The sequence below is a fragment of the Solea senegalensis genome, linkage group LG12 (genome assembly GCF_019176455.1).
Source record: "Solea senegalensis isolate Sse05_10M linkage group LG12, IFAPA_SoseM_1, whole genome shotgun sequence".
NCBI lineage: Eukaryota > Metazoa > Chordata > Actinopteri > Pleuronectiformes > Soleidae > Solea > Solea senegalensis.
In genome coordinates this window covers 17,337,418-17,471,447 of record NC_058032.1, presented here as the reverse complement: position 1 = coordinate 17,471,447, position 134,030 = coordinate 17,337,418, and the positions used below count along the sequence as shown (strand labels likewise).

At 40.4% G+C, this 134,030-nt stretch overlaps 6 protein-coding genes across 11 annotated transcripts; 3 read left to right on the top strand and 3 right to left on the bottom strand.

Moving 5' to 3' along the window:
• Positions 1-23,257: 23,257 nt before the first annotated feature.
• lonrf1 (LON peptidase N-terminal domain and ring finger 1) lies at positions 23,258-32,318 on the bottom strand. The gene is made up of 12 exons (XM_044040453.1): positions 31,580-32,318; positions 29,075-29,193; positions 28,338-28,460; positions 27,399-27,587; positions 27,199-27,316; positions 26,982-27,057; positions 26,686-26,800; positions 26,286-26,407; positions 26,010-26,168; positions 25,670-25,832; positions 25,385-25,534; positions 23,258-23,856 (listed from the first exon to the last, which is right to left on the bottom strand). The coding sequence occupies exons 1-12, from the start codon at positions 31,878-31,880 to the stop codon at positions 23,707-23,709; spliced, it is 1,785 nt and encodes a 594-aa protein (XP_043896388.1). The 5' UTR covers positions 31,881-32,318; the 3' UTR covers positions 23,258-23,706.
• A 1,726-nt stretch (positions 32,319-34,044) lies between these two features.
• med7 (mediator complex subunit 7) lies at positions 34,045-35,997 on the bottom strand. Its single transcript, XM_044040452.1, has 2 exons — positions 35,874-35,997; positions 34,045-34,989 (listed from the first exon to the last, which is right to left on the bottom strand). The coding sequence occupies exon 2, from the start codon at positions 34,978-34,980 to the stop codon at positions 34,231-34,233; it is 750 nt and encodes a 249-aa protein (XP_043896387.1). The 5' UTR covers positions 34,981-34,989; positions 35,874-35,997; the 3' UTR covers positions 34,045-34,230.
• A 2,889-nt stretch (positions 35,998-38,886) lies between these two features.
• Positions 38,887-45,086, top strand: itk (IL2 inducible T cell kinase). Of its 2 annotated transcripts, none has more exons than XM_044039735.1 (17): positions 38,887-39,204; positions 39,297-39,431; positions 39,535-39,616; positions 39,710-39,835; positions 40,049-40,086; positions 40,485-40,630; positions 40,728-40,793; positions 40,887-40,941; positions 41,380-41,459; positions 41,963-42,105; positions 42,206-42,277; positions 43,136-43,304; positions 43,376-43,592; positions 43,681-43,745; positions 43,854-43,972; positions 44,700-44,857; positions 44,944-45,086. In XM_044039735.1, the coding sequence occupies exons 1-17, from the start codon at positions 39,067-39,069 to the stop codon at positions 45,007-45,009; spliced, it is 1,875 nt and encodes a 624-aa protein (XP_043895670.1). In that variant the 5' UTR covers positions 38,887-39,066; the 3' UTR covers positions 45,010-45,086. The 2 variants fall into 2 exon arrangements, with proteins under 2 accessions (XP_043895670.1, XP_043895671.1); XM_044039736.1 differs by having other exon boundaries at positions 38,889-39,204; positions 39,327-39,431.
• A 1,708-nt stretch (positions 45,087-46,794) lies between these two features.
• cyfip2 (cytoplasmic FMR1 interacting protein 2) lies at positions 46,795-77,955 on the top strand. 3 transcript variants are annotated; one of them, XM_044040256.1, is made up of 30 exons: positions 46,797-46,998; positions 56,301-56,450; positions 56,547-56,636; positions 58,937-59,014; positions 59,208-59,309; positions 59,446-59,627; positions 59,773-59,869; positions 60,587-60,715; positions 60,819-60,923; positions 61,007-61,089; positions 61,229-61,466; positions 61,599-61,751; positions 63,225-63,364; positions 63,466-63,613; positions 64,731-64,884; positions 65,717-65,873; positions 65,956-66,052; positions 66,141-66,217; positions 66,293-66,401; positions 66,949-67,068; positions 67,191-67,390; positions 67,493-67,580; positions 69,684-69,827; positions 69,960-70,050; positions 71,594-71,726; positions 73,387-73,460; positions 73,552-73,646; positions 74,269-74,507; positions 75,639-75,786; positions 75,910-77,955. In XM_044040256.1, the coding sequence occupies exons 2-30, from the start codon at positions 56,334-56,336 to the stop codon at positions 76,075-76,077; spliced, it is 3,756 nt and encodes a 1,251-aa protein (XP_043896191.1). In that variant the 5' UTR covers positions 46,797-46,998; positions 56,301-56,333; the 3' UTR covers positions 76,078-77,955. The 3 variants fall into 3 exon arrangements, with proteins under 3 accessions (XP_043896192.1, XP_043896191.1, XP_043896189.1); XM_044040254.1 differs by having other exon boundaries at positions 61,001-61,089; positions 71,594-71,724; positions 73,388-73,460; XM_044040257.1 differs by lacking the exons at positions 73,387-73,460; positions 73,552-73,646; positions 74,269-74,507; positions 75,639-75,786; positions 75,910-77,955 and adding an exon at positions 72,039-72,879 and having other exon boundaries at positions 46,795-46,998; positions 61,001-61,089; positions 71,594-71,724.
• A 902-nt stretch (positions 77,956-78,857) lies between these two features.
• hmmr (hyaluronan-mediated motility receptor (RHAMM)) lies at positions 78,858-86,650 on the top strand. Of its 2 annotated transcripts, XM_044041049.1 has the most exons (20): positions 78,858-79,009; positions 79,271-79,369; positions 79,454-79,539; positions 79,636-79,713; positions 79,866-80,054; positions 80,175-80,261; positions 80,396-80,507; positions 80,831-80,896; positions 81,062-81,135; positions 81,229-81,299; positions 81,382-81,749; positions 81,847-81,995; positions 82,090-82,313; positions 83,673-83,789; positions 83,900-84,100; positions 84,188-84,901; positions 84,981-85,053; positions 85,666-85,842; positions 85,941-86,103; positions 86,251-86,650. In XM_044041049.1, exons 1-20 carry the CDS (start codon positions 78,964-78,966, stop codon positions 86,265-86,267), a joined length of 3,111 nt encoding a protein of 1,036 aa, XP_043896984.1. In that variant the 5' UTR covers positions 78,858-78,963; the 3' UTR covers positions 86,268-86,650. The 2 variants fall into 2 exon arrangements, with proteins under 2 accessions (XP_043896984.1, XP_043896983.1); XM_044041048.1 differs by having other exon boundaries at positions 81,062-81,299.
• A 225-nt stretch (positions 86,651-86,875) lies between these two features.
• On the bottom strand, positions 86,876-89,441 carry insb (preproinsulin b). Of its 2 annotated transcripts, none has more exons than XM_044040763.1 (3): positions 89,264-89,441; positions 87,846-88,048; positions 86,876-87,149 (listed from the first exon to the last, which is right to left on the bottom strand). In XM_044040763.1, the coding sequence occupies exons 1-3, from the start codon at positions 89,368-89,370 to the stop codon at positions 87,004-87,006; spliced, it is 456 nt and encodes a 151-aa protein (XP_043896698.1). In that variant the 5' UTR covers positions 89,371-89,441; the 3' UTR covers positions 86,876-87,003. The 2 variants fall into 2 exon arrangements, with proteins under 2 accessions (XP_043896698.1, XP_043896699.1); XM_044040764.1 differs by lacking the exon at positions 89,264-89,441 and adding an exon at positions 88,259-88,559.
• Between the last annotated feature and the right edge of the window lie 44,589 nt (positions 89,442-134,030).

Sequence of the window (134,030 nt, the reverse complement as noted above, 5' to 3'; positions counted from 1 at the left end):
GAAGCACTTTGATTTGCATTGCCTTGAATGAAAAGTGCTCTATAAATAAAGTTTGATTGATTGATTTATGACAACATAATAGTTTTTAGGGGTAAAGACTGCTGTAGAAAGTCACAATATATGCATTATATTAAATTATATCTCCAAACAGGTACAACAAAGCCAACAGAGGTGACACAGAAAGAGTGCACCCACACCCTCTGTACTGAGAGGAGGTCGATGGACCTTTTTTCACAGCAGCCATTTTGACATGTCTCAGCAAATAATCAAGTTAATGATGGCTGAGTCCCATTTTGCTTTACTTCTTCCTTGGTGCATTCTGCTAAAACACGTCAAAATGGCTGCTGTGGAAAAAGTCCCATGCACCCTGAGACTGAAGAAGCTAAATTTAACTCAGCTTCCTTCCGTGTAATTGTAACACCTGTGCTCTTTCATCTGTGCAGAAGGATCATTAGTGTGTAGGTGCAGTGGATTTACATACAGTAATGTATGTAACAATGTGGACTACTGTAGCAGTATCACTTTTTAAAATGATTGATTGTACCTCAATTTACAGTAATGCAGTGATATATTCAATTCTTTTTATTTTCACTTATAATCAGCACTTTACATTTGTGATTCTGTGGAGTAGTTTAGGTCAGGTAGAAAATGATTAGATCAGATATTAGAAAAGAAAATCAATACAATCCAATAAGCCCAAATATCCAACAAGGGCTTCACAATGCACAGACTGTAAAAGTGTAAATTAAAGGCTGCTTTTAACTGTCATGTCATGGGCTGGTATATTTGTTACAGAGTGGGAGCATTTTAATTTTGGTCATAACTTGAGTGGTAATGCATCAGCACAAAATGTGTTGCTAAGTAGTTTAAAGTGTGTAAAATGGCTATATCAGTATTGGGACAAACTCAAGGTTGTAACTGCAGTATCACACAATAAACAATTGCATTACGTTTGACATCAAGAAAGACCAGACTAAAATGTTCAACTCTTACATATAATATTTGCCTGTTTGCTGAAACGCTTGGGTTTTTGCTGCAGAACAGAATAAACAAACCAAAGGGAGAAAAAATGGTCACTCTGTGGTCAGATAGCGTATAGTTCACTGGCCTGAGGCAGGAGTGTCTTAAATATTGCTGCAGCACCTCAGTGGTCAGTGCGCACATCATGGCTCACCGTTTGAGGCTCCACTTATCCCATTAGCTGCTGATTTACAACTGGTAATGCAGTTATATTGCTCGGTAAATGAAAACGTATGAGGTTATGGTGGGTTATTATCCAGTTGGAGCTTTATTGGTCTTCCCATCTGGGGTGTTGAGGGTCACCCAGGGAGCGACTGAAAGGGACAGTCAATCACAGGACAGAGCCCGCTAGTCTAATGCTCTCAAGATAAACTGTCCTTGTTTGAGATATGCGCCTCCTCATTGTTGAGGCAACGGAGGAGTTGTTGTACTGCCAGGCCTCCTGAACTTGAGGGAAAGCTTGCACCCTGAACCCTTCTTCTCTCTCCTCCCTTTCCCATCCGTCCATCTCGGCGGGTGCAGGCAGTCGATGGCTTTGAGGGGAAGATGGATGGAGGTAGTAAACAGCACGCTGGAGACTGCAAGAACAGGAGAGCCGCAGAGGGAGTGAGGGAGAGATGTATGGCGGCCCACATCGCCTCAGACAGAATGACAGATGATGGGATTATGGAGCGCGGCTACTTTCCACAGTGATCAAAGTTAGGGAGCCTCCCCAACACAGCACCGGTGGACTCCAGCCAATCGTTCTGGTAGATAGGGTCAAAATCCAATGAGGAGGACATATCCTCCATTTCAGTGTAATATTTGTCTCAGTTGGCCACAATTCCCTATTTAAATCTGCTCACTGCAAAGCAATACTTCAGCTGTCCTTTACATTTGTCACAAGGGGACTCTGCTGTTTGACATTAGAAGATATTTTTTCCATCTACTTGTCGGTGCACAGTGGTTGTTGTGATTGTTTATTTTTTTGCCCCACTCACTTCACATACATGACTGGAGAAATATTGTTAACTCAAAAGTCTGGCCGTGTCCTTCCTGCAGGACATAAGTACACACATCAGAGCACACTTCCTAAAATGTATAACTGTCACATATGCATGTATTATTTGTAAGTGCAGTTATGTGCACACACATGTGCCCGTGTGTGAAGCGTGGCTGTGATTTTGGTAAACACACGGTGTGGGCACAAAGCCTGAATAATGGATTTATCCCCCAGTAAGAGTAATCAGTGAACCTTGAGTTCAGCCTATTGAAGTTTAATAACATTCTGAATGTCAGAACACATGACAGCAGAGAAACATAATCCCCACTCCCTGTAGAGAGAGGCAGCAAACTCTCTCTCTCTGTCACAAAGTGTACACACACACACACATCAACATTGGTAAACCCTTTCAGATTAGCGGGCCTGATTTAAACTGCATTTAAAGAGTAGTAAGTAAGCCAGAGTTCCAGTTAACTTATTTCACACATTTCCCCTCATATCTAGCTGGGTTTTGTCACCGTATCACGCCCAGGTTCTCTCTGCTTGACGATTGGAATGAAAGCTACACCACAACCTTCATGGTATCTTTGCATTTTGAGACTGAACGCGCGGCTCCATCGCAGTCACAAAGTCAGTCAGTCAGTCATCATCTAACCGCTTTATCCTCCACCAGAGGGTTGCGGGGGGTGCTGTGCCAATCTCAGCTACATCGGGCGACAGTTCGCCAGTTCGCCAGCGACAGTTCGCCAGTCCATCGCAGGGCCACACACAACTAGAGACAAACAACCATTCTCTCTCACTCTCAATTTACCTAATCCCCACATTGCATGTTTTTGGACTGTGGGAGGAAGCCGGAGAACCCGGAGAGAACCCACGCACACACGGGGAGAACATGCAAACTCCATGCAGAAAGGCCGACGATAACTGTGTCCTGCGTATGAAATTAAATGAATTATGTACACCACATGTTTCCTTGTGATACAAACCATGAATATGTCTTTCTTTTTCACACAAAAAAGTAGAATTACGAAAACATCCTCTCCATAAAAACACACCACAGTAAATGTGAGTTTTTGGTCTCAGTGCTCTCTGCTGCTCATGTTCCGTGCCACCACATACACCTGCCACCAATTCCAGGTGAGAATTTCCCCTCAAAGGCTCAGGTAGGAGTTACTACTCTGTTGCACGCTTTGATCTTAGTTTCAATCATACTTCCTGTTTTCTTCTCCTTGAGCATGTGCCTGATTATAGAGATCCAGGCTGCCCTGTTCTCCAGGTCCAGGTGATTTTTGCCGGAATATTCTGTTTGGAATCTTTGTTGCTGTTTTTATTTATTTTTTAATGTCTTGTTTCGTGTTCCTTGTTTCCTGTTTTATTTTGTAGTTTCTCCTTGTGTATACATTAAGTTGCACTTCCTGTCCTGTCTTCCCTCTTGATTGTCTGCCCCACCCTAATGTGATTCACCTGTGTCTTGTTAGTTGCACCTGTGCTTGATTAGCCCCGCCTCCCTCATGTCTGCTCTCCAGTGTCTTGCTTTGTTCGTTTTCGATGTATTCCCTCCTGCTTTAGGTTTCGTTTTATTACACTTTTTGTTAATTTTGTTCACAACATGTTGCCAGGAAGATCTTTGGCGTGTTACTCCAGAGTGTCCCTGACAGTTTACATGAGCTCGGAGGATACCACTGGCTGTCCTTGGGACAAATATTCACGTTTGGAGACTACCAGCAGAAGACAGCATTGTCATCACTGGAAGGTAAGTTGTGCAACGTTAACTAGCCGGTGTAAAATCATAATGAAGCATGGAAAATAAACAAGATATTTAAATAAATGATGGTTGGATTACTACACAAGCAGAATCAGTTGCCTGTGAATTTTAATTTTATGTTTAGTTTTATGGCAGCAGGGACCTTGGAGGGGATCTAGTAAAAACACTCTCCCTGACTGTTTTGGTATCCCACAAAAGCTCTTCATCTTTACTTTTTAACAGCAGGCAAAGAGATGGTAGAGTTCCACAGTGCAGCTTCTGACAAAAATGGCGTTGTTTTAATTAAAATTTGACTAATACAGTCATTTTATATCTCACAACCTACTAAGCTTGTGCTGACGCATTTATCACCTGGCCATAGATGGAAGACAGTTGTGAGTCGTGATGTTCACGTGAGTTAGACGAGTGTTGAGGTTTCTGGGGAGAGAATTCCGAATTGTCAGAGGCTGATAGTTTGTGATTGTTTATCTTTTCGACATGTTCAGCTACCGGGGTGTTATAGTCCCAATAGTGCTGCGACGCGTCTGCATTGTTTGACAACATCTTTTTTTTTTAAATAGGATGTTGTCTCTCTCGGTCTTAGTTGCTCTTGCTCTGCTTGTCATGCTCACGCTCCACCGTCCCACCAGCACCAAGTTTCATCACATCCATCATTCTTCATCCATCATCAGGTCACAGGGCACCAATCACTATCCCCACTTTTCTTGCTTTATATTCTACTTTTGCATTTTGTGCTGATGCATTTATCACCTGTTATATACTGCTATACAGCCCACAGTTAAAGACTGTTGGTGCTTTTATTTACATTTTTACAGTTGTGATATTTAGTTTTCCGTTTTCTAACATCAGATGCAATGATTTTGACCAGTGTCAGACCAATACTAGTAAATGTATTGTATCAGCTCATCCCTAGGACAACACAAGTACGTCTAATCTGTATGATTTTTTTAAAGAACACATTCAAAACGTTTGATTCTGTTGACTCTCGACAGACTTCAGAATAAGGTTAATATGCAACAGCGGAAGAAGAAAAGGAAAATTGCAACTCTTTTTTTTCCTTCTTGAAACCAGTGGCTCCTATCAGCGATTAAAAACCTCTCCTACTTGTTGACGACAGACATTATGAGTCTGCTCCTTTTCTGTGCAAAACCTCCGTGGCAAACATGAAGTGAATGGAGGACATGAAAAAGCATCACAATTGGATGAACCGTGAGATCAGATGAGGAAAAGGGCAAACACATACTCTGTGATGGAGGCGTTGGTAAATACAGTGGAACAGCAGCAACTGTCAGACACCTCTTGAACTTTCTCTTCCACAAAAAAGCACACCTACAGAAGGGTAACCAAATCATAATTAACTTGCACAAGCTCTTGTAATTCAATGGGTTTCTCCTTTTTTATCAGTAACCAAACAATAGGTAGGCATTTTCACACTGGTCAATTTATGTCCCTGTGAATGCACACTACATATTTTATTTTATTCAGTCGTCTTCCACAACATACCAGTTGCTCCAAGGTCATTCACAACGCTGCTGCAAGAAGATTAAAGAGCAGAAGGAGGTATGTTAAATTCTCTGCTCAGCACACATCAGTGTCACACCGACGTGTTCAACAACACATTTACATTTATTTTATTCTAATCGCATTCTCCCTCATGGTCTGTTTTAAATGTTGGAGACGATACAAAGAAAATTATACAACAGCTTTTTACAACCTGTGTGAGTAAATGATGGATACCCTGTGTATTCTGTGTCAAATAGCTGCTGCAAAAGGGAAAGAGCTTACTGCGATCAAAATTTAAAATGGTACCCCCAGATCTCCAAGGAGTGACACTTATAGCCCTTTTCCACATCATAAACAGTGTTTGAAGGCTATAGATCCAAATGAAATTGAACTTCAATACAATTTTATATTTCAATTTAACATGTTTCCTATACCCCCGCGACCTGTGTGTGAAGGATGGAGCGATAGAGGAAGGATGGATGGATGTTTCCTTAGTCTCTGATTTATGACTTCATACGTTTATATTGTATACTGTGTCATTTGTGGCATTGTACACATTACGCAGCCCTTTGGGGGGGGTCAGTCATTTGACGATCCTTGTGACTCTTCCTGTAAAATTGGTGTCAGGAAGAATGATGGAAGTAGCCGGTGATGTCTGTACCAGTCTAATTGTGAATCTCAAGGAGCGTTTCAGTCGGTGTTTATTAATAAACACGTTCTCATACCTTTTGTTCCATGTGCTATATTCTGCCCATTGAATCCTCATTTTGTAAAAATCATAACATACAAGTCTTAATGGGGCATTAATATTAAAATGTACAGGAAAGACTAAATAATAATAATAATAATAATAATAACGTTTATATTAGTGACACTGCTTTGTTACATAATGCAGATCTCAAAGCCAGTGTTGCATTGTTGACAGTAAAAAGGGAGCCTGTGAGTAAAGTTTACAAGAAGACAGTGACTCTGAACTCTCGATGACTAATGACGCTTCATGTATCCGAAATGCCTCATTAACATGGATTTGCATTAATTCAGTACTTGAATGCCTCATTATCCTTCACTCGCTGCGTCACTGTCTTGCATCTAACACATCTTTATTCTACGCTCCCTCCATCTTCACATTTTCTCACTGTCCTCTAATCTGTAAAACCCCACATTTGGCTCAGTGCAGCAAGTGATGAGAGGAAAATGTCACATTCTACTGCAAGCGGAGGACCATCGGCCTGGAATGTCAATTGGCTGACTGGTGGAGGGAAGAGTGGAGAGATGGAGGGATGAATAGGCAGAGGAAGGGAGGATGGCACGAGCAACGCTGCTCCATTGTGTATTTTTTAAAGACACGGCATATTTTGATGATTATTCTAATCCCACCAAGGACCTCTCAGCCTGAACTGAGAGCCTTATCTCCCCTCCGCAGTCATTCTCTCATTAAAACACAATCACAGGCCACCAACTCTAATAAAATTCCAACTTCCTCTTTGAAAAAAGGACGAGGAGAGGGTTGAAAATGCAGATTACAGGAGGTCTGTCAGTGACATGAGGAACAGGAATGCTGCTTCTAATCACTTCTGGACCAAAACTCTATTTAAAAAAAAAAAAACATTGCTCTTTAATAAAGGCCATGGAGATTATAGAGTGCCTGGTGGGATTACCTGGATTGTTTTTGGTTGTGTGTTGAATTGAAACACTCCTGAAGTCACTTGGAGCCAGTTCTCCAAAAGTTAACATCATTCCAAACAGTTATGATTTGCCTCTGCGATATTAGTTTCGGCTGATTTGGACAATGTTGGTCTTTGGTCTTGAGTTATTTTACCTGGATTTGCTGTTTTTAGATTAATATTCCTGTTTTGGTTCCGCATTTATCATCTCTTCACATTCTAAGCCCCACTCGCCTGTGCAATGGAGGACAATCCAGCTGAGGTTTCATGCCGTTTGGGGCGAGGATTTCTAAATTTCATAGTGACACCATTTTAACTTTCATTTCATGTTCAGGTCAGTTGTCACGCCCACGCTGCAGGTTGCTCCTCCAAGTATTAACCAGTGTAACTGTGGATTTCAGACACGGGTCACTTTTGAAAGACAATATAAGCAGAGTAAATGCAGCCTAAGATAAAAAACACACATGTTAATGAAAACTGTCAACATGAATGTGAATTTTGAACTGGTTTAGTTTAATTGTGAACTGAAACAGAGGCGGGTCAAAGTAAACCGTCTCCTGTTTTTACCGCAGATACCCTGCGTTTAGTTCCCTTCTCATATATTCTTACACAAACCACTGTGGAACAAGTCTACAGGCTCTGATGTCATGGCGGCAATCCTTTTTTTTGACTAGCACATCCCACAGTCTGTGACACACTCGCACGCAAGCACACACTCCAGACAGAGCTTTAAACCCTCTTTAATCATAAGCTAGAGTAAATATCTCAAACCCTACAGCGTGGCTTTATTTCAGACAAGGTGCAGTGGAGTGGGCAGTTGTCGAACAACCTCAGCGGTCACCGTGCATGTATACAGTAGATCCACAGGACAGGACGACCAAGTCAATTTACTGATGTGTGATATAATCAAGCACTATTGACATCTCCAAAGACAGGCATCAGCGGCAGCCAAACACTTCATGATTTAGTTTTGTTGTAATTAAAACTTTTACTGATGTATTACTTCAGCTCATTTACTTCACATTCATTCATTTTGGAGCCTTCAATTAAGGGAAAGTAAAAATCTAAATAAGAATTGGAGCATTCTTAATTTTCCAAAGTAAATGAATCGTCAGCATAATTTAGAAGTGTCCCGCACTCATAAATCCTTAAATTGCACAGAATGGCCACATTTTTGTATTCAATTAACTGGATTCTTTTTTCATATGAATCATGTCAGAGCATTTTACCATTCCACTTGGTGCAGCCATTTTGATTTAGACTACTATAAAATACTAATGCAGACTGGCCAATAGTTACTGGTATGTTACAAAGATTTTCTTGCAAATTAACTGATGTAACTGCAGTAGTTGTGCAGTCTGTCATGAGACCTACTTGGTAGGTTCTTCCTTGCACAGTGTCCTCCCAAAGCATTAGAACAGTGAGGCCAATTCCTTTATTTTTGCCGTAGACTGAACACATTTAAGTTTGACATCAAAAGATGAATATGTGACAAGAAATCAACATTTCAGCTTGTATTTCCATCTGGATCTGATACACGACTTAGATAGCATTATTTGTAACGGAACACACATTTTTAGTGGAGCAAAAGTATTGGAACAGATAGACTTATAAAGGATTGAAGTGAATAAGACTTAATATTTAGTTGCAAATCCTTTGATTTCAATCACTGCATCAAGCCTGTGACCCACTGACATCACCACACATTTGCATTCTTCTGCTGTGATGCTCGTCCAGGCTTTCACCACAGCCTCTTTCAGTTGTTGTTTGTTTTGGGGGTTTACTCCTTTACACTTCTTGTCCGTGATGAACTCCGTTGTGTGTTTGGGGTCGTTATGTTGCTGCATGATGAAGGATCTACCAATCAGTTAGGTTGCATTTTTCTTTAAATCGGCAGAGAAAATGTTTCTGTAGACTTCTGAGTTCATTTTGCTGCGGCCATCATGTGTTACATCATCATTGAAGACTAATGAGGCCATCCCAGAAAGAGCCATGCAAGCCCAAGCCATGACATTACCTCCACCATGTTTCACAGATGAGCTTGTATGTTTGGGATCATGAGCAGATCATTTCTTTCTCCAAACTTTAGCCTTTAGAATTCAGTCCTTAAAACGTTTTCCCAGAATTTTTGAGGCTTGTCTCTGTATTTTTTGGCAAATATCAGCCTGGCCCTCCTATCCTTCTTGCTAATGAGTGGTTTGCATCTTTTATGTTTGTGAACAGTAGATTGTGATACCTTCCCTCCTGCCCTCTGGAGGTTGTTGCTGATGTCACTAACAGTTTTAGGCTCTTTCTTTACAACTCTCACAATGTTTCTGTCATCAACTGCTGATGTTTTCCTTGGTCTACCTGTTGGACATCTGTTGCTTAGTACACCCGTGGTTTCTTTCTTCTTCAGGACATTCCAAATGGTTGTACTGGCTATGGCCAATGTTTGTGCAATGGCTCTGATCGATTTCCCATCTTCTCTCAAATTCACTTGTTTTTCCCCCAGCTCTCTGGTTTTCATGTTGGTTCCACTTCTAAATGCAGTCTGCACATGCCAAACCTATCCTATCCCATCTGAAACTGAGTTTAGACATCAGTGCTAATGGGACACACCTGGCAACACAAAACACCAAACAAAAGGTGCCATCTTCTAAGTTGTGTATCCCATCCAGATGTAAATACCTCGAAGTAAAAGCTGTTTTTTTAGTCTATGGCAAAAATAAAGGGCTTACTTTTGGAGGGCACTGTATGTTGGGTCCCAATTTATCACCTGTTTTTGTCCTATTCCTGCTTCTCTGCCCTGATGTGTTTCACCTGTGTTTTTATTCATCCCTCTCTTCATTGTAGATTTAATCTCTGTGCTTCTCGTATGCTCTGTTTTGCTGGTGTCTGTCCATGTGTATTCTTCATGTTCCATAGTCAAGGCTGCACTTGAAGGAGATGGAAGTCAGACACTGTGAGAAATAAGACGTCTAATCCATAGACGTATGTATACACAGACGCCTCATTCGCTGTGTTGCCCTGCTGATGCCGCACATCAGCGTGTCCACCATATTGTGAGAGATACCTGTAAACCAATACAGATGGAAGTGGAGGCTGTGTTTTCCCAATGAAAAACACAAATGTTAATGTTTACATTCAACGCATTATGATATCTGCAAATCAAAATTTTAAATCACTTTTCTGCAGTGAAATTTTATTCTATACAATGTCACCAGTGTGTGAAGTGGGGAACAATAATAATACTTTAATACAAAAGGTATGACTGTCTGTCTAAAAACTAAAAAGAATATGTTGCTGATGTTCACAACATCTATTTATTTGAGTGTTTAGTCCTTATTTAAATAACTGAAAATGTACACATTTTGCCAACTTGTAAATTGTAAATTATCCTTAGCATTTCCAGCAATGTGATTATACTGTTCCTCAAGAAGTCGGTGAAATTGATGATTATTCTGGGCTGTAATAATGCACCGGACAAAACTATGAGCAAATAACAATAATGACAATACAGCTGTGACCAAAGCAAACGACTTTAGAAAACCAAATATAGCCTATATTTTCAGCTGTTAACTGTGGTATGATTTCAAGTTCAATGGAGCTTTTTAACTACATTAATTATTTATTGCCGTAATCAGTCATATGATCGCAATATGAAAGTACTTTCAAGCTAATCTTTGAAATTGTTAATGTATTTCTTTAAAAGGGACAGTGGATATTGATGAACATGAGCCAGATTTAGCCAAAAGGCTACTTTTACATCCCTGGCAGGTCCGACAAATAAGAAAAATAACACGCCATCGAATAATGCACTACATGAATGAGAATCCAAAGTACAATCGGAGAAACACGGGACAACAAATGTGAAAACATCCAGCTTTAAATTTGACTCATATTGGCATAAAATGAATGATCACATATCTGGTTCCTCTGTATTGCTTGAGAGGAGTTAAATGTATTGAAGGCAGTACTGTACATTCTCTTATTGCAGAGATATGATATTCCATATCTCATTGCCTTTGACTGATAACACCGGTTTACTGAACGTTGTACGTCTATGAGGTATTGTACAATTGCCTTCACTAGAGACTCTGGTTACCTTTCCACTAATATTCAATTATAACATGATGAACTTACCCAATGGGGGTGGAGCAAGTCTGAAGTATGAGGCAATGATGGAAGGAAAGAGGCTTTCTATCTAATCTATCATTTAAAGCCTTTTTGAACGGAGATTCTATTGGTTTTAACGTAGTCATGTTTATATTATAAATACATATTGTATGAATGAGGCGCCTGTACTGATGCTCGCAATATGGCAGCGACATCGTCGTACGATGCTGCTGATCACAACACATCTATACGCATTTATACGTCTATGGTTTAACTCGCCTGTTCTCCTTCTTCTCCTCATAAATTTCGACAGGTTGGACACTGAGAGGTCAAATGCTGCCCTTCACAGTTTGAAGTCCTGAATCCCAGTTCTTTCTGCCCCTTAATTAGCCAAAACATCCTGAAAATCAGAGTCTGATGTAAAATAAATCAATCTAAACTACAGTGCCCTCCTATAGAATTGGAACAGTGAGGCCAATTCCTTTATTTTTGCCATTGACTGAAAACCTTTGGGTTTGTATATACTTCCAGGTATATACATCAACATGGAATATGATTTCCAAATTTAACTTATCTCCTCACAGATTTATGGTTTGAACTACAGGTAGAATTTGTACAGAAATAAAACACTACTTCCACAACAATTACAAAAAAATAACGATACTATAAGTATCAATAATTATTCACAGCAGATAGTTCTGCATTTGCCCCTGTTTTTATTTACAAATCATAACACTCGATATATGGCGACAGTAAACTGTGTGTGTGGACCTGGTTGAGGAATATAAATACTTGGGCTCAATCTTTGACAACCTGCTGAAACTCTGAGGAGATCCTAAGGAAATGTCAGCATCGGCAATATCTTCTGAGGAAGGTTGATTCCGCTGGAGTCAGCAAGGACATTTTTCTTTTTTTCACTCCTTCATTGAGCATCATAACTTTTTCTATGACCTGCTGGTTTCACTGCACCAGAAACAGCTGCAGAGGACACAGTTTGTGCTCTTCTCAACACACGCATGTAGTACTGACTGCACCTTGTACTATTTACTTATTTGTCTTTACACACATCCCTTCAGTTTCACGATGCACTTAAATTGTAAAACCGCTTGTTTACACTTCTCTTTACAGATCATTTTCTCATTGTAATTCTGCACAGTGTCCATTTACTTTTTATGTTAACTTCATTATTTTATATCTTCTCTTGCCTGAATTTGCGTTGTTGCTTCTTAGTGTTTTATATGAGTGCTCTGAGACTATATATCGCCCCGTGGGGACAAATAAAGTTTTTGAATTGAGTACTGTGCAAGAAATCCTTATGTTTTAGTCAACTTGTTGTACTCTCTAGAGGACAGACATAACATAGATACAGTATAAAGTGGTGTCTGTGTCTCCGAATTGCATGAATGAAATAGTTGGTCATTTCGGCATGTATGTGATTGATACTGGCATATATACAGTAATATGCAGATTGTTTTTGTCATGTTCCAAATAAACCACATCTTAACACAAGAGGCAGGAAGTGCTGCACAGCTCCAGCTTCTCAAACAGGTGCTCTTTAGCAAGGCAGGTAAAAATACACAAAAAAAACAATGTTTATAAACAGATTGTTCCCCAGTTGTGATGATTATGTAAATGTGAATGATGAGTCAGGAAGAATGATGATGTTTCTTTTCCTCACGGATGAAACTGTGGGATGGGAACCACTAAGATGGTAAATGAGTACAACATTTGGAATCTGGGCATCTGCTTCATTAAAAAGTTGAATCCCATCACTGATGTGGAGCTGGGTTATGACTGATGCTGGACCTCTGCATTGCAGTTAGCAGTTTGCACCAACTTCTATATCTATTTCCTCCTCTTCCCTCTGAAGTGTCTAAATTCTATCACAGTGGAAATTGCAAATCAATAAAAACTGTCCATGACTCCTTACAGAATGCTAACGATGTAAGTGGGGATCTGTTGGAAATCATTTCTGTACAATAACATTGTAAGGATATTTATGTCCAGTGCAGCTCCGCTACACCTCCTCCCTATAAATTCATCCGAGACAATAAACCACTTGTGGTTTCATTGCTTTGAGAAAATATGTGTTCAATCCTGGGGCCATTTCTTCTGTTGTCATCTTTCCTCACCCCTGAGACTGGTTTCTGTTCTCATGTCAGAGATTCTGTGACAGTTTTTTTTGTTTATTTCAGATATTTGTTGGACCAGAAAGCCGACACAGATAAGACGAGCAGGTTTAAGGGCTGGCGGCAGGTGACTGTAGGAGACTGGCTGGAAATATTGGAGTACAGCTCGAGGTTTGCAGCGGAGGTGGTGTGGCAGGTGGGGGCTGGCTGAAGGCAGCAAACAAACACAACATTATGCCCTGTAGTTGCTGGCAGAGGCGTTGACAGATTCAGCGCTATGCCCTTTGCGTCTGGACATAGCTTAGCGATGTAAGGAGAGGAATTTATGGAAATAATATGCATTAAAAAAGATGAGAGAGGAGCCAAAGTCAGAGAAGGCAGCTGTCATTGGTAGTGATTCAGAGGTCTATGAGGCCTTTCACTTTGTTCCTAAATTATTCATGCAATCTGTCAATGCTGCTGTCTCGGCAGACTCCTCTCCCCGTGTGTTCAATGATGACAGGGATCCTGTGCTGTGTTCACTGCTATGCTATGCAAATCCCTCGCACACATAGACAAAAAAAAAAAAAAAAAAGGTCTGGCACACACTTTTGTCTTTAAGTGCATGTGTGTATGTTAGCATATGCTCCCACTCCTGTACAGTAATCACATACATGGCTACTTATGTGCTTGAATGTGCTTCTCTCTCTTGAAGTGTTCCCTCAAGCAAAATGGTTACAAAGCATTATGAATATTCAGTCAGTGTGTGTATAGTCACAAAAACACACTCGCACACGAAAAGACACACATATATAGTGTTATATGAGTAAAGTATATTCAACCCTTTAATTACATTTTTGTAAATTAAACTGGGACAGAGGTGACCAGGTCACATCACTCATCTATTAGGGATGACCACATGGACGAGAGAGTCACAGACTGTATATGAAAATTAAACTTTTACCAGAGTCATGACCATTTTTGCAACTAGAAATTCACCTGCAACCATTCTCCTATTGGATGAAACCAGCTGTCCGTCACACTGGTGTCTGTTTATATATGCTGAGCTTCATCTTCTAGTTTCCTCGTAATGGCAACATCATTCATAAAAATGGCATCATCTTCTATTGGGAAAAACTCTAGAAGAAACTAGTGATTGAGAAACCCTAACTCATTACTATAATTTATAAATCAATTGAGAAATTGGCTAATTTTCCCATTGACTTTTATTTATACAGAATTCTTTAACCAGAAAAGTCACTCTTAACTGCTAAATGATGACATTCTCAAATGTGTCTTGTCTACAATTATTCTATTTTAATGATTCCTTTGTTTATTATATTTACATTTAAGAAGCTGAGGTGACTTGTTTTAAATAATAAAAAAACATGCATACCATAAATTGATTATCAAAATAGTGATTTGTTTATAATTGATTAATCTGTCGAGAGGATGTGTGCTTAAGTGTCTTAATGTGCTGTCTCGTGGCTTAAGGTGTAAAAGAGAGAGCGATCCACAGAGAGTCCTCAGTCTACCACTGTGATCCATGACCTTAACCATCAATCTGTTATGGAGAGAATGGCCCAGGTCCTCCATTATTTTGTGAGACATCTTAGCCAGACAGTCCCAATATAGACTGTCCACAGACTCCTGTCTGTTCAGTCATTCTCTAGCTGCTCTTCTTATTTTTATCAATCCAGGTTTTCTCAGTTGACTCACCATTCCCTCCCCAACATAATAAATAATAGTTCCATACTTTTTACTTCTCTGTAAAGCAGCCTTATCTAGCTTATCTTAGCTGAGTTTAACCAGTAAAATCTTAACATCATCATTCCTACCATTAAAGACCACATCTAAATTCTAAAATCATAACTCAGATAACTCAATATTGTAATGCTAATTTCTCTCTCACCCATAAACACTAACCCGAACCATAATAGACATCTGCATTGACTAAATAGAATAATGGCCTAACCACAACTTTATACTCCTAACGTGAACCAATTAATGCCTAACTCTAATCAAAGAGCGGGTACACACCTGAGACTGTGCATTCAAATGAACACAAACACAACGTAACTCTCGTGTTGAAGCCTTGAGATTTGTGATTTGACCAGTTTCATACTGGACAATAGGATGCCATGCATTATTATCTATTTCCCTCTCATCCACCTTCTACCGCTTTATCCTCCACATGAGGGTCACGAAGGGCACTGGTGCCAATCCCAGCTGACATGGGGCGAAAGGTGGGGTACATGGACAGGATGCCAGTCCATCACAGGGCCACATAGGGACAAACAACCATCCACTCTTACACCTAGGGTCAACTTGGAGTGTCCAATTAACCTAATCCCCAAATCTGCATGTTTTGGACTGCAGGAGGAAACTGGAGAACCACGAGAAATCGCACACGAGGAGAACATGCAAACTCAATGCAGAAAGACCCTTATTCGGACCGGGTCGTGAACCCTGGACTTCTTGCTGCAATGGCAAGAATGCTAACCACTACATCAACCATGTGGCCCTATTTCCCTCTCAAGGGGAACATAATTTACAAGACTGGCATCATGTTCAATTGAATAGAATTTCAAACAAGGGATTGAGAAAATTGAAAATTGGCTCACTTTTCCATAGACTTCCTTTTAGAGTCCATTTTTCATCGGTGCAGTCGCCCCCTGGTGGCCATTTGCTACATCTGTCCTTCATCCTGGGCTTCACTTTTCAAGCCAGCAGACTACATCCATTCATACATACAGCCTGTGGTCCACACATTTACACTCACTCACAAATAATGTCATCAGATACACAGGACGTCTGTGTCCAACAGTGATTTAATTAAGAAATACCCACCAGCAGATTTCCACTGCAACAGTAACCAAGGCCAACCGCTCTGCCGCTATGGCAACCACACATGGAGAAAGTTCCTGTGCTGTGTTGAGCTATATCAAAGCAAGTGCTTGTCACTATGCTAATAATGCATAGGAAAAAAACTTCCGTTACTTCTTGTTTTGTCTTTTATCCACGTCACAGCTGACGTCTTCTCGTCCCCCTCCTGCTGCTGCTGCTGCTGCTGCTGCCGCTGCACATTGTTCCTTTGTTACAGGATTTACTGTAATGAGCTTCACAGCTTCTGCTGTTTCTGTCCAGACGTCTCCTTTATCTTCCCGTCGCACTGTTGCTATGCATCAAATCCCTCATACTCACCTGAGGTGTGAGACGTGATCTGCTGTGAGAATCTGCCACAGGGAAATTTATGACCCCCAGGTGATGAGATAATATATACTGTTATGACTGTATTCACTGATATATGCATATTTGTCAAACAGTCAAACAACGTCAAACAATCTGACCTCTGCGTGCCTTCATGCTCTCGTCTCATTTTTCTCCCTGATTTCTCCTCCTCTGCATCCTCTCATTTTCACCCTCAACTACTTATTTTATTCTTTCATCATCTTTTTTGCAGTCATTATCCTCTCCGCTGTCTGGGAACTTGTTGTAGATAGATTACGACCTGTCGCACTGTTTTTCATAATTCAGATGGCCATTTTTCAAGACTTATCTCCCTCCCTTGCTTTGTCTCCTAGCATCCTGTCATCCTTTCCTTCAGGCAGAAACAAGGATGTGCCTTCTCTGTAATATGCTAGACTTCCACAGACTTTGTTCTCTGCTTCGTCACATCCATGTCAAAAGCTCTTTTTACGACTGAAATGCTTTTTTGAACACAACACGCACTAAATGTGACATGACAAACTCTCCTCATGAGTTGTTTTGTTGTTTTTTCATTGTAATAGCTAACTTTATGAATTTTATGAGTAACATGTTTTAAAATACAATTAGCATACATATTATTAGCTATAATTATTATTGCTTATTACTACAAGCTTTTTAATGCACCTTACTTTCTTTTTACTAAAAGCAGTTGACTGCTACTACTGGGAATGGGCCTATTTTTAAAAAACAACAGGCTTCAAGATGCAAAAATGATAAGCAGGTTGTGTTGTTGGGGGAAGACAATGTAAATATTAACAAATCTGTATCAGCCTGCCACGCCTTCTGCCTCTGTGTTTTTCAACTCAAAGAACGCCGGTTCGATGTTTACTCGTGTGCGCCTCGCTCGGTCAGGCAATTGTTTCCTCTTCCTCGATTCCTCCAACAATGTTTTTTCTCTGCTTCTTCTTCGCTCTGTTATGACGAACATGTAAAACACAATGCTATTGCTGCCTTGATCTTACAGTCGGTACCTGGTTAGGGTGTGTGTGTGAGACCCGAGACTTCGCGATACCTTCTGATTCTGATTCCGACTCCAGTGCCTTGATCGTGCAAGGCTGGTTTTCCGCAAACAGACAGTAGGGGGAGTGGAGACAGCCCCCAATTTCCCTGCAACAAGACGTTTAACCATCTCAATCACTCTGAAGCTGTTAAATTAGACTAAAAATCCTACATAGTTCTGCTTTAACTTGGACTACTTTCTGCCACTGAGTGACAAGTTATTTAACGGGTCATGAATAGGAATATGGGAGTGTTAAAATAGGCTCCTTAATTGAACATGGTAAAAAAAAACACACATTTCTAAATGTGTGTATTAAGGATCCAGTAGTTTCGACAGTACTCAAATGCAGGTAGATCAGTATTTATATCTCTTTAGGTTGAATATTGCAGGTTGTACCAGTGAATTTATACATGTAGCATTAATCTTTATACATACATACATTCCACTTCAAAACATAACTTCCAACAGTCCCTTGGGTACAAAATATAAGCCTATAAATAAGCAACACAATAGGCACGGAACACTTAATTCAACTGTGAGGATCTAATGAAAGGAGACCCCACAGCCAGGTGTCTCTCAGCAGGTGGTCACTCAGTCAATCAGTGAGCCACTTGCATAATATCATGCATCCAGCTGCACCCCTCCTATACCCATAGCTATGTGTTGTTTTTTTGCTTGTCTTTCATCTCCCAGCAGACAATTGTGATCTGCTTCATTTGTTTTTGTATTATATTTTTCTACAAGGAGTTACCAGAACATGAAAATACACCAAATATTCACTTTTTTCTTTCTCGTACACACACATATTGACACCAGGGATGAGTCAATATGATGTTTAGTGCTGGTGTTGGTTAGATACTGGTCAAAATCACATCAGATGTTGAAAAAATAATTTTCCTCAGTTCTCTGTTGGAATGAACTCCCCACATGCAAAAGGCAAAAGACAAAAGTTTCACAACTTCCAAAATGATATTCTCTTTCCTTTGGGGCGCACAGTGGTACAGTGGCTAGCATTGTTGCCTCACAGCATTAAGGGCACCGGTTTGGAGTGTGAAGTTTGTTTGTGCACATGGGTTTTCTCCTGATTAACCAGCTTTCTCCCACAGTAAAAACACACAGATGAGGTTACATGGAAACTAAATTGACGTAGGTGTGAGTGTGAGAGTGAATGTCCGCTGGGATTGGCTCCAGCTCCTCTGACCCTCATGTGGAGGATGAAGCAGTAGAAATTGAATGAATAATCTCTCTCTCGATATCAAGGTTTCACAGGCTGGATTTTGTTCCTATGACGACAGAGCTGCATTCATCCTCTGATGCTCTCTGACTCTCTTGGTGTTGTTCCATATTGCACGCTGGTCTATTTTAGGAGAGACCCCATGTGAGTTGTTTCGTAATTATGGAAGAAACTTATTAAAGCTTCGTGCCTGTCCACGGTCTGCACCCTCGCTTCTAATATGCTTTTCAGGACTCGCAGTGAAACCAATCTCTCTGTTGCATTTCTCACCTTGCACATAAATTCTACCTTTAATCCCCAAACCCTGACTTCCAACTCTAAAACAGTCAAAACATGTGAAGGATTCTCTCAACATCCTTGTCCCTGTGAGGATATTTAGTCTTAGTCACAGACACACACACACACACACTCCTTTTGTGATAACTCCTACAAAACGCCTGTCATCCTTAGTCAGTCATACACAAGCAGGGAGTCAGTGCAGGCTGATGGATCAATTTAGTTTGAGAAAAGCTGTGGCATTCTTCAAATGTAATGGGCTTTGATGTTGAGGCTGAGCTGCATTACAGCAGCCCGCCGAAGCCAGTGAAACCTCTTTTCATCTGCCTGCCTCGTGCGCACAGGAAGGCTGGCGTGACACGCGTCTCATTCGGCGACACTGATATTTTTCTTCGTGTAGTTGATGCATACCAACTCTCACACATCCTCTCTTAGTAACATTCATTTTTGTCCTCTTTTAGCTGCATTCGAAATAACTACTTCCTGCCTGCCTGTTTCATGGTTGTATGATGTTTTTCATATGACTCTCCCTTTCAGACTCTGTCTTTTGAACCCAACCGTGAAGCTAAAATTATCAGAGGGAGGGCTGTATTTTTGCTCATATGAGCCATTTTCTAATGAGATTTCATCTTGTTTTGTCAAGTATGATTCCATTTGAGTCATACTTGTGTCATCCTTTCACAGCTACAGACTGCCCCCCGGTGGACATTTTGCTCATAACACATGTTTCAGGACTTTCAGACGTTATTCACATTTTTGGCTTTGTGTAAGGATCACACTTTGCAGAGGCTTCGTCTCTGAATGCATTTGTTAGGTGAGTCCCAGACAAATATCCCAGACAATTTTTAAAGTATATTTTTCTGTGGCTACCAAATAAAAGAGTACATCTAAAAATATTCAGCGGGAATACCCGTTCTGTCTATTCTAGTTTTAATTTCTATCCAAATGAGCAAAACCCAAGGCTCTCTTTTACTGTGCTGCAGCTGCAGCACTTCACAGTCCTCTCAGTAATTATAACTGTTTGTCTGTCTATCAGTATGTGAGGCATGTCTCACTGCCATCGTCACCCTTAATCTGTACCAGTTTCTGTCATGCTGTGTATTGCAATAGATCCCAGCACTTCCATTTGGCTCATAATGTCACTGTAATGACCAAAAGATCGGTGGCGTGTAACATGCAAATGAAGCCTAATGCAGCTTTTAAATTTGCTGTGTTTATAGTGCAATTTTAAAAGGATAAACAATAATCAAATTGTGCACTCTTGGCATTAGGAATTAATACCAAAACATGACAGACAAAAAGCCACTTCCATTTCAATTAAAGCATGGATGTGTTTGTACAGAGATGTCTGTCGTTTCGCCAGTGGCATTGTAGACCACATCAGCCAAGACTTTAAGCAAAGCTGCAGTTCATAGCAGGAACACGTCAGCCATGGTGCTTTTCACAGCCTCTCTGGAGGAGACAAGTGTAAGACTCACTGTCACTGGGAATTGCTGCCAACAACGGGTCACTTATTATGCTCCCTGTTCTCCATTTGAGGCAATGTGAATTCAGTGCAAAATGTTTTAACCGTCTTAAAAGGACATTTTCTGACGGCTAATTATGCCACAACGGTAGCTAATGGACGTCTGCCAGAGTCTAAAAGAGGCAAAAGCTTTAAAGGAGATGAAGAATCATGTCTGGACTGCATTAGGGACATCAAAGTTGGAGCCATTAAACAATTGTATGCGAATGTGACTCTAAGATGACAAATATTTGACCGAGAACATGCCGAGTACTGTGTGTTTCACATTTTAGCACAATGGTGAGGACATCAAATCAATAGGTAAACCACCATCAGACTCATTGGTGTGATCAATCTACAGTGCATCACCATTTTATTCAATGACAGTGACTTCAAGTAATAAAATTAAAACACAGGCATACATGTGATGTGGAAAAACAGAAGGGAAAATGTGAGAAACTGCTTCTGAGCATCAAAACTAACAAACAAACAAGCAGAAAATAGTCGAGACAAATCACCTCCGTGGTCAGTGACACATGATCACCACGAAGGCTTCAGAGGCTGGACATTCAAAACTCGTACAAAAATTATTCAATCCCTTTATTATATTATCTGAAATTGACATTTATGATGCTGATGCAAACCATCTTTTGGAGAGTTATGTTAAGGAAACCTGCACATTCAAGTCTCAGACGGCTTCAAAAATGTCAAAATCATTCAAGCCATCTTATGAAACTGTAAAAACATGGTTCATTTTCTGTAACTTCACTTAGTCTTAGTTCGGAGTTAAGGCTCTCATTCAGGTAAACAACCAGACTGCCCCACTATTTGTCCTTGACTGGGACACGTTGCCGTAACTTGTTAATTCTAACCTACGATTTTGATGCATCTGTGTGATTGATGGACAAATTAAACTTTAAGTGATAAGTTGGTCAAAGCTGAGGTTCAGTCTGCGATGTAGACAAACACATCACAGTTTATGATTAAGCAAACTATTCTTTTTAAGGCCTCAGTTACACTTGCTTGCAGACATGCACGCAAATAGCTGTGGACAGCTGTAGACGCGGAGTTATTATAATTCTTTATGGTCCACTTGGAAGAAAGCAGACACAGTTAGTGCCATCGTAATGTTGTGGTCAATAAAGACGGGAGTAGGCAGACATCCCCGTGGAACCTCGCAGACACGCATTGATGGGAAATTTACATCATGCAAACCCTCATAAACCCCTTATAGAGTGTACATCAAAAATGGACAAGATGGAAGTAGCATTTGGCCAGTAGGGGGCGACTCTACTGCCTGCGAAGAGAACACAGTGAATGGAAGGCTATGGGAAAATAATCTTCTATTTCTCCTTTAATTTAATACATCAGAAAATAGTTTCCTGGGTTATTTGTGGTCTCAACTGCAAGTTTTGCGTCTTCTTCAATAGCACATGATCAGTTGTCAATTTTGTAGCTTATGTTCCCATTTAGAGGAAATTGACTTCACAGTATGGCACATATGAGAGGACACCATTGGGATTGATGGCTTTTCGCATTCAATAGGGCAAATGGGTGCAGGTGACCCCTGTGACTTTCCAGTTTCAAAAACTGACATGGCATCAGTCAGTGGATTCATAACAGGAGTTTGTCCATTTCTTGTATATAGTCTACAGAACCATGGATGCAGAAAGTAACACATTACACAGCAATTTAAGTTCAAAAGATCAATTTCTAATGGCACATGTATCAGATTTTCAACAGTTACACCCATGTTCCTTTACAAATGATCGTTATATTGCAGCTTCAATCTTTTAAGGAATGTAGCGCTGAAGCAATAAAAACATGACAATGACAAAAACCCACACAGTTCACGCAGTGAGGAGAAACTTGTAAGACTTGCAGGTCTTCTGCTGAGTTGGCGCAAGGTGCTCAGAAGCACCAAGACTAGAGTTAGAGGGGCCGAACACACACACACACACCAAGACAGAATGGGGGGGGGCGGGGCACAGGTAGCTATGACACTGTGACTCAGCCCAAATCACACCCAATAAGTGAATATTTTACATCTGCTTTCATGCAGGAGAGCATTCTTGTGTTTCAACGCTAACACAGTGCTAACACAGTGCTAACACAGTGCTAACACAGTGCTAACACAGTGCTAACACAGTGCTAACACAGTACCCTATCTACTTATGAAGGTGGCGTCTTGACAAATATAACTCCTTCTTGACACATGGCACACAACCCCACTTATAGTGCTGAATCCACTCGAGCATCGACATACAGCATCACACAAAGTAGCTCAGTGACCCCCATCTGAAAGACTTCTATTTTCACCAAAGATTATCCATGATCCAAAGATTCAATAATGTGTAAAAACATCACCCCCAGTTGTTGTCATTCCAAGTGACCCTTTAAATTATTATTGCAATATTTACTAATACAAAATAGGGATATTTTAGGCTTAATCAATAGCATAAAAATTATGAATCACAGTCAGTTGCTGTCACTGAAACACAAGCAGTAATCCTGACCTGCAAGTGATAATTACTAAAATACATCAATTAAAATATTCTGATGTGCATAGTCCTTAATATTTCTGCACAGATTGTGCTTCCGATGTGTCGTCTCACTCCAAATTTAGCTATATCACTTCAAAGAGTCTTATTTAAAAAGAGAATAAACAACAGTGCTAGGAAATGTGCACTAAACTTTACCAGCTCAAGTGATGCTGTTGCATGTTCACCTGTGTAATAAATGGTGGGAGGGGGGGAACTGTGACACCCAGTGTTGATTTAAAGTATTGTTTCTTAAAAAAATCAACATTCTTGGTTGATCCATTAATAATAACAACAACAATAATAATAATAACAATAATAATAATAACAATAATAATAATTCACCACTTTACTTTTCATGACCATAAATAATAAGCATCTTTGGTCATCCCTGCAGTTTTTACAGTACAGCAATTCTGTATCCAGAATCTTTTTCTGAATACTCAAAATTCACAGGGAAGAAAATGTTAAACGTATGTAAACTCATACAGGAAAAAAAAACAACAACACCCTGTACAGCTGCACTGTTGTAAGCAAATCACAACCTTCCACCTTTTGACAAAGGTGATTTGGCCTAACGCTTTAAAAACAGTCCCTCTATGATTCAGAGTAATTAAAAAAACCAAAATAAAAACCTTTTTGGCACCAGTGCGTTGATTAGTTTGAATCCATTTATCTGTGTGCACAAAACATTTAGAGTCCCAGCTGGCTGTGGTACCACGATCCCTCTGAGCTGTGGGATCTAGCTCTGAGAGAAATACTCAAGAACGAGGCGGAGGTGTCCTAAACGGTCTTTGAGTGAGTTCAGGGATAGGACGGTGGTCTGATATGCAGGGTCCAGCTGGAGGACAGACAGCAGCCACCAGCACCAGGCTGGACCATTGGACGAGGCCTACATTAGAGCAATGACACATAATCATGTTTGTCAGGAAAATGTATTAAGTACCACACAGGCTAATGAACTCTTCATCAGGAGCCACTCGACATTAACTGCTCTACATTTTCAGAAACGAGACAACATTTCTGCTGAAGGTTTGCAGCTGGCACAGATCCTGTCTCTGTGAACATAATGTCTGTTTTAATTTGTGTCAAGGGTAATGTTAACACAGTGCTGTGATGGCGCTCTGAGTGCAGCTTGATTGGAAAAGTCTGCACGACGTCGCCATTAAACAATAACGGAACTTTGATCAACATAAAAGAACCCATTATCCTCTCTGCGGAATCAGCAATAATCAGACTTGAGTCTGAGGTCTCTGCCTTTTTTCACTTAGACTTAAATTAGATCACATAAAACTTGGGTGAAACCAAGTTATTGATCTAAAAAAAAAATGTAAGAACAATTAGCCACTTTTGTTTGATGACTGTGGAAAGTTAGAGCGCCTTTGGAAAACAAATGCATTCATGTTACTCTGATCTACTCAGAACAGCAGGTGAATGGAGTCTCAATATTATCTGCAGGATAATATTGAGACTCCATGATTTACACGTCATGTGTTCATGGAATTCTAAAATGAGGGTATGTGTAGGTCATATGCAAATGAGGGTATGTGTAGGTCATACCCTCATTTTAGAGCTGCGCTAGGGCTGTCACCTTTTGTCCAAAATCGTCTTATTTGTTTTAACTTGATGGGGAAAGTTTGAACTCCACCTAATGCAACTACTGCACGGTCCAGCAGATGTCGCTGTGAGCGCAGACTGGCCTTGTTGTTTTGCTGTGAAAATGGAGGACACAAGCTAAACTGTCCTCCAGAGCAGAAAATCATGACACCTGATGCATCTGAAAAGCGACATGTGGGAGTATTTCTGTTTCTATATCACAGATGGCAAATCTGCGGACTCACACGTTCCCTTGACTGTTTTTTTTTGCTCTTTCAGCCTCTCCCTCTCTCTAGGGGTTACCCCATATTAGATTTTTCGTGACACAACCCTGCTAGGGACCGGCACAAGGAGTACAGGAGTAAGGCTGGGGTCAATTTCAAGTGTCCAATTGGCAATGAGCAATAGGGAGTGGGTACCTTTCCCATCCCTTGACCTCGCAGGGGAATTGAACCGACAACCCTTGGGTTACAAGCCCATTCCCTCTTTCTGCTTGGCTATGGGCTGCCCACCTGAGTGAAGCAGTGTAACGAGACGAAACATGCAATGAGTGTGTGGGCGAAGGGACTATCTGAATATCTCTAAAGGAATATTATTCACTCACACTTGACTTAAAGAAAACGTGACAGCCCCAATGCAAACATGTTCTCACATTCTATTCTATTCCATCACAATACATGTCAGTGACACATAAGGTCCACACAGTCTCAAATATAGAAATTCATGTGGCTGCTAACATGTGCGGATGCCAAACTTTCAATCACATGAACCACAGCTGACCTCAGCAGGTTTACGCTCTGTCACAACTTTGTCGCGGTCCCCACCTGAATGTTGTCCTCCTTATCTGGCATGGTGCCATACTGCTTGTTGATCTGCTCTCGAATGCGGCTGCTCAGGCGCTGGTACCAGTCCTGAGCCTGCTGATACACGCTGTCATGGAGACACTGCAAGTCCTCTAAGTCGCTACCATCGACCTGGGAAAGAGAGGAAACAAACAAGAGCGGGAGGAGGTGAGAGGAGAGGTCAAGCCATTAAGCTGTCTAGTAGGAACATTTTCAGTGTGTATCTTCTTTAAGCGTTGGCACAGTTTGAGATTGCAAGCTGCTGACCTTGATGTCCTCGAGGTATTCTATATCAGCCGTGTGGTAGCCATCTCTCTGACCTCTCTTTAGCACCCGGAATCTGCTGCCTCCCACAGTGTCCACAAATGACCGCCCGTCAGGCAGCAGCTCAAGTGTGTGAATCTCCAGAATACAGCCATAGTCTGCAAACCTGTGAGACAAGATAATTAGTCTCGTATCTGTGAAACGTTTTTCATATTTCTGACAGTATCTTAGGTTTGCACATTGTTATCTACCAAAACACACAATTTTCTGACAAGTGAGTTGAACAAACTATGTAAAAACTTTGTGTTAGACGCACAAATTGTTAGTTTTGTGTATTAAATACCCTTTGCCAGGCTCATAACTGCACATGCCAAATTTCTTGGTGCCGGTCTCCATGCAGCGACGCATCATCAGCCGATATCGAGGCTCAAAGATGTGCAGGGGGCAGGGGATACCAGGGTAAGCAACCGTGCAAACAAATATGGGGATGTCCTTATTAAGACTGAAAAGACAGAGAGAGGGAGAGAGACGGAGCAGGTCTCGGTGAGACCATCTGGACAGTTACCATAAATAAATCCTGCGTTTATTGTGTTAAATGTTCAACTGAAGAGTTTCCTACTTGGACAGTTCAGCCATTTCAGCCTCGTGCACCTGTTTCCTCTCAGCCAGCTGTGAGGGGAAAAGGCAGGACATGATGTCCTGAAGCAGAACTGTGGGGCTGTATTTCCTATTTTTTAGATACTAGGGAGAGAAAACACGAAAGCAGGTTATAAGCAGTCACACACAATATATTCATTTAAATATATGATGAAATACAGACTTTCACTTTGACAATTTGCTTTAGTTTGTTGACATTTGTGGATGTCACAAATACAGTGATATTTGACGGACCAGACAACTAAATAATTATTACCCATGGTAGCAGTAACACAACTTTAATAACTAATCAGTTTTAAACTGGAGATTACGACGCACTTTAGTTGAAAATCAGATTTATGTAAGAGTTTGCTTGTGGTTACCTCTTGCAGTGGCTGTTTGCAGAGTGGACAGCGGAGATTGTGGTCCAGACTCCTCTCGATGCAGTTTTTACAAAATGTGTGACCACAGGGAGTTGTGACTGGCTCGTAAAACAACCTTTAAATAGAAACATAAGAGACACAATCGGAGGAAGGATGTTAATGTTGTTTGTACAGCAGGTGAAAGTGGTGACGATTTGTGTGTATTCCAGCTAAACATTAACCAGAGACCCGGGCTGATCTGTGACTCTGCAGCAGACAGTGCTGCATTATTAATCTGACTACTCCAGGACACTGACCTAATGCAGAGAGGGCACTCAAAGTCTGACACAGTGAGAACAGCCAGTGTTTTCTCTCTGTGGTGATTACTTTCACCTGAAACCAAAAGGAGAAAGAAGAAGCAAATGAATCTACTATTTCAAAACATTTGTCGGGTGTTTTTGTAAATGTGTCAATAGGGTCACTGACAACAATCACACAGACAGGAATAATGAAAATGCAAGTGTGTCATCGTACGTCTGCCGTGTCCATCTTCTTTCCTCATCATCATCTCCTCATCCTCCTCTGCCACTGGGAGGAAGGAAACAGCTTGGCAGAGGCTAAGGCAGCACTCGGTACCTGCGTCATGTTTCACCTAGAAGAATTTGATCGGTTAGGGTTACATTTATATTCAAACCCCTCTAACCAAGTTAATTCACTTAACCTTAACACCTTACCTGGTGTGTCTCTCTCCTCTCTCTGCTCTCTCCCTCCTCTCTCACTGGGTGTTTGAGGCCCTCAAAGTGTGTGAGCCCCTGTGATCCACTGAGGCTGGTGATGGGGCAGGGCTCTTTCAAGTACTCAGACACAACCTGCAGGATGCAGGACACCTCCTCCGGCACTGCCATGCCCTCTGCCTCCAGGATCTGCCATTTGAAGTGAATCACATAGTTATTATTATTATTATTATTATTATTATTATTATTAAGATAAATGTGTTCGTTTACACCAGTAAAAGGATAAAGGTGACCAGAATAAAGCAATAAAAGCGCTATAAAATTAATATAAAAATAAAAAGCGCTATAAAAATACGATGTATTATTATTATTATTATTATAAAGCCTCGAGTATGAAGAAGCCACAGAAAAGTCTCTGTCAGCTCATTTCACTTTGTTGAAAATGAATGTACAGAATATCATCCAGTATCAGAGATGTGTCTATGCTATGAAAAGGCTAGGTAAAACCACAGCCAATTATGATTAAGTGTTGTTAGTGTCTGATTAAAATGTTAAATATTATATATTCGTAATATTAAACGGATGTGGAACTGACCTGCCAACAATAATTTTGAGTATTTGCACTACATTGTCAAGAAAGCAGACTCGCTTCATTCACAGATACGTGAAGGAAAAGAATATCGGGAGTGCCACACATCAACAGGACCCTTAGTTACTTTTGCATTCAAAAATGAGGTCGATAGCAGAGATGGTTAAGTAGATTCACATGTGGATGTAAACATTCAAGTACTGTAATGTTGTAATATATGAAAGCATAATCTAGGACACACTCTTGCTATTTTGTCCATTTATCTTGATTCAGTATAAATGTGACTTTGCATCAAGCAACAAATACAGTCTGGTAGTAGTTTGTGTCTGGGGTGAATAATGTGAACAAACCTTCTTGATCTGGCTCTTTGCAGGAACGAAGTCAGCTTGAAGTTTGAGGCAATGGTGGAACTGGATGAGGGCTTCTGTCTGTTGACCCATTTCCAGAAGAACATTCCCTTTACGATAGAAACCCTGCACAGACCAGACAAGACAAGAACAAACAGCACATGACTGCCTGCAGAGAACAACTAAGAACACCACCGCATCAACAGGTTGGTATGTATTACATTTTAGTGTGATACTATTTGTGTTACTTTTGCACTGATTGTCATGGAACTGCATGAATAGTGAAACGACATGTATGTGATACAACACAACTCTGGGTATTAAATTAAATGATTGTCCCCCACTATTCACAGCAAATAGTGATTAAATGACATTATGACATAAGTAGCCCTTTGCGTAATATCCTGAATGACATAACATCAAAAACAGCAGATATAATCACTTTAAATAGGTCGGCTCTGCACACCAAGTTAAAACAGAAAAAATAATAAAAGGCTGTACATTCTTTTCTGTGGTTACATGTGTGCTACTACAGGCATGTTACAAGTGCCTCAAGCACAAGTTGTTTAGTTATTGTTTAGATTCTAAGCAATTCATGCTGTCTGTAAAAAAAATGTCCACATTTTCTCTAGATGTTTAGAAGATACTGTGTTTGCAAGATTGGAACAGGTGGACAGAACATGGATGCTGCAACAATGTGGTATTAAAAAACAAAGGTTGTTTGGCCGTCATAGACTTACCTCAGTCCAGTTGGGACGAAGGCAGCACAGGTAGTCGAGGTCCGTCAGAGCATCAGAGAAATGCAGCAGGCCGCAGTTTGCTTCTGCTCTGTACAGCGTCAGACTCTGGTCATCTGGGACTGAGGGTGAAAAGACACAGGAGAGAGACTAAGAGCAGGGGAAAGAGATGAGGCAGAATCCTGCAGCACTGTGCAACCTTTGAAAAGGTTTACACAACTCTCAACATGTCACCTACACCCATGAAATGACAGCATTGTGGTTTTGCATAACGAGTCAAACGATGAAACTGCCCAAAGCTGTTTCTCTCTGTGAGGTACATTTATTTATACACGTTATGAAACCATAAAAGGAAAATCGCCACAGACTACAAATCAACCAGGAAACCATTAGACAAAGTCCAGCTGGACTGCTGAGGAAAGAGAAACGACAGCATTTAAGTAGAATGACATGGTAACTATGTACAGTGATTCACTGTAGCACAAACAGTCCTAAGATCCCCAGGAGGCCTACGACAGACTTGACTAAGTGGGACAGAAATTGTCCCTTCAACTTTCTTCCTACTGAGAGGAGAAAATAAGGTCAATGGCACCAATGAAGGCAAACACATAAAGATAAATAACTGCATAGTTTTGATTACAATGCTGTTTCTAGGAACTTTCCTTTTGTGTGCATGAAGCCCTGACAGTGTTATCTCAGTCTGTGTGCAATGTTGTCTGGCAACAACAGCTGCTGTAGCTGCTTTTACTACTGTGTGTGACTAACTGACACCAACGTGATGTAGGTTAACTTCTTCCAGTTCAATTTCCTCATTACGAAACAGTGTGAATTGTTGTTTTTTCCCCCTAAATGCTTCAATATTCAATATATACAGGACGTATTTAGAGCATCTGAGGATTGATCTGTGACCCAGATTTACATGCAGGTCATAGTTGACCTTAAAGGCGACATAGACCGGAAGCTCCAATTAACACAGCGTTTGTGTGTGTGTATCCGCGTCATTACCTCGTTTATGAAACCCTTAAGTTTCAGAACATACAGTTCAGCCACTGCTGAGAAAATAGTGTTTTATTGTTTTCCTGGGCTCTGCGAAGCGGATCGGCACTTCCGTAATTTGATGTCGTCATCACAAATCCTCACCACTCCTCTCACCACCGTAGCGCCTCCCGGTGCGGGCACTAGTCCAGGCACATCCGGTTGCGTACATTCAACCGGAGAAGAAGAAGAACTACTCTTGTTGTAGCTGCTGAGATGCAGAGCATCCACCGTGCCAGAGGGGGAGCTGTGTATCTGAGAGCTGGCCTATCTATTACGTCACTTCCAGGTACCTGGCCAATCACAGGACAGTGGGAACGCTCTCGTTGGCTGACCAATCACAACACAGTCCACGTTCTGGGGGTGTGGTTTTGGTCTGAAACAGCGCGGCTGACGAGAGCGTCAGTGAGGAGATATTTTGATCGGCTCGTTTGCAGCGACTAGGAGGTTTTCAATCATGAAAACAAGTTAATATATGTATTCGATGTCACCTTTAATCAGTATATCAAGTGTATTATGTGAGAGGAATCACTAGGCATCAACCAAGACTGTGCAATTCACAAAGGTACGAGTAATCGTTTTTTGCAGCAGTGTTAAAAAACTCCATGATCTTTGTCATTCTGCGTTCTTAAATATAGAAACATTGGGCCGTATATATATTTGAATAACCGATGGAAACATTTAATTCAGTGAAAAACCAGTGGGAACCTCAGCAAAACTATATGAACAATAACTAATTTCCACAGTTTAAAGACAGGAAACTGCAAGAATGAGTCAAACGTTAAGATTCAGATTGTATTCAACAATAAATGCTGCAACATGCCGCATTTGAGCTGTTTCTCATTATAATGAGTTTGTCGGAACAAGATCAGGCTTTATTTGGGTTTAATGATGTTTATATGAGGGAGTGATGAATTTAAAGGTGTGGAGGCTCAGTTTGTTGTGCTGTGGTTTTATAGCTTCATTCCTGCTCCCACATGCTGTTATGAGTGAGTTAATGAAATCTGGCTATTGTGACCGATCACTGCACGCAGCTGAATGATTCTACTACTTCTTTCTCCTGTGTGGCAGTTCTGTGCTTCCCTAACTGTGCACAGACTGTTGAGTTGCAAATAACAATCGTCGGCATAGGCAACGGCAATTTAGCTAGTGAGTCATGTTGCAGTGTGCATATTTCATAATCTTGCGTACCAATGATGGTACACATACCATAGTTTGAGAACCATAATGTTACACAATTCAAGAATGACTGGGTGGTAAAATACATCAACACAATATGTTGTTAACAGAGTTGTCAGATATCTGGACTGGACCCGAAAAAAAGTAACATCGAGTAACACACGAATTCAAGTCTAGGTGAATAATCTATTTATTTATTTTTTTATCGCATCCACGTTTTATCCACATGGATGTTATAATATGTTCTTAGTTCGACACACTTCGCTGTAATGGATCGAGTGTCCCTTCATTTACCTGCGTGCAGCCGCTCATTGACGACGTGCAGCGCCTCGCTGAACTCGCTGGTTCTCAGCTTCTCCAGGATGAGGCTCCTCGCGCCGGTCTCCTCGGGGCAGCACTTCTCCACCACGCCGATGAGCAAGACGTTGTTTTTCGAGGCTTTCACCTCCCTTTGTTTCAGCCTGACTTTACACGCCGGGCATTTGGACGGGAGGTGGCAGCCGTCCACGCACCTCCGGCAGAAAGAGTGACCGCAGGACATGGTCACTGGCTCGCACATCAGGAAGAGGCAGAGCGGACACTCGAGCAGGTCCATGGCCGAACGCGTTATGTCACCAAAACAGCGTAACTCTGTCCTGAGTCGGAAGAAGGCAAATACGGGTTGTTGTTGTTGTTGTTGTTGTTGTTGTTGTTCACCGTAGCAGTGTCGACGGACCCTCAGTGTGTAGTACCAACAAGGAATTAAGCATTTATTGACACACCAACAGCCAGCCGGTGAATAATGTTCGTATTAAGCGTGACATTTTCCATTTTCAGCGACAACTTGGTCTTCGGTATGGGACACATGACGTCTCCCTCTCACAGTCAGCTTAAATTAAAAAGAAAACAAGTCCGTTTTCCGTCCGAACTCCACAAACACCTCACGAGCAATACCAGTCACTTCAATAGTTCTCTTTTTGGGAGCCGTGTGCGATTTTAACTCCCGTAACGATGCATGCAGAGCCTCAAAGCTGGGTTACTGTGTATGTAACACTGTTACGTTACGTTACATAAATAAAGACCATGTGACGCAGCAACGCGCGATCCCATTGGACGAGTCGGAGACTTTACGCCCTGTTGTGAAACCAAAGGATGCAGAGTTTCGTAACATAATTCCTGCGACAAAGATACAGCACTTAGGGTTTGATTTCGGTTTAATTAAAATACCACGGAGTGAGTGGGTTGATATTACCATGTCCTAGGTTTCTGTGCGTCTGCCAATGATGATTGTGCACATGAGCGTGTCATATGCAGGGAAATCCCGGCAGATGATGATTCCAACAGACACAGGATGAGCACATGATAAACCTTTACATATTCCTTTAAAAAAACAAGTTAAATGTGCATTTTAACGCTCACAAACACACACTAAGATACATTAAACTAAACTGATATAGATGTTGTAAGCCCACTCTTGATGTGGTTATTAATGATTACCATAGAAACTGCACCTGAATGTCAGTCTAATGTTGTCTATGTTTTATTTTGCCAAGTGTGTTCTGTGTGTGCTATATAATTTCAACTGTTTAATGTCATTTACCTGTTACTAACTATGTTTTGTCGAGGATGTTCTGTCTATTTTATGTCATCTCAATTGTTCAATGTTACTAACCCATTCACTACCATTGATATTGTTGTGCACCTTGCTCTCTCTTCCCCCCCTCCCGCTCCCCTTGTCTGTCCACCCCCTGTCTCCCTGTCCGGTCCGGCTGTGCGACACCACACGGCATGCAGTCAACCATATTATACATGTCCGGGGTACTGGGCAGGACAGGTTAAAAAAATTGCATTTTAACATGCTTTAAGGCTACAGACAGAGCAAACAAGTTATTTTCTGCAGAAGCATTCACTGCTCTAGAAAGAGAACACATATGTGTCCAGAGACAACACAAGGCTGCACAACAACAAATCTGTGCAACCTACAGTTATACAAGGGAGGTTATGAGGTGGACCAGTTAGGCAACTTATGTAGCATGGACATTTTACACAAAACAAACAAAAAGAACACAAATAGAAATAAATTGTACTATGAATTTCCTGTTGTGTTGTTTTGTCCTGTTAATGATTACTTAAATGATATATTTTTAAGAATAACATCCTCAGTGTGTGCTGATTTCTATTGTATTAGAATGACTACAGAACAATTTTGTTGTTTCAGGAAGTCAACCTTTCTTACAGCACATTTTATTTGCAAGGTCTGGAAGGGAAAATGTCTTTTTAACACATGATGGTTAAAAAAATCAATAAGTAACTTGTTAAGAGCATCACTCTTTGTTGGGTTTACAAGAGATTATAATGTGCAATGTGTGCATTGCTGCCTCTTTAGCAGACCAGATGTTACAGTGACTTCATGTTGGAATATGATGAGTCCTGAGCTGGCTAGTTAGCATTCCAACTTTAATGGAGTGATGGGAGTGAATGATAGTGATGAAGATAGAAGGCTGGCTTTTATGTCCACTGCTAGATACGGCATTTCGTCTATACTTTTTGAAAACCAAGAGCACTTTTTAGTGTTTCAAAATTAAAGCGTGAACTCACATAATCTTAACGGGAACTGTGGTATAACCTGATTTCAAAAGATTCCTTGAAGTAAGAGGTTCCTTTGATTATAGCCTATATACTGGACCTTTCCTTGACCACTCATTAGATTACAGACAGAATTCCAAAGATTTAAAGTAATACTTCTGTGTGTGATAGCATTGCACCGCTACGTCAATTACTTGTTTTAATGGGTTTTATTACAAAAAACAGAGGTGGCACCCCAGTTGACCTGTATAATAATTAAATTCTTTGAATGTCCATGACATCAATCAGGATTTCAGGCCCACACACAAGAAAATGTATGCATACTTACAACTTGCAAAAAAAGAACAAACACAGTTTAAATGTACAAAAAGAAACACAACTCAAGCAATTTCATCTATAATACGACACATAGCAGCATCCTTGTCCCATATTTTGTCTCTCTTTTTAGTAGGGGTACTCTTGTCCTGTTGACCTGCTGCCATACAGCTGGCACCTGCCTCCTCCACATCCATAGGTTCACTTTTCAGCCTGGGGGCTTGACCAGAAGAACAACCAATACCAACAGCAGATAAACTCCTTGTCGTGTCTGAGCCCTCTATCTGTGGTAAGTCATCAGGTAAAGAGGCAAGGCACCCTTGAATCATCTCCACCACCCTCTCCAGATGTTTCTGGAACCTCTCTGCCGTCTCTAGCCTCTGTCTCTTCTGCACCTCCATCATCACCCTCAGGGTCTCCCTGGCTTGATGTGGCCTGTACTCATTTATCAAGTGGTGCAAGTGCACAAACAGAAGCTTTAAGTCCTCTAGCTTTTCTTCACGCTTTATACTCCCGGGGCTCTTGATGAGGATGTCCAGCAGGTCCAGAAAGTTTACCAGAATGGACATGTTGAGCTTCTTAAGCTCCCGTTTGTGATCAAACTGCACAGGGTGGAGCCTCTCAATGCCTTGACTCTCCAGAGGCCGAATGATTATGTCATCACACTGAAACTGGTTGCCAAACATCATGTAGCTGTCTCTGATTGGAGGTGGTGGCTTTGGAGCCAAACCCTTGCGGATGTTTTCATCTGTGTACTCTTTGATGTACTGCATAGGTGGAGGGGGCAGGGCACTAACCTGCTGAGGTTCACCCATGATGTAGACCTGAAACAGAGAAATACAATGCTTATTAATCTTCAGGGCAAAAATATTTTTTCCTTTAATAAACAATTAGCCACAACCTGTTGGCCAGCTGTGTGTAAAAAGAAACACAGTTGTTAGGTGAGCAGTTGTACAGTTTGTACAGCTACCTGATATGTTGTGATACGCTTGTGGATTTGAACAACAGATTTAATCAAATAAACAGAAACACTAGTACAACAAATGGTTTAAGACATACATTTAGTAGTGCATGACTATGTATTAATAATGTTCTCAGTTGTGGCTTTTGAAGCATTAAAACACCAGTGATATCACTGTACAATTGCATTATAAATAAAATAAAATGAACTTTTAATGATCCCCGAAGTCAAATTGATACAGCAGCTCATAGGGAAGTAACCCAATACAATGGCATGAATAAGAACATAAACATAAATTGACACGACATATATAGACTGGTAACATCGCGAGCACGGTAAAGTATACAACATTGTTGTTTTTTGAATTAAGTATGACCAAAGTCTATCGAGATTAGTGTAAAAAAAAAAAGCGTATGTGAGGCGAAAGTTAGCCTGCTTATAGCCGGTCCTTACATGCTAACGTAATGTGTGAGCGACGACAGATATGTGAGTAACAATCAGCCACAGATAACGGAGGAGAATACATCATCAATAAGCACCTCATAGTTAATGACATTACTGAATATGCCAGGTCCCCAGTGTACTAGCAAGTTATTGAAAGCAGACTGTCGAGTTAGTTACTTAGCATTGTGGCGGCTATAGGGCTAACATGCTAACTATCGCTTACTAGTTTCTGCCTCACACTTGAAGCTCCGTTAATTTGAAGGCAAAATAACAACACGGCTAAATGAAAATGTTTCTACACACCTTTTAAACGACTGTCCGATTGTAAAGAATCGAAATTAGAAGAGAAATGTGACAGAAGTAAATATTGGGACCGTTAGCTCACAGCAAACGGCGCTCCTGCCATTTACTACTGACGAACGTCCGCCCCCCCCCCATGTCTGTTCCATTGGCTGAATTTTCCACGTGACAAACAACATAACCGAAGATTGGTTGGAAATTTGAAAAAGGAAATTAATAGTTGGTCTTGGTCATATAGGATATGTTCGTGGTATTTAATAAAACAGCTTGATTGTTAAACCAGAGGCACCAAAAGGACGTACGTATCAAGGTATGATATGACTGCAAGCACCGTCCTTTTATGTGATGTTACCCGTCTTGTCAAAATGTCCATAATAATAATTATTTATTTTTAGACTCCAAGTAACAAATTCAAATTAATTTTGAGAGTCACTGACAAAATAAAATGCATACGATGCTTTAAAAACAGCCACCTGGGAACTGCATACACAACAAAAACAACTGCGGTCAACAAACCAGCCGAAACTAAATTTGGAGTGCCCCCATATTCTAGCTCTTACGGTAGAAGCACCGCGAGCCCACACGCAGGATGAGCAACATCCGGTTTAAAAAAAAAACCGTTAAAAAAAGCCGGAAAGAACAATAAAATAGCAGGCTAATTCGTTTTTTTTATTTGGAACCCATATCATTTCTGAAATGGCAAACATATGAAAACAAATAGCTCCATAATTTCTGGCAATGGTGAATTCACTGTTTTTTCCTTCAGGGCATCTCTGAATGCTAACAATTTCAAATTAAGAGTCCCACATTAGTCACTAAAACGTGCTCAATTTTTGACTACTACCCATATTCTGTAACACACACACACGTAGGTATTCAGAGATGTGCTGAAGTCTTAAATTCACATTGCCAGAAATTATGGAGGTATGTATTTATTTTATATAGTTTTGTGATATCAGATATTTTACGTTCAGTGTTTTCAAGAAAATTAACCATCCATCCCACACAGTTAGTGCGTTTTTTCCACTCGTATTCTGTGGATATTTGTGTTCTAGCTTATTCCTCATATACTTTGCGGAAGCTTTATAAAGGTTTTTATTGTGAAAACCGGATGTCATCAACTCTCCACGTACGCTCGCTTTGTACCGTAAGAGCTAGAATAAGAGCGCAATCCAAATGTAGTGTCGTCTGGTTTGACTACGGAGGAGCGAACGTCGGCTGATTTGACCGCAACACAAAAACAGTAACTTTTAACATCTTGTACTCAAAATGTTATGAATTTAAAAGAAGAAAACCCTCAATAAAAGAAGTGAATTTGTTGTCCGGAAAATATAATTTAAACATAATCTGAGTGGAATGACTGGAGTTATCAAATCAAATCAATCCATCTAGTTATGTAAAGTACATACTTGCTTACTTGAGTATTGAGAAACAGCCAGAGTGTCTCACGGAGGGTTAATTCCAACGATAGTGGAAGTCACATGCGCCGCCCCAGGCCCCTCTACACACACACACACACACACGGCCCGACAATCAATCCAGAATACCTATAGGAGAATTAAAAATATGATTTTGTTGCATAATGTTTGAGCCACTACAGGATAGTTTATACATGCTGTAATAATAAATCATAATTAAATACAGCTAGCTTTTTTGTTTACTCTTAATCTATTAGGCTGCAGCTTTGTGGGAGTTTTCTTTATTGTAATTCAGAACCATAAATGATAGTTTGACTATCATTATAATATATACAAGCTCTATATAGTACGACTATAAACTTTATAGGCTGTGTTCACAGACACCAGTCTTTCTGGATTGTGTGTGCAATCATTAATAATATAAAATCAATCAATGAATATATATATGTATACACAGAGAAGTGTGTGTGTGCCTGTGGTGACCAGTGAGCCAAATAATTACACAAATTTCTTTTAACTATCAAATAGGGTTAGAATACACAACTAGAGGTATGGTGGTCTGCATGATACCTGGAATGGCATCAAATTCCCGGCCTGAATTATTGTCCCAGTCTGCCACTGATGATGATCAATAAATAATAATTAAAATGTAAATAGTAACCGTTTTCTTGACACCAGGGTTAAAGACAATCAACTTCAATTTCCAGCTTTGAACTCCAAAATGTTTTGTTTATTTTACTAGTGTTTCCATTTTTATCCTTCATGTTTTCTGGAGCCCAACACTATTATTCCTTATAGGTAATCACAGTGTTCAGTCTATCTATGGATCACTTTTTAATTTGCCTATGATTCCTGTAAGAGAGAGTGAGAGTGGGAAATGATAAAAGGAAAACTGAAACCTCTATGAAATGTAAATGCAGCACCATAAATATTTACTGTAACCAAAGAAACTAACACAAATTATGAATTAAATCATAAAACCTCAGTTTCAGTACAAATAATTATGTCAATTATATCAACTTTTAAAGTGTTAAAAGCTTTTATTTTACTAGTTTCCATTTTTATTCTTCATGTTCTCTGGAGCCCAACACTATTGTTCTATCTATCTATCTATCTATCAATCAATCACTTTTTAATTTGCCTATGATTCCTGTAACAGAGTGGGAAATTATAAAAGGAAAACTGAAACCTCTCTGAAACGTAAACGCAGCACAAGAGATATTTACTTTAACCAAAGAAACAAACAAAAATCATTAATTAAATCATGTAAGCATATGACAAATCCACATTCCATGCTATTCCTCAGTTTCAATACAAATAACTATGTCAAATATTTCCATTTTTAAAGTGTTAAAAGTTTGTTTTTAGTTCAGCGCTACTCTCTGGTTAAACGAATGGTTCAGTATTTACATTATTACTGATAGTTAAACTAATAGTTTACTCATCATCACCAGAATACAGTAAATACTTGCCCACTATGGAAAAAACTGCTGTGAAAAAAAACAACAACTTCATCCTCCTACTACACCTACATGATTTATTACAGGTTCATGTGTGTGTGTGTGTGTGTGTGTGTGTGTGTTTGCTTGCAGCCCATTTTTTGCCGTAAGGATGTGGTTTACTCAGTGCAACAACTCTATGCCGGAAACCCCACAGCCTCTATCACGTCGAGCGATCCAATTTTGTTTTGTCTCTCTCTCGCTCTCACTCAGTGTGAGTTACTCAGACTCTCTTAATAACCGTCAGTGTTTCGCGTTGTGTCGTTTCTATTTGTGACCATGTTCCCCAGGGTAATCTTGAAGGGGACTATGATCAAAAAATCTCAACAAAAGAAAAGAACATCACCTTGTAACTATAAGGAGAGATTTTTTGTGTTGGACACACAAGACCTGAAGTATTCTGAACGCCGTCCAGGGGTACGTATCTGCACTCTCGTTTTTCCCAGGATATGTTTTGGAATTCAACCTGTTTGGAGCTAAATGTAATCTGAATGACTGTGTATTCTCAGGAAAATGAACGACAGATTGTGTTGTTTCAGAAAAAGCCCATGATGAAAGGTTGCATCGAGCTTTCTAGAATTAAGTGCGCGGAGATTGTGTGCAGCGATGTCCCCATACCGTGCAGCTATAAGTATCCTTTTCAGGTGAGGTTCACAACAAGGTTAAATATGGTGCAGTATCCAGCAGATGTGATGCATGTTTCATTATATAACTGTGTAAAAACAATGACAATCTTCGTCTTCACAGGTTTTTCATGACAGCCACTACCTTTACATTTTCGCCCCAGACAATGATTGTCGCCAGAGATGGGTGAGAGCTCTCAAAGAGGGTGAGAATCACTATTTCAGATCATTTAATAATAATGTCACTAATATTCACGAGGGAAGGCTTCACACTGTTTCTGTAATTGTGTCTAACACAGAGACCAAGCACAACAATTTGGTTTCAAAATACCATCCGAACTTCTGGATGGATGGAAAATGGAGATGCTGCCAACAAACGGAGAAACTGGCCGCAGGTTGTCACGTGTATGATCCAGAGGGTTATGGTTTGTGTCATTTTTTATTCTGTTCTTTCATTCATTCGTATTTTATCATTTTAATGTCATTACATAACATTGTCACCTCCTAACGCACATGAACAGCAAAGTTATGATGGGGTGATTTAAGCAATCCATTGTTTCATTAACTTAAACAAAAACAAAGACCTGTATTTTTGGAGACTTGGAATATTATTTATGATATTTATGATTTCTCCACAGCTTCCAAAAAGCCTCTTCCAAAAATCCCAGATGCGGAGGTACGGCTAATGAATATTACTGATTGTTCTTTTTGTAATTAACTCTGTTGCCTCTTTGTCTTAGTAATTGATTGTTTTTAGTGGCATTTCTCTTTTTCAATGACATTCACTGCGACGATTTGAAAACATGTTTTTAAACCAACGCTCCTGTGGTGAGCGAACAGAGGATTACACAACCTTGCAGTTAGTTTTGTTGGCTTCTATTGCTCTTATCTGATTGTACTGAGGCCTCGTCTAGTGCTGATATTTGATAGTTATTAATGTAGCAGTTTCTTTGGTGTAATGTCACCCACTTAGTCCCACATTTTTTGCTTTTTCACAGCAGCGGATCACCCAAAATGTAATATCGCACCGCTTTAATAATGTTTTAACCGTGTTCTTGTCTCCGTCTGGGGCAGATGAATGATTTCGGCAAAGGGACGGTCATCGCTCTGCAAGACTACACACCGCAGGGAGACGATGACTTGCCTCTCCAGAAAGACCAGGAGTATATCCTGATTAAAAACTCCCACCCTGACTGGTGGGCCGTACAGGATTACCTCGGGTAAGGCACTCTTAGTTCTTGATTAGACGGAAAAAAAACCCACTTATATTAAATTCATTTAACTTTAATGTAATTTTTTTTCTCAATCCCTCCTCAGGAACATAGGCTTTGTGCCCAGAACCTATGTAGTAGAAAAATCTGTTAACAACCTCAACAGATTTGAGTGAGTTCTATTTCATTTCTGTTAACACGTAGATTCTGACTCATTTCATCGTCTATACATTCGTTTCATTGTGTCTACTTTGTCATTTCACAGGTGGTACAACAAAAACATTACCCGCGGAGAAGCAGAGAACTTGTTAATGCAAGAGGTTAAGAATCCAATAATTATTTACTTTTTTTATTTGTTTGGTGCGTCCAGCTGGAAGAAAATGTGTAAAATTGTGATGATATTTAGCAGGATGTTGCTTCTGTATGTGCACGTTTGTTGCAACTGTGTCACTAACAGGCAGGTTGCAATATTTGCAAAAAAGAAAGAGAAAACGCAAATGCACCTGCAAAATAAGAGTGGCACATGACACAGGATTTGAACCATGTTTCACAACCACACGCTGATGAATATCCTGCCGTGTTACATGTTTTAAAGCAGGCGATAAAACAGCTACACGCTGTCATTTGTTAGTTAAGCCAGGCCGGTGCTGCTGTTTGCTACAGATGCAGTCAACGATAAGGAAGGTTGTTTGAAAATGAACACACACAGAAAATTGTGAGGATTTTCAACACTTTTTATTATTATTTTTTTTTCACAGGGAAAAGAAGGTGCGTTCATGGTGCGTGACTCGAGGCAGGCAGGAGTCTACACAGTGTCCGTCTTCACCAAAGCACCAGGGTAATTTTACTCTCTCCTTTTACGCTTTTATGTAATTAATGGGTACAAATTATAAATAATTGGAAGAGAATGTGGTGATTTGTGTATGTGCATGTTCTCGATAATAACTGAGGCCACAACTAGAACAACTATGTGTTATTGTACTGGGTATAATGACAATTAAGATCATTCTGAACTAATCAGGATTTTAATTATCATTTAATCTTGTGATTATTTTCTCATTTAAAGTGTCTCTACAATAAAATCATGCAGAAAGAAAATTGATATGTGATTCCGAGACCAATTCTCAAATGTTTTATTGTGTCCAGATCAATTGGCAATTCATTTAGTAATCTAACCCAAATGAGAGTTCACTGACTCTATTAACATGAGATGTCAACAGACTAACAGCTTGACTGTCCTGATATATTATTACAATAAACTGGAAATGAATGTCACTTTTCTGCAGTTTACATTTCATTCTCTGTGTAAACACTTTGCTTTTCTTCTGATTTGACCCTCAGGTCTAATGGGGAAAAGAATCCAAGGGTGAAACATTATCAGATCAGACAGACAGAAACAGGAGAGAGTGCGTTTTACTTGGCAGAAAAGTACCTGTTCAGCACCATTCCTGAGCTCATCCTCTACCATCAGCACAATGCAGCAGGTTAGGTCGCGGGTTTGCACACACCTGTGGCAAAAGGCCAACGTTTGCTGCGATACATAAATAAACATGTATTAAAAATCTCTCTCTGTTTCCTTGTCAGGCTTGATAACTCGTCTGAGACACCCTGTCTCTCTAGATGGCGGCTGCTCTCAGGAAACCGGTCCCTCAGACGGTTAGAGACTGCACTAATTTAATATAACATGCACTTGACCTAGTGTTTTTTGTTTGTTTGTTTGTTTGTTTGTTTGTTTTACTCACAGTGTGTTTGCTGATAGAGCGAGTATATGAACACAAATCTCTTGTAGAGTCATTATTGACCATAAGCTCACTTGGAAATCACATATAATGTAATTGCTCGACCATGTAAAACTAGATGTACTTTAAATAAAAATAGTCTATTTATTATATATTGTTCTCTCTTAATGCCTTGTATAACCTATAGTGTTTAAGTTTGGTCGTATCACCTATAAAATTTTCTACTTACAGACATTAAAATATACAACTTAGTGGACCTGTACACTTTGAAGTTTGTGTTTAAAATACAAAATGACCTGTCAAAAAGAATACACAATATGAGTCAGTATCAACTCAGAGGAAATTAAATATTTTAAAAAACAGAATTTTAGAACAAATATTAAGAAAAAACATATTTCTTAAATGTGTAGATGTGGAACAGCTGCACAGAGGAATTCAAATTAAGTTTGTAATTTTTCAAAAGTATGTTAAACTTTCACTGTTCATAGGTTTATGAAGACAGAGTAATAGTTTGTCTGGAGATACATGTATATTTCTTGTTTTGGTGATAATGGTTTTGTTTTATAAAGCACGTGCCGAAAGGTGACAAAAGTACTTAAGGTCTACACCTTTACGGTTTATTTCTTTATGTGCAGAATGCTGCTATTTACTTTATAATAATGTGTTTGCATTCATTTTTGTGTTCCTGTGACCAAAACAAACAACGTAAAAACTGCCTCTGTGCTTATTTCAGCGTCACTCACCAAGATTATGGGTGTTGTTCACTTCATTTCAGATCAGTGGGAGGTTGAGCCTGAAGAGCTGATCTTGGGTCAGGAGTTGGGCAGTGGTCAGTTTGGACTGGTGCTGGAAGGACGATGGAGGGGGAGGAAGGTCGCGGTGAAGATGATCAGAGAGGAGTGCATGTCAGACGAGGAGTTCAAAGAAGAGGCGAGAGTCATGATGTAAGTGCGAGTCCTGATGACCTCTCACGTCCTCGTCGCGTGAACTGACGACTGTGTGTGTGTTTTATCAGGAGATTGTCACACTGCAAGCTGGTTCAGCTGTACGGCGTGTGCACACAGCGTTCTCCCATGTGTCTTCTGTTTGAGTTCATGGAGAACGGCTGTCTGTCAGACTACCTGAGGAGCAGGAAGGGGCATTTGTCTCAGGACCTGATGTTGGGGATGTGTATGGACGTCAGTGAGGGCATGGCGTACCTGGAGTCTTCCAATTTCATCCACAGAGATCTGGTAAACCAATAGACAAGATCAAATTAGTATTAACGTTTTAACTTCGCTGTCAGAGTAATCAATCGGCCCTCTGTTCTTTTTTCTGGAGGCGGCGAGGAACTGCCTTGTTACAAAGAACAATGAAGTGAAGGTGTCTGATTTTGGCATGACCAGGTATACAGTCGACATATTCTTCCATGTGGAGCCTTTTCACCACAGTATTTTGTATTGTTTTTACTCCATGTACTGCTTTATAATTGTTCATCTGTCTGCGGACTGTAGATTTGTTCTTGATGACCAGTACACAAGCTCCCAGTGCTCTAAGTTTCCTGTCAAGTGGTCGGCGCCGGAGGTCATCAAATACTGCAAGTTCAGCAGCAAGTCAGACGTCTGGTCATTTGGTATGTTGAGCTGTCTCTCTCACGCGTTTCTATGCCTGATTCTTCCATGTTTCTTGTCGTTTGTTGTTGTGAAGTGAGCTGGAGGCTGAAATAGACCACAGCGGTTTTACATGACCATCATGGGACACACTTAAAATCATGAACACACTGTTGAGGCTCATCATGTGGAAGCTGTAGATGCTGAGACACATGTGATGAAAAACACGTTTATACTTGAATGCATAATTATTTACACGATAACTGTTGTCAGCTTTGTAATAAATGGACTTTCTCCTCAGAGCAAGGGTTCAAACGGGTGCTAACATACTAACTTACATGTATTTAGAAGTTGTGACTTGTCCATTCAGGCTGCTGTAGGAACATCGCGGCACAAGATGGCAGCTTCTGTAAAACAAGGCCCTTGCTTTAAGTACATACAGGCTTATTTTATGGCCACAAAGAACAAACAACTTTTATTTCAAAGCGATTATTCACTTATACAAACATGGGGCCGCTTGTGGCCATGTAGAAAAGGAACTTGGCTTATAACTACTCCCAAAATCAACAACTTTAAAGCTGTTATTATGATATTAAAACAGATTGTAAAGTACAACAGTGATAGAAAAATGACACCATCCTCACTTATCTTGGTCCTTTATAGGCCTTGCTTTCACCAAAGTTGCAAAGACATGCAAATGATTAAAGGGAGACACAGGAAGTCATTTTTCTTCATCCACCTTCTGCCCAGGTGTGCTCATGTGGGAGGTTTACAACGAGGGACGTCTTCCCTATGAGAATCGCTCCAACACTGAGGTGGTGGAGTCGCTGAACGCAGGCCTGAGGCTCCTCAAGCCTCGATTGGCCTCTGGTACCGTTTACCTGCTTATGGAGTTGTGCTGGAAGGAGGTGTGTGTGTGTGTGTGTGTAAAAGTGTTGATATTGCACAGATGCCAAGTGTTTTGTAGTAATGTTTTAACTCTTCCCGTTCTCAGAAACCCGACGATCGTCCGTCCTTTGCTCAGCTCCTCGATGAGCTGGCCTCCCTCTCAAACCTGTGACACAGAACAAAGTCTGTGGAGGATGATTTGACCCAAAAAAGAAGAAGAGGCTTTATTTATTTATTTAATTTATGGATTTTGTACCTATCTATAGTATAGTATCTATAGCTTGTCAATTTATTTTCATATTTGTATTGCACTTTATCTTTTTTCTGTCACAGTTCCTGAGAATTTTATGCCTTATGTAACAATAGTCTGAAAAAAAAGCTCTGTATATTAAACATGTTTATGTTGTTAATTAAAGAAATTGTTATCATTAAATGTTTGACATTTTCCTATATGTTCTTAGCAACAATGATGTCGTGTTAGGGAAAAGCAGCTAATACAGTGCTTTTCAGACGTTGACATAATCCGTGCTATTCAAGAATGTGACACCAAATTTATATGCTGACCTCTAGTGACCTTGTGTTATTTTGAAATGTCTTTTTTGTTTCCTTGCAAAGAACAGCAGCTGTCACCAGTTTTAACTGTGAATTCCAAGTTGTCATGACAAGAATAGTGTCCTCACCATTGACGGCTCACTAACTGCCACACTTCAAGTCTCTTGCAAGTGACTGAATCCACACACAGTTTTTTTAAACTAAAGCTAAAGAACCTAATGATACATACAATGTATTTGATTTTGGGATGTAGCTGGACATTTGGTGGAGCATCTGGACCGCCCAGTGCCCGTGTCTATTGCTTGACCCACTTCTGCCAAAATTAGAGCAGAGGAACTATACATTGTAAATTCAATTCTGAGAAAAACTGACTAGAACTACTGCTGCACAGGAGGATAATGTGTTTTTTTTGCTGTCAGGCAATCGGTGAGGCCAACTGCTCTGCAGGTGTAGTTGCACACGCTTACCTGCAGGTGATCCTAGGGTCCAGAAAGCATTTTATTTTTCAGCCAAAGCATCAGCACTTCTCACAGTGTGGACAGTGGCCCACTGGTGGGCTTTAAAGGTATTGCAAGTCATCCAGTTCACCAAATTTTATTTTACATAAATTAAATATTAATCTAATTAATCTAATTTTCCTTCACATTTTAATGATATGCTGACTCAAATAATTTATGATTATTTATTGGACATAGGTACAAAATATTTTAAGCATTTCAGCATGTTTACTATTTCAGGAAATGTGCAGATCTGGATGTGGAGATTTAGGGGCCTCAAACCAGTGGATACTCTGCCCTACAAGATAAAACAAATATTATCTTTCCCACTCATTTCCCCCCAGATGATCAGATTGTACCCAAATTGAATAATTTGGGTAAACATGTATGGATGGGAAAGTAATCCATGCACTATTTCAGATTATATTTAGCTATTTATTACATGCAGAAGCCTTTTGTTAAAACAAAAAATACAAAATAGACTCCCATCATGATCATTATAATATATACATATATAATCTGGAAACTTTTCACAATCATGTGCCGTGGAGACATATTTAAGAAGCACTACTTTAAAGAAAGTCAAAGGTATAATGTTCTATATGAGTATATGAATCGGTTTCATTTATCAAAATGAAAACCATTAGACCAAATGAAAGCTGCAAAGAGACTCTCGATAGATAGAATGATGTGGCGAGATGGAGAAGTATGTATATGTTGTTGTGCACTGACTGAGCAGTACTTCCTCTATCTCATTTTGAATAATACAGAAACGTTAAATTACTTTAAAAACTGACATGAGTAGAACATGTGTGTGTGTGTGTGTGTGTGGGGGCGGCCCCCTCCCTCCCTCCCTCCCTCCTCCTCTGTGTGACTGTCCCTTTAAGAAAATGCACTTGCAGCCATTTTCTGCTCTTTGTGTGGGGTGGATTAGCACTGGGCTGGTTCCTGAGCGAAACTAGAGCATCAGTCGGCACAGAGGACGAGGATATTCGAAAGAGCGGAAAAACACGACAGAGTAACGGTACACCAGACAACACCGCACCCCCGTCGCAGACCGCGACACCGGCCGCTCGTCTCCGTGTGTCTCCGCACGGACATGAAATTTACAGGTACGTGGTGAAATGTAGAGATGGATGAAGCCGCAGCGCTGAGCGATGTGAGCTGGGTAGTGATGATGGCTGGAGACGAGAGAGCTGCTGTTTTTCTACTCCCTCTCCCTTTTCCTCTTTACTACCGTGTTTATCTGTCGTTTTTCCTGCTATTTTTTACAAACACTTAACACACCGCAGTGACAAAACGTCTTCGGGAACCGGCGGGTGGAAGCGAGCCGCTCTCCGCTGATTATTGTGACACATGAATGGGATTCCCGTTAGCTCGCAGCGGCGGCGTAGCTCACACAGAGATGGATGGATGGGTGGGGTGAGGAGAAGAGAAGAGAAGAGAGGAGGGGGCTTCTCTGTAGCAAGTGCAACGATGAATGATGGAGAGATAAAGTGTTTCTTAGCAACATATGGAAGAGATGATGATGACGATGATAATGATGATGGTGGCAGCAGCGAGGATGATGGTTGAATACGATGCTTCATTTGACACCACTGCTCTACTCTCCATCATCATTTCTGTTACACACACACACACTCATTCTTGGACATCTTAGTGAGGACACTCGTCCATAATGGATTCCCTAGCCCTTTAGCCTAATCTAAAACTAATTTTGCCCCTCACCCTTAAATCAGATCTAAACCCTAAAAAAAGGTCCCTTAAAGTTGTAAGGACTTACCAAAATATCCCCATAGTCCTTAAATGTCCTTACTTTCTATGGTTTATATATGAATGCTTTCAAGTACATACACTCACATGAGGACACTCCTCGACATAATGCTTACTCTAACCATCACAACTTAATGCCTAACCCTTACCATAACCTAAACCCAATTCTAACCCTAAAACCTTAAGTCTTAACCCTCAAAAAGACCTCTTAAGCTTTGACAGAACCCGAGGACCAGCCAAAATGTCCTCACTTTCTCAAAATGTCCTCACTTCATTGGTCCTCACATACACACAAGATACACATACAAGAACATAAACTCACATGCACACACTGTTCACACAGCTATTCTTGTTAGGACATTAACTTGACTTCCATTCATTTTCACTAACACAACTCGAGCAAAATCTTCCCTCTAATCTTTGCCAGTAACTCAGAAATGAGGATCTGCCTCATTATGACCAGGCTGTGTTTCCTAAGATGACTGTCTCGTCTGAAAGAGTGTTAAAATAGGAAAAATATTCTATAGAGGTAACACAAACAAATCCTAACCACAGCTCACATCTTCGCCCTAAACCTAACCAGTTCCTCGTAAAGGAGGTTCTGCGTCATTAGGACCAGTTTTTGATCTCCATGAAGACTACTGGTCCTGACAAGGTCAGTCAGTGTGTGTTAAAAGTCTGATGTTAGGCGGACTAAAACAGTAATTTACTTATCTTGTCATGTAAACAAGTTAGACCAACTAAAATCGAGCTAGTCTTAGTCGAACTAACTTACCTCGATGATGGAATTCATGGTCTGATTACTCCGACGCTTAGTAAGGCTGGAGTTGGACTGGAGTCGGACTTGGTGTTTTGCACATGCACCAAAATTTCCTCCCTGGTCTTTGACCTGGAAGCTCTCCCGGATCATACAGCGGAGGTGTCTTTATTTGGACAACATGGCAACCATGCTCGATTTAATTTGTTTCCCGATTAACGTATGTACGGCAGGTACCTCAAGAACCTAAAGAACCACAGCATGATTCAGCTCACCGTCCATCTCGATGTTTGTTTTTCTGTGAATGCGCACTACCATATAGAGAGATACGGTGCCACTTGTGGAGGCGGAGTGGGACGTACACGGCCCATAAATCGATTTTCTTCTCCGCATGTAGGTATACTCGGACTTGGCAAGTCGTCCGATTGTAAAAGGTCCAAATGAGGTGAGGAACACAAGTATAGACACAAACACACACAGTTGATACAACAGGACACAACATGTAGTAATAAGGCCTGCTGTTAATGCACAAATGACAGGTTCACTCCCACATCCCATTAGCATCTGATGATCACTGCTGTGTTATCTCAAATAGAAAGCAGCCACTGTTGCTGCAGAGTTGTAAATCTGAATGCCAGGCGATGATCTAGAGGCTGCTACTACTTATCCACACATGAAATGGAAATGTTCCTATAATCTACTACTTCCTCCTCAAATATTCAATTTTATTCATCAAACTCACCAGTTTGCATCAGAGCATGATTTCTGTTATTAGACCCTTGTACTCTTGAATTGATGTTCTTTTACATTTGAGTTCCTGCCCTTCTGAATTCAACTCTTCAAATATTTAAAGTTACAAATTGGAGAGATAAAAATAAAAGAGTTCAAAATATTCAAATAACATGCTCAAATATGATAGGCCACATTCACATCTCAAATCTTGATAAAAACAAATTCAGATTAAACATATGGATAAGCAACAGACTCTGGCTTGAGTTTAACTCCAACAACATCATTTGTGTTGGCAGACATAGACAATTGCAGGCATCAGCATCACATGACCACTGGAGCGTAGTGAGATTGGCTGAATTATGCATATGTACTGTATATGCCAATAGTAGAGCAGGGGAATGATTCACTAACAGACTGCAGTGTAATTTTCTTCAATGATTGATATATCACAATGCTCATGCATTTCTCACACTACGGTATTGAAAAAAGAAGAAGAAGTAATTACTGTGACTGATGAACAGTTACCTGGTAAACTTAACTGATTTCTTTAACTTTCTCTTAGTGGCAAGAAAATCGATCTTTACCACAATGGCATTTATTGCAGTAGTAATTGATATTGACTGATATGACCATTTTAATGGACATATTTGTGATAACATAGATGTAAGTGGTTATGTGGGGTAATAAATTATTCATAAAAAGCTAAAGATAGATGTCTCAAAGTGTTTACAATGCAAGTACTTGGTCATTTCTCTGTTTATACCATTTTATAATCAAATTGTTTTGGGATTTTAGGGTGTTGGTTGGTCAGACATGACACAAGAAGACCACATCTATCACATCTGATATATCATGTGCTGCCATTAGCTGACAACATTATTGCTGTGTTTTGTTTGTGGTTGAGTAAATTGATAAACAAATGTCCAAAGATGTGAAGAACCAAACTTCTACAGAAAGGGGAAGTAGAGAATAACAGTACTGACAAACAAAGTGAACGATTATAGTGTCCTTATTGCTATTTAAACAGTCAAAAATATAATTTCCAGTTATTTTATTTTTGTTTACGCTCTTCTGCTTTGTTAAGCATGGTCATGTGAGTTATGCATATACCATTGTTTGACTGAAACGTGGACATGACATCATGGGAATGATGAGACCACAGCAGTTCTTTGCTGCTGCTGCTGGTCTGTGAAAATGACATTCAGCTTGTCAAAGCGCTTGGCCTGCCTGCCTCCTGCACATGATGACACAGTACACACAGCACAAATGCTGCTGGAACACACTGTTGTCAGTGTGTACTTGTTTGTCAGTGAATGTCTTGCAAATAACCATGAGTTTGACTACAGTGCTGGAGATCCTTGTGTCTTCCACACTGATCGGATCTCATCTCATTGTGTGCATGAATATATATTACAAAGCTGGCCCTGGGGCAGGGGAAACCACTGAGTGGTGTGACCCATGGAGTTGACATACTTTCTCTCACTCTCTCTCTGCTTTTCTATCAGGCTGGATCTATTGTTGTGTTTCCATCATGGTACAGTTCAGCTTGGTACAGAATGGTATGGTTTGGAAGGGTAAAGGCTTGGGTTTCGACTGAAATTGCGATTGCAATATGATATGTGATATGAGAGGGAATTGCAATTTTTCCATAATAACTCTCATTTTCATTTGAATCACATATTTAAAATGATTAACGTGTGATATTTGTGCAGATCAGTGAGAAACAAAGATGATTTCTTCAGTAGTTAATCTAAAATGATAATTTGACACACATTTTGGCTTTAAGAAATAATGAGCCTCCTGCGATTTGAAAGTTGCAGTAAGCCATATTGCGATTTTGATAAAATTTCGATTAATTGTTCAGCCCTACGTACCATTGCGATTACAACAAACAGTGACATTAAACCTGCTCAGTTTGTTTGTCTGTTTTTTGCCTCGCCTCCCTTTTTTGCCTTGACATTCCTTGCAAGGGAGTGACATTTTTCTGTTGCCCAATCAGTCGTGGGTGGAGCCAGTCTAGCTCTTTTACCTTTACCGTACCATTTTACTCTGGTACCCCAAGGGAAGCGTGCCAAAAAATAGAAAGTTAGGGGCTGGTTATTTTGGCACTATTATGAAAATAAACATATACCGTACTGCACCAAACCGCTCAATGGAAACACCGCTTACTACACAAACACACATAGTGGTGACGATTGTATTTTACAAATTACAATTCACAGATCAGTCTAAATAACATGGGTACAGCATCAAGTATATTTTCCCCATGTTGGCCTCTCGCCACTGGCCCCCAATGCATGTTAAAATCAGTTTCAAATGCCATCTGTTTGCCTTTTAGTCCCTGTACAGTCTTGCTCCATCCTGCTTGTCTGACTTGCTTCAACTTCACGTGCCTTTGCAGTCTGTCTGGTCTGCTGACCTGGTGTTTTTCCTTAATGTTGTCCCTGAAATCAGATTGAAACTGAGAATGGATCGAGCTTTTGCATTTGCAGCCCCTAAACTCTGGGGCCAGTTGTCTGTCCACGTTAAGCTGTCCCCTTCACTGCCTGCTTTTAAATCTCATCTTAAAATGCTCCTCTGTTGCCTTTATTATTTCACTGTTGACTACTTACTTTATTTGTTCCTTATTGCTATTTTTACTTTAATGAGATGTGTTGGTTGGTTTTGCTTGAGTTTTATGTCTTTCATGGATTTGATTGTAACTGATGACACTTGTGGTAGTGCTGGTTGATATGGAAAACAATTTATTATCACAGTATACTTTATATAATGATATAAAATGAATCACTGGCCAACTGTCCAGGGTGTACCCTGCCCATCCCTCTGTCAGCTGAGATTGGCACTGCACCCCCATGACTCTTTTATTTCAGATAACACTTGTTTATTTCTTTATTTCTGAAGACACAAATAATTACGATTAAATCATATAGTAAGTAATCGATAGTAAGATAAACAATAGGTTGTAGCTATGGTTTTTCTCACACATACCACTGTTGAAGAGCTATATATAAAGTCAGTCAGTCTAGGCAGACTAGAACATAAACTTGGCCAATTTAGCCTCTATGCGGCCATCACATCGCGAGCCGCCAAACGTGTAGGAGTCCTCCCATTGCCGTTGGGCTTTGCCCAGTAGGACTTGCACAATTTGTTTAAAGACCAGCAGGCCTCATGCAAAAGTAAGAGCTACGGCTGGAGGTTTACTCAGCTGCCCCGTGGTTCCCAGCTCACTAGGGTTAGTGGTCCCTGCCACTGACTCAGAATACCGAGGTCATCCGTGGGCACTGGTTAGCAGACTGATATCTCCGGACCTGAGGATCGCCCAGTCATAACACGCCTCTCCCCGATGCTGTTTAACGTCATACCTTGGGCTAGTTGAAATGAAAATTGTTGCAATTGTTGCACTTGTGAAAAAGCGTATAATGGATAGAGAACATATGGTGTTTTGAATATTTCTACAACATCCTCATGGTTTACTGCTATCATGAGGACATCAGACAACATGTATTGATGTATAGAAGCTTGTAATCAGACTGGCCTGAAGGGGCTTTGATTTGCACCTAATTGATGTTTGTCTGTGTGGAATTTGTTCGAGAGTCCGATTCCTGTATGGGAATTCTGAGAGGAGTTGTTGTCTCCCTCGTTCCGGTGTAACACAGGCCTGCAGCTACTTTACCAAGTGTCCAGAAAGGAATGAAGGGGCCCTTTTCTTTGTAAAGATGCACACCCATACAAACACCAACAGTTGAACAGAGTCTGGTATAGGGTGGGAAAGTTTACTCAGCCAACCCAGGCTTCAGTGTGTGTCTGTGTTCCCAAGCACAGATGGGAGGTTAGTGGCACTGTGCATGTTTGTATGCTTGACAGACAACGCTTGTTTCATTTTCTACAAGCTGAACAGTTGAAAATAATCAACTGAGAGTCTTAAAAGATGCAGAGAATGTGTGGATTCGGATTTGTAGGAAACACTTTCTCCAAGACAATGACATTCTCTTTTTATATCCTGTATTCCAAATAGAGCACACATGGATAAAGCATCTATGAAGCACTGTGCTGACCTGGAATTTGATTTGCAAAATGGAAATAGTAGGGATGCATGATGTTGGGCTTTTTGCAGATAAACAATACCAATATATAAATTTTCCTTGCTTCCTTTTCTTCTGTTGTGAAATTAAGATAATATTTTGCCTACTCATGTTGCAGCAGATGTAGATATACATTTTCTTCATAATGGAAAATAAATGGAAAAAAATAGGGTGCCAGCATAGAAGTCAAGGAGGATGCCTATACCGATATTCTGCCCATAATATGGTGCATCTCTAATAAAAAAACAACAACAAAATGGTTGTCAGAGGGCTGAACAGTATGGCCAAAAATGTTATCCGTAACATGTCAAATACATAAAGATAGATTTGAAGTCAGTTAAATGTGGTTTTAAACTTCATTATGGGCAGAAAATGACAAATATGTGTTAAATAGTGGAACATTTCATCAATCTGAAATAAAACAATTAAAATAATTATACGTGTACAAATTATTTTTACACAATGTTTTGATTAAAGACCACATATCCTACCATATGCTACAATAGAACATAATGCCACTGATCGATTTTCCACCCTCTATTTTAAATATAATGATCATAATTGAAGACTAGATTTAACATGAGAATCCAGGAACACTCACTTTTTTCTCACTTGCTTTTCTCTGTTTCCATCCACGTGTTGTTGAAATGGAGTATTTAGTGTCACTTAAGTATCGTGTTAATGTTGCGACTCATTCTTTCTGTCTGACTTTGTCCCCTGTCCTGTCGGGTGTTGTGGTTCACCTCATTCATCTGTGAGCTGTGTTTTAATGCAGTCAGTTTGATGTGACAGGAAAGGAAACTGCACCCACCTTTTTCTCTTTCTCTTTTCAGCGATCACATCAGTAACTGCACATGTGGGTGTGACCATCAACATGTGTCACATGATGTTGACGTCAATAGAGCTTGTAGTTTTGTTTTTGTTTAGCTGGACTGAGTTCAGTATACAGGGATACAAAGGGCAGCTGTGGTTTACGAGGTGGAGTGGGTCCTCTGCTCATTAGAGGGTTTGCAGTTTGATCCCCCACCTCCTCTAGTCTGACTCTCTTGCCACCCTACGCTGTTCCTGGTGGCATGTGTATGGGTGTGAATGGTAAATGGAAAATATACATACAGCACATGTACATATTTTTATATGTGTGTATATATACATACACATACACCATATATACATATATACAGTACATTGTATGAATGGATGAATGCAAATGTGTAGTGTCAACACACAATATTCTTGATAAAAATGTAGACGTAAATTACATGGAACAATTATGTATTAACTGGGGAAAAAATATTTGGAGGAGTATTTGCACCAATCAGTAATTATTAATGTTATGGCAGATTGGTGTAAGAATTGTCTTTCTGTCATTCTGTGGCTAAAAAAGTGTTTTGGCAATACAAGGTGCCACAACCCAACTTTAGCTTTGTTTTTAGATTAAACATGAAATCACAGTAGTTCTATAACTTAATGCAACACTTTATGATCTGCTGCTGGAAGCTCTTTCTCTAACTTGAGGAGAAGACGAAAGACGGCCATGATAGATTTCTTTTCTCCGTCTTTGATGCTTAGTATCTGCTCTTCTCAGCTCTTATTGTGTGCTCTGTGGCTGTGAAATTTAAGCTGATTATCTCTGCTGTTGGTCCGGTCTGCCTGGTCAGATGTAAAAATTGACATTTCTGAGAGGCATGTGATAACAGGGTGGGTACATGCACACTGCTGTGGCCGGGCTTGTGTCTTAAAAGGAGAGGACAGGGCGCTGCTTGGACTGTACAGCTTCAAGAGGAGTGAGCAACCCACTGAGAGGTCATGCAAGGATCTATCTTCTGCTTTGAAGCCTTGTGTTTCCTTTTTTGACCCTCACCAAATTGGTTTTGGTTTTAGCTGAACCTGACCAAGCACTTGCACATCCTCCCTGCATGTGATTGTCAACCACTCAGTTGTTCATGCTGCATTATTTGAACATAATTTACTGTCGTGTTTGTGAGTTGAAGCTAACGAGGAAGTAAGAATGTATTGAGCAGGGATGTCCCGATCCGATATTGATATCGGTCTGATATCAGCCATTGAGCGCTGATTGAAAGCTGGTCCAATAGGTGCCTGGTTGCAGGTAATGTCTGAATTCCTGGTTGCAAAACATCAACATGGGACTGGCCAAATCACAAATCTCAAGCTTTCAAAATGACAGACAATACCAGTTACCATTTGATACAAACCGACCACACATCCATTTTATGTATAGTCTGTCATAAAGTCATCATCCGTGCACTTACAGACCCATGTGTGTATAAAACATTTCCTCTGTCAACTACAAATGTCTTTCAGATCTCGGAGAGATGGTGCATTATTTTTGATTTTCAGTTCATGGCATTTCAAGAATCAGACACTTCAGTCACATTAGAAGTTAGAAAGGAAACAGCGAGGGGCCTCTGGCCTTTACCTCCCCTGAGTGACAGTATGCTGTTGACGTGTGCTGTGTAGTGAAACAGGAGAGGATACAGGTGCAGCGTGCAGAGCAAAAAGGGTTTTGTAAGAGGAAATGAGATTGTCTAGACAATAATCTGACTCCTGTATTTCTTTGTGACTGAGAAACATTGTTGTTGACTGTTGCATATTTAATCCATTCACTAGTCTCTTCTGAAGCAGGGATTCAGTTTTTCTTTTGTTTTTCTAAGACAGCCCTACAGCTTGGAGGATTAACTCATGCAATTTTAATTTAATGTGCTGTTTATTTGAAACTATTTTTAACTGCGGAGTTTTGCACACAGTTTCCTGATAACACAAAATAACTTGTTTTTAAGTAGAGCTTACTAAATTCATCGACGACAGTTGCAGCTCTATTTTTAAGTACAAATGAATGTGGATTTTGCAGATTTACAAACAACATTTTTACATATTTTTACAAATCTCATCACAATACCTAGTTTCTTAAATTGACTCCACGTTACTTCCACATACTGTGTGGAAAAACTCTGAAAGAAATCCAACACCGTCATGCATCTTGTGACTTTTGCAGTGGCGCTTCATTTGCCTCCTTATCTCACTTCTGTTCCTCTTCTTTTCTCTCTGTCAGATTTGGGTGTTGTGTGAGTGACGCCTTGTTACCATGACGACCCACGTGACCCTGGAGGATGCTCTGTCCAACGTGGACCTGCTGGAGGAGCTGCCCCTCCCTGACCAGCAGCCATGCATCGAGCCCCCTCCCTCCTCTATAATGTACCAGGTACAAACTCACAGACACCGTCACTGACTTTCACCATCATCTTGAAAACAATGCCAGTGTCCACCTCTCACCCTTTTGTCCCCTACCCATCTACAGGCTAACTTTGACACCAACTTTGAAGACAGGAATGCATTCGTGACTGGCATCGCCCGCTATATAGAGCAAGCCACAGTCCACTCCAGCATGGTGAGACTTGTGTTCCAGTTTTCCAAAACTACGTCATGGCTTGTCATCATGTTGGTTTTCACATGTCATTGGTTAAATCAATATTTTGCTGTCTGTCTTAAAAAAAGCCGCTGTTCCTCTTTCAGTGAACAGAAAGGAGACAGTGTGAAGCAGCCTCACGCCCTTAAAGACAGACTTGTTTTTATGTGAATTGATTATCAGTAGGCTCTTTTTGTTAGGATTTGGCTCAGCCTGTGGCAGGACACACACACTCACACATTTCCCTCACACTCTGGCGAATCAGGCAGGCAATGGATCACTAAACCTTTTTCCCCTGATGGTGAATGAATGGAGTGTGTGATTCGACTGGTAAATAGGGGAAGTAGAGCTTTATTTAACTCCATTCAATGGGAAGTCCTATTGAGGTTGAAGCTGGTCTATTTGAGGATGCTCCCTATTTAGACAGAGTGATGGAGAAATATGTGCCACATGTTTCTGAATAGAGTATTATGTATACTCATACTGATACAGGTAATGATCATCGATATTGACACTTATTGATACTAGTATCCATCATTTCTAGTATTTGGAGCTGAGGACGCATGAAGGCAGATGTGTGGTGGCGAGATGTTGTTTCAAAGTTTCTTCAGGGAACGTTTCAAAGTGATACGCAAACAGCAACTTCATTAAGTAGCTGCATATTTAACAATAACTTAAGTTACTATCATTTTCAAAACCAGGGGGCTGCAGGTCATTAGCTTAGCTAAACCTTATCTTGGCTGTCTAAACTCGCTGCACTTCCTTAGGTTTGTACACTGTTGTATTTTGTTTTCTCCAGGTTCTCCAGTTTCCTCCCACTGTCCAAAAACATGTAGATGTTAATGGAATAGGTTTGCATGTTAGAGTGAATACCAAGTAGAATGGTTTGATGCACAACGGCACATCATTTTTTTTTTGGGTTTCCATTTGGAATAGTACCAAAATATCCAGCCCCTACTATTCCATTCTTTGGCACTCTTCCCTTGGGGTACCAGAGTACAATGGTACGGTACAGTCAGGGTAGAGTTAGAGCGGCTCCACCCACTACAGTCAGCTGACAAATGCCCACAGTCTCTTCTCATACAAACTTGACATCTTTTTGAGACAATCAGCCACAAAATGAGCAGGGAAAAAAAGAGCTGCTGGATGTCCTCTGTAGTGTCGCGTATGATGTGTCGTCGCACTGGTACAACGTCATTCTAAGCACCTACAAGTAAAAGTACTGTTTTTAGTCAAGAAAGCCTGACCCATGTCTTAAACCATTCCATAAACATGAACCGTACCATGGTGGAAACACAGTATGTTATTGGCCCGGTGATGAACTGGTGACCTGTCCAGGGTGTACCCTGCCTTTCACCCTATGTCAGCTGGGATTGGCTCCAGCTTCCTGTGACAATGAATGAATGAATAAACCCAAACTTTCAAAAGCTGCTTTGTCATGATGCTGATTAATCATTGTAGCATGTAATTGCTCAACATTGATATCTTTTTTGGGAATGTTTGGGAATCAGAAAAATGGTGGCTAACTGTGCTAGCATTTTCGGATTCCTAACCAAGTGGAGTCAGAATAAATGTAACACAAATATTGAGTGCTCTATTTATTTATCCAGATGCATAATGGGGCCACACGGTGGTGTAGTGGTTAGCACTCTCGCCTTGCAGCGAGAAGACCCGGGTTCGAGCCCCGGTTGGAACAAGGGCCTTTCTGCATGGAGTTTACATGTTCTCCCCGTGTGTGCGTGGGTTCTCTCCGGGTTCTCCGGCTTCCTCCCACAGTCCAAAAACATGCAATATGGGGATAGGTAAATTGGACACTCTAAATTGACCGTAGGAGTGAGTGTGAGTGTGAATGGTTGTTTGTCTCTATCTGTGTGGCCCTGCGATGGACTGGCGAACTGTCCAGGGTGTACCCCGCCTATCGCCCGATGTAGCTGAGATTGGCACGGCACCCCCCCGCGACCCTCTGGTTGAGGATAAAGCGGTAGATGATGACTGACTGACAGATGCATAATGACACTCTGGTATTGACCAGTGAGGAGTGTGGATCAATATAATACTGGTGTTTGTTATCCATTCTTATTTTTGAATGGAGGAAATGTTCCCATGCTCAAATATTTATCAAGCCCCATTCATCCTGGAACATGTGACTCCTCTGAAATGTTGATTAAAGTAACAGTTAAACTATTAAGAGATACCAACAAAAGCATCATGAAGGTTGTTTTGTTGTAACTGCACTGTAATGTATTCAGCATGTTTTTTTTGCTGTTTAATGATTTTTGCAGAATGAGATGCTGGAGGAAGGACATGAGTATGCAGTGATGCTTTACACCTGGAGAAGCTGCTCCAGAGCCATTCCCCAGGTAATGCGTGCATTTACATAAACACACATGCATGCATGACAATTTTTTTTCTTTTTTATTATTTTGGCCAATGTACAGACACAGCTTATACATTAAAGTAAGACAACAAGACTAGAAAACACATCCATGCAATGTTGAATTGTTGTTGTAAAATCACATCACAAATGTGATGGCGACCTCTTGTGTTGAACAGGTGAAATGCAATGAGCAGCCCAACAGAGTTGAAATTTATGAGAAAACAGTGGAGGTGTTAGAACCCGAGGTCACCAAGCTCATGAAGTTCATGTACTTCCAGGTAAGATTTGATAATATCTCTTTTTTTTATTAAGTAACTGAAGCTGAACAGAGAGCATGTGTTTTAAAATGTGTTCTTTTGTTGATGAAATGATGCTTGATCCGTTACATACACTCTGGTGTCTCTGTGTTCACAGCGGAAAGCCATAGAACGTTTCTGCAGTGAGGTGAAGCGCCTGTGTCACGCTGAGAGGAGGAAGGACTTCGTGTCCGAGGCTTACCTGCTCACTCTGGGCAAATTCATCAACATGTTTGCAGTGCTGGATGAACTGAAAAACATGAAGTGTAGCGTCAAGAATGATCATTCTGCCTACAAAAGGTAACAAGCCGAAATAATAGTGCTGTCAAACCCACACAAACAACACCAAGACCAGAGTGTCCTAGAATATGTGTCATGTTTTGGTATTGTGAGTGTGATCTTGGCTACAACACTAGTCACTTTTTACTCCTCTGCTTTTCTCCAGGGCTGCTCAGTTCCTGAGGAAGATGGCCGACCCTCAGTCCATCCAGGAATCCCAGAATCTCTCCATGTTTTTAGCCAACCACAACAGGATCACTCAGGTTGGTCTGCAGAAATTGTTTGCTACTGCCATTTGGTATGATATTGTTTTACTTTGATTTTACTTGTTAGACAAACTTTGGCAATGAATGTCAAGAGTTTGTTCTCTGCCAGGGCTGAGTGTTAAGTGGCTAAATGCACAATAAACACACAATCACACCTCTAAACTCAGGCAGGAAACCCTAGCACAAGTGGTCATACTAGATACTGTCAGGTTTAATTTCAATTCCAGGTGTGCCATTAGTCTACCTAACCTAAACTAACCTGAACTAATACTGTAGACCAAGCTAGGTCACTTGAATAGTGTTTAACTTGCACATTAAATGTATTAGGGTCATATCACGAGATTGTCAAGGCTGTGGTGTTTTGGCACTTTTCCACTATCAATCAATCTTTATTTATCAGGGACGATGCAGTGAGACATAGTGGACATAAAGTGCATTGATACAATTTGCTAGTTTGCAACTCCTGTCCCTGGACTGTCCTCCCTAAAGGTCTGTGTGTGTGTGTGTGTGTAGATTTTTCAGCTCACAGTTCAAAACAACACACATTTTATGATAGGTCGTCCACAAAAGCTCATTTAAAACTGTCTTTATCTGGTTGGTCGTCATCCAGTAATATCAGAGTTGATTGTTAAAGCAGTCCTGTCTGTCATTTGTCAGTAAATGAATGACGTTCTGCTGCCACTGACCTGTCGTTCCCTCTCTGTCTCCATGTAGTGCCTGCACCAACAGTTGGAGGTGATTCCTGGCTACGAAGAACTTCTGGCTGACATCGTCAATATCTGTGTGGACTATTATGAGAACAAGATGTATTTGACACCTAGTGAAAAACACATGCTACTTAAGGTACACACATTTGACATCTTACCAAGTACCGATAACTCAATAGTGTGATGTCTCAGTCATGAGTTGTTTGTCATTGTAAAACAAATCTCTTGCTACTTATCAGGTGATGGGCTTTGGTTTGTACCTGATGGATGGAAACGTGAGTAATATCTACAAACTAGATGCCAAAAAGAGGATCAACCTGAGCAAGATCGACAAGTTCTTCAAAGTAAGGCGTCTCACAATCTCATTTATCCAGCAATACTAATATGAAGGACTTGAGATGATCTTTCCAATGCTTTTCAGCTTCAGGTGGTGCCGCTCTTTGGAGACATGCAAATTGAGTTGTCGCGCTACATTGAGACAAGTGCCCACTATGAAGAAAACAAGTCCAAGTAAGAGAACTCACTGGCACCCAGCCATCTGTATATCTAGTTTGAAAAATTGTACCCCAAAACCAGAAATTCTTGACCATTGTGCCATCTGCTCCCAACTTCCCTCCTCAACCATCTGTCTTCTCCATTCTGTACCCAGGTGGACGTGCACCCAGAGCAGCATCTCTCCACAGTATAACCTGTGTGAGCAGATGGTGCAGATCAGGGAGGACCATATCCGTTTCATCTCGGAGCTGGCACGCTACAGCAACAGCGAGGTGGTGACGGGCTCGGGCCTGGACAGCCAGAAGTCAGACGAGGAGTACAGGGAGCTGTTCGACCTGGCTCTGAGGGGACTGCAGCTGTTGTCCAAGTGGAGCACTCATGTCATGGAAGTTGTGAGTAGAGCAAGGGGCGGACAGTGTTTGTGAGTGGGCTGAATATGCTTGTAGTGCGTGGAAGGTTTGAAGCTTTGCCAATGATCGTTGGAGTGTTGGTCTGCTTATACCTCTCTGCTCTCTCTCTTCCAGTATTCGTGGAAACTGGTCCATCCCACAGATAAATTCTGCAACAAGGACTGTCCTGGCACAGCGGAGGAGTATGAACGGGCCACACGCTACAATTACACCAGTGAAGAGAAATTTGCCCTGGTGGAGGTCATTGCCATGATCAAAGGGCTACAGGTAAAACACTGACCCCAACTGTCTCTCCCTTACTGTTGTTTTCAACAGCTGGCAAAGCACTAAATATTGTTTAGCCCAACACTCATCAAAACTTAGTGTCCAACTGACCTCTGCATGTTTTTGGACTGTGGGCATACCCAGAGAAAACCCCCATGGGCATGAAAACTCCACACAGAAAAGCCCTTGGTCAAACCCGGATTTCAGCCCGGTGATGTTCTTGCTGTGAGGCAACAGTGCTGTCCATTGTTCAACAAACCATAATTTTGCATAATATTAAAACAAATTTACAGACAGAGGCTGGTTGGATGACCAGAGATTGGAAAATTGATGTTTTAAATGTCAAGTCTGATGCATACTCTGTCCCAGGACGCTTTAAAATGTGTCAATCACGAGAAATGGACGGATCAAAGTTTTGGTTAACACTTTCTGCTCATGTTGTGCATCTGTAGAACTTTCATCATGTTTTGTCAGGCAAACTGGTCAGTGAGGAAACTCTCTTATCAACCACATCACTGCTGCTTTGACTTATCAGTAAATATGTTGGAGGAAATGTTCGTTTAAAATGGAGAGATATTCATTAAAGCACAAACATGTATAGCATATGTAGCATTATGAATTTAGATGCTGATGCAGAGTCAAGAACGATCATAAAATGTATTCAAAAAGTAGGGACCAAGCACGATGACTTCTAAAGGTGTGAGGTCCCGTGCCGTCACACACTTTGCATATCCATGTTCCATCTTCTTTTGTTGGACCAAAGAAATCTCTCCTGATTGGTTCATCTGATGCTCTTATCATCTTTATTTCTTGTGCTCTCATAGTCCTCTTTGGCATTTTTTCAAAATCTTCTTAAAATCCATCCATCCTGCTTGCTGGCCGCAGCCAGCTTATTTTTTTTAAGGCCCTGCTCAGCTTGGTCACACTTTGTTCTGCAGTTCAACTTCAGTTTAGTGTTTGATGTTCACGGGGCACAATGTGCAGAATTTATAACTAGAAGAAGGTGAAAAGTTTCCTTTATTCTCACTTTAAGATGCTCATAAGCAAGCAGACAGGGTCCAGTAACCACATGCATTTTGAAAATGAAATCCTCCTGAGAATAGACTTTAAAGTGAAGAAGGAGCCTTTGTGTGTCTTGTAGTTGAAAATGATTTGCATATTCATGGCTTCTAGACTTTTATAAAGTGGTGATAAAGTGGTAGATATGTTTTTAGAAATATGAGATAAATCATTATCTGGGTAGGTTATTTTTTCATATAGATTATATTCAAGTCTGAAGGGAATCTGTAATAATGTACATGGTATCAATATTTTCAAGTGTATTTTCCCAAATAACCAATTTTATACTGGATTGAGAGTCAGTAGTCCTTGCAACCAATACATTATTATTAATATTAACAATATAATAACAATGATAACAATAACAATAATAATAATGATAATAGTAACAATGATGATGTGTAACGTCATGTGCAGGTTCTGATGGGCCGAATGGAGTCAGTATTTAACCAGGCCATCAGGAATACCATCTACGCTGCGCTGCAGGACTTTGCTCAGATGACTCTTCGAGAACCTCTGCGCCAGGCTGTTCGCAAGAAGAAGAATGTTCTCATTAGGTACTCGCATATGAACATTATCTGATATACAATATGCAATCCTCTGGCTTTTGTGTTTTTGTTTCGGGGCCCTTAAAGCACAACCCTGCCTCCTTTTTTAGTGTTCTTCAGGCCATTCGAAAGACTGTCTGTGACTGGGAAGGGGCGAGGGAGCCTCCAAACGACCCCTGTCTGAGGGGAGAGAAGGATCCGAAAGGTGGATTTGATATCAAAGTGCCCCGCAGAGCTGTAGGTCCCTCCAGCACTCAGGTAAGTCAGTGGCCTGTAATCATTGTAGTTTTCAGGTTGTGAGGGCCAGCTTCGCTAAAATGCTTTTAAAGCATATGGTCGTCATACAAGGTCAGCGTCTCTCATAGGTCTACAGTCGACTCAGCTCTATGTGCTTTATGTTTTTGATCTAGTGCTGCCTCCATCATTCAGTTGAATGTGTTATTTCGTGACTTGGTGTGTGAAATCATTTTTGGATTATTCTATCCTAGACAAGACCAGCTAAAATACTGGTTTTCTCTATGGGCATTAGTGCAGCAGAATGAGTGACACAGACTTCAGTCTAATGGTCAGAAAAATGATATCCCTCAAAATAATTTAATGGCTTTTTAGGTTTGTTTTTCCTGGTGTCTCCTGACATGAAATCCTTTTACAGTAAGAGGGGAAAAAAGGAAAGAAAATGAAAAAACTGCTTCTTTTTATTCTTATTTACTACGTGCTAGTGCTGCTTATAAACATTCAAGTAGATGTCCAGCATTAAATCTCATTTTGCAATTGAGGTAATTATTTACTAGATTAGAAAATTTAAAATTAGAAAAATACTTAAAACAAAGGTGCAGGCTTTGATGTTTGTTTTGTTACAACTTAATCATTTGTGCTTGAAAATGGAGTTTGGTGACTTTGCCTGCATCCTTGCATACACATTCAATTCATCCACTGGTAAACGAAGTGATTCAAAAAAGATTGTTCCCGTCTGTGCAGCGATTTCCTTAAAAGGCAAAAACTTCACTACTGTGACATAGATCTGAATTACTCAACATTTGCCATCTGGTAAAACTCACACAAATATAAGTTACAACAAGCAACTCTGGCTTAGGTGGATTTTATAGACGGGTTAGAGCAGGAGCAGAATAAGAGACGTGAGAATAAATCAAACTTATACATGACTGACAAATCTTTCTCAACTATCTGCTCTAAATTCTTCTCAGTTTTTTTTTTTGAAATAATGGTGAAATTGGACCAATTATTTCCTTGAACCATCTCCGCACTGACTCACTAACCATCTTCAAAAGATAAAAACAGTGTTTTAAACCTGTACTGGTAAATGAGTAATGTCAATATTAGAGGTTTTTGAGTTTTCATCTTTTTAACTCTGCAGCTGTACATGGTGCGCACCATGCTGGAGTCACTGATAGCAGATAAGAGTGGTTCTAAGAAGACTCTCCGCAGCAGTCTGGACGGACCCATCGTTGTGGCCATAGAGGACTTCCACAAACACTCCTTCTTCTTCACACACCTGCTCAACTTCAGCGGTGAGTTTTCACTTGTATTGTTGGTCCATAGAAATGCAAATAGAATTACAAATCACAGTTCACCGCAAAGGGCTTTACAGTCTGTTCAGCAGGGGACACATTGAGTGAGGAAAAACTCCTTGTACAGGGATAAAAAATGGGAGAAACCTCAGGAAGAGCCAGGTGGACAGAAACATGTACAGAAACAACTTCAGCAGATTATAAAAATAAACAATTTACAAAGAATATAAACATGCAAATCACGGAATTTAAAGTGTAGAAAATAGTGGAGAGTGTAACAGAAGCTAATAGAAGAGAGGCAGATTGTCACAATAACAGTAAAATCAACCAGTATTGATATTAATATCAACATCAATATTAATGACGATGACATGAACGCAAGGCTGTGGGTGGTTCACAGTTATAGGTCCATACTTGGGAAATGGAAACACAGTGGTGCAGGTTTCGCCAGACTGTGGTCTCATCTGAAGAATTTGGCAACCCAAGATGCTGCCAAACAGATCGAAACCACCGACCACTGTGGCGGTCTGGAACCACAAATGAATCCAATACAATTTAGAAGAGTGTAGAATATTATATAATCGTAATAGTCGATCAAAGATGGGAGGGGCCTCTGGGTATAAGATGAGAGGAGTCTAAAACTGCATGGCCTCCTTTCTGCTTGAGGACCTGAGAGAGAGAGAAGAGACCTAATATATACCTTGGAAACAAAGCCCAGGCATATAAACCAACTGGTAGTTTTACAGTCGGCAGGATAACCTAGACTACTAGTTGCAGTGATTGAAATGTAAATGAATCCCTAACCCTGTCTCTTTTTCCTGCTGTCATCCAGAGGCCCTGCAGCAGTGCTGTGATCTCTCCCAGCTCTGGTTCAGAGAGTTTTTCCTGGAGCTGACCATGGGCCGCAGAATCCAGTTCCCCATTGAGATGTCCATGCCCTGGATCCTCACCGACCACATCCTTGAGACCAAGGAGCCCTCCATGATGGAGTAAGATGAAAATATTTCACTGTAAAATTCAGAGCTCATTTGTAGCTTCAGAAATTCTTACTGTCCTTTTGTCCTCCTGCAGATATGTGCTGTATCCTCTTGACTTGTATAATGACAGTGGATACTATGCACTCACCAAGTTCAAGAAGCAGTTCCTTTATGATGAAATTGAAGCTGAGGTAATGTCACTTACATGCATTTTGTCCTTTAAGAAATAAAGTGCATCATCTTTATGTCGTTAAAAAATAATGTGCTTCTTGTTTTTAGGTAAACCTCTGCTTTGATCAGTTTGTCTACAAGCTCGCAGATCAGATATTCGCCTACTACAAAGCGATGGCTGGGAGGTAGGCAAACAGTAACAAACTGTACTTAAATCTGTATGTAAACTGTATACAAATCATATAATCTGTGTTCCACAGTGTCCTCCTAGACAAGCGCTTCAGAGCAGAGTGTAAAAACTATGGCGTGATAATTCCTTACCCTCCATCAAACCGCTATGAGACGCTGCTCAAACAGAGACACGTACAGGTAATGGAGCAATGACACTTGTCAGTTAGCTTTTAGGCTGCCATTGATTGATTGAATTATGAATGAATGGAAGAATGAATGGTTGAATATATTCACATCAATCAAAAGAAAAGCATTAGAAATGTATAAATAAAGGTAAGATTCATTAATAACATAAAGAAATAAACACCTCTCTTGTGTTGATGTGCATATGCATGGGTCAGAGTTTCCATGAAGGATGGCATATTATATATATATATATAAGTTTGTTTTTATAAAAAATACCAAACTTAGTTTGCATTTATTGTGGTGTACGCCTTCTTTTGTGCATTTGTAAATGTAATAAATGAGGCCTCGAGATCTTTAAATTTGGGTGTTTTTAGTAAAATGAAGACTGTGTTAGTTTTTCTCTGAATTGCTCTTTTTTTCTAAGGATAAACACTGGCGTTGAGCAGCACAAGGTGCATAACCATGAAAATATATGAGTTTGAATAGGACTATGATTTATTGTGCTCTTAGTATTTACCATATTGTGTTTTTCTCAAACATTTCCTCCTGTATCTTGCAGCTGCTTGGTCGCTCCATCGACCTAAACCGCCTGATCACTCAGAGGATTTCTGCAGCGATGTACAAGTCTCTGGACCATGCAATCAGCCGCTTTGAAAGCGAGGACCTCACCTCCATTGTGGTAAGATCACTCAGGGATGTAAACAACAAAAAAAACCTCAGTTTTCCATGTCAAAGCAGCACCATTCCCACTTTGTGTTCAAATCAACTTCCTCATAATGCTCCTGCATGTCTCCTGGTCAGGAGTTGGAATGGCTGCTGGAGATCAACAGACTAACCCACAGGCTCCTGTGCAAGCACATGACTCTGGACAGCTTTGACGCCATGTTTCGCGAGGCCAACCACAACGTCTCCGCTCCCTATGGACGAATCACGCTCCACGTCTTCTGGGAGCTGAACTTTGATTTCCTCCCGAACTACTGTTACAATGGGTCCACAAATCGGTTAGTTTAATGACCTGTGTATTTATGGAGATACTTTTTTCTTTAAACCCTGTTTCTTCTTCTTCTTTTGGGTTTTTTAACATTTTCTTTCTCTCTTTTCAGCTTTGTACGTACAGCCATTCCCTTCACCCAAGAGCCACAAAGAGACAAGCCAGCCAACGTGCAGCCTTACTACCTGTATGGGTCGAAGGTCTGTTGCCACCAGTGATTCATACATTACATTTACACATTAGTACCGTGGGGTTTCAGTCAGGGCCTTCAGTAAAAAAAAAAAAACACGCACAGCCACATACAAAATGCACTATTATGCACTATATTCACAAGACAGTTGATCTGCAACAACCATAGCGCACACGCACACCACTGCGCATCTATAGGCTACTACATCATTAGCACCACATCTTCCGTTATGTCACTCAGCCACCACAATTTCACAAGCCACTATATGACACGTAAACAAGTTTCCACATAAGCATAGGCGTCAGCTATGCGGGGGAACACGTCCCCGGCACTATTTATGATCAACAGTTTTGTCCTCACCACTTCTAAAAAATGTTATAAATGTATCATTAACACTCGAACTACCGGAAATCATGTACCTCTTCGGTGTAGGTCTTCCTCTTGAAATAATTTCCTTCTTTTCTCCAAACGCTCGGTCGTGAAAAGTGCACACAAACGAGATCAGAAACATGATGGATCGGTGGTGTTAATGCAGTGATCATAGTTTACTTCAAAACCCGCCAAAGGTTCAAACGTTGTTGATGACGACAGCGGGGGCTAGGGCGTTCTGTCACTATGCATCAAATTTTGATTGGCTGACGACACACGTCAGTCAAAGTTATAACCAAATAGGAAATGGTAGCTTCAACGAAAGGCTATCAATACTGCTAGAGCAGGTCCACGGAGCTATGATGTGTTTAATGACATATGGAAAATCCAGCTCAGCTTCACAAAAAATAACCAGATTCTTTCTGGAAATATAATCATAACATACTGAAAAAGTAATTGAATTCAGACACGTTCAGACACACATTAATTTGATTATTAAAAAAATAATAAAAAATAAAAAAATAATAATAATAATAGCCTTCTGGCCCTGACAGCCCACCACTGCATTTACATTAACTCACATGACGTGGTGAAAAACGGTTTGCAACTGAATAACATGACCAAAGTACCATCGAAGACTGAAGACATAGACCAGGACAGAGGGCAGTTCAAGACAAAGTGGAAAATGTGACAACGAGTCGATCTGTAGACATAAAATGAATCATTGTCCCCTCTAGTTAATTACTCATGTAGTGTGAACGCACACAGACTTGAAGAGCTCAGATTAACACAAGACGTCCTGCAGTGTGATCCACAAATCTGAAAGTCATGTGGTGTGAACTCAGTTTCAGGGCATCAGGGGTGTTAAGCCTCATTTATACATGATGTGAAAAATGAGCCAAGGAAATAGGTGGATTTGATGAAGCTGTTGCTATAATTTAGAACACAAGAAACAGAGGTAGTCAGAGTGTTAGTTGAACCAGGCGTGATAGCAGCAGGGACAATATTCACCTTGCGAACCAAAATATGCCTGCAACACAAGAAAATTCCTCAGGTGCAAGAAAGGTTTTGAGCAACGCTTTTTTTTTCCTGTTCATTTCTGTTGGTTCACACATTTTTAAAGAGTCAGAGCTTCTCGGAGATAGAGAAGCAGCTCAGTAGGAGAATGACTTGAGAAAAAGCTCATATAGTAACTCGTGTTGTGAGGTTTCAAGATTTGTGATTTGACCACGACCATGTCAGTTTTTGACAATACTGGCTGTCAATCGCTCATATATGTCATCCTGTCTTATCTGCCTTCCTCTGAATGGCAATATACTGTTCCTTTCAAATTTTACATCATGTGTCATTGAAGATGTTAATCTAGATCAATTGAGACATGAACGTCTCAGGAAAAGTTGGTTCATTTTCAGTGGCAAATGGTCTTGTGGATTTCTTGAAGACAGTTCACCTCTCATGTAAGAGGCTTCTCACCCTAACTCAGAACTAAAGAGGCCTCTTGGTCGAGAGGTGAAACGTCTACAAGGAATCTACTAGTCCAGTTGCTACAGATTCAATTCAGACAAGTTCTTTCAAAAGAGTTCTTTTTACAACCGGAGGAGTCGCCCTCTGGTGGCTAACTGCTACTTCCGTCCTGCTTCCTGTGCTACACTTAGACTGACATGTGACCTGTGTCATCCAACAACACCTCTGTTGTCACCACTATAGCTGAACACTGTTCCTCTGTGTCTTCCTCTCTCCACAGCCTCTGAACATTGCCTACTCCCACATATACAGCTCCTACAGAAACTTTGTCGGCCCGCCTCACTTCAAGACCATCTGCCGTCTCCTTGGTTACCAAGGCATTGCTGTCGTGATGGAAGAGCTCCTTAAGATTGTCAAGAGCCTGGTATTAATCTTCATATCCCTAAGAAAACATGTCTCCCTCCCTCTCAGTGTACTGAATGCTCATTGTCATTCTAACTACATTTTCTTTCTCATATCTTCTTCGCTCTATCTCTCCCCCCTCTTCGCTTTACAGTTACAGGGAACCATCCTGCAGTATGTGAAGACTCTGATAGAAGTCATGCCCAAGATCTGTCGCCTGCCGCGTCATGAGTATGGCTCCCCAGGTGAGATTCTTGTCGCTGCTGTGACACTGCATTTGGTGCGTGTGGTGTTATAGTATCTACAGTGTTTACAACACAGGTTTTCATCCCGTTACACTGGGACACAAGTGTTTTGAGTGTTTATTTGGTTGTACTTATCATTGCCTCCATAAATCTTTTGTTCATATCCACATTACCTGGTGATGTAACTCATTCAGAGAACAACATTGGCAGTTCACATTGCTGCTTAATACCAGCAGTGTTCTTCCATTGTTTCCCTTTTAGGTGAGTGTATTAAAGGAGGTTTTCAAAAGAAGTCACTGAAATGTATGACTCGAAAGTCTCATTTAAATTGTAAATTACAAACTATTCAGTGCAGTTGATTTGACTATGTCCATGACATGTAAGAGCCTTTATCTCCACATCTGAGCTTCACTTTAACCTCATCATTCTACCTTATTTTTAACAACCAGCGTGTTGGTGACTCTCATCCATCTATGTGTTTGTCCAGCTGTCTTCCAAACACTTTGGTCTACAACTCCCTTTGTGCACAGCGGGGACTGACAATTTAAGCTATTTTGTTTTTGTTAGTCTAGTCCACATTCCCATTACACAATGAGACTCCTCCTCCTCACCTTAGTTCTAGTTTGGCATTTGCACATTATTACAATTAGATTCAGTTAAGTAGTTAAGATATTTGCAGCAGAAGAAAATTCTTCCCACATATTTCCCACTAAAATACACACAGAGGAATCAAACAGCCACTACTGTAAATAGTGAGGAGAAGTGTAACTGAGCCAGCTATAGTGAAGAACATGGCTTTGAAATAGGTTTTCAAATTGTAATCTAAGTAAAACAAATACCATTTGGTGACACAGAAATAAAATATAAATCTAATGTCAGGCTTAATAGATGTCCCTTTCATCTCCTCAGGTTCTTTCTCAGTGTATTCCCTGACCTTCCTTGGTGCATTTTCACCCAATCTGTGTGTGCAGATTAGAGGCCTGTCAAAAGTGATATTTCTGCAATCTGTAGATTACTGAAATTCTGTAGTCTGAGTTCTCTGCCGGGCTTACTGTGCGTGATCTTACAGTTGAGCAGTTAGTGATCGTCCTGTCGTCTGGTGAGAGCCTGAAGTTTGGACCGAATGTGGCTCGTCAGTTTAACCGTAGCAATAAAAATGTGTGTTTTTTAAAATAATGATATCTTAACTTTATATGTTTTTATTTAAAAGTGCATATTTAGTACACACTTAGCTGTCCATAAAATGTCAGAAAACGCTGAAAAACGTTGATCAATGTTCTCAAATGTCTTGTTTTGTCCACAAACCAAAACTATTGAGTTTTAATGATTCCTTTGTTATATGGAGCAAAGAAACGAAGGGAATATTCACATTTAAGAAGCTAAAACAATCATGAAAAAAGCTTCAAACTCATTAATCGATTATCAAAATAGTTGCCGATTAATTTAGTAATCGAGTAATTGTTTCATCTCCAGCCGTGACATTCTTAAGTGTAGCTACAGTATTATATATCACAACTGTGTTTGTTTGTTTTGTACATTCTAGGTATCTTGGAGTTCTTTCACCATCAGCTCAAGGACATCATTGAATATGCTGAGCTGAAGACGGACGTCTTCCAGAGTTTAAGGGAAGTGGGAAACGCAATCCTCTTCTGCCTGCTCATCGAACAAGCTCTGGTAAGATGTTTTCCTTTACAACTTGTCCGTTTGTCATTATTATGAGACTCCTGTTCCTGTTTAATTCTGCTCCCTGATCAGTGAGCAGGGCCTCTAATGTGCAGCTGAGTGTCATGTTTTTATGTGGGTGAGCAACAACCTGGGTGGCCTGAAGGTGTCTGTTTAATTTATAGTGTTGATCACGTCTCTAAATGAAATGTCTGGGACATAAACTGTCAGGCCCCCAGTCCGACTACCCCCAAGTGTCTTTGATCTTTGATGTCTTTTTCTGAAATACAACTCTATCTTTCATTTCACGCTGGCAACTACCTCAGGTGGTAAGGATTTAGGCCTTGTCTTTAGTATCAGAATTTCTTTATCTCTTGTTGGTCTAGGCTGCTGTGTTTCTGTTTCTCTGTTTCTCAGCATGTTAGTCTGACACACACAGTTTCACCTCTGATCAACCATGGAAGCATAAGGACTGGGATTGAAGAAATTCTGCACACAATAAAAGAATACACTTTTACACAAATACAGATTAAAGACAAATAATGGAATCGACACACATTTTGGCTGATGCATTACAACATGTTCAAGTCCTTGTCTTCCATGGAAGAAGTGATGACACATTTTTTGGTTGGGTGTTGGTTCAGTCTTTGTGCATGACTCTTTTTGGATTCTGGGCTCTTGTAATGCTGTCTGACTGCACTGAACTCTGTGTAGTGTGTGTGTCTGTGTGCATGTGTTTGCTTGTGTGTTACTTTAATCATTGCATGGCTCTCCCCTCTCATTCGTCACCCTTTAGCCGAGCTTTCAAGATGCTGCATCTCAGCCTCTTAGTTTGATTTGTAGCTTGTTTGTCTCGACTAACAATCGCCACGGCGGCAATCAACCTAAGTAAGCTGGACATGTGTGAGTTATCTCACTCTCTCCCTCAACCTCACACAACTAAATCCACTCTAGCCATTCATCTGGAGGGATGAGAGATTAATAAAAGGGTTGTAAACTTGACCTGTTGTTGCTAAACCAGATTAAATGGGGTGTTGTACTTGGAGGCTGATAAATTATAACCCTGCTAATGTTGGCCTATCATCATCATGGCTTGATTAACCTCATCTCCATGACACACTTAAAAACATTGACTCATTTATCTCCTCTGCAAGAGATGGAGACAAATTAAGCAACATAGTCCTACAGTACTTTATTTTAAAGGTTCAGTGTGTAAAATTGTATGATCAAATATTTATAATAACATTTTCAATTAATACAAGTACAATTACCTGATTGTATGAACTGTTGTTTTTATTGTTATTATGCCAGAATGAGCTTTTTATATTTATATCAAATGCAGGGTCAGCGCTGCAGAGGTGGCTATTTTGGACCACCATGTTTTTACTTTAGCCCACAATGGACAAACTAAACATTTTTGAGTTTTGATGCCAACTGAGGGCTACATAGGTTCAACAACACACCTGAGGTTAAATGATATTTAACAGTAACATGAAACTTTAACAATAAATTATGCATTTTATACACTGTGCCTTTAAGTCTTAAAATAAGTTTAGAGGATATCTACAAAAATCCGCATCACTTCCTGGTTACTGCATGCTTGGTAACTGCATCCACAAAACACCCGGGCCAATGTCCTTGAGGAGAATAATCTGTGTTTTATGTTCAATCTTAGTCACAGGAGGAAGTGTGCGATTTGCTACACGCTGCGCCTTTCCAGAACATCCTGCCTCGAGTCTACATCAAAGGTACATAATCACATTACTCACACACGGTGCCTATTGGTTTCAGTGTCATTTTCCTGCAATATGTAAATGTGTGTGTGTGTGTGTGTCACAGAGGGCGAGCGTCTGGAGGTGAGGATGAAAAGGCTGGAGGCCAAGTACGCCCCTCTCCACCTTGTGCCTCTCATTGAGAGGTTGGGAACCCCGCAAGTAAGTTAAATGTAGTACTGTCTTTGGGGAGAGCTGCCAGACGTCAAAGCAGACAGATGATGAAAAAATTCAGATCCACTAAATCATGTATTTTCACACCTCCACACCTGGTGACAGTCCAGTGCCCAGAGGCATTACTTTTCTGGGTCTTTTGCTTGTACATATGTACAGTACATCTGTTCCATTCTTGGAAATATGATATGTCAAGAAAGCCTTTGATGGAATTGTTTAAATGTTGGTACAAATGTTAATCTGGACACTTTTCTGCTTTGCATAATGCATTATCTTCAGAACGCCTGAAGAGAAACCGTTCCAATGTGGCACTTGTACTGAAATAAACTGATGTGCCTCACAAAACATGTTCTAGATCAAGTCAGGAAGGTAAATGAGTCTGGGACAGAAATTACTATGGGTGGGAATCGCCAGAGACGAAGCGATGTTAAGTCACAATACAATATCATGATATTGCAAAAATACTAGGACACACAACAGCTCTAGTGAGAGTGAGTACTTCTCTATCATCTAATGGACTAAAATGTCAGTTTGTAAAATCAGTTAAAAAATGATATACCACGCCCCCAATATTTGTCTCAAAAACACAGTTTTTTTTTTTTTCAACCAGCAAATTGCCATTGCCCGCGAGGGAGACCTGCTGACCAAAGAACGCCTGTGCTGTGGCCTTTCCATGTTCGAGGTCATCCTGACGCGCATTCGCAGTTTCCTGCAGGACGGTGTGTGGCGTGGGCCACCGCCCACCAACGGCGTGATGCATGTCGATGAGTGTATGGAGTTCCACCGCCTGTGGAGTGCCATGCAGTTTGTCTACTGCATCCCTGTGGGCACACACGAGTTCACAGCAGAGTGAGTTGCACCTGGCTGCTGTTTGCACAGTTGTCTGCGACCAAACATTAACATGTAGTATAGATAATAGAAGTTGTAAGAATATGAAGTATAATATGTCATAACAATATAACAACATAACAACAAAAATTGGCATGTCATAAATACGATGCGATAAGTACAACTTGAGATTGTGGTGCATGCTTCTACCACTTCTCACGTGACTTGAGACTTTAGGAATGGGACTGCTTTGCATGTTGCGCCTTTCTCTGTTACCATAGCAACTACAAACATACTACAGGCTGTTGTAGTTATTGCAAGACTGTGGCTATGCTGTCTTGTCTCACCGCAAAATAACAAAATGTTCTCTAAATGGAGGTGATGGCATCTGCTTGTACAGTGGGTCATCATGTTTTTATGCATCAGCTCAGAGATACAGGTTGGTTTGCTGAGGAGCTGCTAAATTTTGGTTGTCAGATTTTTCTCTGCTCCATACTCTTCATTATTCTTTTATGATTGAATTGTGTTCAGCTTGTTGCATATTTTCTTGCTTTAAGAAAAGATGAGTTTCAAGAAACGTGATGTGTTGTATGACTTTTTTCTCGTCAGCTGATCACTCACATAACATAGTCTGTATATAAAAATGGACGTAGTCTTCTGGTAGCAAAACAAACTTCCATTTTGAAGCCTAAAGCCATGTCAGGTTTTTGACCCTGACATCACCTGCAAGCAAGCACCTATTGGACAATAACAGCTGTCCATCACACTGGTGTCTGCTCATCTGTGCCATGCTTTTTCCTCCAAATCGGAAAAGAATTTACAAAATCATGCTCAAACTAACTCCTCCGGGAAATGTTTACTGACTCCTTTTTACCATAGACTTCCATTCGAATGGTGTTCAACAAGCACAGTGGCCCCCGGTAGTTTTTTATTTAGCATGTGTGTGTATTAATGATCATTTACACTGCACATGGCTGTAATTGGAGGAAAACATGACCATGCAACAGCAAGTCACAAATAAAGATGTCATAATGCATCACATCACAGGGAATCATGCACAGAATTGTATTTTATTTTATGGAATAAGTTAGAGAGTTGTATGTCACTTACATGGAAATGTAACGACTGTGTTGAATGTGCTTTGCCCTCCAGGCAGTGCTTTGGCGACGGGCTGAACTGGGCCGGCTGTGCCATCATCGTGCTGTTGGGACAGCAGCGTCGTTTTGACCTCTTTGACTTCTGCTACCACCTGCTCAAGGTCCAAAGACAGGACGGCAAGGATGAGATCATCAAAAATGTGGTCTGTATAGCATTACATTTACATTGACCCACACACAAACATACTGTTTGATATTCAACTTAATTTTCTTGCTTTGTGAGTGAAAAAAGAACAGAAAACAAAAACATCTGTTGTCCTTCACAGCCCCTGAAGAAGATGGCAGACCGCATTAGGAAGTACCAGATCCTCAACAATGAGATCTTCGCGATCCTCAACAAGTACATGAAGGCAGTGGAGACAGACAGTTCCACTGTGGAGCATGTTCGCTGTTTCCAGCCTCCTATACATCAATCCCTGGCTACAACCTGTTGAGAAAGACCCTTCACACCTAGTACACACACACACACACAAGCACACACACACACACACACACACACACACGCACGCACACTCATAGCTGTGATACTAATTTCTTCTAGCTGGTTTTGTAGAAGTAAAGATGACTGTGATGGCTCCCATGGGCTGTAAGAATCCAACGACAAATCCTCTCTAACTGCTCTTCTGTCTAAACTGTGATTGTCCTTGGATTCTTAAACCCCATAGGAACGGTCCAGACCAGAGGTGGAAGTGAATATTCACACCTTTTCTTTTTATTTCACTCTCTGTGTGGCTCTCAAGATTCATGCATGCCTTCTGTTATCCGCTCTGCTGCACACCTGTGGATTGGGCCAGTGACACAAATGATTAAACATGATGTGTATCCCACAATCTAAAGCCCTCATCGACTCCATGTGTTAAACAAACAGTCATTCTGAGTCAAAAGCACTGACATTTCACTGAGGAGCTTAGAGAAAAGTTTAAATCGAACATTGTTTGAAGAAATTGCTAAATGATGAGACTGATTAACTGATTTTGTAAGTTATATAAAGATATTTTAAGTGCAACATGGTGCTCTCATGTGCTGATACAGCTACTAACATTACTAGCACAGGTTCAAGTACACCTGCTATCGTTATTATGTGAGTCCTCGATATGACCTGGCCATTCTTCAGACTCATTTGTACAATAACCTGATCTGACTGGGTTCATGATGCATAAATGAAAATGCTTTGTAAGAAATGAATTCACAAAGCTGTTTTATTTTATTTGCTTTTATTCATGTCACCCCTCAGTCTGGTTTTCTTGCTTCTTTTCCTGCCACATTTTTATTTGGTACCAGTTCCACTGTAAATTTCACTGTTGAGCAAAGTGAAGTGTTGAGTGTTGTAATTGTTCTTGTTTTTATTAATTATTAATATGTTTTATTTACACATCCTTGGTATGCTTGCCTCTCTGCTATTGACTGGAAACCTCATCCTCTGTTTTGTTTCTTTTTCTGTTTGTCTGTTGGAAAGATTTTTATATTCTGCACATGAATACAGTGATATTATTTACAATTTGGAAATTACATCTTTATCTCGATAAATGCTTTTTTTCAAGGGTAAAAAAAAGACAAAACAAAACAAACAAGACTAGAAGAAATACCTCTAGGCTGTATAAAGACAGTGCTGTACTAGATTAACCTGTTTTGAGTGTGAATGGGTGATTCTGTGAAACAAACTGCACATGAAGGAACAAAAAAATCATAACTAAAATGTCTATTATAATTAAAGGGCAGTTTCCTACTTATAGTCAGTATTTACTGTTAATGGATTTTTGTTTTAGATTTAGCAAAGTTATTACAATATGCAAAAATGTTTCCCTATTTTTATTCATAAGAAGGAAAACGAATGAATTATGAATAAGTCACTTTCACCTAAACCCCTGTGATCTTTTTCTGCTTCGGTTTAAATGAAGACGTTTTCTTCTTTTTCTTTTTTTAAAAAAACACCACTGTTTTTATTATATTTATTCAACTCTTGACTTCTTGTTCATTTAAAGGTTAATCTAGTAAAAACGAAGGTACAATGTATCAATCTTGAAACCTTAGCATGGCAAGTGTAATTTATTGTCATCAATGGCTCCATTTGTGACATGAGGCTTTGTTTATTATATTGTTGTACAAGTGACCATGTTTTCAAGTCCAAAAAAAAACAAACAAAAAAAACAAAACAGAAAAGATTATAACATGTACAACAATGGTCCTGCAAAGGATTTGGAATTATGTTGTATTTCCAAGAAATAAAAAAATGTTTAACTGAAACAATGTATTTACAATATTGGTTTTCAGTGGGTTCTACCTTTGAGTGCAGTATTAAAGTTGTAAACAGACTTGTCTCTTCAGGTTTTTCTCAGCCTTTCCTCTCGTAGATCATTTAATTAGATTTGTGTCCAGGTTTTCACTTGCACACAGGGTCATAGGTGCTGTTGAGGACACCAGGGACAGGTCTGCAGTAATATTTCCCTTCTCCAAGGAGTTTATGTTGTTGGAGTTTGTCTGTTTGTGAGCAGCAAACTGCAAGGTGAGACTGGAGACATTAAAATACAACACAGAGACAAAAATTAAAGAAATCCAAATTGACAAATACCAAAAGCATAAAATAAAAAATAAAAATAGTTTAAAGGGGTAAAGGGATTGAAAAATGAATTAAAATACAATAACTTACATTTTGTGAAGAGGGCTTTCTCTGGCTTTCACTGGCATGTAAAAGTTTATATTAATTTAGTCCCTACCCTCTTTTGAAAATGCCACACCAATTCATATATACACACACACACACACACACACATATATATATATATATATATATATATATATATATATATATATATATATATATATACATATACATATGTATGTATATATATATATATACATATGTATGTATATATATATATGTATGTATATATATATATGTATGTATGTATGTATGTATATATATATGTATGTATGTATGTATGTATGTATACATATATATATATGTATATATATGTATATATATGTATGTATATATATATATGTATATATATATAATGTTTAATGTTTAATTATATATACATGTATAACTTCTATGATACACTTGCGAGTCAAAAAGTTCTGAGGTAATGCAGAATAATACCAGAAGGACTGGAGGAACCGATGACATGGAAGGGGGCGGGCCAGCGTCATAGAGACAAAATGCCGGATGCCTATTGGTCCTGCGTACCTAAACGTACGTATGACGTTATTTTGAAATTTCAGCGGTCACACACAGGCATTTGTTGTGTGTGTCACAGGGCGCTGCTGCCTAGTGGATATCATTTGACAATTCAACATTATTTACGTAAACCGGCTGTAAAATGTCGTTTTCAAGAGCCCCGGTGAAAAGGTTCAACGAGAACGTGGGTGAGTAACGTCCACACATCGGTAACTAATCATCTTAGCATATTAGCAACTGTTGGTTACAGCGACAGGCAGCTCAAGTATGTTAGCTGGAGTGCGTTTTGTCAGCAACGAACGAGTTTTTTAACAAGTTAATGTTAACTGAAGTTAACGGAGACAAGTCAAACAACGAAGCTAATGCTGTCTAGATATGTGAGCTAACAAACATAGCATGTGTTTGTCGAAGTGACGCTGACTCTGCTAACATTGTGCTTGTGGCCGAAGGTTGTGCCCCTGCGCCGGGGTCCTATGAGATTAAACCCGGGGACCTAAAGGGAGTAGCGTCCTTTGAGAAGTCTGATCGATTCAGAGCTCTAAAGGCTGGTGGGTAAATCTAATTAGCACTAGAAATCACTATAAGCAAATTAATTATGTTTATTTGCCTAAAACTCAATGCTCTAATTGTAGCTGCCGGGGCTCCCCTACCACCTCCATCTCCTTCCAGAAATTTCCTGGTGTCACCTGTCCGCAGAACTATGTCAGTGGATGCTCTTGTAAGTTCAATGTTACCTTAATAACCTGTAATAACTTCCCTCCTACACCTGCTTCTTTTACAAAATCATCCCTCTTTGTGTCCTGTTAAAACACAGGTCGAAGGGTCAAGTGTGAAGAAAGATAAGAATGGCATGACCATGGAAAGGAAACAGCAGAAACTCTTGGAGAAAGAGGTACACTTCACCCTGTGTCAGTGTAACCACTAAACAACAATATGACATGTTCTGTAAAAAGCAAAAACTGGTTCACATGACCCAGAGGAACTGCAACATGAACATATGTTCTGTAATGTGGGATTTAAACCCTTTGTTTTGCCTCTGTACAGATTAGGTCCCTGGTCCAGCAGCGAGGGGATCAGGATCGTAGATTGCTTGCCCTGGAGGAAGACCTGAAGAGGGTGGAGGCCAAGCTGTTGGCCACAGTCAGAGAGAAGACGGGCCTCTCTGCCAGTGTTACCACTCTTGAAAGACAGCGGGCTGAGCTCAAGAGAGTCAATGAGTTTCTTAAAAACAAGGTGTGTTGAGCTTTGATGCTTTAAGTGTATTTAGATACCTTGTTTGAAGAGCTAAAAGCAATATTTATGTATTCCTTTATACTGCCCACATAGAAGTTATAATTGTAGAATGTTTTCTAGGTTTCTGCTGACACCACAAAAAAGAGAATCAATTCACTAACGATGGAGCTGATGGAGGCCAGGAACACTTTGGATGTTAAAAGTCGGGTATGTACATGCACTCTGCTCATTATTCATTCAATACCTTCAGTCATCATTTATTTAGATAATTTCTAAGTAAGTGTAGGAGCACATTTGCAGCTACATTAATTTTTGCTAATGTATTAACTGTGTGTGTTCAGGAGTTAAGTGTCCTGCAGGTTAACACTGCGGGCCACCTGAAGGTGCTAGAAACAGACCTTCAAGCTGCCACAGCTACTGCCACTGCTCTAAAAGACAGAAACAAAGACTTGGGTAAGTTTTCACATAATGACAAATGATAAATGTTTATTCTGTGCACACTACAGATGCAACTGTTTACTATTTTCACTATTAACTGTGGTTTAAAATGTCATTCAGTTAACTGTTAGAGAGGAGCTGAGAAATCAGAGACTGTTCACATTTAAGGATATGGTAAAGCAAACATAGAAAATTATGTTTCAAAAACACAAACCAATATATTGTTATCAAAACAATTGGTGATTCATTTAGTATTTATTATCATTATTATTATCAGTTGATGAGTTGTTGCAGCCCTGGTACAGACTAACTAAATAAGTATTTTACCTTTTTTATAGAGGAACTCCATCAAGTGACAAAAATCCAGAATGAAGAGCTTGAGAATGACAACACTAAGTTACATGGTGAGTTTGGTCATGCTGACAATAATATGAAGGCATGTAATGTATACATTTTAACATTATTACTCATACATTTATTAGATGTCTTATATTATTTCCTGCATAAAAGATGCAGGGTTTGCTTGCTTGCTGGCTTGCAACCACCCATAGTTTTTTGATGTTTTCCAGCTGTGATTCGAGAGCTGAGGGAGGAGATCAGAGTCTTGCAAGAATACCTGGATACAGCCAATGACCAGATCCAGGTTAAAAAGAGTGGACATTTTTCTTTTGCTGTCTGTCTGTCTGTCTTTTTTTTTTTTTTTTTGGAGGGTGTGCTTTATCTATTTTGTTTGCAGGATCTTCGCTTGATGCTTCAAGAAAAGACACAAGAGAACTCAATCACTGTTTCTCAGCTGGAGAAACTAAAGTAAGCAGATGCCTCGTGGTTCCTCTAAGTAAGTTTCACTCTCAACTGTATTCCATGATGCTCATTTGTCACTACTCCACAGGCAGCTGGAAACCAAACTGGAGCAACACAACACTGAGTTTGAAACCACTCAAGATATGCTGAGGCATAAAGAGGATGAGGCACTAAAATTGCAGCTAGAGCTACAGGTGTCTAAGGATGCATTATGGGAAGTGGAAAAGAGGCTGGAAAACCAAGAGCAGACACTGAAGTCTGCACAAAAGTCAGTGAGTGACATGGAGGAGCAGATGAAGTTAGCAAACCAAGAAGTGCACAACTCTCAAGCAACAGTTCGACTGCAGGAGGCAGAGCTTGCAAGACTGAGGGAGGTGCTCAGGCGGACAGAAAAGGAGCTGGATGAGAGGGTTGCACATCTTGAACAGCGATGTCTTTACTCTGAGGAGGAGAGGAGTATGTTCCCTAAGATCCTGTTAATAGGACACAAATTAAAAAAAATGCACAAATAAAACTGTCTCTCATGTTTTTTCTGTGTTTTGTTTGGTTTTAGGCAAGACTCAGGAGGAGGGGCTGAGGAGAGTGCAGGAATTAAAGACAGAACTCAACCTGCTAAAGGAATTTAAACGAGATGAGGAGAAGAGAAAAATCCAGCTCCAGCTAGAACATGCAACTCTTAATGAGGAACTGACAAGAGAAAAGGTGACCCAAACCTTTTCTCTAATCTGGCAAATCTTATTTTTAAGTTGGTGCAAAGACTCCAAACCATGACTTACTCATTCCTGTTTTTCCACAGGCACTTGTGGACTCTCTGTCTGTCCTGGTGGAGCAGGAGAGGGAAGACACAGAGGAACAGCTAAAACAGCTAAAGGAGGAGATGGAGGAGGTGCTGGGTGAACTTGCTCTTATGGAGGAGCAGGAACAGAGGAGTCAAGAGACGCAAGAGAAAAATCGGCAGCTGCAGGACGAAAACGATAAGCTGGAGAGACAGCTGAGTGATGCCAGGGCGCAGCTGGAAAGGTAAGTGTCCAAAGGCCAAGTACACTCAGATGGGTTTACAGATAACAAACCATAGAGGCAAAATTTTTACACATCAAAATATTTTAAAGTTTAAAATAAAATCCTGCATATTATATTTGCAAAACACCTTTTTTGGATCTATAGATACTGCTTGTGTTGTTATTTATAGTCATCGACAGCTGTGAACACGGCCCAAAATACACAATACATACACAATACAAAAATAATTGACAGGATGCCAGTCATCACAGGTTTGACACAGACACTGTGGGTCACTGTCTATTTCTGTGTATAAGCAATTTAAAGTTTGCACTCCACTTCCTTGAATATGAGGGCACCCAGTGTGCTTTCACTGTGGCGGTATATGAATGGGAAAAGGTGACAAAGAAAAAATGGCAGACGTGACACCCAACAAACTCCTTGTGCCAAATTTGAACCATGCTTGGCTTTGTATTGTTTTTGACTTGTGTCTCCAACTAACGATGACTCCATAACTTGATCAGTCTGTTTGACCAGTGGGTCTCAGACTTATTTACTTGTCATACTCTCATATCATCACATAGCCCTACATGAGCTCAAGTATCCTTTCTTTGATGCTGTAAATATGCTGCTATGAATTGTCTGTAAACTGTAATTCAGAGATGTTGATACATTTCATTCATCTAAACTGTCAATATTTAGTGAAAAGTTTGCATTTGCACCGCAACCATTTTGAGTGACAGAAGCCATTTAACCCATGACTAACCAACTAACACTTGATCCATTACTTTTAGTGAAGTATGTTGCTTGTTTGTCCTTTTTTCCCTTGAGCTCAAAATTGGAACTACTTTATGTAGCCATTTCAGCTTTTGACAACTTCATAACTAATTTGTCATTTCAAATATTGCTTTGAACTGTTTGTTTCTACCATTTTCTCTACTCCTTTTACATTTTAACAACTTGCTTGTTAATAAGTAGATTTCACCCAGCATTTGGTCACTTGTTTCTACACTTTCAAGTGTTTGCCAGCTGACTGGCTTTTGATCATTTTAATCATTGACTTGGCTGCATGAAATTCATTAATACAAATAATTTGATACATATACTTTTCTAACCAAATGTGGTTTGGTTCATTGAATTTTCTATAAACGGCCTGGTAGTGGCACCATTAACCTCTGTGGTACAAAAATTCCGGTTTTCAATGACTGGGAATCCCCAGTTCATGTCCATGAAATTTCTCTTCATCCTCATCAACGTTTTTTTTTCCAGAAAAACCAAAGTAGCTCAAACAACATTTAGAAAAAAAAAAGAATAAAAAGATGTGGTAAAGTCAAGATATTTACTGTTTCCACATCTAAAATGTGTACTTGCCAATTTTAGTAAAGGCCAAGATCTGGCAGCTTTGAAAAAGGAGCATTTATCAGCCACAAGACAACTCCAAGATGCACGCAAAAACTCCCTGAGCAAGATTGGAGACATTGTCACAGAGATGGAAAGGTGAGTGCTTGAGTTTCGGTATTCCTGCAACATCAGTGTGATTTGCATTGACATTCAACTTAAAATCTGTCTAGATGTAACCTTCAGAGACTGCTTGTCTTACTTTGCAGTACCAAAGAGGCTCTAAAGGGAGCAGAGGAGAGACAGAAAGAACTGGAAGAGGAGGTGGAGAGGGTTACCCAGCAGATGAAGGAGGAGATGGACAAAGTGGTTAAACAGAAAGAAGAGGAGATCAAGAGAGTGAAGGAGGGGTTGGAGGAGAGCCAGGAGAGACAGTTAGCTGAAGTGAAAGCCAGGGAAGAGAGTGCAAAGTAAGCGCCAAATTTGCTTTCAGCCTGTTGAAATAACTGTCACTTTCCTGCCTTTTTTTGAAGTTTCTTTTTTCCTTGACTTGATAGAATGTTGCTGGAGGTGCAGACTCGTCTTGCACGGAAAGACGAAGAGATGAAGGCCATGGAGGTGAACCATGCCGACCAGATCAGTCATTTACAGCAAGAGCTACAGCTGCAGACAAAGGAGAGGGAAGCAGCTCTGGGGCTATTAGAGGAACAGAGAGGTCAAAGTCTTACTTGGCTCCAAAATGAGAAGGAAAAAGCACAGAAGCTAGTGGAGGAGGTCGGCTTTGCAAAAAAGGAAATGATGGAACAGCTCAATCAAGAAAGAGAAGAGAAAGTCAAAATTCAGACAGCTCTTGAGGAGAACAGGGGAGCATTGGAGGTTGAAAGGAAAGACCATGAGCAGGTCAAGTCACAAGTGCTCAGACTGCAGGCTGAGCTTGAGAGGGTGGGGGAGGAACAAAAGAGTCTTCTGTCTCAATTACAACTCAAAGACCAGTCCAGGCTCCTTCTTGAAGATAAGCTAAATGTGGCAGAACAGGATAGAAGTCTGCTTCAATCTCGTCTAGATGAGGTTGTACAAGAGTCTATTAGCTTCAAGGCCCAATTAGACACCATGGAGGTCCTGCAGCATGAGCTGGAAGAACGGCAACAAGATGGACGGGCTCTGCAAGAGCAGGTGGAAGTGCTGTCACAGGAGAAGGTTACACTGCAGTGGGAGATGGAAGAGCAGCGACAGGAACTCCAAAGACAGATAACTGAAGCACAAGAAAAGAGGTGTGTGTGCATGTCTGTTTTTATTATCTTCATTTATTTGTTTATTTGCTAATTTAAACTCATTCATTCTTCTTCTAAGCATCCCAAGTTCAGAGACAGAACACTGGAGGAAACAATATGAGGAGCTGTTTGCTAAAGTCAGGCCCTTCCAGGTCAGTCATCTACATCAATCAAGTAAAATGTGATGAGATAGAAAATGGTGTCATTTTTAATGACGAAACCACAGATGATCCACTCCATTTAGCTTCAGATTATGGTTAAGAATACACAACTTTACCGTTTTGATTGAGTCTCACTGATCTTTAGCCCCAGAGCAACTATTTTCAGCTAAACCCTGTGTGATAAAAGATCTGTATAAAATATTCTTGACACCAAACGGCAGATGTAAATAGAACCATCTTGGTAAATATGGTATAGAGATTGTGTATATAGATGGACAATATGTCTGCACTTTTTCCATTGTGCAAAAATTAAGAAAAAATAGCCAAGATACAGGTGGCATCTTAGGCAGGCAATGCAATTTGGAAATAGTCAATGTGCAGTGTTGAATTATAACAATCGAAAAACCAATTAAAAATGTAATGTTTTTGTTTCTGTCCCTTCTCTGCTTAATCTATACCACCAGGAAACAATGTAGATAGATGTTTTGTGTTCCTTTCATGTCAGCCATCTTTCTATATTATACACCCATTGGTACGATTATTTGAAAAAGTTTTATTTTAAGTAAAAAACACATTTGAATGGTGACATCTGTATGTCCACAGGAACAGCTCAACGCATTTGCAGCAGAGAGAAATGCACTGCTCAATGAAAATGGGGTAAATCAAGAGGAGTTAAACAAACTGGCTGACGCTTATGCTCGTCTGCTGGGCCACCAGAACCAGAAGCAAAAGATTAAACACGTAATAAAGCTGAAAGATGAGAACGTCTCCCTCAAACAGGTAAATCACACAAGAGCAGCAGTCTGCTTTTCCAAAGCAAGCATGGTTCAATTGCATGCACTTCATCCACTTCTTCCTGACTCTGTGTGTGTGTGTAGGAGGTGTCTAAGCTGCGCTCACAGGTGAGCCGACAAAAGAGTGATCTGGAGCAGCTGAAGTCAAACCTGCCCGGTGCTCCTCGCCGCAGGTTTGATCCCAGCAAAGCTTTCCAACACGACAAGGAGAACAGAGCAGACCAAGCCAGTGAACCTCTTAGAGAAGGTAAGCACTAAACTGACCTCTCACTGCAACCCCCTGAACCTTTGGTGATATGACAAGTTTTGGTAAAACATTACAGTATCATGTTTGTTAATGAGTTTCACTTTGTTTGTGTGGAAGCCTAATTCTTTCTCTGGTTTTTTTTGTCAGGGAATCATTACGCATAGTGGAGGGAGCTCTTCAAAAAACTAACAACTTTTAATTTCTAAGGTGGGGCCTTTTGATTATTTGACCAGCCTCTAACAAGTGTTAAACATTCTCAGCACATTCTCACATGGCAATGTTTTATAGCTTTTTGTAGTCAAAATGTTGCTTAAAGAGCCTAATGTATTTTGATTTTGAAAAGAAATGTGTGAAAAATGATGAGGACGTAGATGATGTGTTTGTTGCTTAAAAAAAGCATACCTGGCATAAACATTTATAATGCATTTTAGAATTTTATCTTTCTAAGTTTCTTAGAAATCTTAGGGCAGCGGAACTAGGAACTATTTGCTGTGGAATAGCTCTTTATAAAACTCTTCTTTGTAAATAAAGGCAAATTTTAACTCTCTTAAGCAAAATGATCTGAAATTTATTTGCTTCCCAAATGTAAAATTGTTGTAATGAAAACCTTTGCTGCGTTCGTCCTGTTTGGCCATTCCTGTCGTCAGCCAGTAGAGTGCACTCTAGCACTGCAGCCACACAGTGTGGGACAGCAAAGGGCTGAGGTAACCCATGTTTCATTCACCACATGTACCAGCTACAAAGAACACATTGACATCTTGCAGAGCGGAGCTTTGGGTTATGGGTCATGAAGCTTTATTTCCTTCATTTGATAAGACATAGCCAGCAAATATTGTGCCAGAAATTGACTTCGGGACCTTTTTACAAGCTATGATTGTTTTGCAGTTGTGGGGTGGCGCATCAGTTGCAGTAACCCTCCAGGTGGTTAATGCTGCAAGGCTTATTGCAGCACTGCTCCACGATGCCTCTCTTCACCTTGGGCTCATTGTGACCAGACAGACCCCTCCACAGGCTCTGCTCTTGTCTGGATCTTTTTGACAGGAACCCTTTGAAGTGAAGAAAGTTTCCATAGCTGGGTGTTAAATCTCACTGCTGCTACACAAACCTTCCAATTCCTCTAACTACCATTTAGACTGCTCACACTTTAATAGAGACTTAATGAATATATAATCTGGTCTCCCCAATTCATTTACTCTTGTTGGTATCCATTTCAAGAGGAGATTTCACAGTGCTGCAACAAAGGCATATCATTGCTCATACCTCTAGTTAAATTGAAAACATTAAATGTTTGTAGGTGGAAGATTTAAATACTGCATTTTGGGATTGACCTGATGAGTAATTTGGGTATTTCACAAGATATGTTTACTGGATTCATCACATCATAGATGTTAAGCAACAGTAAAGAAACAAAGCCTGGCAACACCACTGAATTCAAAGTGGCCAGAGAGGGGCTTTGCACACTAATGATGGCTTGTACAAATACATGGTTATAGTTTCCAGCATGCTGTCCCTCAACATTTTTTTTCCTCCAGCTAGCATCCAAATTGGCATTCTCATTAGTCAGAGTCTGAACTTTGAACATGGTGCACAGATACAGCAAGACACAAAGCCACCCTGGTCTCTCAGGGTGGGGGTCATACTGTCTTTTTCTAAACATCAACCATCAAGGCGACTATTGGAACTTATTTTACAGAAGCCAAACAAAATAAATCAGAACTGTTCCAGAGTTAACATAACCTTACCGAGCAGATGTTCCAAATCTCGCTTGTAGGGTCGACTGGGACCGTAGAAAAAGCCCCTTTCTCCACATACTGAGTAGAGAGCATCCACCAGTTGAGAGCCACACAGATGCCGGGCAGGGGTCGAGGACAACTCGCGTGAGTAGAGTAGCAGTAGTAGCATCACTGGCACTGACCATTGTACCCTGGCCATAGGAAGGAGACCACTTGGTGCAGAGCAGAAAAATAATGTTACCAAATAAAATATATTTGACCAAATCCACTGATAAGTACTTAATTCCTCAGTATTTGGTGTTTAAAAACAAAAGATGAATTGATCCATCAATTCGATGTGACCTTTCTTCATGATTAAGCAAATTTTGTAACATTTTGGATGTAGATATTTTGTAGTTTGCATATGATAGTTCACCACATACCTCCAGGCCATGATCGTATAATAGCGGGAAGACAACGCTGAAAGCACGCGGCAATTCCCCAACTCAAAACATGGACTTTGAAGTGAGCAGAAAACTGAATAATTCATTCTTTTGCTGGATATCAAAGGCCAGATGAAAAACTGCAGTGAAACAAGGTATGTAGGAAAGTCACGGAGGACTCAAAACATGCATATTTCTGGGAGTTTGAGGAGGCACAAATTATAGATTAAGAGAAATAACCTATGTGGTTATGAAGCTGGTCTTCACCAGGGTGATGTTATTGTACTTCTACATGGTTCTCTCGCTTGTCAATCCCCAAAACTGTAGCTTGTCTTAGATTTTGGGACGAGTCGAAATGTCATATCGTTGCCATCCATCCATCTGCTAATGCTTTATATTTTGTAAAATGATTAGCTCACACTGGCTTCTCCTTTGTTTACCCCCAGATGACCTCACTTTATCCTAGCACTATCTTTTACAAACCATAAAGATCACCCATGTCTCAAAATGGGCATTGTGTATACTGTCAGTGTATCCTCAAGGTCAGTCCCCGCCTTGCTGTCTGGCTCAGTAGCTAGTGCTCAAGGCTGGGAATGATCTGTCCAAGATTAAAGAATTATTATAAGTGAAATCCTGTGTCTGATGGATATTCTCCCGGGTTTTGAAGTTCAGCCCCTGTTTTCAAGGTGAAAAATACATTTAGACGTTGTTCAGATGCTATATAGACTGGATGTGGGGCATCGTATGGTGTGCTGCAGATTATTGGATTGAAAATGAATCATTTTAACAGTGACTTTAACAATGTTCCTGTGCCAGGCATTACAGCATTGGCAGCCTGCTTTATCTGGCCTGCCACTCTATCCTTCTTGGCTGAAAGCCAGGCTTCTTGGCATAGCAGGTTAGTTGCATTAAACCTTGCTTGTGCTACTCTCTAGTTTCACCCTGGTTATTATATATACATTTAAAAAGTTGAAATCTTCATACAGTGGAGTGTAATGTGCTTACCTGTGTTTGAAGCTTTGGTGCACCAGAGCAGCTTGTGGCCTCAAATGAAGAGGGCCTTGGCCTGTGGGACTCTGCAGGTACAGAGAACATCTCCACTTGGCTACCATTCCACTTTATAACTCCCCACGTCCACCTGGCCTTTGTCAATCTCAGTGGAAAGCACAAGAGTCCTCTCATTAACACCCTGACCTGTAAGTACGTTGATCTGCTCTTGAGTGGCACTTAGTCATTTAACTAAGCACAGACCAACAGCAGAGTTGGGATAAAGTTGAGAAGTCACCTAGAGTGATACCCATTTTAACCCCTGCTGTTTGATGGCCTGCCTGGCACAGTTTATCGGCTGAGAGACAAACACCATATGCCACGCTCTGATCACAGTTTACATTAGAGGCTTATTAGTGACCACTAGTGGTGCATTTAAAGTTGGAGCTGTGAGCACAGGTACAAATCAGAAAAAAAGGCTTCAATCTAAAATAGTTGCATATTAAAACTGATAAATGGTAGGTTTTTTAGACTAGTTGAATGCAAAAAGTTTATTTGCAATCTGTTCTTCTTTGTAATGTGATACAAAATCTAACCCACTACCTGAAATATGGCTATTTCTTTCAACTCGAAAGCAAATCTACAACTCATGTAATGTGCCAATACTGTCTTTACACAGCCTCTGTGTTACAAAGTGGATTAAACCATAAATATAATTGTGCAGGTTTTTTTTTTTTGTCTTCTCTAAAAGCTTTGTTTATTGCAGCAGTTTTGACACACATCTTGTCATGTGCTGCAGCTGTCCTTTTGTAACGAGGGTGGGCCAAATTCAGATGAGAGGTGGCAGACTATAATTTTATATCAAATGATGACTCAGTTGTCAAAGTGTGGATACAACACAGCTGCGTATCATCACCTCTTTGGCACTGAGGTTTAATATATCCTTAAATGCAGCCATTGGAAGTATATATGTATTTTTTGGATTTGCACTGACTCCACTGTTGTTTTTTGACAGGACTGATATACAGCCACAACTTGCACCAGGCAAAAGAAGCATTTAGTTCAGCGACTATTGGATGCATTTGCTGAACTGTCCTAGAAGCAGGAGCAATGTGATTTTTTTCGTCCCTTTTGTAAATAAGTTTCCTTTATTTGACAGTGAGTAGAGGAGAGACGGGGAACAGGGCAAGAACAAATAGGAGAATGACGGGCAGTAAATGGTCCGGCCGTCCAGGAGTGAAAACTGGGTCCTGCTGCTCAAGGCATCTGTCAGTGTCCTAACCACTTGTTTTCTAAAGAAAAAAAAACCTGGAAAATCTTCTTTGTCCTTTTCGCTGTCATTGTAACACTGAATTTAAATAGCAAAGTTCACTGGCTGCAATTTCTTCTGGACAATGATTCACTGGATGAGAGATTTAATAATACCTTTCCTTTGAAAAATATGCAGATATCTGGACCTTGTTCATTGTGACCTGAAGAACATTGTCAACTTAAAAGGCTACAGATAGACAGAACTATGGCTCCTTTAATCCTCTGCTATCAACTCATGCTGCCTTAGAATCGAAGTACATTTTATGTTTTTTCCCCTTATACTACACATTAGTAGATCTGTATTTGCCTCTTGCATCTTATCAAGACATATACTTTGTGGACGTGGCACCTTTTGATATGCATATAGCACCTACATCAAATAAAGCAATATCTTGTTTTCATACGGAGCTCAATCTGCCGTGTGTTGCTTGTTGTCCGTTCCATACATTTTTATGGGAACTTATGTGAACTATAAAAAATGGCCTACTGATCAAAAGTGCCATTAAAAGAAATGCCACCCAGTTTATAGATTGTTGGTTGATACTGTGGTACATGGGCTCAAACCATTTGAAAGAGAAAAAAAAACAAAACACTTGCATTCTGAGATGAATCCTCTTGAAAATATGAAGTATATGGAGTATAAGCATTGAACTATGAAACAGAACCAAACACAGTAGCTTGAATCTTGTGATTTCATAGGATAATGAATGACTTGTCTGTAAAAGCAGACTGCAAAGCCCCTTCCTTGGTGTATTGTGTTAGTTGGCCTTTGTAAAGTTGCATTTCTGCCTCCTTTATTTCCTTACCCTTAGCTCCTTGTTTGTTGTTTATTATTTGGGGGAAAACGTTTGTATGGAAAAAACACAAATGCTGTCATTGTTAATTGATTGACGTGGGAAGGTTTGGCATAAATCCTTCACATACTAGAAACGTTGTATAAAAACCTTCTAACATGAATATACTTATATTCTGATTTAGTTTTAGTTTCTCACTTTGCACCGTATTTAATGGTTTTAGACAGAAACAAGGCAGTAAGAGCCTACTGTGTTACTTACTGTGTGAACTGTCAGAATATTTTCACTTTGTTTATTTTCCCATGTGCTGATTATAATGTGTACACATTACAAAATATGTTTAATATTTTATTATATAAAAGGTTATCATGCTGGTGCGATCAAATATATTTCTGTAATAAGATGATAAAAGTGGATGTGGATGCTGTTGAGATTATGTGGTAGCAGATGTTTATTTCTTTCAGATGAAGGGAGTCTAGTGAAATGACAGTAGACGGAGGGCAAGTTTTTCAAACCCCAACAAATGAAAGGAAGGTCTTTGGAGGAATCATAGGAGAGAAAGGTGGGAACATAGCTATCCAGCACCTTGGCGCTGCGATTTGAAAAGGTGTTAAATGTAGAACGAGGAAACGTCCAACTTTGCCAGGCTTTAGAAACTGTGTTCCTCTAGGGAATGCGGCAAAGTGGCAAGAGTTGCGAACAACATCCTTTTCGACCCGGTTGCATGACTGCTTCAAACACGCACATCAAAAAGCAGAGGACTAGCAGACGCCCCAGACATGCACAGACAGACAGAAGTTGGGTGGAAAGTCGGCTAGGTCCCCAAGGTGGGAGTTGCGTAACTTGTCTTCTCTTCCACTGCGTTTGAGGAGATAAAAGGGAATGCAGAGTTCAGCCAAGTGAAATGTTGTTAATCTGGTCTGATAGTGAGTCCTTTTACTCCCATAATTATCCCAGACTTTTAAGGATGGAGCCTGAAGAGACTTGCAACATAAAAAAAAAACAGAAAAGAAAGAAAAATCTTTGACTGATGCAGCAGATAACAAAAAACAGATCGGATCATTATGCTTTTTCCTGAGTTTTTGGCCTGAAAGAAGGCAGCTTTTTACAAGCCAAGTCTGAGAACTGGATACTGCTACACAAGAATCATCCATGCTTAGAAGGAGCAAATCTTTGAATATTGAGCAAGTGCCATTAAAAAAAATGTAAAATCACTCAGGGCTGAAAGAAGATAGCATAAAAAAAAGGAGAAGTTAAGAGCCTCAGAATCATAAGCAAGGGCAAACTGTTTGGATTCTGGCAGGTCAAAGTGTCCCTGCCATATGCAAGCATTGTCTGATGCATGTGTACACATCCATGCAAAAGACAGACTGGACACATCCTCCTGTTCCAGACACTGCCCTCGATGTGTGTCACAGCCTGTTGGCTCAGATCCATGACAGAACTCTGCGGAGTTTCTGTAAAACTGTGGCATGTGTGAGTGTGTGAGACTGTGATTGAGAGTCAGAGGGCTGCCCTGGTGACTGCACTCTCCTGTTTTGTCAGTGACAGTCGCTAATGCAGTACTAACCTCTGTCACGACCTACTTTGCTATGCCACCTCTCTGTCTGGACCCTTACAGAACACACGCTCACACATTCATAATGACTAAAGGGGAAAGTGATCTGTTTATAATTCCAGTGACGTTTTTCTTTGAAAATCTCCCTGTTTCAATGTGCACATATGAAGAGAGAGAGAGCAGATGAGAATTAGAGGTTGACAGGAGAGGTTGGGTCACAGAGCTTGGCAAGACCATGGTTTGACAGCTGAGAAAATGACTACATGTTATAAATGTGACACATCCCCAAGAGAGAGGTGAGGCATGACAGAATGATGGCCAGTTTGATTTTCAGGACAGAAAAATAGATTTCTATTTAAACCCTCATGTGGCTGGCTTTTGCAAGTTTTGCTCAGTGTGAGACAAAAGAGTTTAATTTAACGCTGGCATTTGTCTAGTTTGCATGATACATCCTACAGTCTGATGGTTTGATGTGAGAACAATCTTCTTTTTTTTATTTTTACAGCACATCCGAGGGGAGCAGGATGTTGTGTCTCTCCGTATTGTGACCCTCCCAACTGGGTATTATAACCTTTCCATGCACCAATGAGCAGCAGCAGCAGCTTAAAATGTGCTTGATCCTTTACATTTCTCACTGAGAGAGGGTGTTGATTCACTGTGGCTTGGGGCTGATGTGATACAGTCTGGTTTGTTGACAGCATTGGAAATCAGTTTTATGATTGCATCCCTCTGTAGTTGGAGTTTTCTACAGCCAAAGTAATGATTGTGAAAGGCTGCACACAGGCATCTGTATTAAGTCAAAAATAAAATTACAAAACTTCTAGACTTCCAGAGTCAATGAAATCATCTAAGATTCACCAAACATTTGTAACAATATAAAATAAAAAAAAAATGTTAAACACAGTCTTTACTTTTATGTTTTCACCTGTCTTTCACAAACACTATTTTCCTTTTGCAGGCTGAACATTATGATCCACAGGTGAATGAATACAGTCAATTCACTTATTCATTTTAGTAATAGCAGGATAGAAGGGAGTGAAAGCATTGCTTGTTTATATGTAGGAGAGATTCTAGCCAAAAATGGGAGAAAAATAAATATACACGCTGAACATATTGAAACGTTGGCCTGTTTTGGTATTAGAAAAAACTCATCTTAACCAGTCAGACAATCAATTGCTTCTTTACAAGTGGATTCTCTAGGAAAATAACTGCCAGGTACGTCCTGCCTTCAGAAATCATTTCTAAGAGCACGACAGGGTTCATATTCCTGGATGAACTGTAGACAAAATACAATATGGCTTATTTCCTTGCTTTCTGTTCATGTGGGTTGGTGAATGTGTTAAGGACAGTGGTTGTTAAATATCTGGACGAAAAGGAAAAGGTCAGAGTCATTGACGGCCTCTATACGAGCACTCGGCACATCGCGCTGGCTAAAGTTCCAGTGTGCTTGAGCGATGAAGAGACATACCTGTATTGAATTCTGAGAATTACAGCATCTATCTATAAATGGCAGAAGTGATTTTCTGTCTGTCAATCGAATAACTTTCTTGACAGGCTTTAAAATTGGCAAGTGACTTACTAAGGGCACCAGTGTGTGCAGTACCCACTTTGGCAGGGTTGGGATACGAGATACTGGTGGAAATGGAAATATTCAGTGAATTCCATGAGTTTACAGTGAGGTGTTTAAGGTGTTAGCAACTACAACACAATCCTATTCATCACTGTGTAACCTTTTGTACTTTACTCAAACATAGACTACTCTCCAGTGTTGTATAATGTACCTAAAAGGGATACTTGAGTAAAAGTACAAGTATCTTACCCGAAAATGACTTTGGTAGAATTTGAAGTCACTTTTTATAATATTACTTAAGTATAAAAATAAGTATAGGATTGAGCACTGGTAGCTCAGTGGTAGGACATGTATTCTTTCAACTGGAAGGTTGTGTGTTTCAATTCCTGACTAGTCTGTGTCCTTGAGCAAGACACTAAACCTCATGTTGCAGCATGTGAATCTGTATTAAAGCTGTGTGAAAGGCTGAATGTTAAAGCTAGTGTAAATCAGTTCATCAAGACTAGAAAAGCTCTCTCTATATACAGACCATTAGTGAAGTAAAAGTTGCTAGTAAATTTTGTACTGAAGTACGAGGTATGTAACAAAGTACTTGTACTTTTGTTACATTACAAGTTTGTCATTGAATCATGTTAGCTGTTGATGTGACCTCACTCGCTACCATTTATAATGCAAAGGTCTGGAGGAGTGCTATTGAACCGGGAGGAAAAGTAATTAGGGATCGTCCTCTGGGAACCATGCACCAAGCCACCATATTTGCCATCCACAACATTGCTATCGCAGCAGTAGAAGAGCAGTATATTTCAAAGTAAAAAATATTGTATGTGTTTTAGAATATCATGTATGTATTGATGACAAGAATCTTTCTTTATCTTAATCACAAATCACTTGTTGTTGTGGTTTATAGGATAGATGGAGTTAAATCTTCAAGATTAGAGCCAGGCTGTGCACAACCACCTGCCGTAATGAATGCTGCTGGTGTGTGTGTGTGTGTGTGTGTGTGTGTGCCTCGCATGTTTGCACAAAATCGATACGGCTGGTATCACCCCCCTGAGTCTCTCTCCCCCTGCTCTTGGAGATAAAGAAGAGAAAGACCTACAGCCAGTCATATGAGTGGGATTAACAACAGGCGCTTATTTGTGAGAAGAAAAGCGGCCCAAGCTAAAGATAGGGGGATTTCAACACTTTTCATTATTTTGTTGAGAATGTGTACAGCAGGTACTGTCAGGGAAAAGGTCAGAATCAATCAATCCAATGTTCTCTGCCAACCTGCCTCAAATTGCATATTGACTCAGTGTAAGGCTCTCCAAACTACTGGATTAGATGCATGTTGACAACTGTAATGCTACATTGGTGCTTTTCTGCAGATGTAGCTACTGTATATGCTGCTGTTACTGGATATCTCGTGGAGCTTGACTTGATGTTGTGAAGCCCAAGCTCTTTATGAATTTTTTGTGCTATCTCCTCCTCCAAAAACTTTCTCTCCGGTGTGAATGCATAAGAGGGAGAGAGCGTGGTGCTGGTGGTTGTGGAGCTTAATGCCAAACATGTCCATGTTTGTGTGTAGGCGCTTGTACACCTGACACCTGAGTGTTATCTCCATCTGTAACTGTCTGCTCTCTGCAGGAGCTGTCGCTGCGATATATATATATATACGTGTTGTAGTTGCAGAGGAGGCCTGTACTTTGCCCTGTTGGCTTCCACAAGTTTCCCATATAGCATGTTGAACAGCAGGAGGTACAGCTTTGATATGTTGATGAGAAGCTTTTATGTTCTGTGTGTGCATTATTGAGAGAGTGTGTGTGTGTGTGTGTGTGCGTCTCCGCATGTTTTTGTTTTTTGCTGGAAAGCAGGAAGGGAGATGCCTCAGATGCATTGCCCTTTTATTCCACCGTCCTCCTTTGAGGTAACAGGATCCCATGGAAACGTAACATTTGATTGTGACTTGCCACAGATAAAGATTGAATTATCTGTGTTCTCCTTAAATCCCCATTCAATTTTTTTCTAACAGGGATGAAAGATTTTGTCTGCGGTGCCTTGGGAGCGGTGTACCCCGCTGTTTGGTAATATGTGAAATTAATTCCTCCACCCGTCCCAGTTGTGCCTAAACAATTCAAGGGCAGTGTTAGATCCTCAAATTGAGAATTTACTGAAAGGCCTTTGTACCACAGTGAGTGATAGGGTTTTCGTTAAGCATAACTCCATTTATTGTTGTGTACTAGCACACACTGGTTTGCATCGCCTGAACAACAAACTATATGTGACACTCAATCACTATGGTTAGGAATTAGTTAAAGTAGGTTTTTTTTCCCCCTCCTGCACTCTTAGAAATAAGAAAGAAGATAACTCTTTGAAGTGAAAGAAAAGGACTTCCTTCTGAGTCACCACAAAGAAAAAAATTCAAGCAACAAAAGGCAGAGTGAGACTGGAGAAAGGTGAAAACAGAGGACTTGAGATTTTCTTTTTCTTTTCTTTCTTTTTTTTTTTAAAGAAACTGCAGAAGAATACTTAATGCTTTCCAGCAAGGGTTTGCTCCATAATTCAACAGTATGTAGTCCTGAGCTTCTCATCCACACAGTATTTCCATCTCACACACACACACACACACACACTCACACTAATTCATTGTGATTGGCCTATGCCCTCGCTCAGTATGGCTGCCTTGGGATGTCATTTATCTTGAATGCAGAAACTTCATCTTATTTATCTGCAGTCTCATGTGTAACTAGAACAAAATGTCAAAATGGCTTTTAATTTTGCAAATTCAGCCGACCATTTCAACACATTTATTTAAGCATGGAGGTAGTATACACTCAAAGTCTGAGTTAAAATGCTAAATGTTCACTATAATGTTGATACTATAATGTAACGGTTTTGAAAAAGTAAGGTCAAAAGACGGTAAAGGCTCTTTCACACTAAAATTAGCCAATATACTGTATCTAACATTTTTGAGCGTGTTAAAAAGATGATTAACATCATTCCCATTGTCAGTGGTTGGTCTTCCCCTGGGTTTTGTTCTTACATCAACTGTGCATGTCACGAACTGACCAGACACAAAACAAGTCGGTGGAAGAATAATAGTGGTTACTGTTTTGTATTCTTTACTTTGACTTTGGTCCCTCTTTCAATTGATCTGAATGATGAAATAAAAAAATAATGAGTGCTGTCCCAACAGCTGCAAACATTCATGGCTATTTATATACCAATGGGAAGAAGATCAATGTGCGTCATAGTGGTGCACTGGAAATAATGCAGGAATAAGCATTGCTGTCATTTGGCCCAGGACTGAATGCCGATTTAACACATCCAGTGGTCAGTGAGTTTTTTTGCAAATAGACATGGGGTATAAGACGATTTGCATGGCATTGCTAACTTTAACTCTAATGACAACCTGCTCTAAAGGTACTGGCTCATTCTGCCTCTTCACCACCAGCAGCAAAACTGCCCCAGTGGCTGCAGCAGTTAAAAGGGTCTCACTCTGTCAAAATTTAATTTAGCTTTCAACGCTGCACTTACTTGTATCACATCTGTTGCATGTGATTGTAACTATCATACACATCTGTCTGTATCCCTGAGCTGTCAGTCTGTTTTAGGGAAGTTGTTAAGTTTTGCACGTTTCTTGCTTGAGCTTGTGAAGCTTTTATTTAAACCCCAGCCTTTTTCAGCCCCTGCAATGTTGATATTGTCTTTAAAATATCCTTTCCTGGTTGCATCATATCCAAGCTGTAATCTTTAATCTCAATTATGCATGGTGTTCTATTTCATCATTCCCCATAGTTCAAAGGGTCCAGGCTATGCTGGTTATCTTTAAAGGGTAACTAAACCTCCTGTTCTGATGCTAACTCCACCCAATGCCTGATTTTGAAAAATGCCAAAATGTGGGCTGAGTGCACCAGGGATGGGAACGACACAACATTTTGAGAGTCGATTGTCGAGGCCCATGTGTTGAATTTTTGTCAAACTGTCTGCCTTTTTTTAACAGCAACAGCAGCAATGCGGATGGTGGAAAATATTCCACAAATATTTTAGGCTCAAAAGCAAATATAAAAATTAAAGACTTTTGCGAAGACACTGTCTTCATTTGTGTAGTGTACTTTATGTTTATTTTAAAAGACAATGTAATAACTTGAAAGACAAAATGCAATATACAAATACACAGGAAAATCCCACAAGCCCCACCCCCAGAGAGACAGTGGGTAGAAGAGCAGGGGGGTGGTGTGGTAGGGGTTTGTGGTGGTTGTACAAGAGCAGGGCCAGTGCAAGTCTTTATGTGGCTGTAAGCAGTATTATATTTTGGGTGCTCCTCCCATCACCTCGGAGTAGCTGGTGCTCGACTATCCTTGATACAAATGTAACACTATAAATTGCGTTATAGTTTGTTTACGTCAAACCAGTGTCACATTTGTTTTTTGTTTTTTACCTTAGAAGACAATAAAATCACAAAAGTGACCTAGTATTAATTTGCACTTTCGTATTCAAAGTGAAGCACTGTGTGGTGATACTGAACTTGAATTAAACAAGTAAATCAATTCAATGACTTTGGTTGTTTGGTTTTTAAATCTTAGAACAGAGAGAGGGAGCAGTCTTCAACTCCCAAATGAAACAAATAACAGTATTTAGATATCTTAAGATATCTAGATTTCTTTCATATGTTAAAATGTTGTTGTTCTCCACACACTATTACAGCCGCTTATGGCGCTTATCTCAAGCTATCTTATATCATATAGCAAGGACATTTCTATAATCTCAATATTTAACAGAGTCTGGTGTATTTAGCGACAGCATTGCAGAAAGCCGGCGATTGCAAGCCGCATCACAACTCCGGTCATGCAGACAATACTGAACGATTCTGTGTAATTAATAAGAAATCTTTTTGGTAAACTGATTCTAATGATTCAGTACACTGAAAACAACTGCTTTACTAGTCACTAGTTTGTGTGTGTCACATATAAAACGACACCACAGCAGTTTAATGAGCTACTATAGTAATGGAGAACCCTAACAAACCTAACAAACCGAGTAGCCGAGCCGTTCAAAAATTTGAATGTTTGACCAGAAAGGCTGTAGATGTGCCAGTTTTTATCACATGCATTTGGATCAACAAATAACATTACTAGATATATTGGTTTTCACCTGAAAAAAGTGGTTTAGTTACACTTTAAGTTAGCCTACTGACACAACCAACCTTGTCATTGGTCCTTGTGACCCAACAACCAGTCTGGTCCACCAGGAAACTTCCTATGCCTTAAATAGCTACTTCATTCCAAACACATCACTTTTTAATGAATCCAGTCTATGATTCAACCTTGCACTTACTCGCAATCTTCTTCAGTTTGTCTTGTCGTTGACTGATGGCAGACACCATTTTGTGCATTAGTGGCCCATGAAATTATTGTTTAAGCAATGCTGAAAATCATATTTACATTACAAAAAACCAAGATGAAAAATTAGCGTGAGAAATGCTTCATGTGTGGGCTGAGGACGTGAGATCAGCGTCAGTTGCATGGGAGTTAGCAGTCTTGATTAATGGGTAATGTTAGCTAGGGAGTGGTTGAATGCTAATGTAAGCTGTTGTCTAACAGTAGCTAATGAGCTATTAAATTGGTTGTTAACATGTCCCGATGTCACTTAAGATGTTCACTGTCTTTTCAGTTGCTGGTCAGTTGTGAGGAAGTGAAATGATGGATCGATGGTGAATTCCTATGTTTATTGCTCTATTCTGTTGAGAACAACATTTAAAGGTTCAGTGTGCAACATTTAGGAGGGTTAATTGGCAAACATTGAGTGTACCACCCATGAGTTTATTTGTGCAAGAGTACAGTTGCTTCAAAATAATAGTTTGCCTCTCGTAGCATTAAAGTAAGGCTTGTTTTTAAGTTTTTGGGCAATGGTCTTGCTTTACAGAGTCCGTCGTCAGTGGCGTGCACAGAGATTTTGGGGGGCAGGTGCTCAGTGAAAAATAAGGGCACTTATTTATTTATCATGAGTGAGTGAAGAGTGAGCATTGCCAGTCTAAACTTTGTAGAGTGGCAATGCTCACTCTCTAAAGTGAGCACAAGCATACGTGTTAATTATGTAGCCTAATGTAAACCTACACAATACTAAATATTCAGCTTAAGTGTACTGATAGATTCACATGTTGTACTAATGACAAACTCTACCGACATTAGTTATGTGGTGGTCACCACGTCATAGCAGTGATTTGGGCTAGCGTCTAGCTTGTTAAGAAGCATTAATTGGGTCACGCTTTTAATCGTTGAGAATTTATAGATGATCATGTCAGCATGGGCCACATACACTGTTTAAAATAACAACACACTTTCAAAAGGGCACTTGCTTGGTCCACAGGGCAACGGCAGGTGCTATAGCACCACCTAGTGTCTCCCTGTGCACGCCACTGGCTATTGTCCTGTGTCCGCCATGTTTCTACAGCAGGTTGAACGGATAATCCTGCTAACGCTTGCTTTTTGAAGCAGAGTCTTATTACATGAACAAAGAAGGACACACTTTTACACTCTACAGTTCTAATACAGTTCTAACTGGACTTGACTTGACTCTACTCGTTTTTTGGGATAGTACCTGGTCCGACAGTTTCGTGCAGCTGTGCAATGGCTGTGGTGTTATTGTTTGTGTTTTGTAATGCTTATTCAGTGGTACGTTTTACACTGGTGGGAGGTCCAGCAGGGTGGGACACACGGGGGCGCTGTGGGGCCACCTGGGACAAGGTTAAGGTTGACGAGTGAGAACGAGTTGAATAAAGTTTTTCCTGATTCAGACAGGGCCACACGGTGGTGTAGTGGTTAGCACTCTCGCCTTGCAGCGAGAAGACCCGGGTTCGAGCCCCGGTTGGAACAAGGGCCTTTCTGCATGGAGTTTGCATGTTCTCCCCGTGTGTGCGTGGGTTCTCTCCGGGTTCTCCGGCTTCCTCCCACAGTCCAAAAACATGCAATGTGGGGATTAGGTGAATTGGACACTCTAAATTGACCATAGGAGTGAGTGTGAGAGTGAATGGTTGTTTGTCTCTAGTTGTATGTGGCCCTGCGATGGACTGGCAAACTGTCCAGGGTGTACCCCGTCTATCGCCCGATGTAGCTGAGATTGGCACAGCACCCCCCGCGACCCTCTGGTGGAGGATAAAGCGGTTAGATGATGACTGACTGACTCACGCTTGTGTTTAATATCAAGAAACACGACCACCATGAGGAGGTAATGTAAAACGATGTGCTTGATACCAAAATGAGTAGAGTCGAACCGAGTATCGCTAGAACTGTATAATGGAAAAGCACCAAAAGTTCCCTAACGTGCATGGGAGAGGGAGGGCTGAGCAGAGGAGTCAGTTTGTTGGTCACACTTGGCCTGAAAGTGTCTCTCTCTGAGTGTGATGTAAGAAGAAAAAGGCTCCCTAATGAACTCTGTGAATTTTTTTTTATTTTTGTTAAATGTGCTGGTTTCACTGTGCTGTATTTTCCAGACTGTGACATTCACCAAGTCTGGATTAAATGATTGATGAGTGATGACGTTGCGTGTGACACCTCATGCTGCCGCTGATATATACTAAATAAATATCTGTCAGTAGCAAGCAAGGCACCCCAAAAGTCAGAGAGGCAGTACTCACTCAGAGGCGAGGAAGAAATATTATTTCAGAGGCCTTCACTATCACAACTGGCTGTAGGATGGCAAGGGATTGAATTATGACTCTGAGCATGTGTAAAGTGAAAGATTCCAGCCTTAAGCATTGTAACGGGCAAAAAAAGAGCTTTAATAAAGCAAACAGCACAGATGATTTAGTGCAACCAACCTGACTTGTCAAAGAGGCAATCCTTCTAATAGAACCACTCTGATTTATCGCTGAGACTCTCCACAATAGAGACTGTAATGAGCTTTATTCATATTTTTATTTTATGAAACACGATGAAAGGGGTCATGGTGGCCATTAAGTTGATTAATAGTATGTATTGGGTAAAGAAGATGCCATAAAGCCTTTAAAGTTAATGCTGTCATCTGCAGGCTGCTGTCCTGATGGAGTGGGAGGGTCTACATGCAGCTAATAGACATAATTCAGGCAGGTAATGTCGGATCACTGGGGGACAAGATGGATATCACTTGGGGACGTTATGGGGAGTGTCGTCGTGTGCCGGCACATTTACGCAAGTTATTTATGCTCCGTAATGAAGAGCATAATGAAAATTGGACACAACTATAAATATGAGCAAGGAAAGTGTAATGCGGAGGGGTAATCATTGATGCAATTAAGGTGTCGTACACATGCAGTGTGAGCCTGGCCTCTACTGGCATTCTCCTGTTTCTTTTGCCAAGGCTGTATTTAATCCTGAAACATCATGTTTAATCAGCTGGCGCGTGTCTGCGTAAATCCACTGGTCTTGCCCAAGGAGGTTGGCATTTTAAATATGCTAGTGAAAAAGGCAATAAAGTCTTTGCCTAAACGGTCAATGATGTTATTGACAACTATTGTTAGTGGTGTTTATTTTAATTGGTGTGTGGATATGTCTGAGGGCACTGCACGGGCTGTGTGCATATATGTGAGAAAATAAGCTTAAAAAGCAGAGGGATCTTGTCTGCAGTGCACACTATGTCAGAACTGTTGTTGGATGGGCTGCATAGAGAAGACAGGATGTGAGAGAAAGTTGGGTCAGGAGATATGGGAGTGAGAGAGATGGAGACAGATGAGACTGGGAGTCCGGGAGCTGAAGTGATCCTGCGGACCAGATGCTGATAAACTACCATCACTGAGCGCTCTGTCAGCTCATGCTCTCATCTGTCACTGTCATCCTGCTGTGTTTCACTCGTTTCTCCTCCTCCTTTTCTCATTTCTTTTACTCCACCTCGTCTGCATTATCTTTTTAGCACCTTTATTTTTTTTGGGGGTTTCTCTCAGTTTCTTACACACATCTTATACACCATTATCACTTTTGTGTATACTTTTTATCCTGCTATGAAGATTTCTTCACATACCTTTTCTCCCCCCTGTTCTTGAAATAAGCATAATAAATATATTATAACCACTGGTGTGCAACATGATATTTATGACCCATCATCTCTGTGCGTTACCATGATGGACGTCATGTGCACATGGACACATGGTACGACTTGCCAGAACTTGTCATAAACATCTGTCTTTTAAAATAATGCAAACAATCTGTACTTGGCATGTAGCACGGCCGTGTTTTTCCAGTGTGGTGGTTAAATTCTATTCTTCTAATAATTGATGAAGCCTGTCTGTTGCCCTGTCACAATGATAGCTGTAGCTGTGAAAATGACTTGCTATGAGATGGACGTGTTTAATGTGAATTATTTACTCCAAAGAAATAGATGGATGGATAGATGGATTGATTGATTTTAGGGCTGCAACAAATATTCAATTAATTGATCTTCAACTGTTTGGATAGTCGGTTTGGGTTTCAAGCATTATTTATTTATTCTTTTTCAGATCTTTAAATGTGATAGTTTTCTGGTTTATTTGCTCCATATAACAAAAAATCATTACAACTGAATAATTTTGGTTTGTTGAAAAAATGGGGCATTCATTCATTCATTCAATCATTTCCAGGATTGAATCAACATTTTTCCACGTTTTCTCACGTTTTACGGACCAAACTAGTTCTTGATTAGTGGGAAAAATAATCAACTTGGTGTCGGTCCATACTTAATTAATTTAATCCACAATTAAAGCTCAGCAGATAAACCTTTTTTCTTTGTTCAAACATTTTTTAACACTTCTGAATGAGTCCATGTCAGTGTATCCTTCACTCTAAAACATATATAAAGGGATGGAGAATTCTGTGTCCTTCCTAGGCAGAAGTCCCTCAGGTTGGTGTGTCTAATAGCAGCTCTCCTAGCTGTCACAACCAAGTTCGGACAGCCACTTGACTGTCAAATGACTTTGCTTTGTCCCCGTCTGTGAAAGCCCAAGTGATTGAGAAAGTGTGCGTTTGTGTGTCTGTAACTGTATGTGTGTGTGTGTGTGTGTCTTTGTAGACCCATACGGAGCCACATGCACACTGATTTGTGTTTGTTCAAACAGATCAAATTGCCCCACCCACCCCCGCTTCCACTTTTTCATGTGCGTGCGTGCGTGCATGTGTGTGTGTGTGTGTGTGTGCATGCTGGTGTCAGTGTGAGTCCATAACCCTGTCATTTTGTGCCTGTCAAATTCTGGTAAATGCAGCTCACACTTGTTCCATAATTTGTCTTCATTCCTCCAGCGTCAGTCGAGACACTCATCTTTCAAAATGGCATCTGACTCATTACACCCAACACAACACATGAAGGAGTCTAATGCAGTAGATTTAATTTAGTCGGAAACTGTTTTATTTCGTCTCAGTCTTCTGTCAAATGCCCTTTGAGTTCTCATATTTAATCAGGCTCGTCTAGTTTTTGTCAACTTTTTTGACAAAAGAATAAGGGCAGTTCTCATCTTAATCAAAGAAAGCCATTTTAGTTGGGTTGACATTTTAGTTTTTGTTTTTTTCCCCCAGCTCATCAGATTTTATTGAACACTGCAGTCCGTCTATTATTATTATTATTTTTTTTGTCATTTAAAATTAAACACATTTGACATAAAATAATATCTTACTCTGCTGAAAAGCATAGTTTAAATGAGGAACTAATTATAAGTTGCTCTGCATCCTCTCTTTGCTCCATGCTGTGCTGCCAATCGGTGTAATGCTTATTCGGTGCAGGCGGCACAGAAAGCGGAACTGCTGCAAACTGTTTATCACATTTTGTCTCGCGTAGTTGTCAATGAAAATAGATGTTTTTACTTTTCCACATTTTCGTCTTTTTTCCCATCATAGATTTTGCTTGTTGATGTAGTCTGTCTAACATTTTTCTTTTGTTTTACTGTCTACTGTCAGGCCTTAAATATATGTTTTTTGTTGCTGTTGTTCAAGGTTATGAAATCAATATTTCAAAGTTACAATCATGTAATAATATACAGTATATTTGGCCTTAAATGCATTTATATTTTGTAATTTGTCATTGTTTGTAGCAACCTTCCTCACAGATTCTACATTCAGCTTCACGTTTATCATCCTTCCAAACAAAAGCTTGAGTTACTGTACAGTATATAGTACACTCCCAAAAAAAATGCTGTCCCTCACGGACCTCAGGGAAACATAAATCGTTTTCAGACATGAAATCCTGAAAATGTCTGGAGAATAAAGGGTCTGGACATTGTTCGGCGTTTGACATTCAAAAATGCCGAAGATTTTCTGGGTCAGTCATGGTCACAACAGCAAGCAGGAGAATGTCCGCCGCATACAGGAAAGAGTGTGGGATGCAGGACACTTGTCCACTCGCTTGCTGTTAATTAAGAGGAGCTTTTGCTGCTCCAGAGATTTGACATATAGGTTACTGACAGGAAATGTTCCTGCATAATAACTTTTGCGGACATTTGCGTCCTCACATATGGCCCCTCCAGACAATTTCAGGGACATGTCCAGACTTACATCAGCTATATACAGTATGTAGAGCAGATGCACAAATCCCATGCACACTTGTTCAAACCTGTCTGTGACTCTGTGAAGTTGAGAAGAATGAACCAAACAGGGTCACCTACAGAAAGGTATTTTACACATTTCAGATAATGGATGTCAGCTAATAATGTGTTGCTAATGTTAGATGAACCTTGGGCCTGTCCTGTCCAGTCCTTACTTATTTACCTCAGCTAGTTTGCAAAGCTCTAATAATTTGGAAAAAGAAGGGTTGACAAACCTTCAATGTTACTTCAGGTTCACATAAATGAATTAAGTTTATTCAAAGTTATATTAAGTGAGGTTTTTCAACTAAGGGTGGAACCGTTCACTTAAAGAAATCCATCCAGTTTCGCGACACATGTCACGGTTCGGGTGAATTTTATTATTTTTTCATTTTGAATGAGGCAAGCCGAGGCGTGGAGTGTTGAGTGCTGTGGGTCAGTTGTAGCAGACATGGCGAGAGAAGACACAGGAGGAGGGCCAGAGTTAGAGGATGTGCCAGCAGCATTGTTTTGTTCTCCGGTGTGGGAGCATTTCAGATTCCCTGTTACCTATGATGACGGCAGTAAAAAAAAAAGAACAGTAACTGTACGCAAGCACTGTGCAACACATACTTGTGCTAGCGGCAACGCTTCAAATATGTCCGCTCTTCTCCGAAGACATCACCCCAGTGTGACAATTGACAGCACAGGGAGGAGAGAGCCGGAAAAGAAAGGGCAACTTCTACTCAACGCAGCATTTAAACAGCCCCTCGGTGAGAAGTCAGACGGGGCAAAAGCCATAACTAAAGCAATGGGGGTGTTTATCTTTTCCATGTTTGCTGTTTTTTTTTTTTAGTTACAAGAAAATCTATTCTTTTAAAATTCGACAGAACAGACAGCTTGTATTCTCACCAAGAAGGCAAACCGTTGCTGTTAAACAAATCTCACATCACTTTGATTTAAGATTGTCAAAATAATGTGCCTAACCATGCTGCCCCATTCTTTCAGAATTCTTTAAGAATATCTGATTTAAAATGGTGGATTATTAAGATATAGATTTAAGGAGTGTAAAAAACAAACAAACTGCGAACTGTGGATTATGTGAGCTGCTCCACACCTATTGTCAACCATTTTATTCTTTCAGTGTGCATCATCTCCAATTTTAATTATTGGAGATGATTTACTGATGGGAATGGTTCTGCTGGAAAACATAGTGGGAAAAAGAAGAAGCAATTATCTCAATCATATCATAATAATGGTATTTTATAACCTTAAATGTTTTGACAATGATAGTCCTCGCCATCTTGGCCTTTAATGGCATAGCATAGCAGGTGTAACCTCATGCCGAGAATAGTGGTGAGTCTCCTTATGTTATTCATTTTATTTCTATTTAATTGATAGGCAGATATACACTACAGTAATCTAAGGGAGTGTGTCACAGCATTTGTAGCAGCTGCTAATTTCCAGTGTCATCCCTCTTTCATGCTTGTGTGGCACCTGCACGTTTCTTTAAGGACCGAAATCCTGGTCAAGCGACAAACAGTTTGTATTACAAAGACAGCTGTCCATATATATATAACCCTCCTGAATCATCAAATCACAAATTTCCCTTGGTTGGCTTTTTGGTCAGCACAATAGGACACTTTGTGCTCAGACACGATTATTTGAAGTGAGTCTTAACAAAAAGGCTCCATATGCAGTAAATGCAACGTGAAATCACTGCTAAAGCATTTTTTTCCATCTATCCTTGAAATGTTTCGAGTAAGAGATGAACTCCTTGTGGTACAGTCTTTCACCAAGGAGCTGCGGCACAATTCACCAATGCAGGACATATCCATTTGGTGTAAATACCAATAATGTATTACACTAAGTTAAAACGCCAGGCATTGAGTTAAAAGTTCGGTCCCACCAACCCCCTTAAAAATGCATACCCTAGCAGGTAAGGCAAGTGCTCCCACTCTCCATCCAGAGCTAAGTGGCACTCTGCAGCCCTAAAAGAAGAGAGAATGTTGTTACGACTGACACCTTCTTCAATCAAAGTTTATTAGGGCTATGCCACCTCAACTAAAATCCCACCATATCCCATAAAAGTTTCAACTACATATCTGCCTAAATGCAAGTCATGTATTATGGTGATTTAGATGCAGTGAATTTCCTTTTTCAACATTTTGTAGTTTTAGCCAGGCTGGCTATAGCTGCACTCGTATATTTCCCTACACTTAGTTTTTTGGGGAAAGCCTGGGTGCTTTTCCTTACAAAAGCCTAGAATTGTACACTTCTTTCTAGTACAAGATTATGCAAATACAAAACCAGAGTGACACTTAGTATTTGGGGTTGAAGAATTAAAAGTACTGGACGGAAGAAAGGCTGAACTACGTCCTGACTTTTCTAAGATCCCCGAAGGCCTCAGTTTGTTCGCATGAGAGAGTATAAAGCCGTGGCAATAGCGTCTTTATGAATGCTGAATATTCAGCAGCTGTGACCTTTTGTGCTTTCAAACGGCTACAACACTGTGTCTCCGCAAAGCAGTGCTTAATTTCTTCAGTCACAATTCACAGTCTGGTGGGCTTGATAAATACTATACATATGGGAAAATGAGTAATCTCGCCGATGTGCTTGTTCACACATACAGTGCACTTACCTTGTGACAGATGTTAGCTGATAGACTAAGTAATGCAAGACAGTTTAGAAAAAGTAGAGTAAAAATGGGACTGCTTTGTAATTAGCAAATAAAAAGCTGACAGAGCATCAACATTGGCTACTTTGCTCAGACGAGCCTCAATTTACTGCTTTGCAGAATTATGAGTCAAAACTAGACCAGTTTTTGACATTGGCGGTGGCTAAGCTTGTTCTCAAATAAATGTTGCTAAGGGCACTTAGCAGCACTTAAACATTCAAAAGTAACATTAACACAACATTAAGCTTTGTCAAATAACACATTCACTGCAACGCAGACACAAAATGCCAATTGGAGAGACACATCGTGTTGTTATGAATCATATTTTGATAATTGACTACTCTAGACAAATAAATACACACTTTATAAATCAGGAATAGTAGTTGTGTTATTATTGCTTGACTTACCGTATTGAGTGCAATAGCCATGCTGTAATTACTTAGTATGGACTCACACGTACGCAGTGGAGGTGTCAAAATAAATGCTTCCCATTAGGGGGTGGGTCAAAATATCGTTTTGGTGATATATCGTCGTCCTTCCTCATGCAATACCATAGTCGTCAGGGTAAATATTGATATTTGAATTAACAAATGAACGTAAGTTCCAAAGTAAACAGTCCCTGCCAGTTCTCTCACTCCCAGGGCTTCGCTTATGATGTCTCGACACAGTGGTGCTGTTCAAATGAATGAGGGAAACTGAGGGTGGAAGAAGAGGGAGGTTACAAAAAAGCTACGTTAAGAGATTCCCCATTTACATTCAATACATAGACTGTATGGACTCTGTTCTCCATGTTGTGAATAAACAGAGAAATCCTGCACTTTTCACACACAGATACCGTGATGTATCGCTACATGACCTCACAGAATTACTGTGAGGTCACAGCGTGATATTATTAGTATCATGGGCCGCATATGATGACGTGAGGGACCCTGATCCCCACCCCTTACTACAGATTCACATTGAACGGAGCAGTGTCAAGGGTTGCCGAGCTGCTTTGGACAAAGTAATTCTCCCTGTGTGTGTATTTGTACCCAACAATGGTGGACATTATCATCACTTTAGCAACATTAGCAACTATAGCTCCGTAGTTGGACATGACCGACACCATAGACGTACGTAGACGCCTCATTGAGCAGGTTGGTCCGTTGCTGCGTTACGTCAGCGCGTCCGCCATATTGGATGTGGCAGATCTGCCCCGTAAACTAATAAAAGGAAATGGACTGAACTTCATAAAGCGCCGTTCTACAAAGCGCTTTAAGTTAATGCCTCTTATTTACCCATCCACACACACACACTAATATATGTGGGAAACAAATAGGCACCAAAAACAACTATGTAACTTTTAAAGTGATGATTATAAATGTTTACTCCTTATGTTTAGGATACAGCCTAAATAAGTACCAAACCAACGTATGTATTTTTATATAATGCTGAGTGTTTACAGCTACTAATGTGTGTAACACTGTTACTGTGATGATAGATATTGAAATATTTATATTTAACATTTAAAGGGGACACATAAATCAACTTTTTAACCATTTTAATACTTATATTTGGGACTCTGGCGATCAGTGGTGCTGTCCCTAAGTGTTTATAACTGATTTACAGTTGGGCACTGTTCGGCTCGATCCTTATGTAGGACGTCTCTTCCTGTGACGGCACGCTCGCTGTTGTCCGCGCACGCTGCCATGTTGATATTGTCAGAGAACTACTGGAGGGAGGGGGGGAGGAATGGCACAGGATCTGAGCGAGTGAGCGCTGTAAAGAGGACAAATCAGAAACCCCCTGGAAGAAGTGGGTGTGTGTTTGCCTGTGTCTCATTTGCATATAAAGGGACCATGCACAAAACCGGGCATTCTAAAAGGGGCGGGTTTAGCAGGGTTATTGAACTGCTATGGTGCTTCATCCTTGTGGTATTTTGACCAAAGCATGTCACTGACATGTTCATTAGGACACCAGGGAACTATTTTAATGGGGGAAATAGGGTATAATATGACTCCTTTAATCTGTGTCTATAATAAATAGATCCTGAAATGTAGATGTGACATGAGGGTTTTCTGAATAAAGAGCACTAACATTTACATTTAACTGATTTTGATTAATCGTTTTTATATTCACATTGATGAAAATATATACATATATATGTATATATACAGTATATACACACATACTGTATATCTACACGGGCATTTATGAACACGTACGATTCAGTGTGGCGTCTATGTATATACTGTATGTCTATGACCGACACTGCTTTGCTAACCTCTGATAGCACCAAGCATCAGACGCTCCAATTGTCAAGTGTGCACATTCACGTGACAGATCATTTTAACACTGGACAGGTAGTGAGGACAAGTTGTCCATTCACTTACTCATCCTACTCATGTAGCTAATATTACAGAAGCCCATACTGATACTGTTAGTTGTTGTTTTTATAGGGATATTTTTCCTCGACTGTGACACACTGCGGCCCCTAGTATACATTTACTGCCATATTGACAACTAGATAAAAAAACAAAACAGGAGGTTAAGCACAAATTAAAGTGTGATGCAGTAAAAGGACTGTTGTGATACCAGGAAACACAAGCCTTGTATAAATATGCAAGTTTAAGTGACCTAAATGAATGCATTAAGAGTGACATGCCACTTACTCACTGCTACAGCTGTAGGACATGGGTTATGATCGCAATATATGAAATTATGCCAGGAGTGGGGATAAACTAAACTTTTCTTTTTTTGTGGTTTGTTGGTATTAAGATGACACACAGCAGTAAACATCAGCGAATGCTTTGAGGATTTAGAGGTAATCATATCCACATTGTTGATACAGATGCGTGACATTTGCTGAAGTTCTCTCAAGCCGTGAGAAGTCTGCAACAAAAAGTGCACATGAAGTCCCCACTGATCTTTAATCAATTTATTCCACAATAAGCTGCAGAAATGGGTGGAGGATGGCAGTGCATTAAAATTCAGTTTCGTTTCACTTCAAAAGAGCTTTTAAAAGGCTGACATATTTACCTTTGAAAAATGATGTCTTTGACTGATTCCTTTATTGGAATTGCCTGTTGTGTCAAGTTCCTGGAATACTGAGTGTACCATTATAATTAATGTAAAGGCTGTAGAACATTTGCAGACACAGACACACACTCAGAAACCACGCGTTCTTGGCGTTGGGAAATTAGCGTTACACTTTATAACTTTGCATAATTTAATAAGAGTTGCTTTAGAATATGATTAGGAACAGATGACATGTTTTAGAAGTATAATAGTTGTAAAACACGTGTTTTTACAATGAATTTTCATATGCATGTATGAGTGTTGTCATATCATATTGATTGGTTGTTCCTAACTGGATGAATAAAAGGAAAGACCTTGTATTGGAAATTTCTTTAGAGGATACTGACCTGGTTTTATTTTGATTCTGGGAATTTGTGTTTCACAAACAAAGGGCATATCAGAAATATGGAGAGCTAACCCTGCTACACTGTTTCAGAAAAAGATATTTGTAGACGATAAAATGGATGATTTTACACATAATTGATATTATTTTTACTGTCATTATAATTTCACTATAAAGAGGACAGACCCATCAGAGTAACACACAGTGGTTCTGGTTAAATGAAAGCATGATTCACTGACAATTCAGGCTCTGTGTCCTTTCAACATACACCTGCATTTTTTAGGTAGAACGTGTGATTTATTCCTTCACTTTATTCATCATTCATCAGTTTTTGCATTTTTAATCCATAGCATAATATCCCATAGACCCTGAGCAGCCAAGGAAAGTATTACTATTGTAATCTAACAGTCCCCATCGGATACAGAGCCCATTTATTTTGTATACATGTAGCAAGACCCTAATGACGGCTGTTTAATGAAACATTTCTGCATGTCAGATTAGTTTCATGTACATGGTTTTATGCATGGGAAAAAGGCGGAAGCTAATACTTAATTCCACTTACAGATTTCTGTAAAGGCTGCTTGCCATCGATTTCAGCATCACCAACAACGAGATGTAATCCGGCATAAATCATACACTAACCTTGAATGTTGTTCAGCTCAAACTTTTCCATCCACATTAAATCTATGAATTATAATTAACATTGTCGGCATGTTCTGTGTTAGCGACTGTGGCCATATGCTCATCTCCCTCGTGCTTCACAACAGCTGAATCAGTGGTCGTCTCTTTTAACCAGAAAACACAATATGACAGTGTTTGGCAGGGCCTGTTTTCTCATCTTAATGCAAATGTGGCTGCCAAGGCCTCTGGTCGAGTGCCAGCAGGTGGCACTGTTGCACTTCTGCAGTTCTGTGGCAGCTTTCGTAGATTCTGCTAAGGCCCAACATTGATTAATTAGTTTATAAAATGTTATGTAGACTTTGGTTTATTGGCTCTCATCCGATTTGGCTCTCCACCTCTGGTTGCAGACAGATTAACAGATAAATGGATCGCCATAGAGTATTCCAATGTGCGGTGCAGCAGGAATCAATATCTATTGTCCAGTAATGGCTTCAGAAAAGAGACGAGAAAGCTCTCCTTTTCTTTATTTCAAAGCTTCCACCCATCCACCTCCTGTTTATACTCTCACAAACTAACAGATGATAAAACCATGTAAAATATTCTTTTTTATTATGTATCAAAACAATCAAATCAAGGCTTATTCACTGTCAACAATAATGACTAAATTATACAATTTAGTGTAAAAAAAAGTACACAATTGTGTCCACTGAATATTGAGACAAGAGGTGATGGAAAACCTTTCAAGCTTTGCTTAATTGCCATTGGTTGTTAAGCATATTGTTAATTTCAATGTAAATTAATTTCCTTTCATTTCAATTTTGTAAGGTCAACTAACTTTGAATAGCTTACTGAGACTGCACTATTATTAAATGTGTCCTGATTGGGATTGGCCTCGAATGAACAGTTTATATGCTTGAAATAGAACAGGAAATTGTGGGTGCAAACCTTCTGGGAAAATGATAAGGAGAATCCTCTACTTTTTTAAATGAATCAATTGTGTTCGCCGCAAAAGAAATTAATTACATAGCTAAATATTGCCTATTTAAATAGACAAAGAATTTAAACACATGGCAATCAGTTGCGATAGAAAGACACTTCATTTGTCACCCAAATGAAATACTGAATGAAGCATTACTCGAGCAAGAACTGTAGGAGTTGCTGTTTAAAGGACACAGTGATGAGTAAAAGCAAGTGATCAAAGATGGTGAGTTGAATGAAACTTTGTTTTTCCCTGATCAAACAAAAACACTTAAATGAATAGTTCCATCCACCGTGGACGAGCAGCGCAGTACACTTATTCCCACTCATGTGCAGTCGTGCTGTTGTCCGGAGGAAATGGCCACACGGCGGTGTGCGCTTTGGGTGTTTGTTGTTGAATGAGTTGTTCAAATGGTGTTGACTTAATAATAAGGCAGCATTAATAATTTCATTTGACTGGCGAGCGGCCCTCATGTGCACTTATGTCTTCCAGTATACTTTAGAAATGTGTTTCTTTCCCTCCCTGCCAACATGTGATGATATTAAGTTGTAAGACTCTGTGAGCTGCATGGATTGCTGAGTTGCTTTATCTCAGGTGAAAAAAAACCAAAACATTGACAGATACTATGACTGTGTTTCTCTTCCTCCCAGACTACACATTTTTATGTCCGTGTAATACCAGGTGCAGAGATTCTACAAATGTGGTTCTTCTGCTGGTTTGCAGAATAATTGCTGATGCACCATTTGTGTTTGGAGTAGAGAATATAAACCACGACGCTGACTTCCAGACAGCCTCTTCAAAAGAGCTGCGGCATGAAGGTCATCACTGATTCAGCTCTCGGCACCCTGACCAAGCGACAAAAATGTCCCCATGAAGGAAGAGAAAAGAAAGATTGTGTTGAACATATTTAATACCAGCTGTGTGTGTGGATCTGATCACACCCATTTTCTTTGAACCCCTAGAAAATGGTAATTAATTTTTCATAGTGTGAATTAGAATCCTAATTTGGCAACGTGAGATCAAAAGAAACAATTTTGAATAGCTGGCTAGAGGAAGTAATCCTCAGTGGCCAAGGACAAAAGGCTGTGGTGTTCAAGATATTCCCAATGGAAGCTTCACAGCAGAATGCAAAGAGGGATTTACTTCTTCTTCTTTTTTTTTTTTTGCCCAATCACATTAATAAGTCATGTACCAATTAAACCATAGCAACATTAAAGCGCCATTTTATTTCTTTAACTAACACATACTATTTTGCACACCTAGACTGGCCTGTGCACATTCCTGCAGGTTGTACAGGGACATGTTTGACAAGAGGCTAAATGAGCAGTGTACACATTCAGTACATTGCAATAGCAGAAATCGCATTAGGTCGGGATTGGTTCTGCAGGCTGGATGCAAAGGTCACGGAGGTTGTGAATCACGGAGGAATCCTAATCAGGCCTTGTTGCGACTCTAATTAATTACAGCCCACAGGGCAAGAGATCATACAGAGATGTACAAGCGGCCGCGTTTGCAAACACAGATTCGCACATGCACTCAGAGTCAGATGCACACGAAAAGAAAAATCATAACCTCGGATTGTCTTGCTGTAGACATCAGTGTATGAGTTATTTGATGAGGTGTTGTAAAAAAAAAAAACCCAAAAACATCAAAATCACTTTCTCCTCAGTTACAGTTATGTTTACACGTAATCATTTCAGCATTTATCGTCTCTAATACCAACAACATTAAACCTTTGCTTTATTCATAGGGGGTTTATTGGTATTTGTGTCCATTGTGACGCGTGTGCACTCGTCCTGGATAAAAGACTTGTTTATACAATATAAAATATGATTGCTATTGACCACGTTAAACCTTCTCTGGAAGGTTATTTTCTTGTTTAATGTTGGATTGTTGTATTTGTGGCAGACAGCATTAGAAAGGCCAGTGTGTAGGAGCTCATTAGCATTGAAGAGGCTGGCCTGATGCTTCCAGGGCAGCTCTGTTTGCACACAGTGAGGAGAACAAGGGCAAACCAGAGCAGTAGATCCACAAAGGTGTGTGTGTGTGTGTGTGTTCATGTATTTGTTACCTCTTTAGGATCTGGCATAAACACTGACCTTGTCACAAATAAAAACTAAAAACTGGTTTAGTTAGGTTGGATCAGGGATAACACATTGGTTAGGCTGTGTGTGTGTGTGTGTGTGGGTAAATGAGTACGTGGGCATGCATAATAGCATTTTATGAATCAGACAGTGATGAGTAAAGCGCTGCTTGCTTAAATTCCTGAAGTCACTTCTAGATCATCACTTTCTGTAAAATATGGGGATGTTTGACGGGCCTGAGATCAAAATAGATGGATCAAAAAAAGGGAAAAAAAAAAATTAAGGTGATGAATTATTGACTAACAAAAAGGATGGCCAGTATGAATATGTTAACCTTGAGTTTAACATTTTGCTAATATGCTGAGTAGGGTAAAAACAGTGACTTCTCCTCAATGATGCCAAGTTCTCAAACTCATAGTGATGCAGAGTACATATTTTCCTAATCGATTTGGGGAAAAATCCCCAAGCAAAGGCAAGCGGGACTTAAGTATTCATGGCGGCGTGTGCGTCTCTCGCTATGTTAATAATGCTGTCTTCAGACAGGCTCAGGCTATAATGAGGATTCACAAATTCAAATCACAGGCAGCTACATATGTCAATGCCATCAATATACCATAGCTCCAGCTCCAGCGCTTCCTCTCCATTTCTGACACACGCCGACTTCTTGACCCCTCCCCACTTCGGAGTAGGAGGCAGTAAGGAAGTTATCAGTGCTCCCATCAGATAATGACAAGATGATGACTGGCCTCTGGCCCCAGCTACATGGTTTACAGAAGAGCTGTTGGCAAGCAAAGGGCATAAAATGAGAAATAAATAAATAAGTAAATAAACAAATAAATAAATAAATAAAAATAGAAAGGGGAAATGAGAAGTCTATGCACTAGAGCTATTTACAAGTATCCCCTTGTGATGCAAGCAATGTCGGCGGAATTCAATTCCCCTTGCTTTTTTGAAAACAGACTTGCAATTTTAATTTTTTTAATGCCTGTTCCAGTTTCCCTGAATGGCTTTTTAACTGTGTTCTCCCACCACGAGACCCCATCTCTTCTTTAACTATGTTTAATAAATGTTTAATAAAATGGGTACATGAGAGTCAATCTGCTTTAGTCTGCATGCTCTCTCTTTCTCTTTGTATTGAACAGTAAGTGTTTATGTAAATGAGAGATGGCAAGCGACTCTCCCTCTGCTCTGGTCTCAATAGATGCTTTTTATTCGCAGGGAAAAGAAGGCGTTTAATAAGGGACTGTCTTTGCATCATATCAGACGATCACATGAAATGTGATTTTTTTTTTTTTGTTTGTTGTAAGCTCCAATTGTAGCCTGAGCACCTGGGTTTCTTTCCTTATACTCTCATCATCATCATAACATGAAAGACTTCCAAGCTGCACTGCTTATTTGTGTCTAGTCTATTCCTGATTCTATTTAAGTTTCCTAAGCAACTCCTCTCTTTTACACTTTCTCTTGTAAATATTGTTTCTCTGACGTATGAACTGCAGGTCATTACGACCAATGTATTCGATTAATTAAGTGGTTAAAAATAGAAAGGACTGAGCGATGGTTCGCTGCCTTTTGGTCCATGATTGTTTGTTGCTGTTTCTTACAAAGGATCCTCCGGGTGAGGAGACCTCTTAAATGGGGTTAGCTCTCGTTGAAAGCAGTATTTTGCTGTGAATAATCGCACTGTGGCTTTGAACACGCGTGTGTTTAAATGCCAGGATGGAACAGCGCCTGGGGTGTGTTTACCTGAGACGGCTGTATCCCCCTCCTCTCCTTCCGCCCGCCCTGCTCTCCTCTCCTCATCTCTAATCAGTCTGATAAAGGATATCCTCCGCAGTCCCCCAGCAACAGCTCTGCAGCAACAGATTAAACAGTCTGCGTACATGCAAACACACAATCTGCCGTGTAGCCACTGAAAATGGGCAGACAGAGACAAATAATTAGAGACAGACTAAGGTGCAAGCACCAGATTACGGATGTAAAGTGCACCCACACAGACACACGTGTTGTCGAACTATCCCATGCCAACACACACAAAGTGAGCTGGCTTGCGCAGTGGATTTAACAAACTCTCAGATGTGAAGTACTCTGCTAACAAGCCAAAGTGATTGGCTTTGACAAATTGGTGTGCGCTGATGAATCGATGTGGTGTGTACTTTGGCTAACAACACTTGGAGTAATGAGCAGGTTGCCCAGAAAGTAACCCCTGCATGCTGAGCTACAGTGATGTATGCTACCTTGGACAGCTGCAAGTTAGCCCACATTGTTGTGTGTCTATCCACACAACATCCGCACATGTCTTTGAAAAGTTTTCAGGTGAACTTTGGGGGAGGAATGGTTCTTTGTAATTGAGTGCATGACCAGAATCCTCTTGGGGTCATCACAAATGTCCAGTACTTTTATGTGATCACTTCAGCACCAGACTATTTGTGTGCCCATAAACAGAGTAAAGCAGAAGAGCTCGTTCAGTGGCTTTTACGATTCAAGGGATATGGAAACTGTTTGCTCATCTGCAAATAGCAAGTGAGATGCCAAGTCAGAAACATTAGTAGAGGGTGTTGCTGATTTCAGACACGTTTTTATTTACTCTGAGCGTGAAATTACACCACTCAAGCTGCTTGTGGCACTAGAAAGCTTCGGAATTTGTAACCTCCTGGTGGCACTTGGAGGTCTCCAGATCCATTTTTCCCAAAATACACACGGCAACATCTCTGCCTGTGTGAAAAACCGTGCGTTACTTGCTGCGGCTTTTATAACCTCCTGGAACTGGGCAGCAGAGAATAGTTTACAACTTTGCTATTGACGGCTGTGTGTTCGCTAAATGTACCAGCTTTCTGGTTTATGTGATTCTTTATCAAATCTATGAGTGCAGGCGTATTCCGTGTGAAGTATTCAATGCATGTCAAAATATGCTCTCTGCATGTTGGCTCCCAAGTGAAGCAAGTATCGCTGTGTAAATGAGCTTGTTCGTCATTGTGCCCTCATTTAGCCTTCCCTGTTGCTGAATGGAAGCTGTTACAGGCTGAGATTCACACAACCTTGATGGCTGCCTGGCTTAAATCACACATTTTTATGCCTCGGCTTCCAACACAAGATAGAATGTGATGGCATGCTTTGTAATTGGAGAATTGCCGCAGCAGAACCACCTTCTTATCACACTGTTGCAACGATTGGTGTTACTATGTTACCATGTATTACAGTTGGTGGCTTTTATACGTATTTATTCTATAGGAGGTTGCTATTACAACACGACATGGTGTTAACACAGTGATTATCACAGCTCTCCTTGATGGCAGGCTCATTCGTTAATTTCACGTCTTCTTGCTTTATCCTCGCGATGAGGGTTGTGGGGCTGCTGGTGCGAATCCTCAGCTGCAAAATGCAGGGTACTCCTTGGACAGGTCACCAGGGTGTACCACACACATTCACACCTACTGTCAATTTAGAGCATTCAATCCGCTGCATGTTTTTCAACTGTGGTAAAAAAGCGGAGAACAGTAAATGTAGAGAATGTGCATTTTTATCTATGGCAGTTTTTCTCATCGTCGTGTACCTGTTTTTAAATTTGCATGTGGATTCTCTTTGATAAAGTCCCGTACTTCATCGAGACACACAGCAGGGCACCATTATCTACACCCAGAGAGCCACGCATAGCCCCAGTGGCTGATTGTGCAGCAGAACAAAGAGAACTGTGGAATTAATCCTGTATGGTGGAGGGACTGGAGTCTGGAAGGCAACCATTTTGTTTACCTTTGTCTTTATTCTTTTATTCCATTTCCTCTATGTTATGTTTTGACTCGCAGTCAGGGGGCGGGAGGAGAGTGATATCTTGTTTGGCTCCTGACAGCACCACTTGGAGAGGAAAATGAAAAGAGATGGTGATGACACAGAGACTCACGCATTCACACACACCTCCTGCCGGTCTGTCCACCCCACGCTGTTCATAGGGCAATTCAAACCTGGCAATTTAGGGCCAAGTTAAAGTGGAGGGGAAAAAGCCTAAAATAGTGAAGCAGGGCAGAAGTGAGGGGGGTAGAAAAGAGACCTATAGGGAGTGATTGGTGGAATGGTGGGGGACAGATGTAATTTTCAGACAACGGCAGGGAAGTGATGTAATTTTCTGGATGCAATTTGTCTGTACGAGTGTGTCCATGCATGTGTTTGTTTGTGTGGTATGTAGAGTGGTAAAATGCAGATGCTACGGGAGCACTTGGATCAAGGAGTGAAAGAAAAAAACAACATCTTATTTTGTCACATTGTCATGATATAATGAGTAGTTTGTGAGTAAAAGGGAAAATCGATGTCATTGTGCATGGGCTCAACCAGCTTGGTTGGAGGCAGACGTGTCCTCAGTTGACAATAAATGAGCGTTGGCTGTAAAACTGATGATTGTCAAGTAACCAATAACTTGCTTTTGATATTTACAACCTGGTGATAAAACAGCAAGCGTAATCTCTCACAAATGAGCTTTAAAAATTGGGAAGGACACAATTGATATTCCTATTGTTATTCATTTGTGACTTTTATTTTGTCTTTAATTCTGAACTTTCCCCACTATTGATGTGACAAAGCAACAAATTTGATGCATTGTGCTTCCAGCTGTCTTAATAGACAATTAGTCTGACAGATGAATTTAATAATATGAGGCCATTTTCTGCAGGAGATGGATCCCTCCCACCTAAGCATATACAGTATCTATTTATGGAGAATGTTTTATATCACCGGAAGAAGAAACATTAAAACTTTAGTGTTTGTAATTGAACAGTTTAATGGCAGCACTTACAAAGTGAACCAAGGACATCTTTACTGTTTGGATTTGATCTTTAAATGCAAAGTCTGAATGCAATGACACTGGGCAAAAAGTCAGTTGAACGGATGAGGAAGAGGACGTTTTTCTTTTTGTCAAGCAATTTTTATTTTTTATTATTATTTTTCGAAAAACAGGTGAGAAGCTGATGCATTTTATTCCTCCAGTTCCTCGCTTTCAAAAGCTAATAAAAATGGGAACATGAAGGATGAGATATATTTGGATTGACAAATACACCTGGGCCTTTAAACCTTTCTGCATGGAGTATGCATGTTCTCCCCGTGTGTGCACCAGGCTCTCCGGTTTCCTCCCACAGTCCAGAAACAAGCAGAGGTTAACTGAACACTGTAAATTGACCATAGGTGTGAATGTGAGAAGGGTGTGTGTGTTGGCCCTGCGATGGACTGGTGACCTGTGTACCCCGCCTTTCGCCCTGTGACAGCTTGGATTGGCTCCAGTGACCTGTGACCCTCATGTGGACGGTAGACAATGGATAGATGGATGGAAACACACCACACATAGCCAGACTGCATCTCAATTAGATTGAGATGATCTGGAAAGGGTGTCGTCACCAACGGGCATAGATCAAAATGCATCTTTACACCATTGGATAGACCTACAACCAACCAGACTGGATGACGTATGCAGAGCGACGGAAAATGTGTCAACGAACGCGCTGGTTGTAGTTTCCTAGGAGAAAATGCTATCTAGTAATGGTGTCTAATGACTCTTTGGAGCAAGTCGCTTCAAATGGAAGCAACAGCTGAACTGAAAGACGTCTGCTCTTTGCTTGACTGCCATGTTGGATGTATACAAAAGCTTCTCTGTCCTCATGTTTTTCCAGGAATTCTGCTTTCACATTCGACCCACAAGCCCACCGCTTGCAGAAACTAGAAGAAAAACCCTGTTTACGATTGTTTCTCTTTTTTCTGAGATTCTGTGGCTCGTCAAAACAGCGTCCTTGCCAGACTTACCTGCACCAGACTACACCACTCACTAAACTGTAACAGTGTAGCAACTTTAAAGATAATTGTCATATTATTACCTTATAAAGTTGGAATGGCTGAAAGATGACTAACATTCAGCAGGCAGTCCACAACTTACAATGTCACTTTAACTTAAGTTGTGTCTTTAGTTGGAGTGGAGTGTTTTTTTAACTGTCTTCCCTCAGCCAATCACCAACTTTGCCTGAAATTAGTTGTGAGAGATTTTATGCAAACAGCAAAAAAAAATTGCTGACAAAAGTGACAGAATAAGACCGGTGCTGAACCAAAACTGTTCAGTGAGGTGCTGTAAAACCAAAACAATGAGCTTAGTGACACAAAAACATAACATAATGATGATGTTTGCTGCAGGTTTGTCACCATTCTTGACACATTGCACAAAATGTGAGTCATAATCAGTGCAAGTGGAAGTAGCATTTCCAAAAAAAAAAAACCCTCAAGCATTATCAGCTGATTTTGGAACAACGGAAATGACATTATATGTGGCCAAAGGGTTAAATTGACATTTTATACAGTCTGCTGATGCTCTTTTCATTAAAAAAACATTTCACCTGTCAGGAATCTGAGATGCTACTCTTGCGACATACAGTATAGTGGCACTGAACGTCACCTTTAACAATAAATAAATCTGGATTCATGACGAGTGTCACTTCTTTCCAGTCACTTCTAACTGTGACTTCACAGTAATGAATTAATTAATATGAAGCTGGTCACATGGTCACCGTAAACATGGCACTGCCAGCTCCTGTTGTTTAACGCTCTTCTTACCTCGTCCTTCAGCCACAAGGGTAAAGGGTGTTGAGGAGGCAAAGACAGATTCTGCTGGTTAGACCTCCTGTTGCATTAAATTAACTTGATAATTAGAATGTGACTGAACAGTTGATTTAGTAAATCCTTTGGCCAGAGGTTACGGTGAAAGGCAGGTATATTACAAAACCCCTCACGATCTGATCAGATAATTGAGTAGTTTAGAATAAGACCGTATAACCAATCAGCAATATGAACCAATATTCAAAGGTGTAAACACACTGGCCACGACCTCATGAATCACACAATCTGTGCAGCTGAGCAGATTTTATTAGTGCATTCACCTGAAGATAAGACAGTGTTTATTAGCTTGTCTTGTGACCTCCTTGTCCTTGTGAATCTCAACGGGACTGTTGGTGTCTTGATGGAAGGTTACCTCCTAGTATAAAACACTCTGCAACAACAACTTTATAGAACACCTGTGGGAGCGGGATTTTATGAGCTCATCGGCTGCATGATTTTACATTTTCCTGTTGGCAAAGTGACATATGCTGCAGGAAACAAACAGTGAGTCCCGAAGACGACCACGCCGGAGCCCGATGATGCATCGCAGGACCGCGCGCGGGTGGTGAAAGGCTGGAGTCGTGTTGGTCAATACCAAAATGCAATGACCTTTTGTTGTTTCACTAACATAAAAATAACAAGCATTGCTCTACTAAACTTCAGCTATGGGGTCAATTCCCATGTGGAATATATTGATGATTATGCACTAACCACAAATGCATCGTTACAGTTTGCCATAATCAAAGTGAAAACGATGAGTCAACCACAGTTGTCCACAGAGTTAATACTCGATGAGCACTCCTTTTTTAAGAGCCTCCAATAAATATACCCATTTGCATGCATTTTGCATAGCCAATCTGACAGCGACTTACTGAGAAGAGCAGTATATATTCCTTTGCAGCAGTGCACCTCAATCCTTTTGGGGGCAGTTGAAATTCTGCAGAAGCCCAGTTTTCATTTTCATGGATGCATTTACATGCTGTCCAACTGTCGGCCCCTATGAGTTATATCAGGTGGCTTTATCGCCTGAAATAAAGCAGAGATAAATGTTGCTGAGGAAGTGCAAAACACAGGCCCCTCAACGCTATGTATGTGCGTGTGTACGTGTTATTTAATGCTCTAAACCTTGAGCCCCTGTGTGTGTGTGTGTGTGTAAACTCTGAGCATTCTGCAGACTCGGCTTCTCATGCCGTTCTTGGGGTTCTGCTGACGATGCACTTTCAGCCCTGAGTGGCTGCACGAAGTCACCATCTGACCCACGCACGCACACACACACAGATCCACATGTCCATAAATGTATCTTCTCTGACACTCGACCGTAGATATGAGTCCAGTGTCGCTAAAAGAATTCCATTCCCCTGGTGACATTTATGTGGGGTTACCAGAAATCATTAGCTCGGGTCACTTTCATAACCTGAGACTTGACTCAATCTATAGTTTTCCACAAAGCGTTATACAGTATAGCCATGGACGAGTGCACTGAGCAAATCTGCCCTCTGACAAAAATGATCTGGCACGTTCACATGAACATAATATGTTGTAAATATCTGTAGAAATGCAGCTCATATTCTCCAACAAAACGATGCTTAGAATGAAATTTGAAGAAACACTTTCATTCTATGATTTCTGTTAAGGCTTTGCTTGCACCTATGGTGCCTCTGTTATCTTTTTTTCTACTTAGTTTTCCCAGACTTGAGCTCCTTTATTTGGGGATGTTTTGGTGAACCTTTGAGCTCTCCTGAGAGGCTGACTCCACTCTCCCTGAAAGCACAACTCCAGAGAATGACTGGAAAATCAAAGCTTTGCTCTTAGAAATATATGGTGAATACAAACACTGGGGTTTAGTGAATGTGCTTGTGCGCATCTAAAGAGTATGTTTTGGAGTTGAGAGGAAATGAATACCAGCGGAGGGATTTAGAAGAGGCCGATGCACAGAGGCCGTGCTGAATAATTATTTTTCGCTCCAACTCGCTACATTCCTCACACAAACACTTGATATTCCCAATGTCCCTCTTTTTTATTCTATTTACACGAGCCTGTATTCTCACAATATGCCTACCTCGGGCTGCCTCTGAGGTTTGCTGTGGTGCATAGTAATAAGGAAGTCCATGGACAAAAGAAAACTGAACCTTAACTGCTCACAAATGCAAATGGTTCATTAGAAAGCAGCCTTATTGGCTCACGCAGACTCAGTTGACAGAAAGGAACAGAAATATTCTGATCATGTACTACTGGCGTAAGTTATTTCTTTCTTTCTCTCGCTCTCTCCCTCTCCTCTTTTTCCAGTTATCCATGTCTCTGCTGACCGAGTTTGAGTGTCCGTGCAGACTCGTAAGTAGTTTACTGAGGACTGCAGAGGGTCACCAATCATTTAAAGGCATAACATAAGGCAACTCCAGGACGTTACGTAACATCACAGCATAATAATAATATTATTAAATCACACCTGGGGGTAATTGATGGCATTGGCACAATTGACAGATTTTGCTTGTGAACACAAACATCTAGACCTGCATGTACAGCAGCTACAGCTGTTACTACAAATTATTTTTCATGAACGTGATCATAACTTATTCACATTTGATGCACATATTTCATTCTGACTGATCACTCGCAAGACGGGGGTGAAATAAGGTGCTGTTTGTTTGCTGTGCTATCATGAGCAGGGCAGAGTGTAAACCCCCCCATGTGTGCACACAAGGCAGGGTTACTGAACTAGACTGTGGTTTCCCCTCGTGTCGCTGTGACTCCACATGCATTGTTTCGGGAACGAGTAATGGATACAGGCAGGTAGCATGCTGGCTGTGCACGCTTTAGGCTGTGTAGAAATGCTGCCACTGCTTTACTCAGCACTTCTCCGAGGCTCTTGGAAAACAAACTGTTCCAGTCCAATACAAAAAGAGTTTCCCTTCTGTCGGCGCAGTTCTGTTTTTGTTGGGTCTAAAATAGCCTTTCAGCGGATAAACACACACATTGTGAAAGTCTGCTATCTATCATGCTACCATATAGTACATGTCACTGGAGGTGTACACAGAGAGCATGGTCAAGATGTGTTCCAGAAAATGAAACTGCAATCTCAGTTGAGAAACAACAAGCACCGTCTTTTTTGCTTTTCCATTACGGATAGTACCTGGTACCTGGTACTTTTTTTCTGGGAACCTCTGGCAAGGTTCCAATGCGAGCTGAGCCAAGACTAAAACGCAGACGGCCAGCCACTGACTGGCAGTCAGGAATCAGTTAAAGAGACTTAAAAATCCTGAAAACATGCGTTATTTTCCAACATTTAGCAAGGGAATTTCAATAAAATCTCAATATTCAACAGAGGACTCTGGTGTATTTAGCGGCAGTTTTGCGCTGCGATGACCCCGCCCATGCTGTGGAGGTGCTTCATTGAGTAATGGAAAGCGACGTGCCTGATACCAAACCGAGGAGGAGAGAGGGAGGAGAGTAGAACCGAGTAGTGCTAGGATTGTACAGTGGAAAAGCACCATTAGTGTTCACAGTGGTGATGGAGAGGATGACTGAGAAATGTAAGCAATTTCTCAATGTGCTCCTTCCCAGTGGTGAACACTTTTAAAAATGGCATATTAAAATGAATAGTTATTACAAGTCAAACACCCAATTAAGGCAAAAAAGCCCTGAATGTTAATGTGACTTTAAAATTGATGTGCTGATTAAATGTTATAATGCACTGTGACCTCTACTTTCATTACACAGTGAGTTACAATATTGGGTCCAAAAACATTTTGTATTCTCATTCTGTATTTCTCTTTCAATCTCTCTTTCTTTAAACAACGTCTTCAGTGACTTTAAATTTAATTATCCCATCGCAAGATTTATGCTGTATTATTTTTTTTACATTTTTACCCATACATTTGGAAAGGTAGATATGTCAAAATACTACAACACCCACAACATTTAGCCACAGTTGCCATGGAGAGTGGTCAGTCAGGCAGCAATTGGAGCAGAAGGTAATTTAAAAAGCTTCATCTTTACAGTTGAGAACAAATCATCACACCGTACTTGCAAAATTCACCCACTAATGACCCATAATTGAAAGACAAATTGATTTAGTTCATTTTCACCATCATTAATTTTAATTTCCAGCTTTGGCATTGCAGTTAACCTCACTGACAGACTTGTGTCTGTGATATTTACCTCAGATTTGCACCTGATGGCTTTTGTATTGATGATTTAACTAGGATCTTTCATGTTTATCCAAATCATAGAAGTGCTCCAACAGTGAGTCACAGTACAGTGTCTATGGGAAAAATCAATGGGATTCAAACCCAGTGTGACTCCTCAGTGAGACTCCTGCTGCTTTACAACTCATTTTGAACCACTTTGTGAATTTGTGCCTGTGTCATTGCATGGACTTTGCTTGCACCACATCGCCTCAAAAATTGTTTGAGGCCCACATCCTGTCTGAGGAAACTGAGTTTACAGCCATGCTAATGGCCTTTGAGCTATATTAGTGGGTACTCTTTTGAACTCAATGCTAAAAAGTCAGCATGCTATCAGTGACAATGTTATCTGTTGAATTCAAGCAGCCATGTTTATTTTGTTTGTAGTTGAGCTTGTTAGCATACTAACAAGCTCAACGACTGTTAAAACTGCTGAGGCTAATGGGAATTTTACATATGCTTGGTGATGAACCAAAGTGTTGCACAAATTGACCCCATGATGGCTAAGCAATGGGCTGACCAGTTATTATCGGCCCTGTCCGCATGCAAACACAACTAATCATAAACAACCTTTTTCTTTGTGGCTTTGAAAAAGTTCTGCACACGAGTCAGACTCCTTTAAATTAAGACTACTTTACGTACTTATCTACTGCGTTAACTTGACAATTTAAATAAATAATAAAATAAGGGAAATAAGTGCGACGTATGAAATCACACGGCTCCAAAATGTCGCCATTTATGTCAGTTTGCGTCAGTGTTTCATTGAAGTGAAGCGTTCGGCTGCTTTTGTGAACTCAAAGAGTCTTTGTGAGAACTTGCGATACTCGTGAACCCTGTCACTTTTTCCTCTGTGAGGTTTTTGGAGCGAGAATCGAGAAAATTATGGAGACTTCCTCAGAAGTCCTTATGACTGTTTCATCAGCAGTTTGGAAATTCAACCCTTCCCACGCAGAGCTGTCATCAGTGGCACCGCATCTCACTGCGCGTCCGAGCTGCAAATGCATCGTCTGAATTCACTTGTTCGCATATCTCATATCATAGGTATCTGAATATTTAATACTTAATCATTGATTTTTTCCACAGAGCACCTTGGTTGTCGACATGAAAATGCAAGGACGGCGTTTTGAGATTTTCCTAAAACAAATTTTAGGTCTCCCAAAAAGCCGTTTCTGGGTGGATGAAATACTGATATGATAAACACATTTTGGCAGATTCACCAATACTCATTTTATTGTGCACAGTGCTTTATAATCCAAACTGTAGTTGAAATATTTCCCTGGTCACTAGGTAGGTTTTCATCAAGGTGTTTTAATGGTTGTATAAGTATTTATGCTTGACGGAGGTGGAAAAGAAGGGTGTTGGAAACAGATTCAATGATTACAGGATGGTGTTTTGAAATGACTTCACTAAAAGATATCCAGCTTTCACATTTTGTACTGGCTAAATGATGGAAACAGTGGATGAAAAAACAAATGTATAGACTGACAAGTAAACCTCATACATTTATGCAGACAGGGCTGTAGAGCAGTAGACATGTGTCCACATCTTCTTATCCTTAAGAATTCTGCACCACCCACTGCTTTTCTCAGTGAACTAACACTCTATTAACAGCAGAGGATGGAAAAACCCATACATGCATTTTCTTTTAATAAAAAATTTGTTAAAATTTGCATTACGACATTTGTCCCTACGCAGCCAGCAAGGCTAGGAATCGTCTTCCTTCTCCTGTCTTTTTAGTTAGTTTTTCTCTCTATCGTACATGCATTTATATGCAAAAAGTTAAACGTCTGGCTCCAAACACTTTGATTGCACCGTGGAGTATGTTCTTCATAAACACAGAAACACAAGGACACAAACTTTGGAAGAACAAGTGGATTTTCTTCCTGAAACTGATAATAAATTAAAAGATATTTAGATCAAATGATAATGTAATAATAGTCGGGTTGTTGAGAGGACATGGGTGAATTCTGTGCATTTATAGTTTTTTATGTGGTTTATGTCATCAATTGTATTCCTGCAGACAGTGTTTTTACTTATATATTATTCACATCGTTTTTCACAGAGGTTTCTTTTCGTAACTCCTCTCTGCGAGAATGGGACGAAATGTTGCAAAACTACATTTCACGATATCCAGGCAAAAGTGTCTGCAAACATTCATCAAGGTTGTCAAACTTGCCAGAGCACTCCACGCGCGTATTTTCCTCGGCGCTCTCACTGAGCTAGAAAGTCACCCTGATGAATTAATTGGCTGCATTTCTTATGCAGAGACAGAGCGAAGAAGAGAGAATACGATGAGTATGGTGAACAGTGGGGGACAGTAATTGAATCCCAGAGTTATTGATTTAGCCGGAGTATCACTGCGGGACACCTACGGCCAAGATTGTCTGTAAAACTCTGATTAGCATTCACTATGCTAATGTTTGGCTGAGTGTAACTATGTTTTTGTTTCTGTATAGTTCTGCTTTTCTTTCCAGACTCATCTTTCCTTCTCTGTCTGTCTCACGTCTCTCCCTTCCACAAACATAATGCATATTAATTTCCTCTTTTTGTCTTCTTGCCCACCTCCCACCTCTTGTTTTCACTCTGCTCTTTGTCTTACTGCTCTCAGCTGAAGCCGGCACCCTTCAGAACCTCTGTGATCTCCCACTGTGTGTGTGTGTAAAATCTTTTGGCATTGCTGAGAGCATATATATATATACAGTATGCGCTCGCCCTGTTGCATACTTCAAGCGGCAGTAGAGGCGTGTTTCTCTCTCTGGGCCTGAAGCCCAGAGGCCGGCGCTGGTTCTTTACAACAACACATCGCGGAGGCCTGGGTGGAACTGCAGCGATGGCATTTTCTCACCGCAGTCCCTGGCCTACTCGCCACTCCCCTCCAGCCCCTCAGCCCCTGGGGATCCATGGAGATAAGGATTGAACATCTCCGGATGCCACTTTGCATAAATGTTTAATAGCAGGGAAAACATTAGCATCAGTAATTAAAGCAGTAATTTAAGCCCAGACGCCATCAACAGGCGAGCTACTTCCACGCTGGAATAACACCACTGGAACACAGTAATTAGCTTTGCTTTGATTGGACGGGAGACTAGGTTCAGGGACTGCATGCTTGTGTGTGTGAATGTACTGCACTGGATGTGTGTTTGTGCACTTTGCACATTACAAAAGAGGGCATCCTTCTCATGTTTGCCTATTTTCCATGCATTACAGTGTGCGCAAATAGGTCAATTGATCTGCTACTCTCTGCATGCCTCTATTCAGGATTGATTACATGACAAAATGTGTATATACACGCGGTGCAAGCATGTGTGTCAAACGCCATTTGATGTTGGCTTGAACAGTGTTAAACACTAACCTGAGGGGGGTCAAATATTGTGTAGGACTTCCCGAAGGAAGCTGATGTTGTCCTATGTCTTCATCCATGTCCTGTGAGCCTCTCTCTGCCTCTAATTCCCCCTAAACTCCAGACGCTAACCTTTGTGTCCACCTGGGACCTCTGGGACAGTGCCCTGCATTCTTTTTCATTAAAGTGCTATGATAGCAATATGGCTGTGAGGGAGGATGATATGTTTTGCTTTTTTCCACTGGCATCAAAAATCGTTAGGAGAGCAAGGAGGTCAGTCTGGCTCGTATCTGGCTTTTAATGGCTCCTTAAAGCTAGGCCCCGGGGATGGGTGTAACATTCACACGCACGCACACACACACACACACACACAAACAAAAGGGTGTCTGAAAACAAGCCAAAACCTTGCTCTCATCTCCCATCTCCCTCTTTATTTCACTCTTTCTGCTCACCCCCCCTCTCTGGCCAAAGAGCTACAGCTTTTGATCTATTGCTAAAGACTATCGCTGAAACATCAGAGCTATTCTATGTTTGTAACTCATCCTTAGCTCTAACTGAGTCAGGGTTTCTTTCTCTATTTCATTCAGACATGTTCCTTGTCATACCAAAGCTGGCATTCATCCCATTCAAGGTGTATTTCAAATGTGTATCAAGAGATTCTTATTAATGTATTAACACAGATAAATTCAAGGCATTTGACCTCCCCAGGAATAATACTTTTCACTTGCTGCTTCTTCAGCAGGTGACCGTCACTGTAACCAGAGATTACAATGACACACGTCAGTGTTTGTGCTGTAAACACATGTAGAGAAGAGACATTAACACAAAAACACACACTGGTTCAGCAGCAGCAGCAGCAGCAGCAGCAGCCTCGCGCTCCCTCTCCTCTGGTTCTGCACCGACAGAGTCTCGCAGCGGGAGTCTGTTCTTTCTGTTCTTCTTTCTCTCTGAACTTCTACCACGTGTAATTCCTTTATTCTATGTTTAGAATCATTTCAAAGGACAGGGAAGTTTGTTGCAGGACCAGGGAACATAGTAGAAAAGCTTTGTTCTGATTGTCTGTGAGACATGAGGTTATGGCTGCATCATAATTAACGTGTGTTAAACTATGTAGTTTAAAATGATGTGTAATAGTTTCAGGACATATTTTCATCCAGGAAGGTGATATATTATGGAAAACAATAGTATTAATTGTTATTTTGATATGATATAGTTTTGTTCTGAATCATTTCCAGTCACATTTATTCACCTTTGAATGTGTTTTTTTGTGTGTTTGTTTCTTTGCCAGCAGCACCCCTAAAGCTCAGGAAGAGTCCACTTGAGTGTTGTCCCGCTCTGCCGCTGCTGTTCTCACACTGTCCACACTGGACTCACGGACTGGGATCTGTGGTCCAGTCCCTCTTGAACACTGGTTTCCAGTTTACTGACACGTTTATGTGTTGGCAGTGATGAATGAATAGTCTCTGCATAGCTGTCTTATTATCATTCTTTTGTGCAGCTTCTATGAAAAATACTGAATATTGCAGCTCATGGGGCCTTGATGCTTGAATGCATGGCATTTTACGACTGCATTGATGTTGTTTTTTTGCCATTGTGGTGCTTGTTTTGCGCGCCTGACCTCGAGGGAAACAGCATTGCAGGAAATTTTTGGCATATCACATTGATTTGCCAGAGCACACTTAAACACAAGCGTGGTTCAGATCACACACAAGAGTTCAGCACTGACTCCACCTCTGAAAGTGTCTATTTTAAAACACACCATAAGCATAATTCATACACTAACATCATGTCTCAATTTGTTTGTGCAGAAAGTTGTTCAGTGTGTGAACACCAGGATGAGTGACAGTGCAGGAAGTGGCATAGCCTTATACCTCATGCAGTCACACAGAAAGTGGAGCACTGAATATGTGCTGACACAGTGTAGTCACACATGCACAATCATTCATGACACGCACATCACATGTGACTATTTTAATTTGTTGCAATTTCACTTTTCACCATGGTGCTATCACTGCAGTGAAACCCTGAGGCTCAAACACACTCCAAGCGAGAAGGCCAATCCTCAAATCTTGTTATTCTTGACAATGTCTTTCAGCCACGATGAGCAAAACAGCAATTACACCCATTGTGGCCCTCCTATCTGCTTGACTTAGAATTTTTAGACTCAAGCAAAAATCTTGAGGGTGGGAGTCAGTTCTTAGCCAAACAGCAGCTCTTGGAGGTATTGTTACTTCTGCTAATAAGTTGCAGTTAACTCTGCAAAAACCAATTTTTGAGTGCAGTGAAGGCATCAGTAATCCTAGTGAGAAAACTTAACTTGAGGAGATGTTTCATTAAATGATATTTAATAAATTATGTTTTCTAAATATGCAAATTTTTAGGCCTAATTCTTCCCGCTGTCTGTTCCAGATGCAAATGATCATCAAGGCATCAGACTTGTTATTTCCTTTCCTGAGGGGTTAGCAGGGTGTCATTAATTCTTTCAGCAATCATTCACCAAGGGATCTTTGGGTTTGTATTATTTCTGAATTCTTAACTCAAGTTTCAAGTCAAAAAGTCAGGACAGACTTACTTTGAAGAAAACTAAAAAAAAGTTTTAATCAGCTGGTGGTATGACTTATTTCTCTGGTGTTCTGGATCTAACGCTCACACACATGGTGAATTCAAAGTAAGTTTTTGCTACTCCTTTGAATCCCGGCAGAGCTTGAAGATGTGTGTATGTGAAACTTGGTAAAAATTACTTCTTATTTTTTTTTACTTTACATACATTGATGACAAGCACACATTGGCATCTACCTGGAGGGTTTAGGCATCTTTTTAATGTATAGTTTTGTTTTTATGGCCTGAAACCTTACTGTTTTGTTCTATCTCACCACTCAAAATAATTTCCTGCAGGCAGCTGTGAAAAAGCTGTGGCAAACAGGATGAATGGTACAGAAATACATATGGAAAGTGTCACAATTTTAAAATCATTTTCAATTTTTCCATGGATCCAAGTTAAGTTGATATTTAGGTAAATGTCTCCTGTGCCAATGTGCCCTTGTTTGTTCTGACATCTACAGTCTCACGCGCCCTGCATTGTTTGATGTACGTGGACGAGGCCTGTGCAGAACAAACGTTTAGTGGTAATTAATAGCGTTGTTGTGGACATTGGACACTGTCTCTCTCTGCTGTTGATGTGAGATTCCAATGAGCACAGTGAGTTGAGCAAAACAGAACGAATGCCATGATGTCTGGGAAATGCAAATTCCAAAGAAAATTCCAAAGACTGGTTTGCCCACAATCTCTAGGACAATCATTTAGCCAGATGCAGACATGCTGCAAATCCATAAATGTGGACATCGTGGCTCTTAAAAGTTGCCTTCCCACCATAAGCTGTATCAGCACATTTGGTCCTCAAATTTTAAAGAATTTGTCCTTGAATTTGATCTCAACCAAGGGGTCGGAACCCTACCAATCATAGCATCTACAGGGGTAACACCTATCACTCTTTGCTAAATTCAAGGTATTGCTATCTTGAAATTAATGTTTGCAGCCAGCCATGAGAATTAACATCTCTCACTATTGTTTGTTTCCACTACATGTTCCCTGCTCGCCTGACCTGAAATACTTCAGCTTGTTTGGAACCTTGCCAAAGTGGGTACTAAAAAAGTACCAGGTACCAGGTAAATGCAAAATAACCGTACCGTGCCAAGGCCAGGCGTGCCACGCTAGTGGAAAAGGGGCTAATAATCTTTGGCCAACAGTAGCTCAGTTTCTCACTGATGGAGGTCGCTGTTAACCCCGACTGATCCGTTATGGCAGTATTGTTTTAAGTGAAAGCTACTGTACATGTGATTAGGTAAAGGTTTGTGATGCTGGATGTCCTTCATGACACAACCCTCCACATTTATCCAGGCTTGGGACCATCACCACGAGTGCAGTGGATGTGACCTGCCAGAGGCTGGGTTTACTGGATCAAATACTATGACTAATTAACTAGCTAACATCAGCTAATATCCCCCCCCTAACACTACTTCACAGAGTCGAGAAGAGCAGTCATTTCTGTCAAATAAGTATTTCTTTGTTATATGTTGTAATATATGCAAATTCAGCTGGTATCATTTAAAAAAATGCCAAATGTCAGAACTTTGATGTCTGACTAAGTGACTGCAATCCTTTAACTCCAGTACA

Excerpts from the sequence above, each read along its gene's own strand:
- lonrf1 (XM_044040453.1), bottom strand. The coding sequence starts at position 31,880 with ATGGACCTGCTCGAGTGTCCGCTCTGCCTCTTCCTGATGTGCGAGCCA. Across the intron at positions 26,408-26,685 it reads GCAAACAGCCACTGCAAGAG|TATCTAAAAAATAGGAAATA; the intron begins GTAACCACAAGC and ends TTCTCTCCCTAG. Across the intron at positions 23,857-25,384 it reads ATAAGGAGGACAACATTCAG|GCCTCGTCCAATGGTCCAGC; the intron begins GTGGGGACCGCG and ends GCTCTAATGTAG.
- itk (XM_044039735.1), top strand. The coding sequence starts at position 39,067 with ATGTTCCCCAGGGTAATCTTGAAGGGGACTATGATCAAAAAATCTCAA. Across the intron at positions 39,617-39,709 it reads GGTGAGAGCTCTCAAAGAGG|AGACCAAGCACAACAATTTG; the intron begins GTGAGAATCACT and ends TGTCTAACACAG. Across the intron at positions 42,278-43,135 it reads GGAAACCGGTCCCTCAGACG|ATCAGTGGGAGGTTGAGCCT; the intron begins GTTAGAGACTGC and ends ACTTCATTTCAG.
- insb (XM_044040763.1), bottom strand. The coding sequence starts at position 89,370 with ATGGTAGCCAAGTGGAGATGTTCTCTGTACCTGCAGAGTCCCACAGGC. Across the intron at positions 88,049-89,263 it reads CACCAAAGCTTCAAACACAG|TGGTCTCCTTCCTATGGCCA; the intron begins GTAAGCACATTA and ends CTCTGCACCAAG. Across the intron at positions 87,150-87,845 it reads AGATTTGGAACATCTGCTCG|GGTTCCTGTCAAAAAGATCC; the intron begins GTAAGGTTATGT and ends TTCACTTCAAAG.
- cyfip2 (XM_044040254.1), top strand. The coding sequence starts at position 56,334 with ATGACGACCCACGTGACCCTGGAGGATGCTCTGTCCAACGTGGACCTG. Across the intron at positions 61,752-63,224 it reads CCATGATCAAAGGGCTACAG|GTTCTGATGGGCCGAATGGA; the intron begins GTAAAACACTGA and ends CGTCATGTGCAG. Across the intron at positions 67,581-69,683 it reads ACTACCTGTATGGGTCGAAG|CCTCTGAACATTGCCTACTC; the intron begins GTCTGTTGCCAC and ends CTCTCTCCACAG.
- hmmr (XM_044041048.1), top strand. The coding sequence starts at position 78,964 with ATGTCGTTTTCAAGAGCCCCGGTGAAAAGGTTCAACGAGAACGTGG. Across the intron at positions 80,055-80,174 it reads ATGAGTTTCTTAAAAACAAG|GTTTCTGCTGACACCACAAA; the intron begins GTGTGTTGAGCT and ends AATGTTTTCTAG. Across the intron at positions 85,054-85,665 it reads CTAAAGTCAGGCCCTTCCAG|GAACAGCTCAACGCATTTGC; the intron begins GTCAGTCATCTA and ends GTATGTCCACAG.
- med7 (XM_044040452.1), bottom strand. The coding sequence starts at position 34,980 with ATGGGTGAACCTCAGCAGGTTAGTGCCCTGCCCCCTCCACCTATGCAG.